The following is a 144,179-nucleotide window of genomic DNA, read 5'->3' on the forward strand; positions in this document are numbered from 1 at the left end:
TCTCTTATTCTTCCAAATGAATTTCATGATTCCTTTCTCTGTTTCTGTGAGGTATATTATTAGGATTTTAATTGGAATTGCACTGAATTTGCATAGTCCTTTTGGTAGTATGGCCATTTTGACAATATCAATTCTGCCTATCCAAGAGTATGGGCGATCTTTCCATCTTCTAAGTTTTTCTTCAATTTCTTTCTTTAGTGTTCTATAGTTTTCATTTTAGAGGTCTTTCACCACTTTTGTTAGGTTGATTCCCAAGTATTTTAATTTCTTTGAGGCTATTGAGAATGGGGTAGTTTTCCTAATTTCTCTTTCAGAAGATTTATCACTTATGAATAGAAATGTATTAGATTTATGAGTATTGATTTTATATTCTGCTACTTTGCTGAATTCATTTATGAGTTCTAGAAGTTTTCTGTTAGAATTTTTTGACTCCTCTAAATATAGAATCACGTCATTGGCAAATACTGAGAGTTTGATTTCTTCTTTTCCTATTAGTATCCCTTTAATTTATTTGGTATGTCTGATCGCTCTGGCTACAGTTTTAAGGACGATGTTGAATAGAAGTGGTGAAAGAGGGCATCCCTGCCTTGTTGCAGTTTTTAGAGGGAATGCTTTCAGTTTTTCTCCATTTAGAATAATATTGGCCATGGGCTTAGTGTAGATGACCTTTACAATGTTAAGGAATGTTCCCACTATCCCTTTTTTTTCTAGTGTTTTGAGCATGAAGGGATGCTGCATTTTATCAAATGCTTTTTGTGCATGTATTGAAATAATCATATCATTCTTAACTTTAAGTCTGTTGATGTGATGAATTACAATTATTGATTTCTAGATGTTGAACGAACCTTGCATCCCTGGGATGAAACCTACTTGATCTTGGTGCACTATCCTTTTAATATGTTTTCTATATGATTTGTTAAAATTTTGTTAAGAATTTTTGCATCTATATTCATTAGGGTTATTGGTCTGAAGATTTATTTCCCCAATATGTCTTTCTCTGGTACTGGTATCAGGGTGATACTAGCTTCATAGAATGAGTTTGGGTCTTCTTCGAAGGTCTTATAGAACTCGGCTGAGAATCCATCTGGTCCTAGACTTTTATTGGTTGGTTGGCTTTAATGGCTTCTTGTATTTCATTGTTTGAAATCAATATATTTAAATTGTGTGTGTCCTCCAGCTTCAGTTTGGGTGGATCATGTCTCTAGAAACCTGTCAATGTCTTCTAGATTTTCTATTTTATTGGAGTATGAATTTTCAATATAGCTTCTAATTATGTTTTACATTTCAGTAGTGTCTGTCATGATAACTCCTTTTTCATCAGAAATTTAGTAATTTGAGTTTTCTCTCTCCTTCTCTTCATTAGTGTGGGTAAGGATTTATCAATTTTTTTTTAATTGTAAACAAATGGGATACATGTTTCTCTGTTTGTACATGGCGTAAGGCATACCATTTGTGTAATCATAAATTTACATAGAGTAATGTTGTTTGATTCATTCTGTTATTTTTTCCCTTCCCCCCACCCCTCCCACCCCTCTTTACCCTCTATACAGTACTTCCTTCCTCCATACTTGCCCCCCTCCCTAACCCTAACTCTAACCCTAACACTAACCCTTACCTCCACCCCATTATGTGTCATCCTCCACTTATTAGCGATATCATTCGTCCTTTGGCTTTTTGAGATTGGCTTATCTCACTTAGCATGATATTCTCCAATTTCATCCATTTGCCTGCAATTTTGTTTATTTTTTAAAAGAACCAACTTTATGATTTGTCAATTTTCTGAATTGTTTCTTTTGTATCAATTTCATTGATTTCAGCTCTGATTTTTATTATTTCCTGTCATCTACTACTTTTGGTGTTGAACTTTTCTTTTTCTAGGACTTTGAGTTGTAATATTAGGTGGTTTATTCATTGACTTTTTATTCTTTTCTTGAATGCATGCCATGCAATGAATTTTCCTCTTACTACTGCTTTCATAGCATCTCAGAACTTTTGATATGTTGTATCATTGTTCTTGTTTATCTCTAAGTATTTTTTATCTCCTCCTTGATGTCTTCTGCTGTCCATTCATCATATAGTAGCATATTATTTAGTCTCTAGGTGCTGGAGTAATTCCTTTTGTTTATTTTATCATTGATTTCTAATTTCATTCTATTATGATCTGATAGAATACAAGGTAGTATGCCTATTTTTTTGTATTTGCTAAGAGTAGCTTTGTGGTAAAACATGTGGTCTATTTTAGAGAAGGATCCGTGTGCTGCTGAGAAGAAAGCGTATTCACTCATTCACGTATGGAATATTCTATATATGTCAAGTCTAAGTTATTGCTTGTGTTATTGAGTTCTGTGGTTTCCTTGTTCAATTTTTGTTTGTAAGATCTATCCAGTGGTGAGAGAGGTATGTTAAAGTCACCTAGTATTATTGTGGTATGGTCTATTTGGTTCCTGGAATTGAGAAGGATTTGTTTGACATATGTGGATGCACCATTGTTTGGGGCATAAATATTAACAATTGTTATATCTTGGTGATTTATGCAGAAGCTGGTCTGGAACTTGTCATCCTCCTGTCTCAGTCTCCAGAATTGCTGATTGTATTAATTCCGTAAATGTATTTGTCTTCCCCCTGCCATTTCATTTCTAAATTTTCCATTTTAATTTGCTTATAATTTCTATTTATGGCATTTCCCATTTTCATTCATTGTGAGCATTTTATTTTTTTTACTTCCTGGAGGATTGTTATAAAAGCCACTTTAAAATCCTTGTTAATTTGACTTTTCTTGATCCAGTTCCATAGTTTCCTTCGGTTTTAAAAAAATATTTTTAGTTGTAGATGGACATAATAACTTCATTAATTTATCTTTTCATGTGATGCTCAGAATCCAACTCAGTGCCTTACATGTGCTAGACAAGTACTGTATCACTGAGCCACAAACCTGGCCTGATTTTCTTCAAAATTTTGTACTATATCTTGGACATATAAATGTTACTTCTGGAATTTTGATTTTTTCCCCTCAATTGAGTATTTAGACTTTATTTTAAAAATTAATGAACTTATACACCCACCTTTTCTGGTGACACTAGTGGCCATTAGACTGCTTTATATTTTTTGTCATTTGGTGAGCTGCTTTGAATCTTGTCTTTGTTTGCTGGTGTCAAGTGTCAGGCACAGAGTTGGGCAGAAAATTTTAGGTGTTACATTCTGTTTAATTTTTTTTAGCTACACTATCCCAATTTCAGTTGTATGGCAGTTCAGATAAAAAACATTGCAGTTTTTTCCAACAGTACCCAGCTGCTTTGTAAACTGAATAACTGCAACTGATCCCAGGCTAAAATTTGGGAAAATGGGTTTGCATTTCATTATATCCTTCCTCCTTCATGCATGTACTCATTACACATTCATTCACTATTTCCTTCATTTATTTACTTAGGACAGAATATCTGGCTTTTAAAATCAGTTTTCTGCAGAGGAGCCATTTTGGTAAGGTCTTTTTTTGTCATTACTCAAACAGGATCCTCAGGTTTTAATAAATTTATTTTTGAAGTTATAGTTCATAGTTGTCTCAAGAGTAACTTTGTATGATGTTTGTGACAGTTTCTATTGTATTTATAATCTTAATCAGCTTCTTAGGGAGAAGTTGAAATCAGTTGAACACCAATCACTGATATCAGAATATGTTTTGCCTCTTTTATAAAACTTAATATTTCAAAGACTATAGATCATAGTGATTAGGTATGTGGGTATTAGTGATATTTACTAATTTAAAAGTACATGTAGACTTATTTAAGAGTTTGAATTAGAAAAATTTTTAAAATGGAATTTATTCATTTACCCTTGGGCTAGATTTGTCACATCTTTTCTGTATGGGATCAAGTTGAATTAGTGTTTGCATTTCTTGCTTTTAGATAAATATTTTAAATAAATATACTAGCATTATGAATTACCTATGACTTATGGACTCTGAGACATTAATGTTTTACTAAGTAGACAAGAAAAGATAAGTTCTGTCAATAGTAGATATTATGCTAAGTCAAAGAGGCCACATGGATTATCTGGGAATGTTTAGCATAGTTTAAACACAGATATTATTTTCCTTGAACTATATTAGTAACTGATAAATACTTTCCTGCACAACCATCTCTTTTACTTCTTTTCAGAAGTTATCAAAAGCTACTGAATCATTAGAGTAATCCCTTGAATGAATTTGAACAGTTATTTCAGAAACAGAAAAGAAACATCAGTACAGTCCAGATTTATTTTTAACACTTTGACTTCAAGGTCAGAAGCAATTTTTCTTCTGTACATAATGGCAATAAGAAAGGTGAAGGCCAGGAATCAAAATCCATAGGTTTCTTTATCTTATTACAGTTTATGAAATGTGAGTGTTTTAAAGATGAAAACAGTGCTACATTGGTAAATATTTTATTTCAATCTGGAGAAAATGTGAGTGGTATTTAGAGTATCATGTAGGTAGTATAATTAAATTATTATCTTTCAGTTTCCTCATTTGCACAGTTAATTAAATAATACCAACCTCATAAGATTTTTGCAAATCTTAAATTTTTTAGAAGTTTCAGTTGTTAGTTAACTTTCAAATATTTGAAACTGGGTTTTGATCATGAGACTCTCAGATGGTCAAATTTCAGACTAAAAATTATTGATTATTTTGATCAGTGCTAAAATGTTGAACTTGAAACCTAATACCATAATATTAGTGAGATGGTGAGATTTAAAATGGAAACTATTTGGGGTAATAAAAAGAGATATGTAAAGATTATCAGAAAGAGTTATTTTGCTGCCTATAGGTCATCTTTTTACCTTATTGTCACTTTTTCAATATTTTGAAACTTTGGGGAATTTTAGCAGGTAGAAAGGTTCTGACAGTTTCTAATATTTGAGCAGGTATTGACATGACTGAAACCTAGGACTCCATTAGAAATTTAATACACATACCTGTAATTCTAGCAACTCAGGAGGCTGAGGCAGAAGGGTTCTAAGTTCAAAGCCAGTCTCAGCAATGTAACAAGGCCCTAAGCAACTTTGTGAGACCCCATCTCAAATATTTTTAAAAAGTGAGGATGTTGCTTAGTGGTAAAGTACTTCTGGGCTCAACCCCAGTACAGAAAAAACAATAGTTCCTTGCCTAGATATAGAACTGAAGAATTAGGAAGAAGTTTAAGTTTCTTTGAGGAAAAGTTCAACGTTTTAAAATTGACTTGGAAGGATAGATAAACTTCCCAAAGTTACCTAGATATGTAATTAAGAGCAGTGACCACTGTTTTGGTGCTTTGAATTTTATGATAAATCTCATTAAGTTATGTCATACTGCCTAGGCATAGTAAAGAATATTTGTAATTTCAAAAGCAGTAATTTTCCCATTTCTTCCATAGCACAACATGAATCTCATCTTGTACCACTCCACTATATTTTGTGACATTTATAAATTAATCCATATAAATACCAAGTTGTATGATTTTTTTTTCCAAGTTCATTTATTTTTAAAAAATTTTGATTTGGTTTAATTAGTTATACATGGCAGTAGAATGGACTTTGACACGTCATATATTACTGGCTATAATTTCTCATTTTTCTGGAATTCTACATCTATACAATCATGTTGTTATTTATATACATAGGGTAATAATGTCTGATTCATTCTACTATCCTTTCCATTCTCATACTCACCTCCCCTCACTTCATTCACCTTTACCCAATCTAAAGTAACTCCATTTACAATAGCTTAAAAAAATACTTGGGAATCAATCTAACAAAGAAGTAGAATACATCTACAATGAAAATTGTAGAACACTAAAAAAGAAATTGAAGAAGACCTTAGAAGATGGAAAGACCTCTCATGCTTCTGGATAGGCAGAATTAATATTGTCACAATGGCCATAATACCAAAAGTGCTATACACATTCAATGCAATTCCAATTAAAATCCCAATTCTTCACATAACTAGAAAAAGCAATGATGAAATTCATTTTCAAAAATAAAAATCCCAGAATAGCCAAAGCAATCCTTGGCAAAAAGAGTGAAGCAGGAAACATCACAATACCAGACCTTAAACTACTAAAGAGACATAGTAACAAAAACGGAATGGTATTGACACCAAAATAGACAAGTAGACCAATGGTACAAAATAGAAGACACAGAGTCAAACCCACATAAATACAGTTATCTCTTACTAGACAAAGGTACCAAAAACATTCACTGGAGTAAAGATAGCCTATTCAATAAATTGTGCTGGGATAATTGGAAATCTACGTGTAACAAAATGAATTTAAACTGTCTCTCACCCTGCTCAAAACTCAACTCAAAATGAATCAACAACTTAGGCAATAGACCAGAGATACTGCACCTAATAGGAAAAAAAGTAGGCCCAAATCTTCACCATGTGGATTTAGGATCTGACTTCCTTAATAAGACTCCTAAAGCATAAGTAAAATGAAGAATCAGTAAGTGGGTTGGATTCAAACTAAAAAGCTTCTTCTCAGCAAAGGAAACAATCAATAATGTGAAGAGAGAGCCTACAGAGTGGGAGAAAATCTTTACCACATGCACCTCAGATAGAGAATTAATCTACAGGTAACATACATAATTCAGACTTAACACCAAAAAAATAAATAACCCAATCAATAAATGGGATAAGGAACCGAACAGGCATCTCACAGAAGAAAAAATACAATCAATAAACAAGTACATGAAAAAATGTTCAACATCTGTAGCAGTTAGAGAAATGCAAACCAAAACTACTCCAAGATTTAATCTCACTCCAATCAGAATGGCAATTACCAAGAATACAAGCTACAATAAATGTTGGCAAGGATGTGGGGAAAAGGATATACTCATACGTTGCTGGTGGGAATGCAAAATGGTGCAAACACTATGGAAAGCAATATGGAGATTCCTCAGAACACTTAGAATGGGACCACGATGTGACCCAACTATCCCACTTACTGTTTTATATCCAAGGGACTTAAAATCAACATATTACAGTGATGCAGCCACGTCAGTATTTATAGCAGCTCAGTTCACAATAGCTAAACTATAGAATCAGCCCAGATGCCCTTCAACAAATGAATGGATAAAAAAGATGTGAGATACACACACACACACACACACACACACACACACACACACACACACACAATGGAATATTACTCAGTCTTGAAGAAGAATGAAGTGATGGTGTTTGCCAGTAAATGGATGGAGCTGGAGAATATGCTATGTAAAATAAGCCAATCCCAACAAACCAAAAGCCTAATGTTTTCTTTGATATGCAGATACTAATTCACAATGTGGGGGTGGGGGCTAAGAAAGAATAGAGTTACTTAGATTAGGTTCTTTTAAAAACTTAAGCAGTTACCATTGTTATACAGTGATCTGTACATATTTAAAATATACAGTTTTGAAAGTTTGACTTCTGTGAAACCAAAATCACAATCACAATCAAAATAATTCCCCAAATTTTCTCCTATCATTTTTGTTTCCTTCCCTTCTATAACTACCTTTCACCCTCATCCCTAGGCAGCAACTTATCTTCTTTCTCTCATTACACATTTGTATTTTTTTAAGAATAGTCAGTGAATGGTATATAGTATGTACTCTTTAAATTGTCCAAATTGTTTCATGCATTGTAATTATTTGGAGATCCATCAATGCTGTTACCTAGGTAATAGTTCATTTCTTCTTTTATGCTGAGTAATGTTCCATTGTATGGATATATCAGCATTATCTATTTACCCATGAATGGATATTTGGTGTTTTTATGTGTGTGGTGTGTTTGTGTTATTTGATGCCCTTATAAATATAGGTGCTAGGAATATTTGTAAACATGTCTTCTTTGTATAGGCAAATAAAGTTTTACTACTGTTAAGTCAAAAACTAGGAGCAGAATGCCTGATCATATCACACATATGAGTTTTTTTAAAAAACTGCTTTGAACTTCTTTTGAAAGTGACTGTGCCATTTTGGATCTCCACTAGCAGTAGGTCAAAGTTCCACTTGTCCCCTCTATTTGCCAACATGTGACACAATCAGTTCATAAAACAAGTTGAGCCATTCTTAAAAGTATGCCAAGGTATCCCTTTGAGGTTTTAATTTGTACTGTACATCATCTTTTCATGTTTTTATTTATAATGAATATATATTTCAAAAGACAAAAAATTTATTACACTTAAATTTTTCTCTAATGCTCTTCTTCTGCATATTCCTTTGATTTCCACTCTGCTGTTGTTATCATTTTTTTTTCCTTTTCCATAGTTTAAATTTAGTTCTTCCTATGTTCCTTAGGAGGAAAATGGAAATTATTTTTGACACATTGCTTTATTGCTGATGCAGAAATTTTGTGCTAAAAAGCCCCCCTCTAATTATTTCCTTGACTGAATCCCACATATCATTTCATATTTTGTGTTGTCATATAGTTCAAAATAATTTATATTTTATCTTTATTTGTTGTATAGGTTACTTGAAATTATATTGTTTGAGGAGTATATAAGTTTTTTTTTTTCTATAATTCACTTCTAATTGAACTCCAGTGAGGTCCAGTGAGGTCCAGTGAAGTGGTATGATTTGAGACCTTTCAGATTTGATACTTGTTTTATAGCCCAGAATATATTCTATTTTGATGCATGTTCTATGAACACTTAAACAAAAATGATTTTCTCATGAGGTGGAATGTTCTAAAAATGTCAAGTTAATTTGGTTATTGTATCACACAAGAATTTTTTTATCACTTCTGATTTCCTATCTACTTGTAGAGACAGGAAATGTAGAGAGAAGAATATTGAAATCTCTGTCTACAGTTGAGGATTTTCTGTTTCTCCTTGCAATTCAAATACTTTTTGTATAACTTAATTTGAACATCTCTTTTAAGGTACGTAAAATTTTAGAATTATGATGCCTTCTTGCTGAATTGGCCCATATATCACTGGGAAATGGTCCTTTTCATTCCTGGTAACATTCTTTGCTATGAAATTGATTTTGTATGCCACTAGTTAGGTGCTCCAGCTGTCTTATGAACAGTATTACTATGTTATATATTTTTTCCCATTCTTTTAACCTAATCATGTTATAAGATAGGTTTTGTTTTGATAGAATATAGTAAGTTCTTTCTATTTTAGAAAATTTGATGGGCTCTTCCTTTTTATTGTCTCAATTAGACCATTTATATTTAATATGGTCATTGCTAGAATTGGGTTTACATATAACATCTTACCTTTTTATATACCTCTTTTGTTATTTTCTCTTTTCTAATCTTTCTTTATTATTCTTGATGTTAAGGTTTATTAAGATTTAATTTTATATCCTTTGTTTTTAATTATAATTATTTTGTGTTATTTGTGTTATTGTGTTCTGGTTATAATATACATATCTAAGTTACAGCAGTTATATTCCAGTGATACCATACCACTCCTTGTATAAGAAACTTAGAACAGTATCCTTCCATTTATCTCCTACCAGTTTTTGTGCAAGTATTGTCACACATATTTCACTTATATTATAAATCCTGTATCTCATTATTTTTGCTATGAAGAGTACGTTATTTTAAGATATTTAATATTTATTTTCTATGTTCCCACAGTGACCATTTCCAGTGTTCTTCATTCTTTTGTATACACCAAGATGTCTACCTGTTAACATTTTACTTTTTCCAGAAATACTTCCTTAAGTATTTCTTATTTATGAGGTTCTAATGCTTTCCAATTCTTAATGATTTTCCATATCTGAAATGTATTTATTTCACTTTTAGCTTTGAAAAAATATTCTCATTAGATGGAGTATTACAGAGTGACAGCTATTTTTATTTCAATGATGCTTCAAATAGATTACTCCATTGCCTTATTATTAGCATTGTTTCTCACAACAAAATCTGCACTTATTTTTATCTTAGTTTTTTATTACCTTAGTTCTTTTACTTATAATGTCTTTTATTTTCTGGCTGTTTTAATTTATTTGTATTTATCATTACTTTAAAGTAGTATGATTGAAATATTTTCACATTAGTTGTTTTCACTTTCTTAAACTAGCAGTTTTAAAATTTGGGAGTTTATATTCTTTACCAGTTTTTAAAAATTGTACAATTATTGTTTCAAATCTTTTGTCCTTTCCACTCATTCTGTCCAGTGGGAGTTCAACATCATGTATGTTATTTGAAGTTGTCCCAAATATTACTGTTGTACACTTTTTCTCAGTCATTTTTTAAATTTGTTCTTTCAAGATACACATGACAGTGGAGTGTTTTTTGACATATTATATATACGTAGAATAATTATAACTTGTTCCAATTAGCATCCCATTATTGTGGTTGTATAATGTGGAGTTTCACTGGACATGTATTCATATATAAGAAGAGGAAAGTTATGTCTGATTCATTATACTGTCTTTTCTATTCCCATTTCCCTGCTCTTCCCTTCATTCCCCTTTGTCTAATCCAATGAACTTCTATTCCTCCCTCCCTTCCCCTTATTCTGTATTAGCATTCACGTTTCAGAGAGAACTTTAAGCCTTTTAGGACTGGCTTATTTCACTTATCATAGTCTCCAGTTCCACCCATTTACCAGCAATGCCATAATTTTATTCTTCTTTATGACTAAGTTATATTCCATTGTGTATATATGCCACATTTTCTTTATCCATTCAACTCTTGAAGGGCACATAGGTTGGTTCCATAGCTTGACTGTTATGAATTGAGCTGCTGTAAACATTGATGTGGCTGTGTCACTGTAGTATGCTGATTTTAAGTTCTTTGGGTATGTTTTAGTCAGCTATATTACTGTAATGACTGAAGGACCTGACCAGAACAATTATAGAGGAGGAAAAGTTTATTTGAGGGCTCACAGTTTCAGGGGTCTTAGTCCATAGAACACCAGCTTCATTGCTCCATTGCTCCAGGCTTGTGGTGAGGCTAAACATCATGGTAGAATGTGGCAGAAGGAAGCAGCTCACATGATGATCAGGAAGTAGAGAGAGAGATTCCACTCACCAGATACAAATATATACCCCAAAGCCACATCCCAATTCATACCTCCTCCAGTCATACCCTAACACTTCAGTTACCACTCAGTTAATCCCTATCACGGGATTAATTTACTGATAATTCTCCTCTGAACCATCTTGCATTATCTCACACATGAGCATTTGGGGAACACCTCATATCCAAAACATATTAGCCAAGGAGTGGGATAAGTGGGTCAAATGGTGGTTCCATTCCAAGCTTTCTGAGGAATCTCCACACTGCTTTCCAGAGTGGTTGCACCAATTTGCAGTCCCACCAGCAATGTAAGAGTGAACCTTTCTCCCCACGTTCTCGCCAACACCTATTGTTGCTTGTATTCTTGATAATCGCCATTCTGACTGGAGTAAGATAGGATCTCAGTGTAATTTTGATGTGCATTTTCCAATTCCTAGAAATGTTGAACATTTTTTCATATATATGTTGACTATTTGTATTTTTTCTTCTGTGAAGTGCCTATTCATTTCCTTTGCCAATTTATTGATTGGATTATTGGGGAGTTTTTGTTTGTTTGTTGGATATTTTTTGGTTTGTTAAAATTTTCGAATTCTTTGAATATCCTGGAGATAATGTTTTATCTGAGGTGCTGGTGGTAAAGATTTTGTCCCCTTATGTGCCCTCTCTCTCCACATTCTTGTTTGTTTCTTTTGCTGTGAAGATGCTTTTTAGTTTGATGCCATCCTATTTATTGATTCTTGATTTTACTTCTTATTCTTGAGGAATCGAGGAATCTCAGTCTTTTTTCCCTGTTTCATGTTTTTTTTTTTTTTTTTCTGTTCATGGCCTGAATGCAGGTCCCTATGCACACAAAGCACACACTCTATTACTGAACCACACCCGCATCACCTCCTTCATTGTTTCATTTTGTTGGTATGTTTTCAAGTTTATTAGTTTTTCTTCTCACTGTCTTTAATTCCATTATATTTTCTACCACAGTCATTGCCATTTCATTAATAAAATCATCTTTCATCTTTAGAATATACTCTTGTATCTCTAATATTATCTTTGTTTAATGTAGCTTCTTGATCTTATTGGCTACTAATTTTATCTTCTTTGTCTTTTCTGGTTCACTTTTGGTTGATCAGTTTTTCTGATTGTGTTACATTTCCTGCTTTTAATATTTAATAATTGATTTGTTAACATTTTTTGTGCTAGATATTGTGTTCATATTTCTATAGATGATATACCCAAAAATTTATAGATTTGAGACTTATTCCCTAGTGTAAGAGTACATGAAAATGAGGGCATTTGGAAGATAATCAAGTAATTAGAATGGAAACCTCATGATGGGATTCTCATAAAAAGAGATACCAAAAAAACCCCACTTTTCTCCATCCTACTCTACCATGTGAAGAAACAAAAACTATTGCCCTAACCAGAAAGTATCCATGCTGGCACCCTGACCTCAGATCTTTCAAGCTCCAGAACTGTGAGAAATAGATGTTTGTTGTTTAAGTTATCCAGATCATGGCATTTTTGTTATAGTAGCCTGCCATGGTTTGGGGCAAAACTCAGATTGAAATTTAATTGCCATTGCAACAGTGCTGAGAGGCAGGACCTTTAAGACATTATTAGGTCATAAGAGCTGTGCCTGCATGAGTAGATTAATGTTCTTATCTCAGAAGTGAGATAGTAATCTAATACTCAGGGAATTGTATTGGTTATAAAAGTGAGTCTGTCCCCCCTTGACCTCTGTATCTTGCATGCTACTCACCATGCTATGCCTTCATCATTTAGATTACTCAGCAAAAATGCTCTCACTAGATGTACCTCTTCAAAATTGGACCTTTTAGCCTCCAGATATGAGAGAAATAAATCTCTTTTATTCTCATCCTGTGGTATCCTGTTTCAGCAACACAAAATGACATAAGACACAGAAGAAACTGACAGAGACATCAAAAAAGAGTCTTCAATGTGTTCCAAAATTCACTTAAATTATTTATGAAAGTTTTCTAATCCTTGTTTGTATTAATATCTGTCTTTGTTTTGTAGGACTAGAGCAGTATTTTTTCAATGGCTAATTTTGTCTCACAGGTGATACAAAATCCTACCAAGTTCTGTGCTTAATGCCCCCTGATATATGAGATTTTGTACTCTACCTGGCAGGAGTATAAACTATTTTTGGTTCTTTATGAGTTTTGGTCATTATTTTCTGTAGTTTTATTTATGGAATTTTTCTTTCCTATGCCTTCATTATTTTTCTTTTGATCATTATACAGATGATCATTCAAAGAAGACTTTTCTTATCTCTGGAGTTCTTTTCTCTGTGCAGACTCTATCCTTTCTAGTACTCTGCTCTGCCAATTTTAGCCATTGCAGCCTCTCCAAAATCACAATTCTGTTTTCTCAGGTTGCCGAGATTGCCAGATTCCTGTAGGAATTCCTAATTTTGTACCAAAGCCTGGAAATTCTTAAAGGGTAATCATAGAGCTTGTTTTGTTTTTCTGTTCTCAAAGATTACTCTCCTCTGTTGCCTGATGGCTAATACTCTTAAAACATTTTATTTTATGATTTTTTTTTAAATTTTCAATTGTTTTAGCTAGGAGGACCAATACAGTTTTTCTTATTCCATCTTGACAAAGAATATAAGCCTTTGATTTTTGAAAATTAATATTCTTTGTTCTGGAATGGAATCCACTCCCTAAGAGCACCTATCAAGTTGTATTATTGGACATGTGTTATAATTTCTCCCTTTTTGACAAGTGTGAGGTGGAATTAAGAGATAAGTTTTCACATATTGCCAACACATATCAAATTGAACCAAGAAGGGCAAGATAAATAAGTATATGTATGAATTGATCCAGATATTTACAATATAACAAGAACAAAGAAAAATAATGATGATAAGCTAATCTGCATGGCTTATGGTACAATAAATTTTACGAGTAATATTCTGTTGCTGCGGATGATAACTTGTTGAACTGTAATGGATTTTTTCCATTAAGACTAATTCCACAACTAATATGTTCAGGATGGAGATGAGAATTATAAAAGTGAAAGAGTTTTTGTGTAGCTAGAGTAAACCAGAAAAGAGCAAGATAAAAGAAAGTTGAAAATGATAAGATAGGGGTGAGAAGATTATCTCAAGAATATCACATTGTTTATAAACCTGCCTAGATAAATGAATGACATGTAATTAACTGGGTAGGAATGACAAATTTCTAGGGTCTAATTTTGATTCCTGTGAATATTATCTAACTTCCATTAAAATACCACTAAATTTTCCAATGTGCATAAGGCATTTGTTAGTATATGGAATGTAAAAAGAAGAGATGTATCCACCATGGAGTACACTGCACTGGCCAGAGAGGATGGACCCTGTAGCAGCTAGGGGTGATACTTAGAAACAGTAGAAAAATTACAGGTTCAGTTAAGGTGGCATGGGTGACATATAAACTTTCTCAAAAATCTCTACATGGCTAAGTCTACACATATGTACTGCCTAAATCAAAAATATTAATGGTGTATCGTCATCCACTTATCAGGGAAAACATTTGGCCTTTGGTTATTTGGGATTGGCTTATGTCACATAGCATGATATTCTTCGATTCCATTCATTTATTTGCAAATGCTATAGTATTATTATTCTTTATGGCTGAATAATATTCCACTGTGTATATATACCACAGTTCTTTATCCATTCATCTGTTGTACAATGAATCAAAATGCAGTCTGTAAAAAAATTAAAAAATAATAATAATAATGGTGATGATACTAATTTCATTGTAATTACCATAATACAAATGACATTAAAATAATAAAACCATGGTCATTTACTAAGCCAGTCTATCTTAAGTGTTTAAACCATGCACCTTCAAAATGTTTCTCTTAGAATATTGTACATTCTTTTCCAATCATGTGATAATTATTCATATTTCTAGAGTTTCTTTACTGAAATTATTTTTAAAATCATTTTTTTCTTTTTTTTTAATTGTAAACAAATGGGATACATGTTGTTAGTCTGTTTGTACATGGGTTAAAGGCATACCATTTGTATAATCATAAATTTACATATGGTAATGTTGTTTGATTCATTCTATTATTTTTTCCCTTTCCCCCCAACCCTCCCACCCTTCTTTTCCCTCTAAACAGTCCTTTCTTCCTCCATTCTTGTCCCCCTCCCTAACTCTAACCCTAACGGTAACCCTAACCCTAACACTAACTTCCCCCACCCTCTCCCTTATGTGTCATCATCCACTTATCAGCAAGATCATTCGTCCATTAGTTTTTTGAGATTGGCTTATCTCACTTAGCATGATGGTCTCCAATTTCACCCATTTGCCTGCAAATGCCATAATTTTATCATTCTTTATGGCAGAGTAATATTCCATTGTATATATATACCACAGTTTCTTTATCCACTCATCAATTGAAGGACATCTAGGTTGGTTCCACAATCTAGCTATTGTGAATGGAGCAGCTATGAACATTGATGTGGCTGTATCTCTGTAGTATGCTGATTTTAAGTCCTTTGGGTATAGGCCAAAGAGTGGGATAGCTGGGTCAAATGGTGGTTCCATTCCAAGTTTTCTAAGGAATCTCCACACTGCTTTCCAGAGTGGCTGCACTAATTTGCAGCCCCACCAGCAATGTATGAGTGTACCTTTCTCCCCATATCCTCGCCAACACCTGTTGCTTGTATTTTTGATAATCGCCATTCTAATTGGGGTGAGATGGAATCTTAGGGTGGTTTTGATTTGCATTTCTCTTATTACTAGAGATGTTGAACATTTTTTCATATGTTTTTTGATTGCTTGTACATCTTTTTCTGTGAAGTGTCTGTTCATTTCCTTAGCCCATTTGTCGATTGGATTATTTGTCTTCTTGGTGTAGAGTTTTTTGAGTTCTTTACAGATTCTGGAAATTAGTGCTCTATCTGAAGTATGATTGCCAAAGATATTCTCCCACTCTGTAGGCTCTTTCTTCACATTGCTGATAGTTTCCTTTGCTGAGAGAAAGCGATTTAGTTTGAATCTATCCCAGTTATTGATTCTTGCTTTTATTTCTTGTGCTATGGGAGTCCTGTTGAGGAAGTCTGGTCCTAGGCCGACATGTTGAAGATCGGGACCTACTTTTTGTTCTATAATCTGCAGAGTCTCTGGTCTGATTCCAAGGTCCTTAATCCATTTTGAGTTGAGTTTTGTGCAGGGTGAGAGATATGGGTTTAGTTTCATTCTGTTGCATATGGATTTCCAATTCTCCCAGCACCATTTGTTGAAGAGGCTATCTTTTCTCCACTGCATATTTTTGGCACCTTTGTCTAGTATTAGAAAGTTGTATTTATTTGGGTTTGTGTCCGTGTCCTCTATTCTGTACCATTGATCTACCTGTCTATTTTGGTACCAATACCATGCCATCTTTGTTACTATTGCTTTGTAATAAAGTTGAAGTTCAGGTATTGCGATACCCCCTGCTTCATTTTTCCTGTGAAGGATTGCTTTAGCTATTCTGGGTTTCTTATTCTTCCAGTTGAATTTCATGATTGCTTGCTCTATTTCTGTAAGGTACATCATTGGGATTTTAATTGGAATTGCATTGAATCTGTATAGCACTTTTGGTAAAACATAATTAGAAGCTATTTTGAAAATCTATATTCCAACAAAATAGAAAATTTTGAAGACATCAACAGGTTTCTAGAGACATATGAATTGCCTAAGTCGAACGAGGAGGACATACACAATTTAAATAGAACAATTTCAAGTAATGAAGTAGAAGAGGTCATCAAAAGCCTACCAACAAAGAAAAGTCAGGGACCAGATGGGTTCTCAGCCGAGTTCTACAAAACCTTTAAAGAAGAGCTCATTCCAATACTTCTCAAAATATTCCATGAAATAGAAGAGGAGGGAACCCTCTTCCAAACCAGACAGAGACAAATCGAGGAAAGAAAATTTCAGACCGATATCATTAATGAACATTGACGCAAAAATTCTCAATAAAATTTTAGCAAATCGCATCCAAAAATATATTAAAAAGATAGTGCACCACGATCAAGTGGGTTTTATCCCAGGGATACAAGGTTGGTTCAACATCTGGAAATCAATAAATGTAATTCACCATATCAATAGACTTAAAGTCAAGAATCACATGATTATTTCAATAGATGCAGAAAAAGCATTTGATAAAATACAGCACCCCTTCATGCTTAAAATCATTTTGATGCACATGAAAATTGAAGCACTTTACTATAAAGTATATGGACTATATATTACCTGATTAAATACATGTTCCATAATGTTTTGAGTTTTCTCTTTTCCAATTCAAATCTACCATCAAAGGGTAAGTATTTGGAGGCCTTAGTACTCAGAAAGCAAATATTATTTTTTAAAATGTTTTAAAGTAAAACTTGTGAGATCTTTAAGTGTTTACTTATGCCTCTCCCCACATCTCTCATAGAATTTAGAAGTGACCATATTGTCTTGAATACTTAAGGGCTGATCAAAAGGTGACACTAAACAATAATGAAACTCAAAATGAGTTTGTTGGGACTGGGGAGATAGTGCAGTTGGTAGAGTGCTTTCCTTACAAGCAAAAGGCCCTGGGTTCAATCCCTATCACCGCAAAAAAAAAAAAAAAAGAAAGAAAGAAAGAAAAATTAAGGAAGTTTTAAGTTTTGACCTTAAAAATTCACAGGGATATTTCAATCTATTCTTAAGCAATTTGGCATATATTGTGACATATAACAATGATTTAAATTGTCCATATTTTAAACTATAAGCTCCGTGTGTGTGTGTGCGCTTAACCTGGGGGACTTAACCACCAAGCCACATCCCACATCCCCAGCCCTTTTTAAAATATTTTATTTAGAGACAGTGTCTTGCTGAGTTGCTTAGGGCCATGCTAAGTTGCTGAGGCTGGCTTTGAACTTGTGTTCCTCCTGCTTCAATGTCCCAAGCCACTGGGATTACTGGCATGCATGACTTCTTCCTATATTTTTGAGTTCATGCAATCCACAGGCTAGCAGTAGGAACTGTTTCCTTTGCATACCATGTACGCATAAATATTTAATTAACCTTTTACATACCAAGTTTATAATTTCTCAAATATAAAATTATCAAATATTTTCTAAGCCTTTCCCCCCTTTGAGGATAATGACAAGGAAAGAAAAACCACATTTATCTTAATAATTCACATACTTAGTTGTAGTTTGGTATGTGTCTTAGTCCCATTTTTGCTGTTCTAACAGAGCATCTGAGACTGGATAACTATAAAGAACGTACTTATTTCTCACAGTTATGGAGACTGGAAAGTTCAAGTCTATGGCACTGGCATCTTGTAAGGGCCTTCTTGTTATGTCGTAACATGGTGGGGGAGACAGAAAATTAGGCTAAACTGGTCCTTGCATCAAGAGCTCAGTCCTGTCATAACCAACATACTCCCTTAAAAAGGTTTTAATACATTCATGTAAGAAAATTTCACATTACTTTTTAATCCACATTTTTTTCTGTAGAACATCACTTTTCCTTATATGTTTAACAATTTTAATGTATTCAACAATTGACATGATTATAAAAGTAAATATGAAATGCTACAAAATAGGAAAGTATAAGATATAGGTTAGTATAAAACAACCAGGGATGTAATCATTTTCATATTTTTTTCTCCTTGCTCAGTGTTTCTTATGTTGACAGCCACTGAATTATGTTTTCCTTTCTCAGTCTAATAAGTCCCTCAAAATTGTGTTCAAAGAGAATTTGGATAACTGTCATATTTTAGGTTATTCATAATTATTACAGTTTGACATCACTTGTATCACATAATTGGATTATATTTTATCCACCTTTTAAAGTAAATAATTTCTACTGTTTATCCACATACTGATGTAACTACCCTACTACAGATACCCAAGAGCACATTTTTTTTCTCATTAGGAAAGATATATAGTGAAAGAAGCAGAAGTGGCAATCTGGAAACTACTCAATTATAGGCTATGCTTTACTGAAAAAGAAACAAATCTTCCTCATTTGCTAGTGAACTTACCAGTAGCACAAATGCTAACTCTTCTTTTACTTTAATAAAGAATTCCAATGTTAGAAAAAAACAAAACAAAATCACATATCAGAAATTTTCCTGTAGGAAACATAGTTGTAGAATTTTAAATAATTTCAACAAATAGTATTAGTTTTAGAATTACCAAAAACTATTTTTATTTTTATACTGTCTGACTTAAACTGAGATTTTCAGGGATTTGAAAGTGTTATTCAAGTTAATACATTAGTAATTTTCTGCCACATATAGTTCACATTTGCAAGCCAGTTAAAATGTAGATGCATCTTTTTAAATTGGTGAGTGGTTTATATAAGAAATTCTGTAGGCTTTGAAAACTACAGCATATAGTTAGGGAGAAGAAATATATGAGACCCATATGTAGAAGAAATGCCAATAAGGAATTCCTTTTTGTCCTTCTTCCCCACTTTCTTCTTTGTGTGGGTGTGTAAGAGAGAGGACTGTCACTGTGGTCTTTGTTATAATGAAGGAGACAACATTGATAGTAAAGAATGATAGCTATTCTGAAGAATTCTGGCACTTCATATGATTGATCCAAAGACAAGCTAGAGTGTGTTGTTTAAAACAATATTATGAATATCTTTTTTCTTGGCATTCTTCATTCTAAAAAAGATATTCAGAGGAACCTAGTGATGATAGAATATTGTATGTCATTTTCAAACGTGAATGCAACTATATTTACTAATGTTTATATGTGCAAAATAACTATTATGTTGGCCTTTCCTGTCTTAGTGAAGACTTACAGACTTGACTCATATAATACCAAGAGACAAAAGAAAAATAGAAACAAATACAGTAATGTATTGTAGTTATCTATCACTGCATAATAGACCACCTGAAAAGTAGCTGCTTACAACAATGTATTATCTCTAATGTGTGTGAACTAGATAGAACTGGGTGGTTCTAACTAGGGTAATACATATTGTTTTACTCAATAGTGGTTAAATGGAATTTCTTGAATGATGATAGGAAGAGCTTAGGGAAAACTGTAGCCCTTCAGAAAGACATCTATTAATCTGGTAACAGTGGACAAAATCAATCATTGGAAGTTTCTAGAGATTCCTCAAATGACTCAAAACAAATTGAGAAGAATTTATTAGACAAAAATCCATATAAACTGTATAAAATCTGTGCCAGATCATAGAATTTGAACTGGTGACTACAATTATATTACTACAGCTCTACCTTGCAGAATTGTTCTTCCAGCAAACTTGATGGTACAGTGGCAGTTCCACTCACCCCCAGCACCCTTGGGTGGTGTCATTCAGAGTGGTTTCAGTAACTAGTGAAGCAGGAAGATAGATCTTCCATAGGCAGCCAGGATAAGGACCTTGGAGAAAGATAGGAGGGGAGGGGAACATCATGCCAAACTAAGAAGAGACAGCAGATCTCAAAGACATCCTGTTACTTGATACTCCCTGCCAGCATTAACCATAAGCATTTCTGTTCCTCTCAGCTTCAACTACAGCAGTCTTTCCTCAGTTACCCTTGTCCTTATCCCTAGCAATGATGGTCAATCACAACCCCCGTCCTAAATGCTTCCTCTTTCTAATAGATGTGTCAAAAACCACTGGGTGAGACTGTCCTCTTAATTATGTAAATAAGGGATTGAAATAATGCACTTCTAATTAGTTTATTAAATTTGGAGCTTGAAGAGCTTGACTGATCCATGCTAGCATCCCTTGCCCCACCAATCATCTATGTTGGGCCATCATATATGCCTTTAAAACTCCTAGACAACAGATACCTATTGGCATCCCTCTCTTGGGGCCCCTGCCTTTTGGGAGTTCTGCTTTCTATTATTCAAATAAATCCTGTTACTTTGTTCTCACCCTTGTGTTCATGAATTTCATTCCTCAAATTTACAAGACAAAGAACCTGACTGCCTAGATTTCTGTTACCCTAGGGTCTATTAGCAGATCTAGTTTTCACTTTTCTGGGTCATAACAACAGCCTGATTCTCCACTCCCTTCCCAGTCTGGCATCCACCCATTCCTGAGACCCACCAGATCTGGCATCAGTCTAGCACCCAACAGGGTCCTCCAGCTTCCCAGTCCCTTCCCTGGCCCCGACCTGGCCCATTGCTTGCAGCTTCGTAACTGCCCAGAAGATCCAAGCACTGGTCTTGATCTCCCCAGCTGCTTTGCTGCCAAACCTGCCTGGTCCAGCATGCAGATTTGTGACCTCCTGTAGGTCCCAGAGCCTGGCCTTGATCCACCTGGCCTTGATTCACCTGGACTTTGTTTTGTGTCATCTTTATCACTACTCTATCACCCTTTTCTCCTTTTCTGAATTCTCTATTTTTGACACCCAAATTCCGTTCTCTTTCTCTTCTCTTTTAGATTCTTCTTCATCCAATTTCAAACAGCATATCCTAAGTTACTAGTGCATCTGCCCTCTTCACCCTTTGAAATTGCAAAGACTTTTCTACCTTCCTATCTCTTATTCTTCATACATACTCAATTCTACCCTTAATACTTCTTCACACTTATTGAGGTATATAACTTCTATCCCTACCACCAATGTCACATCAATAGTTAATATAGCAGATGGCATAGACAACACCTATTGTTTGAATTGAAGCCAGATATAATACATGACTCTACTATTTTTTGCTTATCCCACTATCCCTACATACTATACCAATTGGCACTAGATAACAAATTAGGAACTAAGGACCTAGTCTACTGCTATTGTTTCCATACTTTGTTGCTATCATTGGGTTCCCCCTCCCAATATGTGAGGTTCAATCAACATAGAGAAACACAATAAACCCATAAGGTAGAAACTCTAACAGATCCATCCATGTAGATGGAAAGACACACAAACAATGTGAAAAAGCAATTGAACAAACCATCCAAAATAACCAGACCACCTTAACAGTAGACTCTATTGACACCATAGTGGAGGAAATGTCAGAGATAGAATTTAGAATGTTCATGGCTAAACTGATCTACAAGTTAAAAAAAATGACTTAAGAAATCAGAGAGAAAATACAAGAAGTGAAAGATCATTTCAACAAGGAAATACAGATCCTGAAGAAGAATCAGTCAGAAATCCTCAAAAAGAAGGAATCAATAAGCCAAATTAAAAAATTCAGTTGAAAGCATCACCAATAGACTGAATCACTTGGAAGACAGTGTCTGTCAATGAAGACAAAATATTATAATCTAGAAAATAAAATTGACTATGGGAAAAGATGTTAAAAGACCATGAACAGAACTAAGAATTATGGGATAACATGGAAAGACCAAATTAAGATTTATCAGGATCAATGAAGGTTCAGAGTAACAAACCAAAGGAGTGCAGTTTTTTTTAATGAAATAGTATCAGAAAATTTCCCAAACCTTAAGAATGAAATGGGAAACAAAATACAGGAAGCTGATAGGACTCCAAATATACAAAATTATGACAGACCCACACCAAGAAACATTATTATGAAAATACATAACATACAAAATGATAGAATTTTAAAGGCTGCCAAAGAAAAGCAACAGGTAACATTCATTTAGAGGGAGACCAATCTGGATCTCAAATGATTTTTAACCCATACCCTCAAAGCTAGGAGGTCTTGGAATAATATATACCAAGCTCTGAAAAAAATGGAATACTATAACTAGCAAAATGAAATTTCAGATTTGATGATAAAATAAAAACCTTCCATGATAAAAGTTAGAAGGATTCACAACTAGAAAGTCTGTACTATAAAACATATTTCAGGAAGGAATAAAAAGTTAAAAACCAGCAAAGGGAGGAACTACACTAAAAGAATAATCAAAGGCAAAACTAATTCAAATTTAAAACGAGAAATAAAGCAAAATGACAGGGAATAAAAATCATATCTCAATTATATCATTGAGTACAAATGACCTAAAATCATCAATCAAAAGATATAGACTAGTAGAGTAGATTAAAAAACAAGACCTAATAATATGCTGTCTCAGAGACAGCATAAGCAAAGACATCCACAGACTGAAGGTAAAAGGATGGGGAAAAAAATATCACTCACATGGATCTTGTGAACAAGCAGGGGTTTCTATCCTCATATCAGATAAAGGGGACTTCAAGGCATAGTTAATCAGAAGGGACAAAGAAGGTCATGTCATACTGCTTAAGGGAATTATATATAAACAAGATATAATAATCGTAAGTATTTACACCCCAAAGAGTGGAGCACCTACACCTACGTTCATCAGACAAACCCTTCTCAATTTCATGAATCAAATAGACCACACCATGATGATACTGGGTAACTTTAACATGGCACTACCATCGCTAGATAGATCCTCCAAACAAAAACTAAATAAATAAGCTATAGAACTAATAAATACAATGAATGATTTAGACTTAGAGACATATATAGAATATTCTAGCCATCAATGACTGAATACACTCTCAGCAGCATGTGGATCCTTCTCTAAAATAGACCATATCTTAGGCCACAAGGCAACTCTTTGCAAATACAAAAAAATAAATAAAATACCATGCATTCTCTTAGATCATAATGGAATATAACTAGAAATCAACAATAAAACAAAAAGTAGGAGCTACTCTAACACCTGAAGACTAAATAATACACTACTGAACGACCAATGAATAGTAGAGGAAATCAAGGATGAAATAAAAAAAATACTTTGAGGTAAATGAGAATCATGACAAAATTTATCAAAATCTCTGGAACACCATAAAGGCAATTCTAAGAGGAAAGTTCATTGCACTGAATGCATTCTATAGAAGAATAGAAAGTCACCAAATAACCTAACATCTCAATGCCCTAGAAAAAGAACACATCAACACTAAAAGCTAAAGACAAAAAATAATTAAAATGAGAACTGAAATCAATGAAATTGAAACAAAAAATTTCAAAAAATAGACAAAACAAAACATTGGTTCTTGCCTTTACACCATGTACAAACAGAGAAACAACATGTATCCCATTTGTTTATAATAAAAAAATACATTATAAAAAAATGGTTCTTTGAAGAAATAAAATTGATAAATCCTTAGCCAAGCTAACTTAGAAAAAGAGAAACCTGAAATCACTGAAGTTTGTGATGAGAAAGGAAATATCACAAAGGACACAACTGTGATGCTGACAATAATCAGAAACTATTTTGAAAATTTGTACTCCAATAAAATAAAGAATCATGATGACATAGACAAATTTGTAGAGACATATATCACTCAACCAAATTGAACCAGGAAGACGTAGACAATTTAAACAGGTCAATTTCATGCAATGAAATTGAAGATGCCAAAAAGCCTACCAACAAAGAAAAGTCCAGGACCAGATGGATTGTCAGCTCAGTTCTACCAGAACTTCAAAGAAAAATTATACCAATACTCCTTAAATTACCCCATGAAATAGAAAAGGAGTGTTCCCTTCCAAACTAATTATATGAAGTTAGTATCACCCTAATGACAACACCAAACAAAGACACATCAAAGAAAGAAAACTTCTAACCAATATTTCTATGAACATAGATGCAAAAATTCTTAATAAAATCTGGCAAATCACATACAAAAACATAAAAAGATAGTGCACCAGAATCAAGTCAGTTCATTCCAGGCATACAAGTTTGGCTCAATACAAATATCAATAAATGTAATTCATCGCATCAACAGATTTAAAGACAAGAACCACATGAGTATTTCAAGAGATGCAGAAAAAGCATTTGACAAAACTTAGCATCCATTCATGTTCAAACAGTAGAAAAACTAGGGATAGTAGGAACATATCTCAACATTATAAAAGCTATCTATGCTAAACACAAGGCCACCATCATTCTAAATGGAGAAAAATACTGGAAGCATTCCCTCTAAAAATTGGAAGGAGACAGGGATGACTTCTTTTACCACTTCTATTCAACACAATCCTTGAAATCTATCTAGAGAAATTAGACAAAATAAAGAGATTGAAGGGATATAAATGGGAAAAGAAGAGCTCAAACTATCTCTATTTGCTGATAACTACATTCCTCATCATGCCATATGCAAATATTAACTCTAAAAGGATCATAGATATTACTCACCCTTAAAGAAGTATGAAATTAAGTCATTTGCCAGTAAACATATGGTAATGAAGACTTTTGTGCTAAGTGAAATAAGCTAATCCCCAAAAGTCAAAGGCTAAGAGTTCTCTCTTATTATGCAGATGCTAACTCATAGTAAGTATGGGGGTGGGAGGAGTGGAGGTGAATCAAAATGGATGTGGGTAGTGGGGAGAAAGGGGAATTGCAATGGCAAAGACAGTGGAATGAATCAGATATAACATTTCTTTATGAAAACATGACCACTGTAACTCCACATCATTTACAACCCCAAAAATGGGAAGTTATACTCCATGTATGTGTGTCAAAATACATTCTACTGTCACATACAACATATAACAAGAACAAATAAAAAGTTAAAAGAAAAAATCATACATTGAAATGTAAGAGCTAGAACTCTTATGGGGAAATAGAAGAGAAAATCTTCATGACCTCAGGTTAGGGAATAGCACCTAAATCTAAATAAACAGAAGAGAAATTGGATAAATTGTTCCTCATCAATTGTTTAATGTGTTTCATAAATCAACCTCATGAAAGTTAAAGGACAACCCATGGAATGGGAAAAAATTACAAATTATATTTCTAATAGAGGACTTATATCAAGACTGTATAAATTATTTATAACTCTAAGAGGAAAAGTGTTAATTAATATGACAGATAAGATGAATAGATAATTTTTCCAAAGAAAGATATACAAATGACCAATAAGTACATTAAATGATATTGAACATTACTAAGTAGGGAAATCCACTGGAAACCATGAACCATCAGTGTGTACCCCCTTGGATAGTTATAATGAAAAATACAATGAATGATAATTGTTAATGAAGACAAGGATAAATCAGAACACTTATACATTGTGGGAAGGTAAAATAGTTTAGTTTCTCTTGAAGAGTTTCTCAAAAAATTGAACAATTTACACTGTACTCTAAGGGATATATTCAAAATAATTGAAAGACAAGTGTTCACAGAAAAAAAACTTAAGCATAAATGATCAATGCAACATATTCACAGTAGCCTGAAGGTGGAAACTACCCAAATGTTTCTCAGCTAATGAACAGATAAAATGTGGTATATCCCTACAAGTAAATATCATTCAGTCATTAAAAGAAATTAAGTACTGGTAAATAGTACAACACAGATGAACGTTGAAAATATTATGCTAAGTGAAAGGAGTCAATCACATAAGACCTCATACTGTGTGATACCTTGTATATGGTGTGTCTACAATAGATATGTCTGTAAAGACAGAAAAAAAGACTAGTAGTTTTCTACTAATTGAGAAGCGAGGAATGGAGATTAACTGCTAATGGGTATGAAGTTTCTGGTTATAAAGTCAGATTGTGGTGATTGTCATACAACTGTGTAAATATACTAAACTGTATGATTTAAATGGATGCTCTGTTTTATGAATTATATTTCATTTTTCAATGGAATAAAAGAAAAGGAAACACCATGTAAGATACTATGACTGGGTCTTCTGTTTCTGAAACAGGATTTTGAATGCCTCTTTTTGCCTGCATGGTTATTGCTTTTGGCCTAACTGTCTTTCTTTGCTGACTCAGTGTTTCTGAACACCTGGTTTAGCAGATCATTGGGCTGACCCCATAAGGTAATGAAATGCCTGTGCTGCTTCCAGGAAAGACCTGAAATTTTGAGTGCCAAAAGAAGATAGATGGGCATCAGATTATAAATGAATTTTAAAGCTGGATTAGGCTTTGAAATCCAACACGTCTTTTTTCATTAAGCTTCTCCTCTCCCTCCTGCTGCTGATCTATTTCCAAAATTGAAGGGCTCTGGAATGGTTTGATAATCCATTAAGCCATTTGAGACTAATAAAAGAAGAGAAAACAAAAGCAGTGGCTGGGACTGGAGACATAGGAAGGCTGGATATCCAAAATGTTTCTCTCATGGCTGATAGTTAGCTAATGCCATCTGTCAGCTGGAAACTCAACTATGGCTGTCTACTGGAGTATCTATACATAGCCTCTGTATTTAGTTTGGGCTTCTCACAACATGAATATATGTCTACCAATCTATCTGCATGCTTTTCTCCTCTAAGAGTTGGGTTTCATCTTCTGTATAGTATAATCATTTTCAGACTCAGTGCCTCCGATATCCTCTTGTTACCCTCCTGTACCAATTCTTTTCATCCACATAAAAACACATCCTAGGACAAAAGAGTCCAAACATTTTCTTATTTCCTTTTATAATTATTACCCCATCTGTCTCCTATCTTGGATTCTCTTAAAAATTTATCTCATAAATTAATTTTGTCTTTGCCTAAGCATAGCATAATTTTTAGTAGTCTTTGGTGTCTGACCACTCATGACTATATAACCTAATACCGACACCATCACAAATCAATGCTGTGGGATTTGAAAGCAAGTAACAACATCTATATATTTTAATTTTCTCATCTGCAAACGTAGATAAAAAATAGTGCCTCACTCACTGCTTTCTGTCAGTATTAAAGTAGTCAAATATGTAAAGTGCTTGGAATATTTCCTGAAAATTAGTAAAATACAATGAATTATACCTACTTGGTTATTTTTAGTTTGTAATATTACAAACATTTTACTCCCCAGAGACAATCACTTGTGTTTCCAGTCTTTCTTCAAGTAGTTATTTCCATAATATTTTTAATTCAAAACTTCTTCACATTTCTGATTGATGTCCTCTCATACATTAAGATTTCAATCCTTTAACCCATTTTCTTTCACTTCATTTCTCTATTACATAGCTTTTTTATTTATGTCCATATTCTGTAGTGGTATGAGTATTACTAAGCAACAGTTATTCTCTGTTGAGCCAAGTTGTTTAAAATGGTTTATTACTTAAGAGTAAAAAGTGATTTTCCACTTGAGTTAATAGTAGATTCATTTCAAAAATTTGTTTGATTTTCTTAAAATTTCTAGATAAATTTTATAACAGCAACTAGAATCTTAGAATACCATGAAGTACCTATGTAAAATGTTTCTTAGTAGGATTTTTCATTTCATTTAGCATGTCAAGTAATTTGTCAATTCCGTTCTTTCTGAAGTATCTATCTGGAAAGTTTATATTTTTAGTTTTGATTTTGTAGTATTATAGCACTGCCTTTTATTTATTTTCTCCTTATTCCATTTGGCATCTATAATTAGCTACAACTACTTTTTTTGCTTGGTGCTGGGAATTGAACCCAGGGCCTTGTGCATGAGAGACAAGCACTCTACCAAATGAGCTATATTTCCAGCCCCTTAGCTACGATTTTTAAATCAGAAAGTATTTTTATCTTTCGCCAATTAGGGATCAGTTTTCCCAACAATATCTACTAAGCAATCTGTTCTTTTGCCAATTGATTTGTGGTATCACTTAGTAGTAAATTAAACAACTTTCCGTGCATGGTTACTTCTTTAATTTTCTTTTTGAAGTTTATAATTAAAATACTTGTATAGTCACAATATATTGCAAAATAGTACAAAGTCCATTCTATGTTCTGCTTCCCCTTTGAGTTTTCTTATTTTCATTAGCATTTTATATGTTCCCGTACCTGTATCATACTGTACATTCTTTGTTAATTTAAATAATAGAAACTGTATAGCTCTGTTTTTTATCTAGGCATCCTGTTTGATGTTATATTTTGTATTTTGTTTTCAAGCATACGATAAAATGATTAATTTGTCTCAGTTGATTAATAGTCAATGATCTCATAACTTTTAATAACTTGTCTATGATTTATGTTGTTTTCCACATAAATTACTGTAATATAGCCCAAACACACAAATTCTTGCCTTTTTATTAATTTTCATATTTTTCTCTTATTCTTGTCTTATGCCAATGATCAGGAATAAAAATAATATATGAAAGAACAATAATGATAACAAAAACCTTGACTTTTTTCTAATTTTAAAAGAATTCTCTGTAAAGTGTATTGGTTAAGCATGATACTTGCTGTAGATAGACGTTGGGTACATAATTATTTGGGAAATTCAATAAATTCTCCTTGATTGAAATTAATTTTAGAATTTTGCTAAGATAATCTTGATATTTCTCCTTTAGCATAAGATATGGTAAATTATAATTATAGAATTTCTGATGTTAAAGCCATATAGATTTTCTGATGTAATCCTGACTTTACTGGGAAATATGTCTCCTAAATATTATAATTTTATTTAACTAAGATATTAGTTCTATACATGTGTGAAGTAAGCCTACAATTTTACTTAAAGTGCTTCAGAACCATTGTTGTATGATAGACATATAAAATGAATTGTCAGCTCCTCTTTTGTTAAATTACAACTTATTTCTTTCTCATATATTTTTTCACATGGTATATTTTTCTAATATTTTTTGCCTTACATCATACAGAGAAAATATGTTGGCAGGGATTATTTTTTTTATTGCAAACAAATGGCAGAGCTTATTAACCTACATTTATTTTTAAAATTCTTTACTGTAGAAAGATGATATCCATATATACATTTGTTTCTATGACAATTTCAATGTACAATTTTGTATTTTTCCCAAGAAAACAAATTATTTTATTACACTCACAGATATTTATGGTGTCTACTCTCACCCACCTCATATATGTTCCATTAACTAAGGCCCATGTAAGGGCAAGGACACGATAATTTTTATCATTCATTTTTCTTTATAAATTAGTAGGGAAAGATTGAATACTATTTAAAAGGGAGTAACAGAACACATTTTGTTTTAGAAAGTTCGAGCCTATGGGAATGTTACAGGTTGATTTAAGTGTTTAAAGAAAAACACAGCAGTGGTATTTGGTATTTAGTGAGGAAAATTAAAAAGTCAGAGACGAAAAAGTCTTAAAAGAAATTAATACCTAAATGAAGTAGAGGAAGAAAAGTCAGCAAAGGAAATCAAGGAGGAATGATCAGAAGGATAACTTACTAGGAAATAGGTGAATAGAAAATCAAAAGGGAAACATATTTCAATGAAGAGAATAACCAACTATCTTAGTTTGAGTTGCTAAAACAAATAACCACAGACATGATACTTTGAGCGATAAAGAATTCTCACTGTTCTGGAGGCTGGAAGCCCAACCTCATGGTGTCAGGGTGGTCGAGTTCTAGTGAGGTTAGGGTGCAGACTGTGAAGTCCTCTTCCATATTCAAATGGCAGAAAGAAGGAAGAGAATTCTACAAGATCATGTGGACTCTACCCTAGTTCCCTAATTACCTCCTGAAAGTCCTCATCTTAAATAAAATTGAGGGTTAGAATGTCAACATAAGTATTTTTGGGGAGACAGGAATATTCATTCAGTCCATACTACCAAATAAAGAGGAAATGCTAAAGAATTGACATGTAACACAAGCAGCAAAAGAACTTATTCATAGAGATTAATTCTTTTTTTATTTATTTTAATTAAAAATCATAAATTTACATAGGGCAATCTTGTTTGATTCATTCTATTATTTTCCCTTCCCCTCACCCCTCCCACCCCTCTTTTCCCTCTATACAGTCCTTCCTTCCTCCATTCTTATCACCCTCCTTATCCCTAACCCTAAACCTAACCCTAACCCTAATGTTAACCCCTCCAACCCCCCCTTACATGTCCTCATCCACTTATCAGTGAGATCATTCCTCCTTTAGTTTTTTGAGATTGGCTTATCTCACTTAGCATGATATCCTCCAATTTCATCCATTTGCCTGCAAATGCCATAATTTTATCATTCTTCATGGTGGAGTAATATTCCATTGTATATATATGCCACAGTTTCTTTATCCATTCATCAACTGAAGGGCATCTAGGTTGGTTCCACAATCTGGCTATGGTGAATTGAGCAGCTATGAACATTGATGTGGCTGTATCTCTGTACTATGCTGATTTTAAGTGCTTTGGGTATAGGCCAAGGAGTGGGATAGCTGGGTCAAATGGTGGTTCCATTCCAAGCTTTCTGAGGAATCTCCATACTGCTTTCCAGAGTGGCTGCACTAATTTGCAACCCCACCAGCAATGTATGAGTGTACCTTTTTCCCCACATCCTCGCCAATACCTATTGTTGCTTGTGTTCTTAATAATCGCCATTCTAATTGGGGTGAGATGAAATCTTAGGGTGGTTTTGATTTGCATTTCTCTTATTACTAGAGATGTTGAACATTTTCTCATATATCTGTTGATTGCTTGTACATCTTCTTCCGTGAAGTGTCTGTTCATTTCCTTAGCCCATTTGTTGATTGGCTCATTTGTATTCTTGGTGTAGAGTTTTTTGAGTTCTTTATAGATTCTGGAAATTAGCGCTGTATCTGAAGTATGAGTGGCAAAGATTTTCTCCCACTCTGTAGGCTCTCTCTTCACATTACTGATAGTTTCCTTTGCTGAGAGAAAGCTTTTTAGTTTGAATATATCCCAGTGGTTGATTCTAGCTTTTATTTCTTGTGCTATGGGAGTCCTGTTAAGGAAGTCTGATCCTAAGCCAACAAGTTGAAGGTTTGGACCTACTTTTTCTTCTATAATCTGCAGGGTCTCTGGTCTGATTCCGAGGTCCTTGATCCATTTTGAGTTGAGTTTTGTGCAGGGTGAGAGATAGGGATTTAGTTTCATTCTGTTGCATATGGATTTCCAGTTTTCCCAGCACCATTTGTTGAAGAGGCTATCTTTTCTCCATTGCATATTTTTGGCCCCTTTGTCTAGTATGAGAAAATTGTATTTATTTGGGTTTGTGTCCATGTCCTCTGTTCTGTACCATTGATCTACCTGTCTATTTTGGTGAGATTAATTCTTAATGATAAAAGCTCTATAGCTTTTACCATGAAAATAACTAATCAAATTGAAACATTAGAACTAGAGTAGGACCATAAAAATTTTCCTTGCTCAGAGTCTTTAAGATAAAGTGTACTACAATGTGAGAAATTATTAAGATAAATATATCTTTCCATTGTGAATCCTTCTACATACCTGCATACTTCTATTTATATCAAAGAACTACATACATGTTGTGGATAAGACTGAACAGCAGAGCTAGGTCTATGCCGTTTTATCTGCAATTTGAAAAAAAATTATCTTGCAAAGTCTCCAAAAAACAAGTACAAAATAACAGGTTCCTTATTTGGAATACATGAAGAATATCTCCTTTTTGTCATTTAATATTTTTAATTTAAAAAATGAGAAAAAATCAAGTAAATGTCAAATATGAGATGAAATATCAATGAAATCAATAGAAATAACTATCAAAAAGTATAAAAATAGTATAAAGTAAAGTGACAATTCAAATTAATTAAGTAATTAAAAAGAAGTAAATTTGTAGTTGAAATAATGAACAGACTTATATTTGATGATCCAAATAATGAGAAGTATTAAGTTATGTGAGGTATATTGAAATATAATTAAATTTCTTGCTGATTTGATTAAAAATACTGATATCAACAAAATCACTTAATACATATGCCACAACAGTGAGATATTGACAGCAAATTGGTTAATGATACCATTAAGTGAAAGACTAGGGTCACTTATGCAATAGGAAAATGTAAAATTCTCTGAAATTTCATGGTTCTCATAAAAGAGGATTCCCAAAATTGTTAAACACTCAACATTTAAATAGCATTTTCAGTATGATTCGTAAAGCTGAGAAAACATTTATACTGCCCATAAAAAATAATCTCACCATTTTAGAAGACTGAATCTTCATGTTAGTGAAGTGTAAAAATAGGGTCAGAGTATGAAGCCAGAATTTTAGGAAAAGTTCCTCAAATAATGAATTGGTAAAAGAATTTCTCTGGATGGATTTTTGGAGCTACATGTCAATTTTTTCACACTTATTGCAGTTTCCTTCATATTAATTTTATATTCAAAATTTTGAATTCCACTTTTAAAAAGCACAAAAATTATATAAATTTCAGGACCCACAAAACATTTACCTACCCCTGGGAGTCAATAAAGAAAGGTTGGAGAGTAAAAGAATTACTATATGTAGTATGTATGACTACAAATGAAAATTGAAAAGTGTTTTTTGTAGGTTTAGGGAACACTGTAGAAAGGGAAAACAGGAATGACTGTTAATGGGTAAAGATCTCTTCATACAAACAATACTTCATAATAATTTAAACATAATATCAGCTATTCCTGACTCAGTAATTATACACTTTAATTCTGTGTATGCCAGACAAATACAGATCACCAGGTTTCCAATACATTAATTAATCTATAATCCTCACAGCAAGCTGATGGTTTAACTGAAGGTTATTCTAAGATCTCATGGCTAGCAAATGCCAGTACATATTCATTTCTCTGTGTGACATTGTCTCCCCAAGTGAATTCCTACTACTATGTGATACTGTCTTTACTCTTTTCTCTCCCTTGTAATCTTTTATTTTATAAATACTTTTACCTCCTTCTTGTCAGTTATTATATAAAACATGCTTTTGTAAGATAAAATAAAATGGTTAAAATAAAAATTAATAATTTATGATCAACCTGTACTTATTTTGTACTAGGCTTACTAGCAGAATCATTCATGCCACATAGCATTCCTTGCAAGTGAATTGTAGTACTTTAGTTTGGGTTTTTATTTGAAAAAGAACACTATTCTAGAGTGAGCATCTGTTCCTTCCCAGTTACATAAACAGGGAGAAGAGAAAGTAGTCAATGACACAGTCATAACTTGAAGAGTCCCTGAAGATAAAGGAGAAGAGCGACACTTTTGTTAAATCTTCTTAGACATCTGCAGGAACACCCACTTGTTTTTAGGTGAAGTTATGGTCCTTAACATTGTTTATTATTGTAGTATGAGAGTACCATTTTAAACTGTATTTCTACACATCTGATTTTTCTAAGTGTTAAACTTAATCTATTTGCCATCTTCACTGAAGTGTCAGTGAACTAAAGAGAATACTTGTTTGGGATTTGTGAGGAAATGACTAAATCCCTTTCTCAGAGAAAGAGCTGTTACTGTGGAGGCAGAAATTTTTTGTACTAACCCAAGTCTTAGTGTAAAAGTCATGGCAGACACGTTAACTTTAATAGGAAGATTAGTTTTCCTATATTTTTTTCATTTTCACTATATTAAACATAGCATGGTATCTATTAAACTTTTAAATGTATAGTTTTGTTGACTACAGCCAGTATTGTACGCAGATATCTAGAACTTTCTCACTTTGTATGACTGAAACTTTATACCATTGAATAGCAACTTCCTGATTCCCCCTCCATCCAGTCCATGGCAGTACTGTTATACTTCTGCTTCAGTAAGTTTGACTATATTGGATACATCATGTAAGTGGAATCATAGAGTTTTTATTTTTCTGTGTCTGGTTTATTTCCCTTAGCTTCATGTCTTCAAGGTCCATCTATGTTGTAGCATATATCACAATTTCCTTCTTTAAAGAGCACAATAATAAGGTATGAGGGAATATTTCATTGTGTTCTCAATATCAATTCCCTGATATTGAGTTGCTTTCATATACATGTTGGTCATTTGTATGTCATTGAAGAACTCTGCTCAAGTCACTTGCCTATTTTTAAATATTTTGTTTTTTCTATTGAGTTATGAAAATTTCTTATACATTTTGCATATTAACCACTTATATGTATGGTTTATAAATATTTTCTCCCATCGTATAGGTTGCCTTTTCTTCCCTTGTTGACTGTTTCCTTTGCTGTGCAGGTTTGTACTTCTGGTAGTCCCACTTACCTATTTTATAAATTTGTTAATTGTGTTTTTAGTGTTACCCAAAATCATTGCTAATACCATTGTTATGAAAATCTTCTCCCATGTTTCTTCAAGTAGTTTTGAAATTAGAGGTCATATGTTTAATTATCTAACCCATTTTGATTTGGTTATTGTGTATGGAGCAAGATAAAGGTCCAAAACCACTCTTTTGCATGTGGATAACCAGTTTTCCATCACAATTTGATTAAGAATCTATCCTTTCTCCAATTTGTATTTGTGGAACCCTTGTCAAAGGTTAGCTGTCTACATATGCAAGGGTTTATTTCTGGATTCTCTATTCTGTTTCATTGGTCCATGTGTCTGTCATTTTGCCAGCACCATGCAGTTTTGATTTCTATAATTTTGTGATATGTATTAAAATGACAAAGAATGTGACTCCCCAGAATTTTTCTCCTTTTTCAAAATTGATTCAGCTATTCAGGTTTTTGTGTTTGTATGTGAATTTTGGAACATTTTTTCCTACTTTTGTAAAGAGTACCATTAAGATTTTGATAGGGATTTCATAGTGCCTGTAGATCACTTTGGGTAGTATGGGTTGGATTTTTCTCAATTTATTTGTATCATTCTCAATGGCTTAATCAAATTTTTTTTAGTTTTAGTATGCAAAATTTTGGAAACATCCTGGTTAAGTTTATTACTAAGTATTTTATCCTTTTCAGTACTATTGTAAATGAGATCATTTTCTTGATTTCCTTTTATTTATTTTTAGTGTGTAGAAACTGAACTGATTTTGTGTGTGTGCTGATTTTGTATACTGCAACTTTGCTGAATTAGTTTATTATTTCTACTTTGTTGTGTGTGGAATTTTTAGCCTTTTCCACATATGAGATGTAAGATCAGAGAAATTTTACTTGAACTTTTGATTTTGATGTCTTTTATATTTTCTTTATTTCTCTTAATGAATTGCCATGGCTAGGATTCCCAGTTCTATGTTGAAAAGTAGGGGGCGAAGTGACAGTTGGGGTTGTAAACCTGGGTTCAATCCCTAGCATACCCCTACCAATAAAGAGGGAGTGTGGCCATTCTTGCCCTATTTATGACCTTTTAGGTAAAGCTTTTGGTTTTTACCGTTGCATTTGATATTATCATTGGGGTTTTCACATGGGGCTTTGTCTGATATTTAGGTAATTTCCTTCTGTACTTAATTTGCTGAAAGTATTTCATCATGAAAGGGTGTTGCATATTGACAAATACAGGCTCCATATCTCTTGAGAAAATCTTGATTTTTATCTTTTACACTATTAATGTAGTATATCACCTTCATTGATTTTCTTTCATATTTGAAATTATCCTTATCCCATGTTAAATTATACATGGTCATGGTGCATTGTCATTTTAACGTGCTATTAAATTCATTTTGCAATGACTTTGTTGAAGACTTTTGCGTCTATAGTCATTAGGGATATAGGCCTATAGTTTTGTTTTGTTTTTCTGTGGTAGGGTCTCTATTAAGCTTTGGTACAAGGGTTATGCTGGAATCATAAAGATGTTTCATGTTCTAAGAAGGATGCATTTTGCAGCATAGAATTTTATCTATAAGTTAATTCCATTTATTCTGTAGTGTTGATCAAGTCCTTTGTTGTGTTATTCTGCATGATTGTTTCATCCATTTTTGAATAGGGGGTACTGAACTGTTCTCTTATTGTGTTGCTGTCTCTTTCTCTATTCAGTTCTGTGAATGTTTGCTTCATATAATTAGGTGTTTGTATGTATAATAGGGGGATACTGGGATTGATACCGGGAACACTGAGCTATATCCCCAGTCTTTTATTGTTTATTTCAATACAAGGTCTCACTAAATTGCGCAGGCTGTCCTATAACTTTTGATCCTCCTGCCTTCCTAGTAGCTGGGATTGCTGTCATGTACCACCATGCCAGGCCTATTTAGGTTCTTTGATATTGAATTTATATATATTTATAATTTTTATTTCTACCCAGAGAATTGATCATTTTATTATAACATAATGTCCTCCTTTGTCTCTTTGATCATTTTTTATCTTAGTCTCTCTTGTCTGAGTATGGCCACTCCTACTATTTTGGTTACATTTTTGCATGAAATATCTTTTTCCATCCCTTCAATTTAAGCCTATCCTTAATTCTAAAGTGAGTATTTCAAAGGCAGCATATAATTAATTGTATAATTTTATAAGTCCATTTACTACTACTCATTTTACATTCATGTATGTATGCATACATGCATTTTTGGTACCAGGGATTGAACCCAGGGATGCTGAACCACTGAGCCACATTCCCAGTCATTTTTATGTCTTATTTAGAGACAGTCTTGCTAAGTTGCTTAGGGCCTTGCTAAAGTGCTGAAGCTGGCTTTGAACTTGGAATCCTCCTGCCTCAGCCTTCTGAGCCACTGGGATTACAGGCATGGGTCACCATACCCAGCTATCCCTTTTACATTTAAAGTAATTATTATTAGGAAAAGACTTACTATTGCCTTTTAGTTTATTTTTTTCTGTCTTGTAACTATTTTATTCCTCTTTTCTTCTCTTGATATCTTCCTTTGTCACCACTATCTGCACTATAATAATAATGATAAAATATTATTAAAATAATAATTTTATTATTATTAAAATTATTCATGACAAGCCATAATTCCTTTATCATTTACTTTTGTGCATATCCCACTGATACTTTCTTCATGGTTACCATAAGGCTTATATAAACGCGCTTATACTTACGAGGATCTATTTTAATCTTAAAAGTTATTCTGAACATAAAACCATACTTTTTTTACATAACCCACCCACAAATTTAATCTTTTAATTGTTTATCTACTAACATATTTTGTAATTGTTGCTTTTGTGCTTTTGTCTTTTAATTTCTATATCTTAACACAAATTATTTATTCATAAATTCTATGTATTACTATATCACATATAGACAAATATAAATGTTTCTGTATTTACATTTAGTTGCAAGCTATATGCTATGCTTTTGTGTTGCTGTTTAAGTTTTTTCATTTCAACTTAAAGGACTCACACTAGCATTTATTTTCAGATTGGTCTAATGTGATGAATTCCCTTACTTCTGTTTACTGGTAAAGTCTTTATGCTTTTCTTTTCATTTTTGAGCCGTAGTTTTGCTGGCTATGGTATCATTAGTTGGCAGTTTTTATCTTTCACCCTGTTTTATGTAGAATCTCACTCCTGCCAGGTGCAGTCATGCATAACTGTAATCCCAGTGGCTCAGGAGGTTGAGGCAGGAGGATTGCAAATTCAAGGCCTGTCTCAGAAATTTAGTGAGACCATAAGCAACTAAGTGAGATGCTTTCTCAAATTAAAATATTAAAAATGACTGGGGATGTGGCTCATTGGTTAAGTGCCTCTGGATTCAATCCCTGATAACAAAACAAAGCAAAAACTCACTACTTTTTGACATGAAAGTCTTCCGCTGAGAAATCCACTAATTGTCTTATATAGTTCCATTGTATGTGGTGATTGCTTTTCTTGTTCTGTATTCAACAATTCCTCTGTATTTATCTTTAGACCATTTCATTGTAATTGTGGTCTTCTTTGAGTTGATCCTCTATGGATTCTTTAGACTCCTCTGATCCTTTGTCCATTTCTTCCCCATATTTGGGTATTTGGGGCTAATATTTTCTTTATATAAGCTTTCTGGCTCTCTCTGTATCTGTCTTATCTTCCTGAGGTTGCCATAATTCATGTATTGGTCTGTTTTATGGAATCATATCAGTCCCTTAGGCTTTCTTCACTCCTTTTATTTTCTTTTCAAACATCTTATTTTCAGATTTTGATTGGATCATTTCAAATGACCTGTCTAAAAGTTTATTGGCTTTTTTTCTTTGACATAATCATATATGCTATATAACCCTTGTAGTGAATTTTTCAGTTAATTTATTACATTCTACACCTCTTTCTTTTTCATATTTTCCATCTCTGTATTGAAATTCTTATTTTGTTCATGTATTATTAGAATGATTTTGTAGATCATCTTCCTGAAGGTTAAATTCAGTTATTTTTCATGTAATCTTACATTTTGTTGATTTAGTTTTAATAGGGATGGATATAGGTGGGTAAAATCGTGAATGATTGTATAAATGGAAGATATACTGAACGACAATAATCTGTCTCTTTAGGCTTGGTTTCTGGAGATTTGTTTCTTTATTGTGCTGATTTTCCCTGTTTCTTTACATTTCTAACTTTGTGTTGATATCCTCACATTTTTAAAAAACAGCCATCTTTAACTGTCTTTACATACTGACTTTTTATAGGGGAAACCCTCATTAATCAGCTCTCAAAACTCCTTCCTGGATGTGTCTTTTCAATACTTATGTAGCTATGTAATCTGAGAAATTTGCTGGTTTCATATTTTCAGGAGTTGGTAATCTTTTCCTCCCTCTGGTGTTGGTCTGCTGTACTGCAAGTCTGCCAGAGCACTGGCATACTACCCAGCTCTTAAGAATTATCAGAAGTTTCTAGAAATGTAGGGTGTACTTGGCAAGTAAGAGAGAAACCAGACCATCAGGCCATCTCCTATGAAGCTGGAATATTAGACACCTACTCCACTCTTCTCTTTCCCTTAGGGAAAGATGTCACTGAACTATACTGGCCTCTTTCTGTTGTGCTATTGTCTTTCTGGTGCAGAAACATGTCACTCAGCAATTTTTAGTTCTCGGCTTCCTTCAAGCATTTAGAATATTCTGGGTTCCATAGAGCTCCAAGAGATTTGAAAGTGGCATCAATACCTTGGATAGCCTTTCTGAAAAGTCAAAACATTTTGATGCAGGGCCCAGTTCTCTCTTTTCCCTAAGGGAAAACAGGAACTGGGCGTTTCCTTCCTATCATATGGTGATAGGAAGAGATGAGAAGGTTCCACAAATTTCTTACCAGTTTTGATATGCCTGGTATCATGCTCCTCTTATTTCTGAATTTCTCACAAAGGTAAATAGGTTTTGTTTTGCTGAATTATTGTCTCCATGGGAGGAATGAGAGACTGGACCTTCCAGATCTACATTTGGCTTATATCGTTCTATTTCCTGATGATTTTCAGCTGTATAATATGTACAATTCCTACTTTTTTGCATAATTTACTGGGGATGGAAATAGTTGGGTAATAACACTAAAGAGCATGTATATGTGAAACACAATAAGATAAATAAAAATGTTGTATACAAAGATACAGAGAATAATTTAAATGTATTACAATTATTAATACATATTAATGAACAAATTAATGGATTTCAATGTGACATTTCCATGCATTGATGTATCATGCTTTGATAACATCCATCCTGTCCTTCTCTCCTTCCTTACCCTCCTGTCTTTTCCTTCTTTTTCTGGTTGTCTGGTTGTTCCTAACAGTCCCTTAGAAAAGTACTCTTAAGGGCTGGGGATATAGCTCAGTTGGTAGAGTGCTTGCCTCACAAGCACAAGGCCCTGGGTTCTATCCTCAGCACTGCAAAAAGAAAAGAAAAGAAAAGTACTCTTAAGAAAGCCTGTCTTGATTCAGCTGTTGATCCTCTCAGGAGTTGGTGAGGAAAAAGCAGAACCTCTACAACATGATGGGAATATGAAGTTTATATGGGAGATAGAGCTTATATTAGATGGTAAAACATTGCCAACAATTCTTCCACTACTTCTATCTCTGTCCTGCTCCATTGAGTCTGGACTTGGCCATTTGAATTAATAACTCAGCCTATGTTTTGTTGAAATTTGTTCCTATAGTATTTTGTTCATTTTATTTATATTTGTGTAGACACTGGGAAATGAATGCTGAGTTACTGTACTACAAAAAACATGAATTCTTTAACAGATTTCACCATTAGAACAGAGTACAAGCTTTGCCAGCAACTCAGTACTTTGCAATGGTGGCAACCAGTCCTTCCTTCTTCATTTAAGAAAACAGTAAATTTAAAGATAAAGCAAGTAGTTCTGTATAGCCAGAGGTAAATATAGTCTAAAGTTAGGTAACTCTAAGCTTTGAAATTTCTTCAATAATGCTTTTTCATATTGTTCATTAAATATTGCTTCATAATATTTAAAACAAGGTCTTTCTTGATAGAATAGTATTTCAGAATTTCCATAATTTTTGAAGAATCATTATACCCGAAGGCTCTCCAGTTATCAACACAAATATATAAGGACTTCTCACTTTGGGACAATATATAGCAATATTATATGAATTATGTCTGTTAAAGCTGAAGAGGGTACATTGATTCATTAATTTAAATCCTCATTTAACAAATGATACTAAGCTAAGATATTCTGTTAGACACTGTGGAAGATACAAACACAAATGAGACAAAATTCAAGAATAGTCCAAAGAGAGGCATGCTGTGTGTGTGTGTCAAGTACTTTTATACAAAATAGGAAATATCATGGCATTTGCTTGAGAGTAATGAGAGTACTGATGAAGAGATCACTTACAATTTGGAATACATGATGTTTTAATGTTGAAGGTAACATGTGAGATAAGCCTTAAATATGGGAGAGATTTTTTTTTTAAGTGAGAAGAACAAAAAGGAATTTCTAAACAAATAAAAAGCATGAGCATAAAATAGGTAAGCCTTGGAGTATGTATAGGAAATAGTAAATTCATACATAAAACCAACAAAAGGACTGTGGAACCAACCTAGATGCCCTTCAATTGATGAATGGATAAAGAAACTGTGGTATATATATATATATATATATATATATATATATATATATATATATAATGGAATATTACTCAGCTATAAAGAATAATAATATTATGGCATTTGCAGGCAAATGGATGAAATTGGAGAATATCATGTTAAGTGAATAAGCCAATCTCAAAAATCCAAAAGATGAATCTCACTGATAAGCGGATGATGACACATAATAGGGGGTGGGAGGGGAGCAAGAATGGAGGAAGGAGGGACTGTATAGAGGGAAAAGAGAGGTGGGAGGGGTGGGGGGAAGGAAAAAAATAACGGAATGAATCAAACATCATTACTCTACGTAAATGTATGAATATGCAAATGGTATGCTGTTACTCCATGTACAAACTGAAACAACATGTATCCCATTTGTTTACAATAAAAATAAATTTTAAAAAAAGTGGAAAAAAACCCCAAAACCAACAAAAGGAAATACGGGAGGAAGGAGTTCAGGATTCAGTCTGAAACTTAAAGATGTTAAACTCAACTTAAGATATTATTTTAGTGTAAAAGCAGGGAACTAAGTACCTTAGTACAGTTCTAAACACTAATTGTTAAATTTCCTCAGGAGTTTTGTAACCTTGCTGGTCTGTTTTCTATAAAATAAGGAAGATTAACTAAAAATTTTTATATAGTCTCCTCCAGATCTATAAGTATTATTGTTGCCTTTGTTCAATAAATATCTGGAAGCTAATTAAGAATCTAAGAATAAGGTGACCAGATATGTGAATAAAGAGGTCATTTAAAATGATTTAGAAGAATTTAGGAGTGGAGTGACACACAGGATCCAGGGACTTAAAATAATAAGAGAGCAACTTTCTTTGTATACTGCAAGAATATCAAAGAAGAATAAAGGAGATAATAAAAAAATTTAATAAATAGTTATTATAGGGTAACTATAATAAAAATGTTATTACAGGCATAGAAATGAGAGAATACCCAATAGTTTAGTATCAGAAAGGAGACTCTGATAAATATATATTTCATTCATGTCAATTTAAAATACTATACTATACTGTTCTGATGTTTATTATTTGTGATTTATACTCTTAAGAACCATGCTTTGTGTGGGCACATGTGTGTAGAACATGTTGAAAATTATTTCTTTCAAATGGAAGTGAGATGATACTTCAGAAATGTTATTAATATTGATTAGACAAGTGTTAGACTTAACTGTGTGGAACTGAAGCACTCAGGAACCTTGTTTAAGTCTCAGTTTTCTGTAATGCATAATTACTACTCCCGCAGCGATTAATCTCCACAGCAGTTGGAGTAAATATGGAGAATATGGCAACTTTAAATTCCTAAAATAATGTACATAGGATTGCAGAGATACATAATTATATGAAAATGCTCTAGACCACAGAGTCGAGGAATACTGCTTCCGAAATAGTCTATCTAATGTATACATGTGTTTATGTATTAATCATCTATATGATAATGTAATACATAAAGATATATATCAATTCAACTCCTATATCAAGTGTGATATATTTTTAATTTTAACTTTTTGGTACCAGTGAGTTGAACCCAGGGGTGCTTAACATTTGACCACTGAGACAAATCCCCAGCATCCCCAGCCTTTGTTTTTTTTTTTTTTATTCTGAGGATCTCACTAAGTTTCTTAGGGCCTTACGAAATTGCTGAGGCTGGCATTAAACTAGTGGTCCTCCTGCCTTAGCCTCCAGAGATGCTGGGATTGCAGGCGTGTGCCACCATGCCCAGGAAGCAATAATGTTTTGAGTAGATATTAATTTTTAATTCTTCTCTGAAGCCAAAAATTACCCAGTAATACTTAACATTTGTTCTTTTATTAAGTGAAAACAGTACTTCTCAAACTATAATCATCTGGTGGACTTCTTAAAGCACAGATTTCTGGATAGGACCTGAGCACCTGTTTTACTTTCAAGAGATTTTTCTTTAGTGATCTGTGCAATTGAACACAGTTAAATGTAGAAGGAAGATAAAGTGTGATAATTTTACCTTGCTGTATTGTAGGATACCCCTAGTAAGGTATCAAATAGGTTTATTGTATTCTCCAAGAAATAGATATTTTAAAACACATTTATCATTTGTCACTTCTTATATGGATATTTAACATTTCAGAGATTCTTCTTGGTTCTTTGCTGATTCTTTATAAAATTAAGAGTGAAAACTTTATCTTCTACTACATTGAAGATCAGTATAACTAGACAGTTTTAATGCCAAATCCCCAGAATAAAATCCCACGGCAATATTGTACCATGAGGGTTAAAATGTTTTCACTCTCATTTCCTCTCACTTGGAAAAATCATTTGTCTCTAGAAACTTATAAAGGGTGTCTTTTTCATGTAGATGTGTTTTAACAGTGTTTTAGAAATATCCATTCTTACTCCATTACTTTTTCTTGCACATTGAACTAGTAATTAGTTTATTTTATCAATGAAATCAACACTCTAATTCACGTATTTGATGCATTTTATCTTTTGGAAATCAAGTATTTATTCCATCACATAAAGTTTTGATTTACTTAAATATAGAAAAATCATTTAAATGACACTGTACAACTTCTTTTCATTTTTTTAAATAAGAGGGCCACATAATTTATTTGAGTCAAAAATTGGTGATATGGTCTTTTCTATAACTATCAAACAATAATCTACTTTCATTTCCTAGAGATAAGCAAGGCTATCAGTTTCAATCCTATCCTTTCAGATATATAGAAACATGCTATGATAATCAAATCTAAATTAGCTTTATTCCTAAATTTACATAATGCTAGACTACATTTTGTACACTCTTCTGTGCTTTTTTTCATTGAAAATACCAAATTATTTGTTTTTGTGGTACTAGAATTATTGAGAAGAAGAGAAGACAGGAGGAAAGGGGAGGTACTAGGTAATGAAAAATACCAAATTATGCTGTTCTTGGATGAATATACCACAATAAATCCTGCTTATGTACATAATTATTATGTACCAATTGAAATAGTAATAATAACAATAGAAGGGAGATCAGTAGAGTGCAACAAGTAGACTGGTAAAGGGAGGAGGGAAGGGAAGAGGAACATATTGAGACATGAGATTTATTAAATCATGTGCACGTGCAGAGAGGACATAATGATTCCCACTATGATGTATAATTACATTGTACCAATACAAAAATTAAAAAAAACAAATTATGTGCATCTAAGTATATGTCACAATAAATCCCATTATTGTATATAGTTACATTGTATCAATATAAAGTTTGAAATATATATCTTGGTGATCATTTCATATTAATACATAAGGAATTCTCAGTCTTTCACACTACTAAATAGCATTTCATTGCTTGCACATGCCATAAATAAAGCAGTCTCTCAACACTTAATATTCTGCTGATTTCTGACTTTTTATTAATATTAAAAAATTGCTAGCCAGGTGTGTTGATACATACCTTAATCCCAGTGACTCAGGAGGCTGAGGCAGAGGTTTGCTAGTTCAAAGATAGCCTCAGCAAAAGTGAGGAGTTAAGCAACTCAATGAGACACTGTCTGTAAATAAAATACAAAATAGGGCTGTGGATGTGGTTCAGTGGTCCAGTCCCTCCAAGTTCAATCCCCAGTACCCTCCCCCAGAAAAAAAAGACTAAATAAATTACCTTCTTCATATGCCACTTCATCATTTGTACATGAACTCCTGCAAGTAGAATTGAGTCATTCAGTTTGTGTGTATTTGCATTTTATGCTTTTCTATTTCAGTCAACAGTTCATGAGACTTCACCCTTCATGCTCATGAATATAGCCTTCTGATCTTTGGTAAACTGAAAATTCAAAATGCCCTATAGATACATTGCTAATTTTCATTGTTTACTTTTGTTTTTTTTTTTTTATTGTAAACAAATGGGATACATGTTGTTTCTCTGTTTGTACATGGCGTAAAGGCATACCATTTGTGTAATCATAAATTTACATAGAGCAATGTTGTTTGATTCATTCTGTTATTTTTTCCCTTCCCCCCACCCCTCCCACCCCTCTTTACCCTCTATACAGTAGTTCCTTCCTCCATACTTGCCCCCCTCCCTAACCCTAACTCTAACCCTTCCCTCCCCCCCATTATGTGTCATCCTCCACTTATCAGCGATATCATTCGTCCTTTGGCTTTTTGAGATCGGCCTATCTCACTTAGCATGATATTCTCCAATTTCATCCATTTGCCTGCAAATGTCATAATTTTATCATTCTTTATGGCTGAGTAATATTCCATTGTATATATATACCACAGTTTCTTTATCCACTCATCAATTGAAGGGCATCTAGGTTGGTTCCACAGTCTGGCTATTGTGAATTGAGCAGCTATGAACATTGATGTGGCTGTATTTCTGTAGTATGCAGATTTTAAGTCCTTTGGGTATAGGCCAAGGAGTGGGATAGCTGGTCAAATGGTGGTTCCATTCCAAGTTTTATAAGGAAACTCCACACTGCTTTCCAGAGTGGCTGCACTAATTTGCAGCCCCACCAGCAGTGTATGAGTGTACCTTTCTCCCCACATCCTCGCCAACACCTGTTGTTGCTCGTATTCTTGATAATCGCCATTCTAATTGGGGTGAGATGGAATCTTAGGGTGGTTTTGATTTGCATTTCTCTTATTACTAGAGATGTTGAACATTTTTCCATATGTTTGTTGATTGCTTGTAGATCTTCTTCTGTGAAGTGTCTATTCATTTCCTTAGCCCATTTGTTGACTGGACTATTTGAATTCTTGGAGTAGAGTTTTTTGAGTTCTTTATAGATTCTGGAGATTAGTGCTCTATCTGAAGTATGATTGGCAAAGATATTCTCCCACTCTGTAGGCTCTTTCTTCGCATTACTGATAGTTTCCTTTGCTGAGAGAAAGCTTTTTAGTTTGAATCTATCCCAGTGGTTGATTCTAGCTTTTATTTCTTGTGCTATGGGAGTCCTGTTAAGGAAGTCTGGTCCTAGACCAACAAGGTGAAGATTTGGACCTACTTTTTCTTCTATAATCTGCAGGGTCTCTGGTCTGATTCCGAGGTCCTTAATCCATTTTGAGTTTAGTTTCGTGCATGGTGAGAGATATGGGTTTAGTTTCATTCTGTTGCATATGGATTTCCAATTCTCCCAGCACCATTTGTTGAAGAGGCTATCTTTTCTCCATTGCATATTTTTGGCCCCTTTGTCTAGTATGAGAAAATTGTATTTATTTGGGTTTGTGTCCGTGTCCTCTATTCTGTACCATTGATCTACCTTTCTATTTTGGTACCAATACCATGCCGTTTTTGTTACTATTGCTTTGTAGTAGAGTTGAAGATCTGGTATTGCAATACCCCCTGTTTCACTCTTCCTGCTAAGGATTGCTTTAGCTATTCTGGGTTTCTTATTCTTCCAGATGAATTTCATAATTGCTTGCTCTATTTCTGTAAGGTACACAATTGGGATTCTAATTGGAATTGCGTTGAATTTGTATAGCACTTTAGGTAGTATGGCCATTTTGACAATATTAATTCTTCCTATCCAAGAACATGGAAGATCTTTCCATCTTCTAAGGTGTTCTTTAATTTCTTTCTTTAGTGTTGTATAGTTCTCATTGTAGAGGTCTTTCACCTCTTTTGTGAGATTGATTCCCAAGTATTTTATTTTTTTCGAGGCTATTGTAAATGGGGTAGTTTTCCTAATTTCTCTTTCTGAAGATTCATCACTTATGTATAAAAATGCGTTGTATTTATGGGCATTGATCTTGTAACCTGCTACTTTACTGAAATCACTTATGAGTTCTAAGAGTTTTCTGGTGGAATTTCCAGGTTCCTCTAAATATATAATCATGTCATCAGCGAACAGGGATAGTTTGAGTTCTTCTTTTCCAATTCGTATCCCTTTAATTTCTTTGGTTTGTCTAATTGCTCTCGCCAGAGTCTCAAGAACGATGTTGAATAGAAGTGGTGAAAGAGGGCATCCGTGCCTTGTTCCAGTTTTTAGGGGGAATGCTTTCAGTTTTTCACCATTTAGAATGATATTAGCCGTGGGCTTAGCATAAATGGCCTTTACAATGTTAAGGAAGGTTCCCACTATCCCTATTTTTTCTAGTGTTTTGAGCATGAAGGGGTGCTGTATTTTATCAAATGCTTTTTCTGCATCTATTGAAATAATCATGTGATTCTTGACTTTAAGTCTATTAATATGGTGAATTACGTTTATTGATTTCCTGATGTTGAACCAACCTTGCATCCCTGGGATGAAACCCACTTGATCATGGTGCACTATCTTTTTAATATGTTTTTGTATGCGATTTGCTAAAATTTTTTTGAGAATTTTTGCGTCGATGTTCATTAAGGATATTGGTCTGAAATTTTCTTTCCTTGATGAGTCTCTGTCTGGTTTAGGTATCAGTGTGATATTGGCTTCATAGAATGAGTTTGGGAGGGTTCCCTCCTCTTCTATTTTATGGAATACTTTGAGAAGTATTGGAATGAGCTCTTCCTTAAAGGTTTTGTAGAACTCGGCTGAGAACCCATCTGGTCCCGGACTTTTCTTTGTTGGTAGGCTTTTGATGACTTCTTCTATTTCAGTACTTGAAATTGGTCTATTTAAATTGTTTATGTCCTCCTCGTTCAATTTAGGCAATTCATATGTCTCTAGAAACCTGTTGATGTCTTCGAAATTTTCTATTTTGTTGGAGTATAGATTTTCAAAATAGCTTCTAATTATGTTTTGTATTTCCATCCTGTCTGTTGTGATATTTCCTTGTTCATTCTGAATTTTAGTGATTTGGGTTTTCTCTCGTTTTCTCTTTGTTAGTGTGGCTAAAGGTTTATCAATTTTGTTTATTTTTTTGAAGAACCAACTATTTATTTTGTCAATTTTTTGTATTGTTTCTTTTGTTTCAATTTCATTGATTTCAGCTCCGAGTTTAACTATTTCCTGTCTTCTACTACTTTTGGTGCTGGTCTGTTCTTCTTTTTCTACGGCTTTGAGCTGTAGTGTTAGGTCGTTTATTTGTTGAGTTTTACTTCTTTTATTAAATGCGCTCCATGAAATAAATTTCCCTCTAAGTACTGCTTTCATAGTGTCCCAGAGATTTTGATATGATGTTTCTTTGTTCTCATTTACCTCTAAGAATTTTTTAATTTCCTTCCTAATATCTTCTGTTATCCATTCATCATGTAATAGCATATTGTTTAATCTCTAGATGTTGGAATAGTTTCTGTGTTTTACTCTTTCATTTATTTCTAACTTCAATCCATTATGATCTGATAGAATACATGCTAGTGTCTCTATCTTCTTGTATTTGCTAACATTAGCTTTGTGGCATAATATATGGTCTATTTTAGAGAAGGATCCATGTGCTGCTGAGAAGAAAGTGTATTCGCTCTTGGTTGGATGGTATATTCTATAAATGTCCGTTAAGTCTAAATTATTGATTGTGTTATTGAGATCTATGGTTTCTTTGTTCAATTTTTGTCTGGAAGATCTGTCCAGTGGTGAGAGCGGCGTGTTAAAATCACCTAGTATTATTGTGTTGTGGTCTATTTGGTTTCTGAAATTGAGAAGGATTTGTTTGACATACATAGATGAGCCACTGTTTGGGGCATAGATGTTTATGATTGTTATATCTTGTTGATTTATGCATCCCTTAAGCAGTATGAAATGACCTTCTTTATCCCTTCTGACTAACTTTGGCTTGAAGTCCACATTATCGGAAATGAGGATGGATACTCCAGCTTTTTTGCTGAGTCCATGTGCATGGTATGTTTTTCCCCATCCTTTCACCTTTAATCTATGGGTATCTTTTTCTATGAGGTGAGTCTCTTGCAGGCAACATATTGTTGGATCTTTCTTTTTAATCCAGTCTGCCAGTCTATGTCTTTTGATTGATGAATTCAGGCCATTAACATTCAGGGTTATTATAGAGAAATGATTTGGTTTCCTGGTCATTTGGTTCATTTTTAAAAATTTGTTTACTTATTTGTTTGACACAACTTGTGTCCTCCTTTATTTGACAATTCCTTTAGGATAATTCCTCCCTTTGCTGATTTGCTTCTTTGTTTTTCATCTCTTCCTCATGGAATATTTTGTTGAGAATATTCTGTAATGCTGGCTTTCTTTTTGTAAATTCTTTTAGCTTTTGTTTATCATGGAAGGATTTTATTTCATCGTCAAATTTGAAGGTAAGTTTTGCTGGGTATAAGATTCTTGGTTGGCATCCATTTTCTTTCAGGGCTTGAAAAATGTTGTTCCAGGCCCTTCTAGCTTTTATGGTCTGGATTGAAAAATCTGCTGATATGCGTATTGGTTTCCCCCTGAATGTAATTTGGTTCTTTTCTCTCACAGCCTTTAAAATTCTGTCTTTATTTTGTATGTGAGGTATTTTCATTATAATGTGCCTTGGTGTGGGTCTGTTGTAATTTTGTGTATTTGGAGTCCTATAAGCCTCTTGAACTTGATTTTCCATTTCATTCTTCAGATTTGGGAAATTTTCTGATATTATTTCATTGAATAGGTTGTTCATTCCTTTGGCTTGTTTCTCTAGACCTTCCTCAATCCCAATAATTCTTAAATTTGGCCTTTTCATGATATCCCATAGTTCTTGTAGATTCTGTTCATGATTTCTTACCATCTTCTCTGTTTGTTCAACTTTGTTTTCAAGGTTAAATATTTTGTCTTCAATGTCTGAGGTTCTGTCTTCCAGGTGTTCTATCCTATTGGATATGCTTTCTATGGAGTTCTTAATTTGGTTTATTGTTTCCTTCATGTCAAGGATTTCTGTTTGGTTTTTTTTTCAATATCTCTAACTCTTTATTGAAGTGATCTTTTGCTTCCTGTATTTGCTCTTTTAACTGTCGATTGGTGCGATCATTCAATGCTTGCATTTGCTCTTTCATCTCATCGTTTGCTTCTCTGATCATTTTCATTATGTACATTCTGAACTCCTTTTCTGTCATTTCTTCTGCCATGCTGTCATTGGGTTTTATTGATGTAACATCTAGATTTGTTTGCATCATTTTCTTTCCTTGTTTTCTCATATTGTTCAGGTATCAGTGGACCGCTGAGATATTGCAGATTTCCTCTGTTGATTTACATTGTCCCTGAAGATTTCTATATATATCCCCTCTTAACCTTCAGTAGGCTGAAGTCTTGGAGGAAGTTGATAATCGGTGCTCCACAAGGAAGCTGCCTCTCTAGGAGTGGTGGCCTTCAGGTGGGGTATATTCCCTGCTAGTGGTCAGAGGTGCCTCCACTTGTTGACCAATGGTCATCCAAAGGGGACCTAGGCTGTGGGCTGAGGCAAGGCCTGTTTGGGCCTGTGTCTCTGGTTTTACCGTCCTTGTGGGGAAACCTCACCAGGCAGGGAAGACTCACCCAGTGGGGAGGTCTCGCTGGTCAGTTTCCTCCTAGAGGTTCCCCTCAATTTACAGCTACTGCCTGGGCTGGGCTGCCTTCCTCTGCAAAGTTTCCAGGGGCCCGGCCCTACCTCCTGGGCCTGGGAGCCTCACCCTTCGTAGATGAATCTCCTTAGGCTGCCCCTCCTCAGAGAATTTGCCCACAGGCCTGGAACCTTCGCTCCGCCCTAAGCCTGTCTCTGTGCGGCTCTTCCACCCAGAAGCCTCCTAGTTCCTGGGACCCTGCTCTGCACCTAATTGCCTGGCTGCATGGCCCCTCATCTGAGCAGCCACCTGTGGCCCCGAACAATTGCTCTGAGTCCCAGAGACCCGCCACAGGCCTCTTCCTCCAGACAGCCGCCCAGTATGCCGGTGCGGTCACTAGGAGTCCAAGAAACTCACTTCGTGCCTCCTCCTCCCACCAACCACCCGTAGCCCGGGGCAATCAATCACTCCGAGTCGAAGTGACCCTCCCCGTTCCTCCTCCTTCTCCAGATAACCCCCCGGGTGTTCAGGAGCAGTCCCTCTGAGTGGCTCTGAATCCACGTGACCCGCTGCACGGGTCCTCTGGGCACCGCCCGGAGCTCAGGTGTGGCCACTCAAGACCAAGCGTCCCACCACGCTTCTCCTCCAGGCAGCCCCCCTGTGTTCAGGAGCTGTCACTTTAAGACCAAACAACTCACCACTCGCCTTCTCCTCTGAGCAGCCGCCTGGAGCGCTAATGCAGTCACTGCGAGTCCAAAGGACCCGCCGCGCTCCTCCTCCTCCGGGCAGGCCCCGGGGTTCAGAAATGGTCAGAGTCCAAACAGCTCGCCACGCAGCCCCTTCTCTGGCAACCGCCTGTAGCTCTGGTGTAGTCACCCGAATCCAAGCGGCCGCGCTCCTGTTCCTCCTCCTCGTCCTCAGGGCAGGCCCCGGGGTTCAGAAGTGTCGTTCTGATTCCAAACAGCTCGCCGCGCAGCTTCTCCTCTGGCAACCGCCTGTAGCTCTGGTGCAGTCTCTCCGAATCCAAGTGGCCACGCTCCTCTCCTCCTCCTCAGGGCAGGCCCCGGTGTCCTGAGTCCACACAGTTCTCCTCGCCACTCTTCCCCTGGGCAGCCGCCGGAGCCCCAGTGGCTGCTCCGAGTCCCAGCGCTGTGCCGAGCGGCCTCCTTTACGGCGCTCCCAGCTGTCCGAGTTCACTGCTCCAGCGGGGGGAGGGGCGTCTCGCCGGCAGTTCTACTTCACAAAGTTTCCTGCGTTCCGGGACCCCCGTCCCATCCGGGATGCCCCCCCAGGGGGTGAGAGTCACCCGGCTGCTTTGAGTTGGTCCCAAGCGTCTCAATATCTCCTCTTTTGAATCCTGAGTCCTGGAGCAACATGAAATGCAGCCACCCTCTAGGCCGCCATCTTGAAAACCCCCCATTGTTTACTTTTGTGACAAATTTAGGAACTCTTTTATGTCTAATATCCAGTAGTCTTTGAACCATTTCCTTTTCTAATGATGTTCTTGCATTGGCAATCTTATTTTTTATAGTAAAAGAGATAACAGAGAAATTTTCATTTTGTTTAATAATATGTCATTTAGGAGACAAAAAACTACAATGGATGTCTTAAATTAGCTAGAACGGCATTTTTTTCTTCATTTTATGCCGTATAATAGTTCGACAGAGGCATGGAGAACAGGGACCAATATATGGCTTCCATTTATGGGCCCATGGAAATGATTCTAGTTCCTACTGTCCCAGAGATTAAGAAGAAAGGAGAGATCCAGAGGAGCCTAAACACAGTTGTTTTAAGGAAAAGACTAAAAAGTAATACTCCTCAATCTCAATGAAACACTGTTGGCCAGAACTTTAATTAAAATCTATCTAGATGCTAGGGAGTCTGAGAAATACAGTCTTTAGGTTGGCAGTCTTGTACATAATGAAACTTAGAGTATAAAAAATAACTTGGCTATGTAGACAAAGTATAAATGTGCTACAAGAGAGGTAAAATATGATTTTTCTAGTTCATCCCTTTGCCTTTTGTTGTAATTTTTTTTTTCCTGGAAAATGGTAGCTTATTTATATATATGAATATATAATCTTTAATGGCTTCTAGATTTGGTGTCACCCTTAAAAGCACCTTTTTTTTCATGTTGTCCTTTTCCTCTTTTGACATGTGAGGTTTGCATTTTTAAATTATTAGTGTCATGACATCACAGTTAATATTTTTATATTTTTGTTTTTGACATTATATATCCACACACATTCTAGTATTAAATATTTTCTAAGATATGTTCCATTGATATGATTGTTCTTCATGGACAGATTTCAAGATATGTTGAACATACTTGTTTACTACATTTATATTCTGAATCAATTACTCTTTGGAAATTACCAAAGAGTAAGGTGTAGAATGCACATATGATAGCTTAGAGAAATATTATAGGAAAGAAAGCTTGAAATGCCCATTAAATTGAATGAGGTGGAAATAAAAGTATTATACTTTGTAAAAGGTGATTTAATTACTTCAAAAATTTAATTATGGTGATCTGATAGAATGAAAGTGTCACCAAACATTGGTATCATCAGAATTGATTTGTGAGCACCATTGCGATTTTGGATTACTGAAGCTACAAGAGAAGATAAGATAATTTTGCCCTCCACTTAAGGTTCAGAGAACTGAAGTTGCAATGCAAAACTGTGTGTGTGTGTGTGTGTGTGTGTGTGTGTGTGTATGTGAATGTGATATCCATAACTTGACATTATGCCTTCCTATTTTTCTCTTTCTCTCTTTCCCCTCCCTCTCTTCCTCTTCTCTCTCTTGCTTTACCCTACTTGTTTCAATTTTCTCCCCTTTCTTCTCATCTATTCTATGTTCTGTTCCTAGTTTTGTTATATTTCATTTTTCTGATTCTGGAAATGAAAGTCTTTAATTTTCATGTGTATATCTGAGCAGGAAAATGATAGTACCCTCCATCACATATCTCATTACCACTCAAAAGAACACTTCTGCTTCATTCCTGAAAGGTTGTTTCTGTTAACTTATTTGTTGAGACATGCTTTTATATATTGTGCTTTGTATAGGATATGGTGAAATGAAACCTAATTAAAAAAATGGTAAGTACAATTTAAATAAAGAACATGTTGAGACAGAGAAGTTAACTTTATAAAATTGTTTTAAATAAAAACAACTGTTATATAAGAATTACTATGATGTTACCAAGTCATTAATTTAGATTTTATGACATGTAAGTGATTCATAGGAGAAACTTTTTTTTCACCTGGACAGAGGATTTATTTACCAATATTTTGAATACAAACCAAGGCTCTAGTGGTCAAACTCCTTCACAGAGTTATAGGAAATGAAGCAGGAATATGACTTTGGGTTCCTTGAGGAATAATAAAGATTATTATTGTGAGATTTTACCCAGCATACCATATGGAGGTCTTCCCAATGATTTGCTCTGAATATTCTTTCCATTCATCCAATCCTTGAAATATCTCTTCTGCTCTGTTTCTTGTGTGTTTCTCTTGCCATCTTGTTCTCCAAATTTTTCTGCTTCTTTCTTCACCCTCTCTTTGACCCAGTTTTCAGTAGTGATTATAAGCTCGGGGGCACAGCTAGTGGCCAAATAAAATCGGACAGAAAGTGGCCGAAGCAAACTTTATTGGAATTTGGCTCTCAGGTGAAATTCCCAGCCCCCCTGGGTACAGGTCAGGGTAGGGAGCTGGAGAAAATCACACCTGGCTCCGGCTGCCCAGGGTCTTTATAGGCCGGAGTGGGCAAGGGTCCTGCTGAGTGGCAGGTGTAGGTAAGGGTCAGTGGAATTTTCCTGCCCATTTGATTGGTCGCCGTGTGGCACACTGCCCTTTGCCTCAGTTGCTCCACTCTCTATCATATATTTGCCCAAATTCCTGCCTAAGATCCTGACCTTTTTGGTGATATAGGGCACTGGAGTCCATATGGCTACTTCCTGCATATTAGGGGGCATTGTGGGGGAAAAAAAGGTTCAGGTTGTAGGTTGGTAGGGAAGTGGCTACAATAGTGTAGGAACATCTGGTTGTATGTCACCCTGGCAACCTCACTCATGCGGTTCTGGGCAAACCTTAGAAGACAGGGAGCGATCATTATCAGAAATCCTATCACAAATAGGGGAGTAAGGGTAGGGGTCAGTCAGGTGACAAGAGTGGAGTTTAGCCATCCTGGCCAGGAGTCATTTGATTCTTCTTGCTTCAGACTTTCATTTAGACATCTGAGAGTTTTGATGTTTTTTTTCCATTAGACTGGTTTCATTGATGCAGCAACAACATTCTTCTCTTAGGAAGAGGCATGTTCCCCTTTTTTCTGCTGTCAGATCCAGTGCCCGATGGTTCTGCAAGGAAACTTGAGCAATAAATGTTATTCATCTTTGCAGGGATGTCAGGGGGGCAGCAGATGCCTCTACTGCCTTCTGGAGTTGCTGTTCTAGCTTTTGGGTGGAAATGACTGTATAACCAAGTCCTCTTGTTGGTATAACCTGTGTTTAGTAGAGATCTCTATATTTCTGTGACTTAGGGCTAGATAATCATACTAGCAAGCATAGATTAAGCCTACCTATATAGCTTAGGAGGATCTGTAGGCCTTACACTGGCGAAAAATGCCTGACCTTTGGCAGTTTCTCTTGATAGTTATCAGTCTGTATTTATTCTAGGGGGTTAACACAATTGTACATCTTAGGTTGCATTTAACTATTGTTTCTTTTAAATGCCCAAGAATTGCTATATTTCAGTTTTAACTGTTTTGCTAGGTGTTTAAGACCAAGCAGGTCAAATTGACCTGTTCCTGTCTGTTAAGAGTCAGCTGAGTTCCCACAGAGGTCACTGATTGTCTCATGTACATAAAACCAACTTAATTACATGCAAACTTGTTGAAATTTGCCCTTTACTTACACACAAACTTTCTTAGTGCTTACTTAAACCCTCATGTATTTTATCACACAAAGACTTTCTTACCCAGAAACATTTTCTTTTCCCTTCTACTGAATACATTTCTATACTTAGAACCTTCTGGTTTTTTTGTTTTGTTTTGTTTTGTTTTTGTTTTTGTTTTTTGGGTTTTTTTTCCTATCTGGTGACCCCTTTGTGGTGAAAAATCCATGCTCCTTCCAAATAGCCAAATGTGAGTGAGCAATCAAGAAAGCATATTTGGAATCTGTGTAGACATTAACCTGTTTACCTTTGGATATAATTAGAGCCCTAATCAGAGCAAAGAGTTTGACCTTTTGGGAAGTGGTCCCTTCTGGAAGGCAATTGGCTTCCAGAACTGAGGAGGTGGTGAACACTGCGTAAGTGACTCTAGGGTGTCCATCTGTACCCAGCACAGAACTGCTATCTATAAAAATAGGTCAGGTGAGGGGAGTGGGTAATTGAAGAGGTCTTCACGAGGTGAATGTAGGGCCTCTAGCATCTGTGGGAGCGAAAGGGATTTATGGCTTAAGAGGTCCTGTAGTTGTTGTGTGGAAAACACAGTTATTGGTTGGAGTAGGGTGAGTTTTAGAGCTTCCTTAGTTAATTCAGCTGCTGTAGTCAGTGCTCAGAGACATGGTAGCCACCCATGAATGGCAGAATCAAGCTGCCTGGAGAGATAAGCCACCAGTCTGTAGGAAGGTCCAGTTGATTGTGCAAGGAGGCCAATGGCAAAACCCTGTAAATTAATTAGATGTTTCCAAGAAACACATTTGAGTAATCCCACACATGTCAAATCCTTATTTTACTGTAAAAAACCAAGATATCCAGATAGTTTTATTGAACAGTATTCTTGTGGTGCCTGTTGGATGCAGGGTGGTTAGTCTGGGATGAGAGCAGAGGAAAGACATGCTCAGTGAGATCCTAAGTCTGGGAAAGGTATCTAAATTCCTTAATATAAGTATAGGAGTCAGCAGAGAAAGACCCTAAATGTTTCTCAATCTGGAAAGATCCTGGAGTGAGAATGGAACTTGGATTTGCACAATGCTCTCTGCACCAGCCACCTCCAGAGGAGAAAGAAGCTCTGGGATAGGCCGTTGGAGGATCTGATGAGATCCTGTGCGAGTGCTAACAGGGAAGGAGGGAACAGAGTGGGTGGAGGGACATTCTGGAGGGGAGGTGGGAGGGCTCTTAGGAGGAAGGGGAGGAGGAACTGCATCCACAGGAGGAGGGGGCAGGTTTGCAGGAGGAGGACAGGAAGAGGAGGGGGAGTTCTGGCCAGAGCATGGAGGGGGTGGGGTTTGGGACCAGCCCAGTGAGGAGAACTTGGGTGGTGGGACAGATAGAAGAAAGGACAGGGCAAGCACCAAATTCCAAAAAGAAAAGCTTGCAAATGGTCGTGAGTGCTCTTTAGTGGCCATCTTGAGCCATTATCTAAAACATACTGAGGCCAGACCATGGTCAAATAAAAAAACTAGCCGTTTACAGATTAAGTCTTGGGGGAGTCCCAGTTTAGTAAAACTATGGTAGAGACAGCCCAAAGGAATTTTGGGGTCCATTGAGCTACCTGTATTTCCCATTAGCCATCCAACTTTACTCAGATAGATATACAGAAGCAAAAAGGCATCCCAATTGTAGCTTGTGTAAACTGGAAAAACCACGGACAGGCCAAAAGCCAAAATGTCTTTCAACTTTCAGGGGTCCAGAAGGGAATAAATGGGGGGCTAACTGGAGGCCAGGACATCTCCATGGTGAGCAGAGCCCAAACGGAATGGGGGGGGGGGGCATGTGCAATGGACAGACCCCATATCGGATGGTAAAGATTGGAAAGGCAAATGGGAAAACCCCAGGGAACTTACCTCTTCTGATGCCAGGTAAAGGGAAATGGGATGGAGTGGAATGGAAACTCCTGGTACTTCTGAGGGAGGGTGTGGACCTCAACCACAATGGAGGGAAGCCCGAAAACCCTCCTGGGTTTTGACAACAAATGTAAGCTCCGGGGCATGGCTAGTGGCCGAATAAAATCGGACAGAAAGTGGCTGAAGCAAGCTTTACTGGAATTTGGCTCTCAGGCAAAATTCCCAGCCCCCCAGGGTACAGGTCAGGGTAGGGAGCTGGAGAAAATCTCACATAGCTCCAGCTGCCCAGGTTCTTTATAAGGCTGGAATGGGCGGGGTCCTGCTGAGTGACAGGTAGAGGTAAGGGGTTAGTGGAGTTTTCCTGCCCGTTTGATTGGTTGCTGTGTGGCACACTACCCTTTGCCTCAGTTGCTCCCCTCTCCCTCCTATAGTTGCCCAAATTCCCAGGAGAAATTTTGATTACAATTTCCTTGCTACTTTATGGATATCAGGACTCTTCCAGAAGTAGTATGGTATGCTACTATTAGTATAGCCAAATACGCAAATTTCCTTGGAGATAGAATCTCTCTCTTGCATCAGAGTCTCAATGATTTTGTAAATGAAAGTTTAAGGAAGTATAAACTTTGCTGGAATATATGTGTATGTAGGTACGTTTGTGTGTGTATGTGTGTGTATATGTGTGTATGTATGTGTGTATACACACACATGCACACATACCAAATTTTATATTGAAATAAGTCTGGATACAGTTTAAACAGTTTATTTATATAGCAGGTAGATAACTGATTATTAATCATATCATTGAAGTCAAGTAAAGCATTATATAGTCCAATATTTCACTTCTGTATCAATAGTCACATTGTTTAAAGTTTTATATTTAAATACCAATCTTATGCTTATATTTTAATTGTGATAATGTACACATGATACAGAGTTTACCATTTTAACCATGCTGTTAAGTTACATTCACATTGTTGTGAAGCCATTACCAATTTTCTCCAGAATTTTTTCACCTACTGTAGCTGCCAATTTTCCCTTACTCCAGCCCATGGCAACACCATTCTACTTTGTGTCAGTGAATTTGACTATTCTAGGTATCTTAGAAATGGAATCATACAGTATTTGTCCTTTTGTTATTGGTTCATTTCACTTAGTATAGTGTCTTCAAGGTGTCATATTTTTCTTTTAAGGTACAATATTATTCCATTGGTTGTGTTTTGTGTGTATGTATGTGTCACACACATTTTGTTTATCCGGCTATACATTTGTTAACATCAGTTATTGATGCTGTGAACATAGATGTAAAATATCTCTTCTAGTCTCAATTTTCAATTCCATTGCATATATATCAGAAGTAAACTTGGTGAATCATATCAATGTGGTTTTGAATTGTATTTCCCTAATGATTATTGATATTGAGAACATTTTATTCTCCGTTCAAAACCTTTTCATGTTTTTGAATTGGGATATTGAATTGTTGAATTGTTTGTTGTTTTTTTTTGAGCTGGAGTTCTTTATATCTTTTGGATACTAAGCATTTATATGATTTGCAAATATTTCTCCCATTGCATGGGTTCTCTTCTCATTCTGGTGATAGTATCATTTGGTACAGAACAGTCTTAATTTTCATGTGATCCAGATTATCAATTTTTTATTTTGTTCTGTGTGTTTTGGGTATCATACCTAAGAAATTATTACCAAATCTAATACCACAAATATTTTCTCCTATGTTTTCTTCTAAATTTTGGGGTTTGAACTTTCATGTTTAGGAAATTGATCCATTTGAGCTATTTTTTCTATATAGAATGTAGTAGGTATCTGACTTCACTATTTTACATATTAATATCCAGTTTTCCCATTAAAATTTGTTGCAAAGAGATGACTGTCTTCATGTATGTTTCCAAGTTCTATTTTTAAAGAATTTAAAGGTGAAAAAAAGTTCATCCCCTCATGTAAGTGAATATTTTAATTGATTTTTCAGAAATTTTAACCAATATTAGATGTAGAGAATTCAATTGGGAAGTAATAAACTTTAGAGTTCCTGTCCTTCAATGGCATAATCCATTATTTCTGTAAAAGCTTACTCTGATTACCTCTCTCTGTTACCACTATATCCCAACACTGAACTATTAACAGAAGATATTAGGGAGATAGATTGCTAGGTACACGCAGACAAGATTATAATAATAACCTGTATTATTAATTAGCATTTTCTTTACCATATATTCTTGTGGAATCTAAAACATCAGTTTTTCAGCCAGCACTGTCTGAAGAATGGAACTGGATAAAAGAAAAGATAAAATAAAATTGTCATTTTTTAAATCCCTGAACAAGAAAGAGGTGTTTATTTGAATTTCTTGCAGATTGTCACACTGTAACCCTTTGGGAATTACATTTCATAGGAGTCTCTTTTTGTTTTTGTACCACTTCAGCTTCTACAAGAAAGAAAATATGTTGGCAAGCACAGAGAGTTAAAGTAGGTATTCAGCAAAGACAGTAAGACTTAAAATTTGTTAAAAAATCTGGAATGCCTAGAAAAATGTTACTGAAGTAGGGTACAGACAATATTGGGACAGAGCATATAACAGAAAGGAAAGATTGTATGAGTCGAAAGAGTCCACATGAATAAGGAAAGGGTAGTAAGAGGTATGTGTCATGGACTTTGGTTTAAGCAGGTTAGTATCTCTAAGAATAAAATACTCCAGCAGGCCAAGAGAATAACGACTTTATTATCCTAGAAACTTTATTATCCTAGATGTATAATAATGTGAATATATATGTTTAATTTTTTTTCTGACACTGTAAGAGTAATTATGTAAAGTTCCAAAATCATAGATCTTGAACATTAAAGTCAATAGAATGGTGATTCAACTCTGGTCATCCTACTCCCTGGTGGTATAACCACCTGTAAATTATTTTCCTTATATGTAAAATGACAAGTAGCATATGTAGTTTACAAGAAAACACAAGTTAATAATTTTCAATCATATTGCACAGTTCCTGGACTATCAGTAACTTATATTTGCCATGTGATAGTATTATTTTCAGACAAAGAGGAAAATGTCATAGCATTGTTATAGTCATTATGTTACATATGAAGCCCATAACCAAACTAAAGTAGATAAATCAGTACAGTGAAATCTATATTGTACACGAAGACCTAGGAAGATGCTGAACTTCAGAGCACTGAAAATCACTTTACAAAATAGGAAGTAAAAATAGTACCCATTTTAATATTTTAAAGATATGTCAGCTGTTAAGTGCAGAATATAAAAATGTGAAAGAATAATTCTAATCAATTATGTCATGTTGAAATGTTGCACTGTTCATCCCCTGTGTGGACAATGCCTGTCCTGATTTTTGAAGCTTAATTTAAACATTGCAACATTTTATCTTTGGAATGCTTTTCTTTAGGGTTTTTCTTTACTCTTATTATTTTGGACCTCTTAAACATGGCAGTACAACAATCAGCAAACCCTCCTCAGTTCTAAGTGTTACAACCCTAAACTTTTCCTTTACAAGGTTTAAAGCTGAATAAAGAATGAAGAAACCAAGTGCCAGAACCTCAGAAAGTTAAATGCTATACAAGTCAGTGCAAATTTAGTAAAGTATTCTTATTCTTACCTTAGAGTTCTACTTTGGCAAATACTAATATGTTATCAGGAAAAAAATTAATACTACTATTTCAGTAGTTGCTCTTTTGTGCATAGTAATCATTGCAAGATATTCATCATATTTGATAAAGCAGATTTTTGGAAAAATGTTTACAAGAAAGTATGTCTCTATTTTACTATTAATTTAAGCTCAGGGAAAATGAATATCCAACTCTTAAAACTGCCATTGTTCTATAGTAGTGAAAAGTAATTGAGTAATTTTGAATGCTAAATTGTCTGATGCCAGGCATGACTTCTTTTCCTACTGAGATAAACAGTTAAGACAATGTGGATAATTTCTGGGAGAAAGCCACATACAGCTATAGAACTCAGCATATTTTCATCCTGATGACATGTTGCCACAGATCCAAACTTCTTGTCACTTTCAGACTTGAAAACCTAGACCCATCTAAACTTCAAATATGTTGACTGAAAAGACATATAACTTGAACTTATTCCTCACCACAACTTATAAGAATTTTCAATGGTGGCTTGAAAGTCTCTCAGTGAATCATTGGAAGCTTTGAAAGTGGTATTTCTGGTTTCACACATATTCATCTAGATTCCTTGAAGGATAAACAGAGTAGGATACACATCCATCCCAAAATGAAGGACAAGAATGATATTTTCACTGCAGTTTCATTGTCCCTAAATTAGACCTGTTGCTCAGTAGTTGTATTTGAGTTGATACTTAATACTCTTATAACCCTCATCCTACACCTTTTCTCATAGATGATGACCAGTTGTCACCCTATTTTGCAAGCATACTGATTTCATTTGTGCCATACATAATATATGTATAGGAAGATGGACTTTGTGCCCTTGATGAAAATGGGAAACTGGTAGGCTTTGGCCTTGGAGGTATTGTTGGAAAGTATCCACTTGCTTTCAGATTGTTTCTTCCTTGCTGAAGTTATTTGAAAGGTATTCCTGGATAAAAAGTTCATAGTGTTTAATAGTTGCATTATTCATGTACATCTGCTTTCCTCTGATACATCTGTATCACCTGTGCCTGTCTTCATCTCTGGTATGAATTTCACAGTCTTGAGTTCTGTTGAGCTTGTTTTGGGTAAAATAGTTGCATGTAACAAGTTATAAAAAATACTTCACATTTGGAAACCATTAGGTGTTGCATTCCTTATTAAACTTAGGGTCAGTGGAAGCAGTCATTAACTGGCATCAGGAGCATTCTTACCACAGTGACTGCTATTCAATAGTCAATATTAGATGATAGGAAGAAGGTCACATTTTACCACCACTCTTGGTGGTTTATTAATAAAGGGGCTTGAGAACTTGTCTGTTAGGCAAATTGTTCAGCATTAAGTTTTCACTACACACACTGTAATGCATGAGTCCTGTGAACAGCACCAGAGCATCTGCAATTTAAACACAACCAAGGCTGTCAGAGATTAAAGAAAAAGAGCAGGTGGCCCTGGAAATTCTCATGTGGTTGTGATTTCCACCTCAACCATCTGCTGACATCTTCAGTATATCTGCCTACATTTGGAAGGCAGAGAACAGACAAGAAAGTTAACTAGTCTGAAGATTAAGACTTGGCAGAGAAAGAAGCATCCCACAACTTTGACTAATGTAGCTTCTATCCTCTTAGACTAAGATGGAGACCCCAATGGCATAAAGAGCTTTGTCTGTCTTCAAGTGAGCCTTGTGTTGTGGTTTAGCTATCACTTTAAAAGAAAAAAACGTTCAAACTCATATAAACCTTCTACTGAAGTGTGAATTAATGAGATTTTCCTTTATGATCATAACTTAATATTTGACAATGCTGGGTACTAAGGAACTCAAATACTCTATTTTGCCTTTTTAAATAATCATAGATTATGGTGGAGTTATTTCTGAAACTGCTTTGTTACACTACTCCAAATTCATTTAGTTCTTCCAGAAGCTAACTCTAAGGCAGATTTTAGTTTGCAGTATAGTTACTAAGGGATCATGTACTTATCTACCCTATGTTAAGAAAAGACCAGGGGAAATTCAGTTTTTTGGTTATAGTGGGCTCCAGCTATAACCCCACGGGGATCTGGAAAGCGAGAGTCAGCCTACATTGGGCCTAACAGACCAGAACTTTACACTTCTACCTCCACCTGTCATTGGAAACTGGCTGACCTGAGAAGGATGTAGCCTTGAACAATTTGTCTCTTCACAGAAAGGAATTCCCTCAAGTCAATGACAGGTGAAAACTGGAACCAAATGTCCTTCATTGAATAGGGATCATGGTGGTACATTACATTCATTATTTAAGTAATATCAGAAATTTTTGGATACCAAAATATAGGCTAATGACTTCAAATTATTGCCTTTTGGTTTTTTGCAATTAAAATTCCATTTAGGTTAGAAGTATTACTGGTTTGTTATTAACTACTATTTATTTTCTTGTATTATTTTATTGATTTACTGATAGAAACAAATATTGACACTCAGGATTTAAAATCTATTCCTGTGTTGCCTTCAAGGATATATAATCTCATTATTTTTATGTAGGGAGATCTAATGATAATAACAGACAAAAATAAAAAGGTTACAATTAATTAGATTTAATGTTTAATGGAACACTTGATGTAGATTTAATCTTGAATTATATCCTGCATTTGTGTGTGGCTTTTTATAATGTTTTTGAAAATATATTCTTTTTTAAAGTATGATTGCCTGAATGTTGCTTTTGTTATTCATTCAATGCTTATTAGCAAATGCTAGCCTAAACTAGGTGCTCTATAGACCTATTTATATAAATCTTGTTGCCATGGTAACTAAGTGCTTCTCATTTAGAAAATAGACCAAATTTGGGGGGAAGGAAGGATAACAGCCCAAGGAATCCTTAGCCACATTAAGAGCCTGTTTTATATGAGAGAAAGGGGAAAATAAGGAAATAATTCTCCAATCCTACATTAAATTCTAGTAAATTTTCTTGGGTCAAGTTTGACCCAAGAATCAGCCATGTATCACAAAAGAACTAGTTTCAGGGATTCATAACATTTTATGATATACGTACTCTCATCTTTTCAACAAATAAACTGCACAAAAAATGAATGAGCACAAGAATCGAACAAAAATTATTCTTTGCCATCAAGTAACAAATTCCCTAACTACTAGGACATATGGTAAAATCTTCTGGCTTTGTTCAATATATTTGCAGTGAAGAGTTTTAATTCACTCTTAATTAACTTAAACTTCTAAACCAATGGCAAGTCATTAATGTAGAAAAAGAAATCTTACTATCCAAAAGTTGCATTTTAAAAGGTATTGTGACATTTAAGGTGGAATACTTTAATTTGTAATAGCAATATGAAGGATTTTTGAAGACTGTGATAATAATTAAAGTTTTCTCAAGCAGTGAAATCTAACGTGTGGCAAGAAATGGGTTGTTTCCTTCAGTGTACATGATAGGACCATCATAATGTACTTAATTCTTATGAAATAACAGTTGAAGCAAGTCAATGATTCCTTTCTATAGCAAGTGATTTCCTGTAGAATGTATTAGGAGAGGTCATAACATCTTTAGCATAGGGAAAATAATCATAGGAACCCACTAGAGTGTTACCTAGCAAGTACTGGTTTATTTCATCATGAATAATTTTTATTCCTTCTCCATATGTGATGAGTTAGGATTTGAAACTACTTGTAATTTGTGTTCAGGTTCAAAAGCAGTATTAAAAGAATTCAGTATATTGACGAGTGATGTTTGCAAATGAAAGGGTCAGTAAGTCTTTTGCTACCATACAGTGCCTTTGAAATATATCAAATCATGTTTACTCAGAATCAGAAACTTCTGTGGTATGTTTTGTTTTACTGTAGTCTGTGTTGATTTTCTTTTTTTCAGTTAAGTTTGTAGACCTTATTGTAAACACAGCTAATTGTTAGCAGTTTATCTTATCCAATTATTTGTTTTCAATTAATATTATTTTTTACTATAATATAATTATAAACAAGAATCTCTACAAGAGTATTTTTCTTGAGTTAAAATACATATAGATATGCACATTTATGTGTATTTATATGTACATATTATATATGCAATATTCATATAAATTTGTAAAGTATAACATATGCCTGAAAATATTGCCTCCATTGATTTCAAATCTTTATACTATACCTGAGAGAATTTGAGACAGGAAATTTGCAAAAAAAATCATTAAATTCTTTAAGAACTTGAGAAGAAATACAAAAACCCATGATTCACATGGAATATCACTAAATGTGATATTTAATATAGTCCCAATATATTAATATTGGGATATTAATTCTTAATATTGAAATATTAATATTTCATCTTAATTTATAGTGTGATTTATGAAACAAGGGTAATTAGTGAGTATTTGTATGGAAGAATGACTTTACACACTGATTTTTGTTATTGATAAATGTGTTGAAAATATTCACTTCCCATATTACAGTAAAATGTATTTGTCAGTACTGATGTAGTTTCTTGTTATGTCATGTGTATAAGTTATGTAAAAGTTACAAATAAGTTAAGTTTTAGTGCCTTAAAATGTATTGTTCTCTCCCTTATGTGAAATCTGTGACTCCTGCTAATAGTCCAGGGAAACTACCTGCTACATGAAGGCTCAGGGATACTTCCCAGAATCAATGCAGAGGAAAGGCAAAATGGAAAATGACATGCATAAATTTCACTTGCATTTTATTGGTCAAGGTAAATAAAGCAATATCAACTAATTGAATTGAGTGGGAAGTTATATCTACTGTGGTCCTGGAAAGAGGGAAACTCAGTAGTGCTTATAACATCAGACACCTTTGGTTTCAGTGGAACACACAGTTTAAACTACCTTACAGGAAAAGGATAATTAACCTTCTGGTTATTTTAATACACATAATATTTAATGACAGTACAACATTCATAGTCATTTCTTTGATTCTATGTTTTATTTGTTTTTGCTGAGATGCAAAAAACCCAAATGAATATAGGTTCCTTGAAGTGGATATTGGAATTATTATCAGAAATTTGTAATACATGGCCAGGCTTATGTTGTTCTTTATGGGAAAATGTCTATTTAATTACAATTGGATCAATCTTGGAATTTCAAGAATGGGACCATATTTATTCCATTTTTAACATAATAAATAGAAATTTCATATTACAAATAATAATATGGAGAGAGGATACCAGGCAGTACTGACACTAACCAAACATGGTACATAATCATTATATGCTCTATTATGTATTGAATAAATTATTGTTGGCTTACTCTGAACAGAGAAAGCACTAGTTTTTAAATTGGACATACCTCAGTTGCAACTTAACAATTTTGACTTTAGACCTGTTACTAATGCTCTCTGCAGAGCAGATGCTTCATCTGTAATATAGCAATAATGATTTAGTTGCAGTTACTGTTCATATTAAACAAAGTAGAATATAAAGCTCTTAAACAGGGGCTAAAACATAGTAAACCTTCCATAAATGTGAGTCATGACCACTGTTAATAGTTTATGGGAAATAATATTCTGACGTCTATAAAAGATTTTGGCAAATGAACTTGAAAGATAACAACCTGCTTAGGTAGTGCCTTTTAATTAGGTCAGCTTCCCACAAATAATGTAAAGATTCAATGTTGTCCTAGAAAAGAATAAAAGGAACATAGGGCTTAGAGATATTAGTATTACCTTTAAATTTTTATTTTCCTATTGAGTCAAGTTCTGCACCAAGGCTTTGACATATATTATCTCATTCCATTTCAAGAAAAATAATTTGAGACTGGTTTCATTAGTCTGATTTACACATTAGGAACTGGCAGTACTACACTATAGTACCAATACACAATGAAATCATACCCACCTATTTTATCTCTAAAATTATTAGTTTTATTCTTTGGGATTAGAAAGTACACTGGAGTCAGATCTTTATTAGAAATTAGATTCTCGAGTATAGAGTGACATGGAAAACTAGTGAAATCTAAAAGGACTGTTGAAAATCCCTAAACTACCTTAAATTATATTTTGACAAGAGGTTCCCAGTCATAGGTGCATAGTAGGAAAAAGAAGGCCCATGGGCCAAAATGCCAAAAGAATCCACAAATGTTTTTATGATTCCTTTTGGGGAAAAGAATATAGAGGAGAGGTGAATCTGCTTAGCATCATTATGCAGGTTGTTCTCTGTTTCCCTCTTTGGTCTCTCTTTCTTCATCCCTCATTTTCTCTGTGTGGGCTACATAAAATTTTAGGAACAGATAATATATCAAGGAAACATCATAATTGATTACCATTATGCTAAACATAGAATACGTAAAATCTACCTCTGTATACTATTTTCAACTGTGTAAATTTGAAACTGAGTCTGACTAAAGAGCATGTTATTCGGAATCATAATGTAAAACAATTCTTATGTTATTTTGTACATGAGAAAAAGCAGTGCTGTCTTTTCTCACTCCCTGTTTCCCCAGCACTAATATTTATATATTATGTAATTATTTATTTTATTTTTTAAATTTGTTCTTTTAGGAATACATGACACCAGTGTATTTTGACACATACATACATGGAGTATAACTTATTCTAATTATTTTTATGAATATAAACCTATGAGAAGTGCTGTAACTGAATATGGTCCACCAAATGTGTGAGAACTGGTGGGAGATGAAATTGGGGTGAAAACTGTCACGTTGGAAAGAAGAAAAATGTGTTTAGAAGAAATATGTTTAAATTATTATAATTAAGCTCAAAAATGGAAGTAGGAAAGTTTTTGAGCATTCTCAGTGCACATGATAAATAAAAACAAAATTATCATTGAAGTAGATATGAAAAGGGGCATAACAAGATGCCATTTGCCATTATTTATTCTGCAGACTGATATTATATGCTTTATTTTTGAAAGTACACAAAAAGTGACAAGTATCTGCATAAGTGTACTTTCACCATTTTCTCCAATTCTGTTTTTCCTGAGGACTAAAGTTTACATGTGAACTTTGGAATTTTGTGTTTTGAGTTGTAGCATTTGTGACAAAGGAGGCAATAATATCTAAACCAGGATTTGGGCACAACATACAATACCTTCACACACACATACAAATCTAAGGAAGGTGCATACTTTTGGCTGGTTTTAGTCTCAGTTTCTGATCTTACAATGCCTTTTAACATATTTGTCAGGCTAAACAAAATATACCAATGGGCCTCGTAAACATCAGTTTTATGCTTCTCAATTTTCTACCTCTTTATAGTAAAGGAATTGTTTAGGAAAAGTTATTACTTGAAATTCCATAATTAAAGCAGAGTAAATCTTTTCTTTATGACCTTTATCAGGATAACACCAAAATCTTTAAAGAATTACTGGAAGATGTTATTAACTATGTAGATCCATGGTTAATCCATTCTCAACTACTTTTATCTGTGATCATCTTCTAGGCAAGCGAATGCTTACTGGTTTAAAATATCTTACTATATACCATTACTGAAAGTAAACAGTTTCTCTTTTACTTCTACATCTTTGTTTGCTCTTATTGTTGTGTGTTTCCATCATCTTCCTGTATGTTCATGTGAAAGTAAAGATGCATTATCTTATCTCCTGAAATAAACTGTAAATAATGATACAAAAATCAAGGTATTACACACAATATGATGTATGACTCATAAATATTTGGATTATTTTTATTCTCTGTAAACTTTTATCTCTTCAAATATGTAGACCATGTTAAAAGTAATAAAATATATTTTATAGTTGTTTTCTCTTTGAGTAAACTTAAAAGTTTATTTTATCCTGGTCTGTTCAGAATCTCTTAAAGCATCATGCTAATTAATAGTTTTATTTTCTTTGTATTTTCCCTTATTGTGAATTAAACTTTTGGTAAAATGTGTTATTAAAGTTTAGTCTGGGTGTAACTTTCTGAGGTAGAAAAATATTCTCAGTGAGTACTTTAGCAGAAATGAATGGGTTTTAAGTGTAACTGCAGATAATGTTGAATTACTTTGATTTTTATTCTAGGTGGAGTTACTCTGGAAGAAAAATCTTTTGATAGGCAGTGACATCTGCTATAAGATGGCAAAATGCTGCTTGTATTGGATACACCAAATGAATGGAGATAACTGGAGAGTATATAAGTTGTACTCAGAACATAACTGCCACAGTATCTGTTTTTTTCTATGCTTCTTGCCCCTACACTCTATCCCACTCTGAGAAAAGAAAATGCTTATGCATATTATATTTATTTGTCTTTTGATAACATTAGGAATAGAAACAGCAGATTCATTAGATGATACATTGAAAGATGCCATTTGCCATTATTTATTCTGCATATATATATATATGTATATGCACACATGTATATTATATACACATGCATACACACAGGTGTGTATGTATATTTGTGGGTACAATCATATACATGTGTTTATGCATGTGTGTATCTTGATAAGTTGCAAAAGACAGTGCTATAAATACCAAGTGGTGAATGTTCTTTATTAGACTAACTTACGGTGTATAGCTCAAAATTTATTTTCAGATACTCTTGAGAAAATTCGTGATTGAATTTAATTTATAGCTAGGTGATGAGGTTTCCTTAAAGGAGAATTCATGAAATGTGTTGAATGTATAGTAATTGTGAAACTAGAATATTTATACATGTTCTCTTTTATTTTTTACAAGTACAGAGCAGAAAGTATCACTGAAGGTTAAGTAAGAAATCATGTAAGTTCCTCAAGTAGCAAAACTATAGAGTGTCTACCATGTTCCAGGTACAGCCCTAGTAACTATGGATGCAACAGAAAACTAATGATACATTCGTGCCTTAATAAACTTTGTTCTAATTGAAGTTTATAGAAGGGCAAATGAATAAACAGTATGTATGATATATTAGATAGTGATATATTCTATGGGAAAAACTGAAACAGAAAACAGGGATAGAATGACCTGGAAAGTAGGGAGGTCCGCTGAAAAATGGATATGAATATTAAATAAAAATAAGGCTAATTGTCAAAACAAAGCCTTGAAACTTAGTGAGTTACTATAATCAAGTGTTATTTTTATGATTGTAGATCAGAGACCCTTCCTTCCCCTTCTAGTTATACCACCTATTACACTTAGTTCCAAAATTGTCACAGGAAAACAAAAGAGGCCCACCATCTCTGAATAGTATAAATCTATAAATGATGAGTATCACAACTCTGTAGTCCCTCAGATAGAACCAGTGACATGATCCCAACATAACTGCAAGGAAGGCTGAGAAATTTAAGGATGAACAGTGGAATAACTGATCACATCAATTGTCTTTTCCAGAGAAGTCTTCCTAAAGGATACATTTGTGCCAAGATTAAAATAATTCTAGCTCTATTTTAACATGTAAGCAAGTAAAAAGAAAATATTGGAGGTCTCCAGTGTCAGTCATCAACTTGATATATTTCATTGAAACTTTCAACATGAGCAGAATGCCAAATGGTTTCATATTCATGTATTTTATGCCTTGTTACAGAGATATACTTGGTACCAAAATGTGTCCTCTTTAAATTGTATAGATGTTATTTACACTTTGTAGCATAGAAATAGTGTAGCAGAATAAATAATAGAAAATGGAGAAAATTATTAAAGTTAATATATTGAAAGCATCATTTTAAACTGCCACATTTCTTGTAGTAGTTACTACCAAAGTAACTATGAAGAACTATTTTCTATGCAAAAAAGAATTAGAAGATAGTCTTTGAGTAACATCTAGTCATTTCAATATTGGACCAAATTTCCATTGAGATGCAATTAGATGAATTTTTCCTCAAAGTTTATCATTTAATTTGCTGTCCAATTTTTATAGAATTGTAACATAACAAGACCACTGCTATTATAAATTAATTAAAAATTAATAATATTTGATTTAGAGTTACTTTTAATAAGTGCTTTAACTGAAGAAGAAACTAAATTATAATAGTAGAAAAAAGAGTGAAATATTCTCTACCTCCTATTTCTTCCCTCTCCCATACCCAATGGAATGTAGATGTTAGAAGATAATCAGATAACCTTTGATTCAATAACCTTTGATTCAATGACATTCTGTAGAATGTCAAAATAGATGCATGCATGATACTGAGAATGAAAAGGGGCTGAATGATTTCTGAGAACCTGCTCTCCTATTCCTATCAAACAAAGTGCTGAGGCGGAAGAAAAAGCTGATGTGATAAAACCTAGGCTTTAATATTAACTTTTACATTTAATTCAACAAATACTGAATACCTACTCAGTGGAAAAGACAGTTGTTGGAAAGGTTTCATATACAGGTATTGAGGAAAACTTAGCTTTACTAGGAGAAAGAACAGAAATAAGTAATTCTGAGAGAAGTTAAAGTTTTTTATATTAAAAGGGTGCACACAAATGCCTGAGAAAAGAGAATGCCTTTAGGTTTATGGAATAAAGAGAAATATCAAGAATCTTGGAGTAACATGGGAAATATCATTAAGAACAATTATGTATATATTTATTACCTAGAGTATATCTAGAAAGTATCATCTACTCTTTAGCTAGCCTGATATTCAGTTCTCTTAGGAAATTCAGTATAAAGTTAACTTCTTTTATTTACCAGTTTTCAAAATAAAGAGTTGGTTGACTACAATATAAACAATTGGAATGTAGCTGAAAAATAATATTGAGGCAGAAATATAGAGAGCTGTTCCCTTGATTCAATACCAGGAGAAACACTTTTGATGTCTTCCCTTTGTCCTCTGAATGAAGATTTCATTGCCTAATTCAAAATTTCTCATGTTCCAACTACCATTTCTTTAACCTTCCCCCTGAACTTATTTATCGTTAATAACAAGGCAGCTTACACATTAGACTTCTACTTTATTACCAAAACCAGTTTTTTTTCTGTACTTACTGTTTACCTTCAGTAATGAATACTTAACAAGTACCATTATATACTATCATTATTCATGTACTAGATGTAAGATACTAGATTCCTTGAGCATTTTTTATGTACAGTAACATGGTAAATACTTAAGTTTATTTTATGTGCAAGGTGGGCAGATAAACCAAAAAAAGGATAGGGATCATCACTGCTCTTGAGTCTTCATGGTATTTAATGTACTTTGTTTGAAATGAGTAGTATAAGCAGAGAAGAGGAAGAATCCAAGGGTTTCAGTCTCAGACCTAAAATCAAATTTTAGTTCTACTAATTTTTAGTGGGATGATCATAGACAGGTGACCTAATGAAATATTGGCAAGTACCTTGTTTGAATCTAAATTTCTTCATCTCTAAAAATGAGCATTTTAATATTTTAGCAGTATTTTTATGTCATCCCTATGTGACTTACAGATTTTCAGTTAATGTACTTTGCTGAAAGTATATAGCAAAGTATATTCATAATGTCAGTTATTGATTGCAAAGAAGCAAGAGTTGAAAACCAGAGAAAGGACAGAGCTCTAAGCACATTCAGTAGATGGAAATTATTAGAGAATAAGAGATAAATATCAATATTAATATATTTCAACATACAGTATTTTGAGATAAAATATATGTAACATGTCCAAGTCCAAAGCAGACTGTTTAAGATGATACCTTATGGGGAAGGTCTTGGAGAATTCCATCTAAAAATCATTGTAATGTCTGATAATATCTGTGACATGCTGAAATGGGTGATTATAGAGATTCTGTAGTATTTTTTATTCTACACTATAGTATTAGAAGTGAACATGCTATGGGGAAGTCCACATTTTGAAAGTAACTTACTATCAGCCACAGGTGAGTTAAGCATGACTTCTAATTTCAGTTCTTTCCTTTCTTTGGACACATCACTGTGTTTTGGAATGTCTCTAGAACCCATTTTTGAAAACTGATAATATAGAAGAATCTTGTAAAGTATAGGTGAGAAATAGGTTGACAATAACACTTAAAGGAAGTAAGTGACAATAACAGAAAGGGAAAACAATTTACAGAATCAATACATCAGTTGTGCTTTGTTGACCATTTAGTTCTTTCTTGGGAAAATTATATCTGTAAAGATAAACATATCTATTAATAAGTCTGTTTCCTTGGTTTTTTTTTTTTTTGGATGAACTGTGAATATACATTATCACAGTAATCAAGAGAGTCCATCCTACCTTATGAACACCATTCATTATTTGGTGAATAATTCTAAGGCAAAACTACCTTTCCTGTTCTCATGAAATTCGTGTCCTATAAGGTCAACAATATCCCTAGCATGAAAATGAGGAGTAAGATAGCAATGATTTTTTAAATTTATTTTTATTGTAAACAAATGGGATACATGTTGTTTCTCTTGTACATGAAGTAAAGGCATACTATTTGTGTAATCATATATGTAGATAGCAATGTTAAGTCAGTCTCTTAACCATTGAGGTTGTAGCTGAATCCCAACCTATTCAAATGCAATGAACAGTATATATTTAGTCATATTCAATATATATAGATGTATATGCATAAAATGCATGTGTGTGTTTTTTTGTTTTGATTTGCTTTGTTTTTATTTATTTTAATTAAAAATCATAAATTTACATAGGGCAATGTTTGATTCATTCTGTTATTTTTTCCCTTCCCCCCCACCCCTCCCAACCCTCTTCTCCCTCTATACAGTCCTTTCTTCCTCCATTCTTACCACCCTCCTTAACCCTAACCCTAAACCTAACCCTAACCCTAACCCTAACGCTAAACCACCTACGCCCCCTTATATGTCCTCATCCGCTTATCAGTGAGATCATTCGTCCTTTAGTTTTTTGAGATTGGCTTATCTCACTTAGCATGATATCCTCTAATCTCATCCATTTGCCTGCAAATGCCATAATTTTATCATTCTTCATGGCAGAGTAATATTGCATTGTATATATATGCCACAGTTTCTTTATCCATTCATCAATTGAAGGACATCTAGGTTGGTTCCACAAACTGGCTGTAGTGAATTGAGCAGCTATGAACATTGATATGGCTATATCTCTGTACTATGCTGATTTTAAGTCCTTTGGGTATAGGCCAAGGAGTGGGATAGCTGGGTCAAATGGTGGTTCCATTCCAAGCTTTCTGAGGAATATCCATACTGCTTTCCAGAGTGGCTGCACTAATTTGCAACCCCACCAGCAATGTATGAGTGTACTTTTTCCCCACATCCTCGCCAACACTTATTGTTGCTTGTGTTCTTGATAATCGCCATTCTAATTGGGGTGAGATGGAATATTAGGGTAGTTTTGATTTGCATTTCTCTTATTACTAGAAATGTTGAACATTTTTTCATATATCTGTTGATGGCTTGTACAACTTCTTCTGTGAAGTGTCTGTTCATTTCCTTAGCCCATTTATTGATTGGACTATTTGTATTCTTGGTGCAGAATTTTTTGAGTTCTTTATAGATTCTGGAAATGAGCGCTCTATCTGAAGTATGATTGGCAAAGATTTTCTCCCACTCTGTAGGCTCTCTCTTCACATTACTGATAGTTTCCTTTGCTGAGAGAAAGCTTTTTAGTTTGAATCTATCCCAGTGGTTGATTCTAGCTTTTATTTCTTGGGCTATGGGAGTCCTGTTAAGGAAGCCTGATCCTAAGCCAACAAGTTGAAGGTTTGGACCTACTTTTTCTTCTATAAGATGCACGGTCTCTGGTCTGATTCAGAGGTCCTTGATCCATTTTGAGTTGAGTTTTGTGCAGGGTGAGAGATAGGGATTTAGTTTCATTCTGTTGCATATGAATTTCCAGTTTTCCCAGCACCATTTGTTGAAGAGGCTATCTTTTCTCCATTGCATATTTTTGGCCCCTTTGTCTAGTATGAGAAAATTGTATCTCTTTGGGTTTGGGTCCATGTCCTCTATTCTGTACCATTGATCTACCTGTCTATTTTGGTACCAATACCATGCCATTTTTGTTACTATTGCTTTGTAATAGAGTTGAAGATTTGGTATCGAGATACACCCTGCTTCGCTCTTTCTACTGAGGATTGCTTTAGCTATTCTGGGTTTCTTATTCTTCCAGATGAATTTCATAATTGCTTGCTCTATTTCTGTAAGGTACATCATTGGGATTTTAATTGGAATTGCATTAAATCTGTATAGCACTTTGGGTAGTATGGCCATTTTGACAAAATTAATTCTGCCTATCCAAAACATGGGAGATCTTTCCATCTTCTAAGGTTTTCCTTAATTTCCTTTTAGTGTTCTGTAGTTCTCATTGTAGAGGTCTTTCACCTCTTTTGTGAGATTGATTCCCAAGTATTTTACTTTTTACGATGCTATTGTGAATGGGGTAGTTTTCCTAATTTCTCTTTCTGAAGATTCATCACTTATGTATAAAAATGCATTGGATTTATGAACATTGATCTTGTAACCTGCTACTTTGCTGAATTCACTTATGGGTTCTAAGAGTTTTCTGGTGGAATTTCCAGGTTCCTCTAAATATATAATCATGTCATCAGCAAACAGGAATAGTTTGAGTTCCTCTTTTCCAATTCGTATCCCTTTAATTTCTTTGGTTTGTCTAATTGCTCTGCCTAGAGTCTCAAGAATGATGTTGAATAGAAGTGGTGAAAGAGGGCATCCCTATGTTCTTCCAGTTTTTAGGGGGAATGCTTTCAGTTTTTCACCATTTAGAATGATATTGGCCATGGGCTTAGCGTACATGGTCTTTACAATGTTAAGGAATGTTCCCACTACCCCAAATTTCTCTAGTGTTTTGAGCATGAAGGGATGCTGTATTTTATCAAATGCTTTTTCTGCATCTATTGAAATAATCACGTGATTCTTATCTTTTAGTCTGTTGATATGGTGAATGACATTTATTAATTTCTGGATATTGAACCAACCTTGCATCCCTGGGATAAAACCCACTTGATCGTGGTGCACTATCTTTTTAATATATTTTTTATGCGATTTGCTAAAATTTTGTTGAGAATTTTTGCATCGATGTTCATTAAGGATATTGGTCTGAAATTTTCTTTCCTTGATGTGTCTCTGTCTAGTTTAGGTATCAGGGTGATATTGGCTTCATAGAATGAGTTTGGGAGGCTTCCCTCCTCTTCTATTTTACGGAATACTTTGAGAAGTATTGGAATGAGCTCTTCTTTAACGGTTTTGTAGAACTCAGCTGAGAACCCATCTGATCCCGGACTTTTCTTTGTTGGTAGGCTTTTGATGACCTCTTCTATTTCATTCCTTGAAATTGATTTATTTAAGTTGTGTATGTCCTCCTCGTTCAGTTTAGGTAATTCATATGTCTCTAGAAACTTGTTGATGTCTTCAAGGTTTTCTGTTTTGTTGGAGTATAGATTTTCAAAATAGCTTCTATTTATGTTCTGTATTTCACTCGTGTCTGTTGTGATATTTCCTTGTTCATTCCAAATTTTAGTAATTTGAGTTTTCTCCCTCTTTCTCTTTGTTAGTGTGGCTAAGGGTCTATCAGTTTTGTTTATTTTTTTCAAAGAACCAACTATTGATTTTGTTAGTTTTTCCGATTGTTTCTTTTGTTTCAATTTCGTTGATTTCGGCTCTGATTTTAACTGTTTCCTCTCTTCTACTACTTTTGGTGTTGGTCTGCTCTTTTTCTAGGGCTTTGAGCTGTAGTGTTAAGTCATTTATTTGTTGATTTCTACTTCTTTTGTTGAATGCGCCCCATGAAATAAATCTTCCTTTAAGTACTGCTTTCATAGTGTCCCAGCGATTTTGATATGATGTGTTTTGTTCTCATTTACTTCTAAAAATTTTTTTATTTCCCTCTTGATGTCTTCTGTTATCCATTCATCATATAATAGCGTATTATTTAATCTCCAGGTATTGGAGAAGTTTCTGTTTTTTATTCTGTCATTTATTTCTAATTTCAATCCATTATGATCTGATAGATACAAGGTAGTATCTCTGTCTTCTTGTATTTGCTAACAGTAGTTTTGTGGCATAAGACATGGTCTATTTTGGAGAAGGATCCACGTGCTGCTGAGAAGAAAGTGTATTCGTTCCTTGTTGGATGGTATATTCTATATAAGTCGGTTAAGTCTAAATTGTTGATTGTGTTATTGAGATCTGTGGTTTCTTTATTCCATTTTTGTTTGGACAATCTATCTAGCAGTGAGAGAGATGTGTTAAAATCACCTAGTATTATTGTGTTGTGGTCTATTTGATTTCTGGAATTGACAAGGATTTGTTTGACGTACATGGATGAGCCAATGTTCGGGACATAGATGTTTATGATTGTTATGTCTTGCTGATTTATGCTTCCCTTAAGCAGTATGTAATGACCTTCTTTATCCCTTCTGACTAGTTTTGGCTTGAAGTCCACATTATCTGAAATGAGAATGGATACTCCAGCTTTTTTGCTGTGTCCCTGTGCATGGTATGATTTTTCCCATCCTTTCACCTTTAGTCTATGGGTATCTCTTTCTATGAGGTGAGTCTCTTGCAGGCAGCATATTGTTGGATTTTTCTTTTTAATCCATTCTGCCAGTCCATGTCTTTTGATTGGTGAGTTCAGGCCATTAACATTCAGGGTTATTATTGTGATATGATTTGTATTCCCGGTCATTTGACTCATTTTTGTTTTTTGACATGATTTGGTTTCCCCTTTATTTGGCTATTTATTTTAGGCTAGTTCCTCCTGTTGCTGATTTGCATTGTTGTTTTTCATCTCTTCCTCATGGAATATTTTGCTGAGAATGTTCTGCAATGCTGGCTTTCTTTTTGTAAATTCCTTTAGCTTTTGTTTATCATGGAAGGATCTTATTTCATCATCAAATCTGAAAGTAAGTTTTTCTGGGTATAAGATTCTTGGTTTGCATCCATTTTCTTTCAGGGCTTGGTAAATGTTGTTTCAGACCCTTCTAGCTTTTAGTGTCTGGATTGAAAAATCTGCTGGTATTCTTATTGGTGTCCCCCTGAATGTAATTTGATTCTTTTCTCTCGCGGCCTTTAAAATTCTGTCTTTATTTTGTATGTTATGTATTTTCATAATAATGTGCTTTGGTGTGGGTCTGTTGTAATTTTGTATATTTGGAGTCCTATAAGCCTCTTGTACTTGGTTTTCCATTTCATTCTTCAGATTTGGGAAATTTTCTGATATTATTTCATTGAATAGATTGTTCATTCCTTTGGTTTGTTTCTCTAAGCCTTCCTCAATCCCAATAACTCTTAAATTTGGCCTTTTCATGATATCCCATAATTCTTGTAGATTCTGTTCATGATTTCTTACCATCTTTTCTGTTTGGTCAAGTTTGTTTTCAAGATTAAATATTTTGTCTTCAATATCTGAGGTTCTGTCTTCCAGGTGTTCTATCCTATTGGCTATGATTTCTATGGAGTTTTTAACTTGGTTTATTGTTTCCTTCATTTCAAGGATTTCTGTTTGGTTTTTTTTTCAATATCTCTAACTCTTTATTGAAATGATCTCTTGCTTCTCGTATTTCTCCTTTAATTGTCGATTGGTGCGATCATTTATTGCCTTCATTTGCTCTTTCATCTCCTCGTTTGCTTCCCTGATTGTTTTAATTATGTACATTCTGAACTCCTGACATTTCTTCTGCTGTGCTGTCATTGGGTTTTATTGATATAGTATCTAGGTTTGTTTGGGACCTTTTCTTCCCTTGTTTTCTCATATTGTTCAGATGTCAGTGGGACTTTGTGATATTGCAGAATTCTTCTATTGGCTTATAGTGTCCCTGTAGATTTCCAGTGTATCACCTCTCAGCTTTCAGTAGCCTGAAGTCTTGGAATAACTTGATAATGCAGTGCTTCCAAGGAAAGCTGCCCCTAGTCCTCTACTGGTTCCAGGACTTGGAGCTGGCTCTGTGTGGAAAGGCCCTCACTGGGTGGTCTTCTCCAAGAAGCTAGCCTGGAAAGGCGCTTCCCGCCGGAGGGGGCCGGGCTGCAGGCTGCTTGTGGAAGTCCCTGGCTGCCCTGTCCTGGTCCCTGAAGCATCCTGTGGCAGGAACTCACCACCCTGCTTCAGGGAATTGAAGCTTGGTTCTGTGCAGAAAGGCTCTCACTGGGGGGCCTGCTCCGAGATGCTGGAGAATCTGGCCCTGTGGGAGGAGCCCACTGCCAGAGTGTGCAGGGCCGCCTGGGGAGGACTCTAGCTGCTCTGCCTTACTCTAATAAGCCACCCGAATCTGGGCCTGCCGCCCGGGCAGTGCTTCATCAAGTGGGGGAGACTCACCCCAAGACTCTATTTTAGTCCGAGTCTCTCAATGCCTCCCCTTCTTGAATCCTGGGTTCTGGAGTGACTGGAGATGCAGTCACCCTGTAGTCCGCCATCTTGGATCGCCCATGTGTGCATTTTTTAAAGAAGTTGTGTGTCAAAATACCAAAGCATGAATGATCTCACTGATAAACAGATGATGATACCTAATGGGGAGTGGGAAGGAGGCAAGAATGGAGGAAGGACAGACTATATAGAGGAAGAAGAAGGGTGGGAGGGTTGGGGGGAAGGGAAAAATAACAGCATGAATGAAACACCATTACCCTATGTATGATTACACAAATGGTCTGCCTCTACTTCATGTACAAACAGAGAAACAAGTTGTACCCCATTTGTTGACAATAAATAAAAAAAAGAAGTTGTGTGTTAAGATTAATCATTTTAATTTTTTCTTCAAATTTATGCCTCCAGCAAAGGGATTCTCTGAAGTATGTTTTAAATGTAATCCTAAGTGGAAATATAGACCACCAAATTGAGGAGGCTTTCCCCAGTGAATTTATTTTTGGTAGTTAGCTTCCTAGTATCTTTCTGCTTTTCAAGTCTCTGTTGTGACTGATTATGCTTTCAGTTCAAAATAGCTACTCAAAATATTCAGGACTTTTGTTTCTTCTCAGTTTTACATTATACACTGTGGCACCTATTCATTATATACAACTCATGTTGATTTGGGGTTTTCAGTTTTTGTTAATGTAGATGTCTATCATTGGTTAAAAATATATTTAAAATTTGGAGACATGGCTTATTTAAAATCTGCAAAGTAATTGTTTATCACTGATAATGAGATCATTAAATTCAACTATATTTTTGCATGAAAGTGTTGGAAATTTAAATTAAAGCTTGTACTGAGTAGCAAGATATGATATAAAGGAACCAGAATGTGGTTTGAATTTAGAACAAGGAATTCAGTCTTTATGCACTAATGTGTAATTGGGTTACTCATTCCAGATTTGAATTCTTTTTCTTATTCACATTGTTCCCAGTGTTCTCATTGAATAAGTAGTTCCCAATTAGTTTTTAATGTTTTTATTAGTGTGTTATAGTAATAAATAATATTGGGGGTCATTTTGACATATTCATAAATGCACATAACAATTTGCTCCTTTTCAATTCTGAATACTTCCTCTTTCTTTTTCCTCCCTGATAATCTTCCTCTATTACTCTTCCTTCTATTTGTTAGTTGTTTTTAATTGACACATTATAATTATACATAAAAGTCAAATTAATTGTGATATATTCAGACATGCATATGGCATAATTTGGTTCATTTTATTATATGGTTCCTTACCTTTCCCACACCTCTTCCCTCCCCTTTGATTCTCTTCCTCTCCTCTTCATATGCAAAGTATCATGGCAGATCAGAGCAGAGGAATGCTTCTATTTATATACGATGGTCTCCCCCCCCTTTTGTCCTTATTTTGCTCTAGTTTCTACACATGAAAGAAAACATTCAAACCTTGACTTTGAGTCTTGCTTTTTTCACTTAGCATGATGTTCTTCAGTTCCATCCGTTTACCAGTAAATGCCTTTGCTCCATTGTTTTAGTCAGTTTTTCAACTGCTGTGACTTAAGGACTCAACCACAATAACTGTACAGGATGAAAGCTTTATTTAGGGGCTCATCATTTTAGAGGTTTCAATCTGTAGACGTCAGGATCCAGTCCTCAGGGCATGAGGTGAGGTAGAACATCATGGCAGGAGAATGTGGTGGAGGGAAGTGGCGCACATGATGATCAGGATGAAGGGAGAGACTTTCCTTTCCAGATAGAAAATATATACCCCAAAGTCAGGCCCCCAGTGAACCACTTCCTCCAGTCACACCCTACCAGCCCTTATCAGGGAATTAATTCACTGATTGGGTTAAGACTCTCACAACCCAACCTCTGACATTCTTGCATTGTCTCACACATGAGTTTTTGGGGGGCACCTCACATGCAAACCATAACATCCGTTCTTTTTTCTGTCTGAGTCAAAGCCCATTGTGCATATATACCTCAGTATCCATTCATTTGTTGATAGGCACCTAGACTAGTTTTATAACTTAGCTGTAATGAATTGTGATACTATAAGCATTAAAATTCAGGTATCAGTATGCTGATTTCAGCTCTTTGGAGAAGTCTAAGAACAGTCAGAGCAATTCTGACCACTATAAACAAGGCTAGCAGCATCACATGTGCACAGTGTCATATTACCAGGAACATAAATGATTTAAGCTCTTTTAACCATATGTTCAAACATTTTTGGTTAGGACATTTTTGTGGATATTATAACTACTTGAAACTCATATCATATCAGTATGTCTTTCATTTTTTATTCCATAATTTTTCAATATTCATATCTCTTCAGCAGCCTGGAAACCTATGTGTTTGTGCCCATGACTGTGTTTCTGCATACGTTTGTGTGAGGAGTATGCCTCTTTCCTCTCTGTTTTCTTTCTCAAAAGGACTTCATCTAGTTCAGAATTCTGGGATATATATGGCAAAATTATCCATTGTCGTTAAAAGTAACTCAGTATGAAATGATACATCATGACCAGCAATACTGGTCTATGGCCTCTTAATATCTTAATCCCTTTGCATCTTGACTTTCAACCTTTAAGTCAATAGTCATAATTCCTAAAGTTTTACTTAATATTGCTCCGTCTTCTTTCTTTCTCATAATTCCAGTGCTGTCAGCTCATATATTGCATACTAAGAATTGTTTAAAGTCTCTTACTAGTTATATAATTTTCTATATATTCTATTCCTGATAATTATATTCCCAAGAATTAAACTTATCTTTTCAAAGAGCAGATCTGATAGTGCCAAACTACTGCTTTACAGCCTTCAGTGATTTCCAATTGCCTATAGTTTTAAATAAAATTTTTTTGCTTTGCTTAGTGACTTAATATTAAACTAAGCTGCTATTGTGCCTCTGGAATTTCCCTGATAATTCTCTGTTCTATTTTAGATGAATTATACCCACACTGCTCCAGTGGCCTATAATTTTATATGTCTGTGTTTGTGTATTTGTAGCCATTCCTCATTCAAAACTGTGTTTAATGTAATCTCTAACATGAACTTTTCTCTTTATCTTGCCTTAACTAGTCTGATGTGATGTCCTTTTTCTTCCTTTTAATTGCCCTGACTCTTTGACAATCTACCTTAGCAATTGCCTTTTATTTTGTATATATTTTGCAGGTATGAATGCATGTGTTTTGTTTTCTCAAATTTTTATCTCATATTAAAAAAAAAAATTCAGTCCCCTAAAGGATAGTGATGATACATTACTTACTTTTGTGTCCTAAAATATGATATTTAAGCTTTGGAATGATGTCTGTGGACAGAAACAATGTAAGTTACCAGTTAGCGGGCATAGACTAGATTTTTCTATAAACTATATCCTAATTCAAGGTTCTATGATAGCATGGTTGAAAATCATTGTCGCTTATATAATGTTCTGAATTTTTAAATTCTAAAAAATATAAAAAAATTCAAAACAGCTTCTGTCCCAGTGATTTGTGTGTATATTCACAGTCATGTATTCCCAGGATGTATTGGTCTTGTTCATTTAAGCCAGATAATTTGGTCCTATGATCCCAGTGTCCAATTTAGAATATTGGATTAGCATGAAGTGACTGAAGTGCTAACTATTCAAATCAGAATGATGTAGAACAGATGGAAGGGCCAAAAAGCATGAAGCATGTAACACCTGTGAATTATATCCAGATCAGTTACCAATCGGATTCTGGGCTCTATTCAAGGTGTTGACTTTGATCTTTTTCCAATTGTAAATATTGCATCCAAAACAACTGCGATTTTGGCACTTTTCTCAGGAGTTTCCCAGGACAAAAATAACAGGACTCCCTGAACAAGAACTAAGGCTCATTACAGTTCTGCAACTCTGTAGATGGTGAGATAAATTTCCAAATTAAGAATCCTTACATAGCATTCTAAACATGTAAAAAAATCCCTTCATATATACTTGAAAATATGGAGATTAAAATAAAAGTTTGTGTGTTATTTTTCTGGATAGCTTAACAGTTATCATTGGCTCAAAATGCATGCTGCCTTGGATAGGAGCCATCTTAAGATCTGTCATGAATGATCCAAATAAAGAAGCTAAAATGTGAGCTTACCTCTGTGAAGGATCCTTATTTTAGGGTATGTTTAGTTTTGATAGCTCTCATTGTCTTGGCAAGACACCTCTGTTACACAAGTGTAGGACAATATTATACATGGTATTCATACTGGAGTACTTGCCAAAGATTTAGGTTAAATTATTTCTGTGCCATTTAGCTAAGTTGTGACATGACTTTTTGATAGTGCCTCATGTATTTGTGACATCATCTCTATGCCTGTAACTCCAAAACATGACAGATATTGCTTTTAATCCTAGTGCCTGGATTTTGTCTGCTCGTAATTAAAGGAAAACAATACAGTTGTGAAGATATTCTGGATGCAACATGTGCCACCCCAGTGATTGTTAAGGCCAATTTGGCAGATAGAACATGCCTGGCAGTCATGTTTACCTCCCTCCCTCATTTCTCCATGAGGAATTCCTTCTTGAGCCAGAATGCATGCTGCTTCCAACTGTGAATCAGTTGTTTGGAACTTGTGACAGTTAAATTACTGGGTCATCTCACAAAAGGCTATGTAGCCAAAATATGGTTGATCTCTAAACACATGATACTAATTTGATGCCTGCTTTCCAAATGTATATGGGTGGTAGGAGGACTAGAGACAGAGGTGAAAATGGGGTAATATTTTGGGAACAAGAAAATTAATATCTTGCAAATATACAGTTAAAGTCATCAATTTGGATTTCCTTTGTTTTTTTTCATAACTTGTTCTTGGTATAAGTACAAAGATCTCTCATATGGTTTAGAGGATTTATATTTAATGGTGTCAGATATAGCAGAATGCTTTATGGTAGAGAGAATGAGAAGTAAGCATCTTTATCATATTTGCTGGGATAAATTTTCAAAAGATTAATTGGCAATAGTAATTGTGTATATTTAAGAGGTGCAATGTGATGCTTTCATCTACTTAACATTATAGAAAGTTTCAATATACTTAGAATATCTACCTTCTCAACATATCATGTTTTTTATGGTAAGAAACTTAAAAATTAGCAATTTTTAAATACGTGTTATCATTAACTGTGGTCACCAAGAAGTGCAATTGATCCCTGAAACTTAATCCTCCACTCTAACTGAAACTCTGGGTCTTTCAACATCTTTTCCTTCCCCCCTCTAACTTTTGAAAACTTCCTTTCTACTTTCCACTTTTATGTGTTTGACATTTATATATTATAGATATAAGTGAGATAATATAATATAATTAATAATATAATATAATATATAATTTATATTATATTATATTATTATATAATTATATATTATATTATATAATTTATATAATATATTATATTAATATAATATAATTTATATAATTATATTATATTAATTATATTATATAATTTATATTATATTATATTATTATATAATTATATATTATATTATATAATTTATAATATATAATAGATAATATAATATAATATATAATTTGTTTTTCTGTGTCTAGCTTATTTTACTTAACATAACGTCCTCCACTTTCATCCATGCTGTTGAAAATAATGAAATTTTTTTAAATGTAAACAAATTTTAATAAGGAGAATATTAAAGTATATATGTCAAACTCACAGCAACACACATAAGAGCAAGACTGTTGTACTGCCCAAGGCACCGATAGCACAATGTCATAGCATTAAAAATAGAAAATGTATACTTAAAATTCTGCAATTAGATATTTTAAGCATTGGATACCTCAGTATACAAACAACAAGTAGAAATTATATAAGGAACATTGGATCAAAGAGAATATGCTGTATTTTAGAGAGAGAGAGTGCTAAACCTTAAAATTCTTTCTCTTAAGATCCTGTATATAATAGGTCCTTAAGGAATATATGGTACACACACACACACACACACACACACACACACACATACATAGAAAGAGAGAGCTATTTTGTGCTGCTTTTACATTTAGAAATTTAATTCTTATTTAGAACTGATTAAAACTATTTTTATATAAAATATTGCATTTAGTTGTCACAGGACTGAAGATCATATCAATTTCTGGTTCATGTTTTCTTGTTTATATTATCTACACGTGAACTAACATCTTTTCCTTGTTCTTTTTAGATAGACATGACAGTAGAGTTTATCTTGACATATTATACATACATGGAGTTAGAATTTATTCTAATTAGGATCCCATTCTTGTGGTTGTACATGATGTGGAGTTTCCCTGATTGTGTATTCACATATGAACATAGGAGAGTTATGTGTGATTCATTCTTTCCTATTCCCATCCACACTCCCTATCCATCATTCCCCTTTGTCTAATCCAATGAACTTCTGTTCTTTCTCCCACCCCCTTATTGCATGTTAACATTCACATATCAGAGACAACATTCAACCTTTGGCATTTAAGGACTGACTGATTTCACATAGCGTGATGCTCTCCAGTTCCATCCATTTAGCAGAAAATGCCTAATTTTATTCTACTTTATGGCTGAGTAATATTCCACTGTGTCTACCTACCACATTTTCTTTATCCATTCATCTGTTGAAGGACACCTAAGTTGGTTCCATAGCTTAGCTATTGTGAATTGTACTGCTATAAACATTGATGTGACTGTGTCACTATAATATGCTGATTTTAAGACCTTTGGGTGTATACCAAGGCATGATAACTGGATAAAATGGTGGTTCCATTCCAGATTTTCTGAGGAATGTCCACACTGCTTTCCAGAGTGGTTGCACCAATTTGCAGTCCCACCAGTGATGTCTGAGTGAACCTTTCCCCGACATCCTTGCTAACATTTATTATTACTTGTATTCTTGAAAATTGCCATTCTAAATAGAGTTTGATGAAATCTCAGTGTAGTTTTAATTTGCATTTCTCTAATTGCTACAGATGTTGAATATTTTTTAATTTATTTGTTGACCATTCATATTCTTCTTCTGTGAGGTTCCTATTCAGTTCCTTTGCCTACTTTTTGATTGGGTTATTTGGGGATTTTTTGGTGTTAAGTTTTTTGAGTTCTTTGTATATCCTGGAGATTAATACTCTATCTGAGGTACAGGTGGTAAAGATTTTTTTTCCCATTCTGTAGGGTCTCTGTTCTTGTTCTTGATTGTTTCCTTTACTGAGAAGAAGATTTTTAGTTTATGTCATCCCACTTATTGATTCTTGATTTTACTTCTTGTGCTTTAGGAGGCTTGTTAAGGAATTCAGTTCCTAAGCTGACATGATGTAGATTAGGACCTACTTTTTATTCTACTAGGCACAGAGTCTCTGTTCTAGTGCCTAAGTCCTTGATCTACTTTGAGTTGAGTTTTGTGGAGGGTGAGAGATAGGGGTTTAATTTCATTCTGCTACATATGGATTTCCAGTTTTCCCAGCACCATTTGTTGAAGAGGCTATTTTTTCTCCAATCTATGTTTATGGCACTTTTGTTTAGTTTTTTTCTTTGTGGTCAACTTTATTTTCAAGATTATATATTTTGTGTTGATTGTCTGAAACTGTCTTCCAAGTGGTCTAGTCTGCTGATGATCCAAAGAGTTTTTAATTTGGTTTATTGTTTCCTTCATTCAAGAATTTCCAACTGACTCTTCTTCAGGAAAGATATTTATTTCCTTACTGAAATGATCTTCCACTTGTATTTTCTCTCCAATTTCATTTCTTATGTCATGTTTTACCTCATAGATCAGTTTAACCATGAACTCTCTGAATTTTATCTCTGACATTTCTTCCATTATGGTATCAGTGGAGTGTTGAGATATTCTGTCTTGTTTGGCATTTTTTTTTCCCTTGCTTTTTCCTACTCTTTGTTTGCCTATCTGTATGGATCTGGAGCTGAAGAGTTTCTACTTTCTGAGTTTATGGTGTCCCTCTTTACTACTGGTACCTCATAAATAGGGGTTGGAAGCCTAGTGATACTAACACTCTATGGAAATAGTGTAAAGCAGTAGACTAGGTATGTAATTACTATTTTGATACCTACATTGTTAATTGGTACAATATACAGAAATAGTAGGTTCAGCAATAACCATTAGTAAAAACAGCAATTAATCTTGAATTATGTCTGGCTTAAAAATCAAACAATAGGTGCTGTATATGACTTCCACCATATTAATTATTGCTGTGACTTTGGTGGTAGGGGCTAGGCATTATATACATTAATTAGTATTAAGAGGTTAAGGGTAGGGTTGAGTATGTTGAAAAAAGAAGAGATAGGAGAGCAGAAAAGTACCTGTAATTTCAAAGAGTAAATAGGGCAGATAAAGTGGTAACTTAGGATATTTTATTAATGAGAAAGGGGAAGAAAAAATAGAAGAATGTAAAGGAGGAGAGAGAGCGTGGAATTTTGCTCTCAGCAATAGAAAAAGAGAGGGAGACAAGAGTAGTGGCAAAGACTGTAGAAACAAAATCAAAATACGCTAATCAAAAACCCTAACTCTCAAAATACAGAGCATGGGAAAATAACACTTTGAAAAAAAAACCCAGAAATGAGAGAGAAACAAATATGTACATGTTACAGAGTCCTTGAATCAATCAGAACACAATCTAATAAAACAGAAACCAAACAGAGAAAACCAAAAACAAAGTCAAAACAACAGCAGCAAAAAAGAAAAAGAAAAGATTTTGGTTGAAAGTTAAGAAATTACGGAGTTGTTTCAATTATGGTCAACAAAATAGTCATTGAGCATGTATGTTCACTCTCTGTGCCAAACTGATTTTGTTTTTTCTTGAGGTATGAACTAAGTGTGGGAGTATGGATCATGGTTTGTCCAGTCCTTCTTTTTGTTGTGTTGGTCTATGAGATGAAGGTTGGGATTTACAACTTCCAAACTTAACTTCTTGGGAGATTGATATGGGCAGTCTGAGCTGTGAGTTGGCTAGTTGGGTCAGACAGTATAGCAGCTTGTCATGTGGGTCCACCAGCTTAGGCATGTCAGGTCAGGTGGTAAAGTATCTGGCTGAGTCAGGTGGGTCCAGCCAGCAAAGTGGTAGACCAGGCAGGCTGAGCTGTACCTGGTGGTGAAGCTTCTTACCATGTCCCGCACACATAGCTGATCTGGGTCAAGCAGATCACGGCTGGGTGGTGGGCCCTGTAGGCTGGTGGTGAAGCTATATGCTGGGCCAGACAGCCCTGGCAGTAAAGTGGTGGCCAGGTAGGCTGGGTTATGGGCTGATGTCAATGCTACAGAGTGGTGGGCTGTGTCAGGAGCTGGGGCTCAAGGGACTGGGGAGTGGGGGATCTGTGCAGGTGCCAAACTGGTGATGTTGCTGGGGACCATGCTGATGCTTGGGACTGTGCTGGTGCCTGGACCCAGGAGATGCCTCCCCAAGTGAGCCCCAGAAACCTAGTGGGTGCTGAACCAGGCAGTTTCCAGGACTGCTGGCTGGGCATACCAAGAGCCAAGGGCCCTCAACCCACCCTTCCAACCTCCTGACCTGATATACCTAGCCACAGGATTCAAAGTACTGGGGAGAAAGGGCTCTCTGCAGCCTCTCCAACCTGTTTTTCCCTGAATGAAATGCTCCTAGTTTCTGACTTTGCACGGGTTTGCTAGACCAAGCCAAGTCCTTGCTATTCTTAGGCTACAGGTCCAAGATGGTGCCTGGATTGGCTTTATATAGTATATAGATATATCTGTAACTATACCTACATTTATAGATCTTTATCCATTCCTTCATTGATTTATACTATGTTGATTCTATATTTTAGCTACTGTGAATCATGCTGAAATGAACACAAGAATGCAGATAAATCTTCAACATACTAATTTCAATTCCTTTGGATATATACCCAGTAGTGGCATTGGTAATTCTGGGTTTTTGAGAAACTTCCACACTACTTTTCAAAATGGTCATACAAATTTATATTCCCATAGCAATATACAAGAATTTTCTTTTCTCTACGTTCTTGCCAACATCATTTCCCAGACCAGTATCATGGATCTTTTTTCCCTGTGTTTTCTTCTAGTCATTTTACAGTTTTATGTCTTAGGTTTAAGTGTTCTATCAATTTGGAATGATCTGGTTATAACATCTGTAGGATCAATAAATATGATAGTTAGCTAGTATGACTTGGATAGTTCTCTTTCATGTTTTTCCAAAATCATTCTCCCTTCAGTCAGCTAGTTATTAGACAGTGAGTAAATTGAATGTTGAGATGGGGAGATATCTGACTGAAATGAATTTGGGGAGAATACCATTTCTTTTGGAAAAAAATAAAGATCAACTAATAGGTATGCTTCCCTACTTGAACTGCCAAATTTCCACTTTCTCGATGTTCTTCAGTGAAGTCACCATAAAATTGTGTTGTTTGTTAAGGACAAATAATATGTTTTGTTACTTGTAGGGATTACTGTCTAACATATGGTGTGTTATGATTTTATAGACCTTCAATTTAATGACTTCAGATTTTATTAAACATATCATATCTATAATATGCCTTAAATAAATAGATTTTTATTTATTTAAAGTTAGATAAGGATCTTTGTGAATGTGTCTTAGAGAAAAGACACTGTGCTGGAAGGAACACTTGACTGAAAGCTAGGATATTTTGCTTCTGATTCTGACTTTCCTTGTTAAATATCATGAGTATGTCATTGTATTTCTCTATTTTCTCCTCATTGTATGTGTACAATAAGAATGTTAAAGTAATATCAACATTGAGAAACAATAGTAAATACCAAATATTTACTATCTATTGCATGCCAAGTACTATATCAGCTTTATAAATTATTACCATATAAAGAGTGATCTTTGAAGAAGTGAGATTTTTAATAAGAACTTGAGAAAAATGTTCTTATTTTGATAATCTTCAGGGACAAAGAAAAATGTAACAAGAAACTTTACTGAGTTGGTAAGTGTTCATTTGGAATAGGACTTATTCCCGTGAATTTCAGATGATGAAAGAGCACAGTTGAATTTCTCCTATGAAAATTAAGTAAATGTGCACAGGAAAAGCAGATGTATCAGTTATTGTGGGTAACCACCAGAGTAACTCACAGATCTAAATTCTAGGAATGTTTAGGAGTTAACATAATGAAACAACTTGGATCAGGCTGTTCTTTAAAATAAAGGAAAACTTAATTTTGGAATAGTTCATCATGTCATCTGTCAAGTTTCTGAATAGATTCTTGACATCTGTGTCTGTAATTTGCTGACCATGCCTTTTTAGTTGGTCATCATATAAGATGAATTTTCCAAATTGGAAAACTAAGTCATTTTGTGAACAAGAGATAAGTCTTGTAATAGCCTTCTTTCATAGCACCAACTCTAGCTGTAAGTAAGTCTAGTACTCCATGGCTTTATACATTTTTTTAAGATACTGGTGAAGTATTGGATTTATGTATATACCCAACAATATATAGCAAAGTTAAGTGTGACAATAATTGTCAGTAGAATATTGTCTGAATAGCACACAAAGAAACATTCCTCTCTCACTCACAAATGTTTTAAGCCTTGTGCTGGAATCTAACTTGGCAATCCATCTAAAAGGTATAATCTCTGGTACTTTGGGCTCCCAAAGTCCTCAGTTTTCTGTGACAGCTGTTACCTTTGTTTGACTTTTGGCAGCTGCCTCAGGTACACAGAGAACAGGTTCAGTGTGGAAGTGTTTGCTGATTTAATATTGGAGCTTCTTTTTAAAACAACATGTACACTTTAGTAAGTTTTAAATTAAGAATCCAATGCATGTTGTTATTAATATATTCTATTTACCTTCTTATGTGTCATAGAATTACTATGATAGAAGGTCTTCAGTTCTTTAATCTTCCCACAACCATATTTATCTCATGATAATTATGAAAAAGTATTTTCCAAAAGTACAATATTCCTATATAATGATTCATATGTTTCACAAATGACAAATTTTATGTACATTGTGAAGCATTAATTCTTGCCTTAAAATTAATATTAGGACATGAATATTTCTTGTATGCATATATCTTACATTTCTAATAAATGTCTTCTAATTATGAAAGAAGACTTAATTATATAAACTTATAAGCATATTAAAACTTGTAAACCTTAAAGTAATTAATTTAATTATAGTAGTCAGTCTCATGTGTAAGAGTTACATAGAAAGTACTAAATCACATTTCCTGAAACGTTTTAGAGTATCATTTGGAAGTGATTATAAAACAATGGTGATGTAATCAAAGAGTGTAAGATGTACTTGGGAAATGAACAGGTTAAAGCCACAGATAAGGTAACAAAAAATACATGAAATCACCTGATCTGGGCATGGCTTCTCTTGTAGATAAGCAATGAAGGCAAGAATAAGAAATGGCTGGGAGTAGTGGTATATGCCTATAATCCCAGCAGCTAGAGAGATTGAGGCAGGAGAGGATCATGAGTTCAAAGCCAGCCTCAGCAACTTAGCAAGACCCTGCCTCTAAATAAAACTATGAAAAGGGCTGGTAATGTGGCTCAGTGGTAAGCGCCCAGAGTTCAATCCCTGCTACCAAAAAAAAAAAAAAAAAAAAGTGGACCAAATTTAGAACTCCATGACAAATCATTAGAATCTTTTCTCCAGTTTGTTTATTTTATTCATTCATCAATTTGTCGATTATTTTATTAAAACTCATTGAATCCTATTATACCATGTCCCAAGCAAACTTTAGTATAATTTATTCTTTCAGTGCATTCATTTAAAAAAATGATAATTTATTCTATGCCTGATAGAAAGTTGAAGGCTACATTCATTTTCAAAAAAAAAAAAAAACATATGAAGTATTATATTTCCCACTTTATTCTTTAGGAAATTAACAAAAGAATGGAAAAATAAATTATCAAAATCATGCAGCTACAAAATATAAGAGCCAGAAAGTTTATTTGCACAATCTCGATATTTTTTCCTACTGCTCAGTATTTGTGAACTCTGAAATTTCTTCAGTGTCTGATATTGTGAGAGAATATGAGGGAGATCACTTAATGAAGCAGAGTTGTTTCTTCTTGAAATACGTGCACCTTTATAGTTTTTACTAATAATTACTTTATCTAGCCATTGCCCAGCTGAGGTCTATAGAAATTTTGAAATAAGGTTCCAAAAAGACAGTCAACCACTCTCAGGAATTTGGACCTGAGATACATTGAAAGGAGTTGGGTTAATTCAGTGATGCTTCAGAGAATCAAAACAAGGACTGGTCTCTAATCTATACTAACTGCAATAATATGGATAGTATGTTTTCTGTGAGAGAAAATGCAATACAAGTGCACATGTTGAAATCCAGTGATTTCTTTAGATGTACCTTTCTATTCTTCAGATTTCCTAGATACACTTGAATGTTTCTTATTTTCTCTTCAGATACATTATAACAATATGCCTCTTCTCTCATAGAAGTTTGCTTCATTAGAATCACATATGCCATGACTCACAAGACACATACATCACAATGTATAGAGACTATACAACCTCTAATTCTTATAGCTAATCCTATTTATGTATATATTTCTGTTAAAATGTAAATATATTTGACATCTCTGGGCATGGAAGGAGATCTTTCAATAACGAGAGAACTAAGAGGTGTAAGTGAATTTTTCTAAACATATCTCATTTAATCCTCGGAAACTATGTACTTCAGGCAGGTGTTAGTACTAACTATTCTTCCTTTACAGATAAGAACACATCTCACATACTCACATATTCACATCCCCATGTGATTCGCAGTAAATGCTCTGAACAGAGGTGAATGGAAGTTTTGATAGAGTCAAGTAAGAGGTGAGATTTTTATAAAGAGGAGTAGCAATTTTGGAAACATGGGAAACACTGGAACAACCATTGGGTATCTTCAAGTCTCTATATAACAAATTGGCTAAAGCAACAAACTCAGTTATTCTAAAATGTAAGTCTCTATACTTTAACTATCTCTTGTTCAGGCTCCCTTTGTTAACACAGCAGAAAATTTAATCTAGATACTTCCCAGTGAATTACTAAAATGCGTTTTTTGGATAGTTGTTTTTCTTCCCACAGGCATTTCAGGTTTTGACTCAGTCATTTGGGAGATTGCTTTTTCCTCTTTTCTTATCCCCAGGATTATCCATAGATAATGGGGGTTATTAGTCATTACACAACAGGAACGGTGGGAACCTTACTTTGTTCATGGGTAAAATATATCTGCCCCTTTTTTAGATATTTCTGCACCTCTCTTTAGATGACTCAGGAATTTCAGCTTTTTGTGGTCATAGATGCTCTTTATTCTCAAGCATTCTTTATATTTGGCCTACCAATATTTCCTTTACACAAATATCATGCCATATACTAATGAAGAAGTTCACTTTGAAACCTACTAATTATGTGGACTTTACCCAGAGAATGAATTACAGTTCCCTTCTGCTTTTGGATCACTGTAAACTTATCTGGGATTTTCATCATTCTGGGATGGAGTGACACCAATCCCCACCTCAGGAGCTCTCTCTCTCAGATTTCAGAAAATTTATCTAGTCTGTAAAGATAGGGCTTAGATTTTTCTGTGTTGCAAATAACTAATTCTCCAAAAATAACAAATGATAATAATTGATGTAAAATTATAGATGTTATTAAAGTATAGTCCAATGACAATCTATTTCAAATCATCTGGGTTGCTTATTAAAATTACAGCTTCCTATGTATACCATAAATCTCCTAAATCTATTCCATCAGCCTCTGAAAGTGTGCCCTTAAAGAGCTGCATATTTTACAAGTTCCCCCAGATGATTTTGAGTAATATTGACTTGCCAGGGATAATAGTAATATAAATCATCACTTTCATGTATGTTATGTTTTATAATTAAGGGTTTGAAGGAAGAACCTATAGAAAACAGAGAACCTATAAAAAAAACAGGTCCTAATATGGAAATATAGAGAAAATATCATCTTTCCTGTGAACTAGCCTCTCCTCTTGACTTCCTTAAAGAAGTTAAAGGGCTGATTGTTCAAGAACATGACTAAGTCACTGTTTGTCTAATCTCTCTTTTTTTGCCTCTCAACATCTACTAATAATAACCAACTTTGCCCTTATGATCAAAAAATTTAGTTGGAAAAATGTTTCAATGAGTTATAATAAGCTTAATATTTTAATTGTATAAATATGTATCTCTTAGAAGATAAAAATCATTAAATTATTAAAGCACCAGACATTCATTTAAACTTTCATCAGAGAAAACAGTTTACAGAATGTTTATGTCTTGTGAACCTTATGATCTGCTTAGATTTCTGCACCAACTTGCATAAATATGAAAGTGTCCTAGATGGTAACTTCATGTACAACTCTGTTTGGGAAACCATCAATATCTTATTACTTTTAGATAGAATCTAAAGTGCATTTTCATAAAAATGCTTCATTTCAGCACAACTGATAATGTGTACATCATTTTAAAAAATTAAACGTAGGCATGAATGGTTGTCATCCTCATATTTATAATTACCTAGGTATGTGACCAGGTGATGAAAGGAATCATATAAGATGAAAATTCATGAAAATATAAAATTTCTAAAAATTTGAGGAAAACAGTGTCCCTTGGTAATATGAAAAAAAAATCTTAGTAAAAGTGGTAGAAGAGTAGTATCAATTAAAAAAAATAAACTGATGCGATAGTTATGATGCCTTTTTATATGAAGATATAACATGAATCAGTAATTGTTATGTGATTTTAAGGTGTAATTTGTTTGTATATATGAGCCAAGTGTTATTCATAAAATCCCAAAAAAGCAAGGGTTGATAATAACAGCGAGATACTAGAGTTTATTTGGGGAGTTTTTTCTCTTCTAGAGTATATGTTTAAGTAAATAGGTATTATTAAAGATAATGAAACAAAGATAGCAAAATTTGCTTCATTATATAGTCCATATTAGGGTTTTCCAGAGAGAGAGAGAGTGGGGGTGGATACAGTAGGAAGGAAACATGGAGGGAGGGGAATAAGGGAGGGAGGAAAGAGGGGACAGTATGGGAGAAAAAGAATGATATAGGGATACATGAGAGGCAGTTTATTAGAGGAATGGGATCAAATAATTATGGAGGTTGAAAATTTTCCTGATAGCTTTTCTGAAACCTGGAGACCCAGGGAAACAGGTAAGCTGTTCAAGTTTAAAGCCCTAAAAAGCAGGAAAATTAATGGTATAACTCTCAGTCAGAGGCCACAGTGCTAAGAATCAGGGTGTGTGGAGGGGGTGCAGTGCCAGTGTAAATTCTGGAGTTTAAAGGCCAGAGCAAAGTCGATATTCTTTAGATTTAGTACCTATTTAATTTTGTAACAAAATAGTATCATGGTGATTAAAACAAATTTGTATTTGAATAAACAAGAAGACCCTTTAAATGGTTCAGACCAAGTTGTTTCCAGTTCAGTGCCCTCTGCAGGCAAGCTGTACCCAGCCATTGGGTGCTTATTTGGCATTCTGAATTCTTTTATTTATTTATTTGTTTATTTATTTATTCATTTATTTATTAATTTTGGTACTAGGGATTGAACCCAGGGGTGCTTAACCACGGAGCCACATCTCCAGCTGTATTTTGTATTTTTTTTTTTTGGGGGGGGGGACAGAGTCTCACTGAGTTGCTTAGTGCTTTGCTTTTGCTGAGGCTGGCTTTGAACTCAAGATCCTCCCGTCTCAGGCTCCCAAGCTGCTGGGATTATGGCCATGTGTCAATGCCTGGCTGGCATTCTGAATTCTTGAATAGCAGGCTGGAAAACATATCTTGGATTCTTTGATAATACCTAGGTATCAGGAAATGTTGACCATCATGGATTGATTTCATTCCTTCTGCTTGTCATCCCCTAGATGCTTAGGAAGGCAGATAAGTCACATACCTGCAAGTATCAGATTAAAAGCAAAAAATCACTTGTTATTTTTAGTCATGTGATGCTTCAGGTTAAGGCAGATTTAAGGAATAATAACCAAATATCTCTGAAAACATTTTATTTTAAAATTTATTTATGGACCTCTTTATCATCTTTGTTTGCCCAAAGTTACTATAAACATTCCTTACTAGGTAGTGAAATATTTTCTAACTTTCAGCCAGGAATAGACTTCATCCTAAGTAATGTAACCATGAATTGTTGACCTGGCCTATTATTCCCAGGCAGATACGTGAATGCAACAACTTCTGCCAGTCCCCGCCACTAAAACATAGATTTATTTCTTTGAAATGTCATTTTCCTGAGATAATCTTATATATAATTAAAAGCAAGTAATTTCTTAGTTAGAAAGTGATCATTTAACTTTTTCCCCAAGAAAATTTGCTAGGAAAATCAAGCTGTTGGTGTTCAACTGAAGTCTTGATGGGTACCATAAGCATGATATTGCTAAGCTAAAATAATCAATAAAACTCATTGCTAGTATATGAATAAATATTTATCCTTTCAGCCCCCTAATTACACTGGTGAATGCATTTGGATATTCATGTTGCTACTAGAGTTGAAAATTGTTCAGTTACCAGATTTTTTTCCTTTAAAAGTCACGTTGAAATGGAAAAGAACCAAAGTAACGCCATTTTGTTCTGACCTAAGTCCATTGTATGCTTGCTTATAATGTTTTCCTTTCAGCCTCCTGAAGCTGTATAACAAAATGACTCTGAAATGTGTAATCAAAACAATTCTCACATAATCAAAATATCTGTCACAGCAGTGTCTTTCTGTCCTATATGTGCCTCAATTGTTCTTCTGGTTTTTCTGGGTTTTGCCTTTATAAACTCTGTACTTCCAAAATTCAGGTGCTGGGAGTTCTTTGAGGTGTTATCCTGCTCCCAGTCACTTGCCTGGCATGCTTATTAAAGGACCTTTTTATTCCCTTTCAATTTGGCTCAGTACGTACGGTGGTTTGTAATTCTCGTGCACTCCATAACAATGTGAATATCATGTTCATTCCACAATGTGTCCATTGATGATTTTTATATTTCTTCTAGTAAAATTGAAGCTATAGGAAGACTTGCCATATGTTCTGTCCTATGATTTTAAGTTCTCCCTGCCATGCCATAAATACAGCTTATATGTTAATGTCCATGGCCATTAGCCTGACATTTATGCCATTAAAGAAACTTCCTCAATTTATTTTTCAATCTTGTTTTACCCCAAGACCTGCTTAACTTAATGTAATTCCACAAACATACATTTCTTTTCTATTTTGCTGATTCTGTCTTAAATATTTTGATATATTTACCAGATAACCTATCAACTTTTCTACATAACAGAATTGTACCTTGCAAATTCTTTTTACATTTATCACCTATTCGCCTTTATTTCTCCAGTGAAGCTTCCATCTACTGTGTTGTCATGGATTTTTTTAAATACTGCCTTGTCACAGTCACCACACATTAATTTCATGAGCTGGTATGTCTATCTCCCGTAGACTGTAAGCTCTAAAGATTTGAGACCAAATTTAATACTATAACATCTCTAGTACCTAGAGTAGGGCTGACCATATAAGAAATTCAAAATATTTTTAAATGGATTCATAGAAGATAAAGAAATCTATACTTCCAACAACCTTTCGCATGAGTTTGCATTATATGACATAAATTAGGAAACTGGTCTCAAAGGTTGTAAATACTTAGTCAATAATAATATGCTTGTAAAAGCCTGGCTGAGCTCATATTTGTCTGACGTTTACCAAAATATCTTGCTACCCAGAACCATATGGTAAATGCTGTATCTGTCTCATTTTTCTTACCCAACATTTCCACAAAAAACATTTAAGCCTTTGGATGATAAAATCAAGTTCAGGAAGAATAAAAGACATTTTCTTCAACTTGAGGTTAACAATATTGTCATGGAAACTCTGAGCATTACCTTTCACTCTTCAACTATGTATGTCTTATTTAGCCCTGAACTTGTCTAGCTTTGTCCAGACAATTCCTTAAAATATTCAAGATATTGTTTCTTTAAAGTTAAGTTATCCTCTGGAATCAGTTCTAGTATTGATACCTTTGGCTTTCATTTGAATTTTCAGAGTAAATTTTCCTTTGAATTTTAGTGAGTGATACTTGCCCAAAAATTTGTTCTTGATTTTTCTTAAAACCAAGGAATTAAAATGATAAATTTATACAACTGCTTTATGAAGTCTTTGGAAGGACCAAAATACATTAAAAATAAAATAAAAACATGATTTTTTTCTGGATCTGTCAATTATCTCTGTTAGGAATGAAGAAGGAAAACCGAGAAAGGGAGTTAAGAAAATGTTCTCTTTAAGGTCCCTGTGAGCATTGCTATGATTGTTTGCAGAAACCCAGCATAAAAATGGTACTCAGTGTTATTTCAGCCCTGGGCATCCTGTAAGCAGGGTCAGCCAGAGATCCTGATGTAAGCTGAATTAATTCATTCATGTGATTTTCATGAAATTCTCCCCTAACTACAAGTTATTTCTAGCTCATATTCTGTCTCTGGTTCACCCTAAGGGAACCTCTGTGTCTTTGGACCTAGTTTTGATGACTCACTTAAAAATAGAGGACAGATTTACACATTCAAAATCATCATTAAAGTTTCAGGTGGAACAAAATGTAAACCAGGTCTGCTAAATTCATATCAACCTTTGATTGAAAAAAAAAAAAAGAGCTCCCTTAAATGGGTTATCTGATTCTTTTGAAAAAGCTGCATTTAGTAGATATATATAGTCCATATTAAACCTTGAAAGAAGGTGAAAGCAAGTTTATTTGACATTCTAATTAACATTTCAATCCCTCATCTAGATATCTATAATATGATGATCAGTGGTCATGTTGACAATATTATCATCAGAATCTTAAGATTCCTATTTTATTACCTATGAAAATTTACTCTTTCCAATGATACTGATCTAATATGATTAACAGAACTTTATCTTAAGTCATTACCTCAGATTTGATAAACTAATAAAATTATGAGGATTTTGCATTAGCAAATAGTTTCCTTTGGGGGACGATTTTAATGTGGGTTATTACCTTATATATTGTTTACTATTTAAAGTTGATTAATACATAAGAGAATACTTTTCTCTAGTAGCCACTTGGAGTCCCACATTATGTTTCCAAAATACTCAGATATCAAAATTCCTTATACATATCTACTTACACAGAAGAATAAGTCATGTACACACACTAGTGATATTTAACATGAATTGAAAGCTTATGTGTCAGACACTTTATTAAGTGATTTGCACACATTATCTTATATGATTTTCATTTCAACTCTGTGAGATTTGCATTATTGACACCTTTTATAGATGAAAATCTGAACTCAGAACTTTTGTACTACGACCACAAGCTTGTGTAGCCATAGTGTCATAACAGAAAACAGCACACTCAATAGGGCAACTTAGGGTAAGTTTATTTATACATGGACTGTTTTAAAAGGTATACCATAAGAGATTGCCGAAACATGAAACCAATACTCCATAAGCCATCATATCCTTTAGAAGCTCCCAAAGGCTAAAATACACTGGACTGAATTTTGAGTTTTTGTCTCAGCACTATGCCTAAATTGTTTTCTCTTATGAGCTATCCTTTGTCCATTGATGTTAATTTTCTGTCCATAAATGAAGGGAGTTGAAGGACATGGTCTGAAATGTCAGTCCTTTCTTTTTCTAATCTTTTCTGATTCTCTTTTTAATAATAAAATTACGTAGAATGGTGATCCCTTATTTTTTTGTAACATTCTAAAAATATTACGTTTAAAGAGAGGATTTTTGGCACGGACAAAGGGATGTGTTGTTCAATGACCAGATGGATTCATCTACTCTTGTGGGCAACTGAACTTTGCAGGAGTTATTGGGCTATCCCTGTTCATGTGTACTTGCAAAGCTACAATAAGAAGTACATTATTTTGTGGGTCATACAACAAAAACCACTGAAGCTGACAATCCAGACTCTGACTTTTAAGTGAAAAACAAATCTTTGGTATGTCACATATATCACAGTTATGAAAAACAAATTGGCTGTTTTATAGATGCAACACTTTCACTTTTGATAAAGAATCATCTCCACAATATCACATTGGTGAGAAATTTTATGATTTCAAATGTTCAGCATATTTAGAAGGCAAAATGAAAGGTGATACTCTGAATTAGATTTGAGTTTAACTTGGGAGAAGTCATGCATTTTTTTCATTTTTTGCTTTAGGTCTGGCTATTCTGTCTTACCTTGTTCTCTAAAATATATTATCTTTGAGAATATTTAAAAACAAAAATGGGAGCAAAATTAATTGTGAGGCGATTTAGCAATGTCTTTCATTTGTAAGATGCCATTTTATGTTTCAGAAACCATATACAGGTTCCCACATTGGACATTTGGAACAAAATGCATAATATTATTGTATTTATTTTTCTATTGTCTTTTTTTTACTCTTCTTCCTTTCATGAATAATTAGCACTTTGTCACAAAGCAAACAGGGAAGGGACAAAGAAAAGCAACAGTGAACCCCAAGAGTAAATTGTTTGTAGATAAATGACACAGTACACAATTGTAATTCCCTGCTACAATAAATAAATGAGGGTTGCAAAAAATATTTCAGCTATCTGCTGATTACATTTAGCATCAAAAATAGAAATGATTGAATTTAGATTTGGTACACACTGCCGAAAATATACAGAAGAAGGAATTCCCTCTCAGTCAAAATTATATGCTATGTTTATAAAGACTATAATTTTTATCAGTGATCTGAAGACAAGGGTAATTTTTGTCATTTATAAATTATATTTATTAACTGGAAGGTAAGGTAACTGTTAAGTGCACACATCTTGGAGAGCAAGCTAAGTGGTAAATTTGCTCCTTTCTTTGAGGTTATTATTTCTTTGAGCTAACTTACCATTATAAAAGGGCTCTTTACGATTTCAGAAGTCTGAAAGAAAGAACTGAAAGTTCTCTTCTATAAAAATGAATTACATGTCTTTTCAGGAAGGTATTTTGAATTTCTTTGAAATATTGGCAGAGTAGGAAGAAGCCAATTGTTTTCATCTAAGTGACATATATGATTATGATTCCCAGTTGCTGTTTGCTCATAGGTGACATTTGAATGTACATGTTCAACTCAACAAATATAAAAGAGCTTACTGTGAACCCAAGATACATTGATGTGTTATTGTTGTTTTTATATTAGGGGAGGTGTGGTTTTTAGTAAAGTTTTAGATAAGTATCTGCAAAGAATAAATACCTTTAATTTGACATTTTATTTCAGATTTAGTGAATAAGGCAATGCTTGAGACATAAACCAATTGAATATTTGCCAGGGAATTTTGGATGATTTCTTAAGAGATTTCAAGTTTAAAAAGGATTGTTAGTCAAAATGAGTTGCTCTTTTAGTCAGGGAAGCCAAAAATGTTGGCAGAAATTTTGTTGCATTCTTTGTGTGGTTTGTGAGGTACTTAAAAGAACTCTCTGTAATAAATACCTAGTCTACAATGACTTCTTTCTTCCTTCCTTCCCTCCTGTCTCCTCCCTTCCCCTCCCCCTCCACCCCCCTTCCTTTCCTCCTTCCTTCCAGATTTTAATTTCCCATGCTGGAATAACTGTTTTAAATTTGAGAAAATGAATTGTTGTTATTATATCTCCAGATAAATGCTTATAAAAACAAAGTCTGATGTTATGTGGTAGTGATATTATTGTGGCTCAGGAATCTCCCCTTATTAGTGAATATAATTGGCTAAATTAGTCTTTATATTGGAAGGCACAGAAATCAGAGGTAATTAGAATAATGATGTCAGCTAAATTTGGAGTTAAAGAATGTTAAGAGTTCTCCGTCTGGAATAGCTAGAGAAGATCAGTCAACAATGGATCATTTTTAAGGCCTAGAAAGATTGATGGTAGCCTGAAGATGCTTAGTGTTAGAGCCAGGAAGAGAAACTCTATATGACGGCTGCTAAAGAAGAAATAAGCAGAAGACAGAGTGAATACATAGGAAGCAGAAGTCTTGCCTGTGGCACCTTGGCATATCATCCTATGCAGGACAGCATTTGAAAACAAACTGATCACATAAAATAAAGAGCATGTTACTGTTTGTGTTGCAATCAGTTAGTGTAAAACATGATAAAGCAAATGGAAAAGTCTCATATTTAAGGAATTGAGAGCCACTAGTGGGGCATAATATTAGAACTCCCAATGTAAGGGTATGTCACCTTTTCTTTCAATTAGAAAGTAATAAATAAAAGGACAATGATAAAACAAATAGATTAGTTCTGGACACAACTTGGTTTTGGAAGAATTTCACAAAGTATGGTAAGAAACTTTGAGCTGCATCAAGTAGCTCTCTAATATAATATGTTCATAGTAACATTGAAAACAGGGTATACAGGTGAAAACTTAAGATGGATAACTCATGTAGGATTGTCTTTAACCTGAGGAAGGAGTCCTTAAGATTTCAGAACTTATGTACATGTTACCCATTATTAATCAGCTATTTCATATGCTTCTTTATTTTCTTATTGGCTAAACTGTATGTGTGCAGGTATGTGTATTTTATCTTTTTAGTAGAAAACTAATCCTATAAATGCCAAATTATATCATGAGTGCTTACAAATATCTATTTGATTAGTGCATAATTACCAATTTTTTTGGTACTGCAGATTGAACCCAGTGACACTTTCCTTCTGAGCTACATCCATAGACTATTTTATTTTATTTTTTTATTTTGAGACAGGGTCTCACTATGGGGCTTAGGGCCTCACTAAATTGCTGAGGCTGGCCTTGAACTTGTGATTCTCCTGCCTTAGCCTCCTGAGCTGCTGAGATTACAGGTGTGTACCACTGCACCCAACTCCTTATATACCAGTTTTTACAGAATTGAGGAATCGGTATTCTGGTACTTAATTTGAACAAAGAAGAACAAATATGTTCAAAAGAAAGATAATCAGAACCTTGGCTAAAACAGTGATCATTTCAGTAAATTCGGAAAACTAGCACTGATTTAGCTCTAAACATATTGCAGGGACAAATGAATCATGAACACAACATATTCAAGTTAAAGAGATTGTAGACTGTATTCCTGTAATGGGGAAGAAATTTCTTAAGGAATTAAGCATCATAAAAATATTCATAGCTGGATACAGTGGCACACTCCTATCATCCCAGTGGCTTGGGAAGCTGAGTCAGGAGGATTGAGAGTTCAAAACCAGTCTCCATAACAGCAAGGCACTGAGCATCTCAGTGAGACCCTATCTTTAAATAAAATAGTGAAAAGGGCTGGGGATCTGGTTAGTGGTCGATATCCCCTGGATTCAATCCCTGGTACCAAAAAAAATTATACACACACACACATATTCATAGATGAATAAAAATTAGAAGAATTTGTTGTAAGAGATCATAAACAAAGCAAACAACTTAAGGAATTTCTAAACAGAAAGGAAATAAGAGAAAAATGCTCTGAACTTTATAATTCAGAAAGAACACTGGAATGGGTAACAATAAGGTTTGGTATAATAGACTAGCATTCTCATTCATTTAAAAAAATTATATCTGATAGTCAAAAGTTATGACATAACTTGATATATATATGTACAAGGAATAATTAGCACAATTATATTTTCAAAATGTAGGGGTAAAGAGACATCAACAGCATAAGGTATCTATATGTTGCTTGAATTGGTACCAGAGTTATACCAGTAAAATGTGACAAGTTATGTACGTGTGTTACATAGAGAACCACTAAGCAAACTATGCAGAGCAGTGCACTCAGAAACACTAGACTAAACACAGAATGGTCCCTCACATTTCAAGTAAGAAAGGCAAGAAGGTAGAAACAGCTGAAATGAACCAGAGAAATCAAACAAAAAAATCGCAGACTGTTTTAGTCAGCTTTTTTGCTGCTGTGACCAAAAGACCCAACCAGAACAACTGTAGAAGAGGAAAAGTTTATTTAGGGGCTCACAGTTTCAAAGGTTTCAGTCCATATACAGCCTGTTCCATCATGGCAGAAGAGTATGGCAGAGGGAAGCAGATCGCATGATAATCAGAAAGCATAGAAAGGGAGACTCCATTCTCCAAATACAAAATATGTACCCCATAGCCAAGCCCCCAATGAACTACTTCCTCCAGTCACACCCCACCTGCTTCCAGTTACCACTCAGTTAATCCCATTAGGGATTAATTTTCTGATTAGGTTAAGGCTATGACCCAATCATTTCTCCTCCAAACCTTGTATTGTCTCACAGGTGATCTTTTGGGGAACACCTCACATCCAAACTATAACACAAACTTAAGCTATAACACAAGAATACTTATTTTAAATGTAAATGGACTATGAAAATAATTACTTTATAGATATCAGTACAGTAGATAATTAAACATAATATTTAGATGACATCATCTAAATATTACAGGCATGCACCATATTTAGATGGCTTCATCTATTCTCTTGGGTTAGTTGAAGTAAAATAATAGAATAATATATGCTTGCAAATATACATTAACAGAAAACTGGAGTGACTAAATTAATATCAGACAAAATGGACTTTCAAGCAAAAGAATTACCAGAGACAGATGATAATATATTCATACTCCAAGAAGAAACACCAACCTTATATAGTATGTAACAAACAAAACAGATGCAAATGTGTGAAGCAAAAGCTGACAGATTTAGAAGGAGTAATATCCACAATTATAGTTGGAGATATCAACAACCTCTTTCTATAACTGATACAACAACTAGACCAAAAATCATCATGGACACAGAAGAACTTAACATCATAAGACAACAGGATCTATTTGATATTTACCAAATACTAAACAGCTACAGATTACATAATACTTTTAAGTGCCCATGGAATATATACATCAAGATAAACTCTCCTGAGCCATAAAGAAAACATTCAACAAATTTTAAAAAGTTGAAATCATACATGATGTATTTTTTTGATAAAAGTAGTCAAGCAAAGTATCAATAAGAAACACAACAAGAAAATCCCCAAACATTTTGAAACTAGCAAGGGACTTTTAAATAATCCATGAGTTGAATATGAAGTCTCTAGATAAAATTTAAAGATACATCAAACTGAATGAAAAATCAAAAATTACAAATTTTTGCTAAAATTTTAGCTAAAGCTGTGCTGAAGGGAAACTTAGGATACCAAACATATATATTAGAAAAGAGAAAAAGTCTCAAATCAAAATCTAAACTCCTACATCAAGAAATTAGCAACCATACACTCAAAGCAAGCAAAAGGAAATATGAAAATAAGAGCAGAAAACAATACAGATTAAAATTTAAAAACTGATGAAACAAAAATTTCAAAAATGAATAATCAGTATTGCTGACATATCTCTTACAAAGCTAAGAAAGAATAAAAAACCACAAATTTACCAATATCAGGTGTTAAAGTCTAGATCCTGAAAACAATATGATGATAAGGGAATGCTATGAAAATTCTCCACATATTGACAATTTAGATGAATTCCAAACACAATGTTGACAAGAATAAAGTGTGATGAATCACTGTGCGTGATTTGAAGACTTAAGATATAGTGACATTAAGCAAGACTGTGCTATAGACTGGGTATATAACTCAGTGGTAGACTGCTTATCTAGCATGCTTCAGGCCCTGAGTTTGAACCCCCAAACTGAAAAAAACCTGTGTGATACTTGTCTATAGATAGAATGAATAAATTTTTAAAATACAGAAGACCAGTAGAGTAGAGGAAGGAGACTGGGGAGGGTGAAGGGGGGGAGGGGAAGTACTGAGGACTGAAGTGGAGTGAATTATATTGCATGTTTGTATGAATATGTCAGAATGAACCCCAATAGTATGTAAAACTAAAATGCACTAAGAAAAAAATGCACACAAGTACAGACAACTGGTTTTGGGGAAATATGTGGAAGAATTTTAATGGGATAAGGATATTTTCTTCAATGGTGCTATCCATATGGCGGTTGTAGGGAGCACCTTGCTCTGTATTAAACAAGTACTTCAAAATAAATCACATATTTAAATGTAAAATATAAAACACTCAATAAAATATAGGAGAAAAGCTTTGTGTTCTAGAACTTACTGAAGAATTCTTAATTATATCAATGAAAGCATGATTAATAGAGATTTTAATGATAAATTGGACTTTATCAAAATAAAACTAGTACCCATGAGGATACTATTATGCAGAAGAAATTATTATGGACATGGAGAAAATAGGTGTAGAGTTGCAGATGTAGTTCATGTTAGAGTACTTGCCTTGTACATGTGAGTCCCTGGGTTTAGTCTCCAGCACCACAAAAAATAAATGAGCAAATCACACATAAAAGACTCATAATAGAATATATGAGAAACTCAAAAAGAAAAACAATCCAATTAAAATGTGTAAAATATGTGCAGAAATGTTTCACTAAAATGGATATAAACATGGTAAATAAACATATGAAAAGATGTTCAGCATCACTATGAGGGAAATGCATATTAAGACCTCAAGAAAATATCACTACACACATATCTGAAGAGCTAAATATATTTAAGGGGAAAATAATAGTGACAGTGCCAAATGCTGGCAGGGAATTCAGAGAAATTAGGTCTCTCAAAGATTTCTAGAGGGCATGTAAAATGGTTCAGCCTCTTTGGAAAACATTTGGCAGTTTTTCAAAAAAATTAAATATGCAAATGTCATATGACCTAGCAGTTGCACTCTTGAGAGTTTATCCCAGAGAAACAAAAACATGTGCCCATACAAAGGAAAGTACATGTTTTTTCTATATCAGCTTTAGTTGTAATAGCCAAAAACTAAAATCAACCAAAATGTGCTATAGCATTTAAATGATTTAGTAAAAGGTATACTATATTTTGCAATACTACTCATCAACAAAAAGAAGCAAAGTGTTAATAAATACAACTTGAATAGTTCTAGGGCATTATACTTAAATAAAAAAAAGTCAATCCTGTCACATACTCCCTTATTTCATGTATATAACATCTTGGGAATATCAAAATTATGAACACTTTAATGGTTGCCAGGGATGTAGAGAAAGTGGGGAGAGTGGAGTATGTGTGGCTACTCTCTTTCTAAAGAGATAGTATCTAGGTGATTTTTGTAATAATGGAAAAGTTTTACATTTTGATTTTAGTGGTAGTTCACAAATCTGATCATACACAAACCTGGGAGAAAATCTTTACCACACGCACATCAGATAGAGCACTAATCTCCAGGATATATAAAGAACTCAAAAACTTAACACAAATAAACCAATCAGTAAATGGACTAAGGAATTGGATAGGCACTTCAGAGAAGAAGATATACAGTTGATCAATAAATATAAGGAAAAAATGTTCAATATCTCTATTAAATAGAGAAATGCAAATCAAAACTAAGATTTCATCTCTCTCCAGTCAGAATGGCAATGATCAAGAATACAAGCAACAATAAATGTTTTGGCAAAGATGTGGGGGAAAAGTTACACTCACACATTGCTGGTAGGAATGCAAAATGGTGTAAACACTATAGAAAGCAGTATGGATATTCCTTAGATAAGTTGGAATGGACCTCCATTTGATCCAGCAATCCCACTCCTAGGTTTACACCTAAAGGACTTAAAATCAGCATCCTACAGTGACACAGCTACATAAATGTTTATAGTAGCTCAATTCACATTAGCTAAACTATGGAACCACCCTAGATGCCCTTCAACAGATGAATGGATAAAGAAAATGTGGTACATATACACAATGGAATATTACTCAGCCTTCAGAATGAAATTAGGGCATTTTCAGATCAATGGATAGAGCTGGAAAATATCATTCTAAGCGAAATAAGCCAATTCCAGAAAACCAAAGGCCAAATGTTTTCTCTAATATGCGGATTCTGATTCTTAATGGGTAGGGGGAGAATGGAGGAACTTTGGATTGGGCAGAGGGGAATGAGGGGAGGAGACTGGGTGTCAGGGGTGGGAAGGATGATGGAATGAGACAGACATTATTACCCTATGTACATGTATGATTTCACAAATGGTGTGACTACATTATGTACAGTCAGAGAAAAGAGAAGTTGTGCTCCTTGTGTACAATGTGTCAAAATGCATTCTATTGTCATGTATAACTAATTAGAACAAATAAAAAAACAAAGGGAAGGGCTGGGGATATAGCTCAGTGGTAGAATGCCTCTGGATTCACTTCCTAGTACCAAGAAATAAAATAAGTTCTAGTGATTCCAGTGACTTGGGAGGCTGAGTGACAAAGATCACAGGATCAAGGCCAGCCTCAGAAACTTAGTGAAGCCTTAAGCAACTTAATGAGATCCTGTCTCAAAAAATAAGAGCTGGAAATATAACTCTATGGTAAAGCCCTCCTGTGTTCAATTACCAGTACCAAAAAAAAAAAATAGGTCTAGTGAATATTTAATTATTTCAATGATAATGGTTTACAATTATTTTTCAAATATTGCAGAATTATATTTGCTAACATTTTTTAAAAGAATATTTTCATCTATAATCTTGAAGAATATTGGCCTGTAGATTTGTTTTCTTTCTTTTTCTTTTTCTAGTTTGAGATATTAAGTTAATGTTGACCTGATAAAACAAATGAGGAAATGCTCCTTCCTCTTCAATTTTCTTGAAGATAGAGCATTAAATTTGGGTACATACTTTATATTTTCTAGAATTAACCAGTAAAATCATCTGAGTTGGAGATTCGTTTTTCTGTAGTTTTATTTAGCCTTAGACTTCTTTAATGTCCACAAAATTCCTCATTGTTGCCTTGTTCTTTGTGGTTGAATTTTGGTTCTCAAGGAATCATTCTATTTCTTTTAAGTGGTGGAATGTATAAGTGTAATATTGTTCATAATATTTAGTTATTATTCTTTTAAAGGCTTTAGAAACCATTGTGAGCACTCTTATTTCATTCCTATTGCTGATGATTTGTCTCTACTTTTTAAATCTTTGTCTCTACCATGAAAGATTTATCAATTTCATTGATTGTTTTGAAGACCCATTTGGTGCAGGGGTACCAGGGATTGAACTCAGGGAAACTCAACCACTGAGACACATCCCCAACCCTATTTTGTATTTTATTTACACACAGGACCTCACTGAGTTGCTTAGAGCCTCACTTTTCCTGAGGCTGGCTTTGAACTCTTGATCCTCCTGCCTCAGCCTCCCAAGCCACTGGGATTATAGTCATGTGCCACCACACCCAGGTGAAGACCCATTTTTTGTTATATCAATTTTCTTTGGCTTTGGGAATTTTAGTGTCATTCATTTCTCCCTTTCTCTGTTTTTTTTTTTTTCCTTTCTCTTGCTTTGTGTTTATATTGCTTTCCTTTTTCTAGCTTCTTTTAGAAAACAGTAGGAAAGAAGTAGAAAGTGGAGGGACAGCTGTGACAGTGAAAGCCTAGCACAAGAGATTCTTGTGGTGGAACTCTTTTGTATCATGACTCTTGATGTTAGTCATATGGAATGCATATGTCATAAAATTTCTTTGACGAATACACACACACAGAAGTGACTAAAATGCATATAAAATGAAAATCTGAATAAAGTTGTTTCACTGTCATTTTCCCCTATGATATTGTTTTATAAATTATATAACATGTTACCATTGGCATAAACGGAATGAAACTATAAAAATGTTTTGTTATTTCTTACAACTGCATGTGAACCTGTAATCATTCAAAATAGAGAGTTTTCAAGAAATGAAGTTGAAATAAAGATGGTTTTAATCAGCCAAAAAGCTTAGATAATTTATCTCCAGTATTTCTATGGGAATGTGAACTCTAAATAACATTCTGCAGGCTGAAACAAGTGATTCTGTGTAGAAAACAAAACATGAAAGAATAAATGCACTCTAAAAATGGCAAAAATAAAATTAAATATGGAAAGTGAATGTGTAAAGCAATAGTAGCCATGATTTGTGGATATCTACCATGTGAGGAAGTGAAATAATTAACAATAGTGAAAAGATAGAGAAATAATGGAAAATAGGAGGAGAAAATAACAGGTTTGTAGATGATATATTAAACATTTTGGCTAAAAGGCAAAATGTGTCATATTGGGGGAAAACTGTCCAAAGTTGGTTAGAATAAATTCATTTTAATTAAAAGGAGAAAGATAGGTTGCAAGACGCATTCAAACTAATCAAAAGATTATGTGACTATATTAATATTAGCAAAGGGAGATTTTCAACCATAAATATTATGAGACAAAGGCATTTTAATGATGAAATGGACTTATTAACATGAATATATAGAAATATAAATTTTGGATATACCTAATAATGTACTTTCAAAATGAGTAAAACAAAATTAACAACTAAATGGGGACCTGGGCAAACAAGGTTCATACTGGACAATTTAATAAATCTCAGTAATAGGCACAACATGCAAATAAATAGGACAGGATACTTCTAATGAGGGTGAAAGAAAAGGTGTATAGGGAAATGTTTGTATAAAAACTGGGTGAAAAATAATTACATATGATCTTCCCTTCCAATCAGTGTACTTAGACATTGGGCTACCTAAAGTGTGGAAAACCATCTAAAATGCCAGATGCACTTAATATGATGAATTTTATATGTTTTCAGGAAAACTATATCCTAAAATTTAAAAAGTCTTGTCTGCAAAGCTTCCTTTAGCTACATACCCACAATATTTTATTCTTTAACCTACTCTAATTTGTGTCCTATATTTACCATGCACTTGAAATTGTTCACATTCAGCTCACTGTGTCCTCATGTTATTAAAACTGTACTTAGTTATCTTCTCACCACATCTCCCAAGCACATTGACACAGTTGAAAATTTCCTCTTTTGTTAAACTCCATCAACTTCCATAATGCCATATTCTACTTACTCTCTTTCTTGCTCTCTGGACATCAGTTCCCAATATCCTGATAGCTTCTTTCTTTTCCATCCAACCATTAATTGTTACAGTTCCTCAGGATGACTTCCAAGGCTCTTGTCTTATCTCATGGCTTACTCTATTTCTAGGAGATTTTCCTCAAATGTATGACTTCATTTCCTGTCACATTCTGTCAAATTTGAGATGTTTATATCTTCGGAAATCTATACTCTAATATCTGACTGTTGTATTCTGTAAGTCTTTGCTTGAATAGCTCCCAAGAATTTCACACTCGACAGAAACAAAACTCAAGTTGTCATCCTCTTTCCAACCTGAATTTTCCAGAAAATCTGCCACCATTACTCACTAGTTCAAGTTGAAAATGTGGGAGTAAATATTTCTCGTTCATATCCCTGAACCTTATTCACCTTCTAATTAGTATTAGTTCTCCATATTAAATATCTCAGTAATTGTACAACTGCTTTCTATCATTTCTTCTAATAATCTAGTCCAATTATAGTTCCTGATATGCTGAAATTGGTCTTAACGAATCTTTATGTGTGGAGAAATTTCCTCTACCCTGTTTCAATCCATTGCCGTTTCATTCAGGTTTATATATTTGTAAAAATATCTGATCATGTAACTAATACTAAATATCATTCAATGTCTTTCCAATGTATTTGCAATAAAATCCACAATCTTTATCATGGCTGACAGCTAAACCTCACGTAATCTACACCCTAGAGAACTCCCTTCTTGCTCATCATGTTTCCTTCCATATCATCCACAATTCCTCAGTCATGGACTATTTTTCTCAATTTTTTAATGATTTCCTGGTTTATTATCTTAGCCTGTGTTCCTTGACCCATGTATTTAATGCAGTTGTCACTTGTGATTCAGATTTACCTTTCAGAATGCTTATGATAAGTTTCATCACATATCCATGTGCTTTTAAAAATACTATCTTAAAAAAAAAATATTATCTTGATGCCTTTAGTTTCCATCACACTTTTATTTATCCAGTTATCTGTCTTTTCCTAAAATACTTAATACATATTTGAATGAATGAATAGACAATTCATAATGTCATATATTAATTGTTATCCCATTTTAATAGCCAGGGTGATGAAAAATTATTGTGACCATAGACCTAATAAACTTAGCATATTAAGTTCTGTTTGTAGTGTTTTCTTTAAAAAATGAAGCTTAAAAATTATTTTATAATAACTTTTCTTATTTCCAAAATGTGTATTCCCATATATTAAGAGAAAAACCTATATGAGAATGTAGACAAATTTCTAAAGGCAACTATTGGCAATCAAATAATAGCACTAATACTAGACCTTAATTACTTTGTCCACGAAATCATTTAACATAACTACATGTATATATACACATATGCAAACACACATATATGTGTATATATAACAACTCTATGCCAGTTTTTTTTCTTTTAATGTATCACAGATAGGGTGGTAAGCAAGGCATACAAAGGAACTCCTATTGTGGAGATTGTAGCCTATTGAAAGGAGAAATCATTTGGTCAACCAATCAATAATTTGCTACTGGGTGATGACAAGTTCTATAAAGAAAAGTGAACCAGGACAAAGACACAGAAAATGATCAAGGTCAAGGAAGTGTTAGTTTAAAAAGAGAAGTACACAAAGGCCTTTCTGAAGTAGTGACATTTGCACAGAGACCAGGATGAGAGGAGTGAGCCTTGCAATATCTGTGGAAGGATGTTCTTGGTAAGAAGGAGCAACCAATGAAAATGTCCCAGTGGGAATAAAGTTGTCATGATTCAAGAGAAATAAAGTCTGTCATTGTGATTGGAGCCAAGTAAGGAAAGGACCTCTAGTATGGGGGACCAGGGGAAAAGAATTATGAAGAGACATAAAACATGGGGTATTACATGGTATAGAAAGGACTTTAAGGGTGATGAGAAGCCTTTGAAGAGCTTTGAGACAGTCACATCATCAGATTTGTGTGTGTTATAAATATCCTTTGGCTGATTTAGACTGGGGAGTGGGGTACAGTATTAGAAGCATATGACAAAACAAAGATTTTCTATTTTCTTTGATTTAACTGCAATTTTATATTGGTACTGATTTTTAAGTTTAGTGATTTAGCTTCTTTATCTCATAGGCATATTTTACGTGACGTGAAAAAAATTTTGCTTGGAAATACATTTTACTGTTTTCAGTCTTGCTGTCACATGGACTCAATTGGATTTTCTGCAGTCATCTTCTTCCTCTCCAAATACTCATTGAGTTTGATATTGCATTTTTTGCTGTGAAATGAAAATAATTTATAAAATCAGTTCCTTGAATATTTAATCATTCCTTAACACAGGAAGCTTATTCCAAGGTTTTCTGTAGCATAGAATTATATAGCAGTAAACTAGTATTGATTAGTGCCTTATATTTTATGCCAGTGCTCATTCTATAACCAGCCTAATAGTTTGTTTATTTTACTAGCTTAGATATTCACAATACAGAAAATTATGTATGTTGAATAGGATCAAATTTTACTCCGTTATGGACAATGATTGCTTGCCACATTGTTCAATGATGGAATGAAGAGCTATAAGTAGCAAATAGTAGGGAAGTTATTTTCTTGCTATGTTCAGAGTTATTATATGCAAATTAGAAAATTATTTGGAGTATATATTCTTTATATATGAAGTTCAGTAGTCTAACTTTTAAAGAAGTGATAGAATGTTATATTTTAACCCAATATGAATGTATTAAAATACAGTAAAAAGAAGTTTCAGTGTTATTGAGGCATAACTGATATACAATAAACTGTATACATTAAAAATATACAACTTGATTCATCTCGATATGTGAGTGTGTTTCCATGAAACCATCAAAACCAAGGTAGTGAATATACTCTTCATCCAGGAAGTTTTCTTGTGTCTTTATTGTAACCACTTATCCCTGAACTTCACCCCACTTTTCCTAGCCAATCATTAATCTGCTTATTTCCACTACAGATTCATTTGCTTACTAGAGTTTTGTATCAGTAAAATCATACATTATATACTCTTCTAGTTGGGCTTCTTACTATTAGCATAATTCCTCTGTGGTTTCTCCATGTGGTTTCTCTGTGGTTTCTCCATATATACATATGTATATATACATATATAATTCAGTTCTTTTCATGCAAAGTATTATTTTATTATGTAAATATGCCATGATTATTCATTCAGATAATGGTAAATATGAATTGTTTCCAGTTTGGAGCTACTGCAAATATAGGCACTATGAATATTCAAGTACAAGCTTTGCTGGTTGTCATATACTTTTCTTTGTATAAATAGGGACATAAGCTTCAATTTCTTTCCGAGTTGAAAGCATTGCTGGTAGAGTATGTATATGTGTAACTTTTTAAGACACTGCTGAACTGCTTGTCAGAGTGGTTTTACCGTTTTATTTTTCCATCAGTGGTATATGAGTGTTTCAGTTCTAGTTAATCTTTTTCTCTTTTCACAATTTTATTTGCCGTAATTATTTAGTAATTCACTCTGTTTTAAAGCTAATAGTAAAAGTTTAATAGATGTCAGTTATTGGAATAAATATTTTATAATATTTATTTCTCTTATTGTATTCTAACAGGAAGAATGCAGAAGAGTAAAAGAGTAAACCAATGTTAAGTAACTTGTCTCAGAGCAGATCAATTATAAACTATATATTTGAAATTTGAACCCAGATTGTGTAACTATGGACACAGTGCTATTAAGAAATATGTTCTTCCATTCTCTAAGATATGGATTGTAACATGGACCTCTTTGACACCTGGTAAAACTTAAGTCCCTAACAGTATAGAGACTTTCACATTTGGTGAAGATTATCTGTAATTACTTAAGTATGCAAATTAAAACATTTAGGATTACAACAGAAGCCAATTATATTGAAAAGCAATTTTCTGAATATTTAAAGGTTATGGTATAATAATGATATATTTCTTATCAACACACTAAATAGCAAGCTAAAGTGGTGAGCTTAGTCACAACCATAATGTCAAAGTAGAAATGAAGATAGTTATTTTAGATAAAAAAGATCTATAAAATGACATGAAATTTTTTTTGTTATCAATAAATTTACATGTATTTCTAATACTACTATGGTTTATACCTACAAATGTAAGTGAAAATAACATTACATATTAGTTAGACATTAATTAAAATAAAATTTCTCTTATCCCTGTTAACAGACATTTGAATTCTATCCATAGATACTTCGACCTGAATTTAGAACTTTTGCTCTTACCCATAAGCTCCATGAAAATAGGATTTGTCTGTTTTAATCACAAGTGCTCAGTATAGTACATGGCATAAAACAAGTTCTACAGGATGAGTGAATTAATACGATAACAGATTTTCAAGTACTATACAGGGCATTAGTATATTTTAATGGACAAGAGAAAGAATAACTCCAGTCTCAAGAACTAAAAGTGTACAGAAATACAAATAGTTAAAGTCATATAGTTGTGTAACCCTTGCTAGTTTTCACATTTGCAAAAGAAATATAATAATAGATCCTCCTTATAGATTTAGTCTGAGCTTAGAATGAGATCTACATAATATTTATTGGTACGTGGGTAGAAGGATAGACACAAACACAAACACATATATGCATACATGTAAATATATGTATGCATGTGCATTTCTGTGTGTCGTATATGTGTGTACAATCTTAAAACAGTATCTTTCACCTTGTGATGTGTAAGTAGTTGTCATTTTTACAAAGATAAGTACAACATACTATGAAATTGCGTAGCAGGAGAATATTATTTCATCCAAGGGGAAAAAATGACTCACCAGGCAAATTGTGTTCCTCAAGATTTGATGGAAAGTTGGCAAAGTGAGGGAAAACTACAGGGCAGAAGGTAGTTGAATGATATGCTCAAAGTGCTGAAGGAAAAATAAAGAACCTGCCAACTTAGAATGCTCTAACAATCATGTCCATTAAAAATGAAGGAAGATAAAGAATTTCTTAGACAAAATTTAAGGGAGTTTCTCACCAGTATACCTGTATTACAAGAAATATTAAAAGGAGTTCTTCATATGAAAATGAAAGACCACAAAACAGTAAGACTAGGATATAAGAAAGTGTGAAAGTTATTGGTAAAGGCACATGTATTATTGCAACAGTGATATGCAAATTATTTTCAATTATAGTATAAAATTAAAAGACAAAATATTAAAATTGCTAAATTACATTAACAGATAAACAGACTTAAATTGTGATATGAGTAATATTAGTGGCCTTTATAAGGGGTGAAAGAAAGGTAAAAGTTCATAGTTCACATATGATAATAAAGTTTTCAACTTAGAAAAGGTGATTGTAACTATGTGATATGTAAACCTTATAGAAACCACAATGAAAATACCTATATAAGTTTCACAAAAGATAAAAAGAATCAAAGCCTATCAATACGAAATAACAACAAAAACAACATAATGTGGAGTAAGAACAATATACGAAGTGAGGGACCAAAGAAATGCAAGACAAACGAAAAAACAATTAACAAATTGGAAAATATAAAGCCTTCCCAATCAACAAATATTTTAAATGTATTAAGCTTCCAATCCAAAAATATAGCGTGACTGAATCAATTTTAAAACAGAATCCAAGTGTATGATGTCTACAAGAATCTTGCTTTAGATTCAATGACACACATTGTAAGTGAAGGAAAAGAGATCCCATGCAAAATATTAACAAAAAAGAGTGGTCTTACTATGAATAGACATTAAATCAACTATAGAGAAAGTATTATTGTGATCAAAGACTCAATTAATGAGGGATATATAGTAATTTTATATATGCACATATATATGCACCTAACATAAGAGCATCTAACCATATAAAGTAAATATTCATAGAAGTGAAAGGAAATTAGACAGCAGTATGATAATAGCAGGTGACTTTACTGTCCCCTTTCCCACTTTGAATAGTGGAAAGAGTATCCAGATGGAAAATTAATAAAGAAACAGTATATTTGAACAACACTACAGAGCAAATGGAACTACAGACCTCCAGACCTTTATTCCAATAGGATACTACACATTCTTCTAAACCACATACAGAACATTTTGCAGAATAGATCACAAGATAGGCAACAAATCAAATCTTAAAACATTTAAGAATGTAAATATCATACCACATATCTTTTCTGACCACAATATAATGAAACTAGCAATTAATAAAAAGAGAATAAAAATTGAATAGTACATGCAAATTAGCAAAAAAAGTCTTGAATCATTGAATCAAAGAGGAATTTAAAAGAGAATTTTAAAATATTTGGGACTAACAAATGAAAATACAACATACCAAAACTTATGAGATTCAAAAAGCAGTCCCGAGAAGAGAGTTTACAATCATAAACACCTACAATAAAAAGAAAAAACATCTCAAACAACTTAAATTTATACCTCAAACTCTGGAAGAGGAAAAAATAACTTTTAAAATTAGTAAAAGTATGAAAATAATAAGGATTAGAGCAGAAGTAAACAGAATAGAAAATAGAAATATCAACCAAGACTTGGTTTTCTGAAAAGGTAAACATCAACAAACCCTTAGCTGTACAGATAAAAAAAAAAAAAAAAGACTGAAATAAATAGAACAAGAAATGAAAGAGGAGATGTTACAACAGATGCCTCAGAAATAAAAGGATCATAAGGGACTGTTGTGGACAACTACATAATATGCCAAATAATTGAATAAGCTAGATATTAGTAAATTACTGGATATGTACAACTTACCAAGACAGAATAAAAAAGAAATAGAAAACCTGAACAGACCTATGAGAAAGAACTTGAAGCAGTAATCAAAAATCTCTAGACAAAGAAAAACCCAGGAGCAGATTGCTTCACAAGTGAATTTTACCAAATATTCAAAGAATTAATGCCAATCCTTTCTACATTTTTCCAAGAAGTAGACAAGGGAACACTTCCAAACTCATTTTTTGAGACAAAATCACCTTGATACCAAAATCAAAGAACCACAAGTAAAGAAAGCTACAAGTGAATATCTCTGATGAGTATAGATGCAAAAGTCCTAAATAAAATACTAGTTCAACAAAATACCAAATCCAGTAGCTCATCAAAAAGATTATACATTGTAACCAAGTAGGATTTATCCCTGGAATGCAAGATTTGTCCAGTATATGCAAAGCAATAATGCGATATGCAACATTAGCAGAATGAAAGATAAACACATGACAAATCATAAATATGCCAAAATAGCATTTGACAAGCTTCAACATCCATTCATGATAAAAAAACAAAACAACTCTCAATAAAACACAAGTTTACCCACAGTACAGACTATTTATGAAAGGCCCATAGCTAAGATCATAATCACTGGTGAATAACTGAAAGCTTTTCTTGTAAAGTCTGGCCCAAACTAAAGATTCTCATTGTTACACTTTGCTGTTTGACTGCATATCCTAGTCAGAGAAGTTAGGCAAAAGAACTAAATAAAAGGTATAAAAACTGGAAAGGAATAAGTAGAATGGTCTCCAATTGCAGACAACATGATCCTATATGTAAAAGTTCATGAAAATTACATAAAATCATTGTTCAAACTTTTGAACAAATTTAGTAAAGTTGCAAGAAATAAAATCCACACAAAACCAGCAACTTTTCTTTTACAACTTTTCTTTACACTTAAAATGATCAGAAAAGAACATTTTAAAAATACTATTTAAAACAGCATCAAAGGTATAAAATACCTAGAAATAAATTTAATCCAGAAGGTCAAATATCTATACAGTGAAAACTACAGAACACTAATGAAAGAAATTGAAAAAGTTTCAAATGAAAAGATATTCCATGTTCATGGATTGATTCAATATTGCTAAAATGTCCGTATTAGTTAAGAACTCTACATATTTAACCCAATCCCTATCAACATATCAATGGTATTTTTTTCACTGAAAAGGAAAAGCAATTCTAAAACACATGTGGAACCTCAAAAGACCCAAATCAACTAAATAATCTTGAATAAGTTGGAGACACCACACATCGTGATTTTAAATTATATGGCAAATTTTAAGTAATCCAAAGAGTATGATACTAGAATGAAAACAAACCCATAGGCCAATGCAACAGAACTGAGATCTCATTAATAAACTTATGCTTATATGGTCAAATGATTTTCAATAAGAGCACCAAGAATACACAATGAATAAAGAAACTGTACTTATCTTTATTTGCAATTAGTGGTATTTGGAAATAGGCATAGCCACATGAAGAAGAATGAAATTGAAACCTTATTTAATACCATACACAAAAATCAACTAACATAGATTAAAGGCTTGAATATAATATCTGAAACTATAAGGCTCTATAAGAAAACATAGAGGAAAACTTCTTGATTTTGATCTTGGCAATGACTTTTTTTGACATGACACCAAAAGGACAGGCCACAAAACCAAAAATAAATAAGTGGTACTACATCAACCTAAATTGTTTCTGCATAGCAAATGAAACAATCAAATGAAAAGGCAGCTACAAATAGATAAAAATATTTGTAAACCATATCTGATATAATATCGATATCCAAAATATGTAAGGACCTCAAAGAACTCAACAAATGAACAAAAAACACTCAAAGCAAAAGCGAATAATACAAAGGAGATGAGAAATGGGGATTAAAATCAAATTCCTGAAAAGGCAGCTACAAATAGATAAAAATATTTGTAAACCATATCTGATATAATATCGATATCCAAAATATGTAAGGACCTCAAAGAACTCAACAAATGAACAAAAAACACTCAAAGCAAAAGTGAATAATACAAAGGAGATGAGAAATGGGGATTAAAATCAAATTCCTTGCATGTATGATTTTGTCAAAATGAGCCCCAATGATATTTATAATGCTAATGATAAGAAATAATCAGACTCTAAAAATGGGCAAAGCTCTTGAATAGACATCTTTCCTAAGAAGGCATACAAATGACTAATAAGTACATACAAGTGAAAACCACAGTGAGGTCTCACCTTCTACCTATTAGCATGGCTAATATCAAATGACAAAGACCGGGGATGCAGGTCAATCATAGAGCCTGTGTGATACCTTGAGTTCAATCTTCAGCACAGAAAAAAAAAGAGTCAAAATACAAAAGATAAGTGTTGATGAGTATGAGGAGAAAACAGAAACTTTGTTTACCATTGGTATGAATGTATAGGCACTATAGCCAGTATGGAAAACATTATGAAGATTTCTTAAATAATTCTAAATACAACAATCACAGGATCCAGCAAGTCCTCTTCTAGGTATATATCCAAAGGAAATGAAAACAGATCTCAATGAGATTGATTTTCTCATGCTCATTTTAGCATTATTTACAGTAGCCAAGATAAAAATCTAAGTGGATGTTGATGGATGAATCAATGAAACTCACAATTTCTTTGTGCATATGTGTGTATAATGAAGTAATTCAGACACTGGAAAAAAATACTTCTTGATATCTCACATGTAAAGTAAAACTGTCACATATAGTCACATTAATAGAAACAGGGAGTAAAATGGTGCTAACTGGTACAGGGGTAGAATGGGGACGAAGTGAACACAGTTGTAGTCATGTGGATGGATAAGTTCTAGAGATCTAAAGTGCAGGATAAGAACTAAATTTAATACTGTATTTTGTGTTTGAAATTTGCTGATGGAGTAGATCTTAAACATTCTAAGCAAATACAAATATAGGGTAACTATGAGGGGTTAAATATATTAATCAGCATGCATATTGAAATCTTTGAACTGTGTGTATCAAATGTCACGTTGTACATCTTAAATATATACAATTTATGAAAATCAAAAGGTGGTGGCAAGCTAGGAGTCAGTGAAACAGAGTAAGATTTCTGAGACAGGAAAGTACACAGTATTTTTTAAGAAAATATTTTTTGGTACTAAAATTTGTGATGAGAAAGGAAATATCACAACAGACACTATTGAAGTAAAAATCATAATTAGAAACTATTTTGAAAATCTATACTCCAATAAAACAGAAAATATTGAGAAATAGGTTTCTAGAGACATATGATCTACCCAAACTGAATCAGGAGGACATATACAATTTAAACAGATCAATTTCAAACGATGAAATGGAAGAAGTCATCAAAAGCCTACCAACCAAGAGAAGCCTGGGACCAAATGGATTCTCAGCGGAGTTCTGTAAGACCTTCAAAGAAGAACTCATTCCAATACTCCTCAAAGTATTCCAGGAAATAGAAAAGGAGGGAACCCTTCCAAAGTCATTCTATGAAGCTAGTATCACCCTGATACCAAAACCAGACAGAGACACACCAAGGAAAGAAAACTACAAACAAATATCCCTGATGAAATGGATGCAAATATTCTTAACAAAATTTGAGCAAATCACATAAAAAACATATTAAAAAGATAGTGCACCGTGATCAAGTGGGTTTCATCCCAGGGATGCAAGGTTGGTTCAACATCCAGCAATCAATAAATGTAATTCACCACATCAATAGACTTAAAGTTAAGAATCATATGATTATTTGAATATATGCAGGAAAAGTATTTGATAAAATACAGCACCCCTTCATGCTCAAAACACTAGAAAAAATAGGGATAGTAGGAATACACCTGTTAAACCCACAGCCAACATCATTCTAAATGGAGAAAAACTAAAAGCATTCCCTCTAAAAACTGGAACAAGGCAGGGATGCCGTCTTTCACCACTTCTATTCAAAAGCATCCTTGAAACTCCAGCCAGAGCAATTAGACAGACCAAAGAAATTAAAGGGATATGAATAAATAAAGAAGAACTCAAACTATCTCTATTTGTCAATGACATGATTCTATATTTGAAGGAGCCAAAAAATACCACCAGAAAATCTCTACAACTCATAAATGAATTCAGCAAAGTAGCAGGATATAAAATGAACATGCATAAATCTAATGCATTTCTATTCATAAGTGATAAACCCTCTTAAATAGAAATTAGGAAAACTACCCCATTCACAATAGGCTCAAAGAAATTAAAATACATGGTAATCAACATAACAAAAGAGGTGAAAGACCTCTACAATGAAAACTACAGAACACTAAAGAAAGAAATTAAAGAAAATCTTAGAAAATGGAAAGATCTCCCATGTTCTTGTATAGACAGAATTAATATTGTCAAAATGGCCATAATACCAAAAGCACTATGCAAATTCAATGCAATTCCAATTAAAATTCCAATCACATACCTCATATAAATTGAGAAAACAATCATGAAATTCATTTGGAAGATTAAGAGACCCAGAAGAGCCAAAGCAATCCTTAGCAGGAAGAGCGAAACAGGAGGTATCACGATACCAGACCTTCAAATATATTACAGAGCAATAGAAACAAAAATCGCATGGTACTGGCACCAAAATAGACAGATAGACCAATGGTACAGAATAGAGGACACAGAGAGAAACCCACATAGATACAGTTATCATGTAGTTGACAAAGGTGCCAAAAACATACAATTGAGAAAAGATAGCCTCTTCAACAAATGGTGCTGGGAAAACTGGAAATCCATATGTAGCAAAATGAAATTAAACCCCTACCTCTCACCCTGCACAAAACTCAACTCAGAATGAATGAAGGACCTAGCAATTAGACAAGAGACCTTGTACCAGATAGAATAAAAAGTAGACCCAAATCTTCAACTTGTTGGCTTAGGATCAGACTTCCTTAACATGACTCCCAAAGCACAAGAAATAAAAGCAAGAATCAATAACTGGGATAGATTCAAAATAAAAAACTTTTCTCAGCAATGTAAATAATCAACATTGTGAAGAGAGAGCCTATGGAGTGGGAGAAAAACTTTGCCACACACACTTTAGATAGAGGACTAATCTCCAGAATTTATAAATAACTCAGAAAACTTTACACCAAGAATACAAGTAATCAAATCAATAAATGGGCCAAGGAAATGAGTAGACACTTCACAGAAGAAGATCTATAAGCAATCAACAGATATGAGAAAATGTTCAACATCTCTATTAATAAGAGAAATACAAATCAAAACTACCCTAAGATTTCATCTCACCCTAAGTAGAATGGCTATTATCAAGAATATAAGCACCAATGAGTGTTGGTGAGAATGTGGGGAAAAAGGTACACTCATACATTGCTGGTGGGGTTGCAAATTGGTGCTGCCACTCTCAGTTTGGAGATTCCTTAGAAAACTTGGAATGGAACCACCATTTGATCCAGCTATCCCATTCCTTGGCCTATACCCAAAGGACTTAAAATCAGCATACTACAGAGATACAGCCACATCAATGTTCATTGCTGCTCAATTCACCATAGCCAGATTGTGGAACCAACCCAGATGCCCTTCAGTAGATGAATGAATAAAGAAACTGTGGTGTATATATATATATATATATATATATATATATATATATATATATATATATATATAAATACATACATACATACACACACACACACATACATATATATACACTGGAATATTACTCAGCCATAAAGAAGAATAATATTATGGCATTTGCAGGTAAATGGATGGAGTTGGAGAATGTCATGCTAACTGCAATAAGCCAATCCCAAAAAGCCAAAGGCCAAATGATTTCTCCAATAAGTGTATAACAGATGGGATGAGGGGAAGGGAAGAATGGAGGAAGGATGGATTGTGTAGAAGGAAATGAAGGTTGGGGATGTGGTAGGGGGAAGGAAAGATAATAGAATGAGACAAACATCATTATCCTGTGTACATGTATGATTACACAAATTGTGTGACTCTACCTTGTGTACAGCCAGAGAAATGATAGTTGTACCCCATTTTGTGTACAAAGAATCAAAAAAAAAAATAAATAAAATTAAAAAATTACTGGGGCTGAAGCAAAGTGTAAAGGGAAGGAGAAGCCAAATTAAAGTTGGACAGGTAAGCAGAGACCAAGGGTAGAAAACCTCATATAGTGTTTCTTTATGCCATTTGCAATCTCTAGGAAAGATATGCTAACCACAAAAGTGATTTTTATTGGTAAAATAATAGCAATTGACAAACCAGTATTTTCAAAATTATTTTTTGAAATGATGTATATATTATTTTAAAGTAACTTTGGTAGGTTCAAAGGGATTCCAATTGTATTTCCTGCTTGTTAAATCACTTTTAATTGAAACATAATAAACTGATACTAATTATTGTTTAGGTTCAGATACATAAGAGATATTTGTATGTAACTTAAAAGTTAAAATAGTGTTAGAATGGCTAAAATGTATGTGTGCACACAGACATATACAGTCCTTAGAGAAAATATTCTGTTTCAGAATAGTTATTGCCGTATCTCACATATGCTAAATGAAATATTCTTTATAGTTTCATAATGTAGCTACTTAACAAGCTGTTTGCTTTTTTGTGATGATGGAGGATAGATCCCCTGCCAAATTGAACATCTGATAGATGGTTGAGATTTTGATCAATTCTCCCTGCAAAGTATTTTCCCATAAAACATTTAAACTTTCCTGTGTTACACCATAAATATTAGTCCTCCAAGGGAGAGCCATGCTTAGAAGTTTTAGATAAAATTAATACTGAGGGCAATTATAATTTATTTTTACTTATACTGATTCATTAACAGTATTTTATAAATAGAGTGTTCATTTTCCTGAAACAACACTTATTTATCTGGTAGACAAGTTGTGTAAGAGATTCAGCTCATCCAATTTCTTACTTTGTGAAGAGAACACTACTCAAGTCAAAATAGCAAGTAAAAAGTCCACCCTTGAGAAAAACACATGAAGTACCAGAATTTAAATGTCTCCAATGGACAAAATAGATAATATGTTCTTGAAAAGTCCTCTTATTTGAAAAATTCCCATAGAATCACAAGAGACAAATTCCATTTGAGAAAATGCGTGCCGTATTTTATAATAAAACAGAGACGTGAAGCTGAGCACTCAGCGTCCTGATTTCAAAAGTGTAATCAGAAGAGAGAGTTTTGCCCTTAAAGAACTGGAAAAAATAAGTTAAATATCAGCCACAGTTTTAGTGTGAATAATATGACGTGTGGCAAAGAACTCTACCCTTAGAATAGTCAGGAAAAGAATCTAATCCAAAGGCTTTTTACAGAGAAGCGAGTAGATACTGAAAGAGATTTGCAGATCCACTGTTTTTTAGGCAGGAAGAATGCTCGTTAAATGCAGAACGCTGCTCTGGCTCATGTGTTTGCTCCGAGGTGTAGGTTTTGTTCGACTGACGTATCAGATAGTCAGAGTGGTTACCACACCGACGTTGTAGCAGCTGCATAATAAATGACTGAGAGAATCATGTTAGGCATGCCCACCTAACCTAACTTGAATCATGCGAAAGGGGAGCTGTTGGAATTCAAATAGACTTTCTGGTTCCCAGCAGTCGGCAGTAATAGAATGCTTTCAGGAAGATGACAGAATCAGGAGAAAGATGCTGTTTTGCACTATCTTGATTTGTTACAGCAGCCAACTTATTGGCATGATGGAGTGACAGGAAAAACAGCTGGCATGGAAGGTAGGATTATTAAAGCTATTACATCATTATGAATACAATTAGAAGCTGACCATGACAAAGCATATGTTTGAACAAGCAGCTGTTGGTAGCTGGGGTTTGTTGCCGAGCTCTTCAAACTCTGCAAACAGTGTTGCTTTTACAGAATGGATTTTAAAATTACCTTGTGCTGCGTTAGATTTTTTTTGGGGGGTGTGCTTGCCTCCAACCTCAGGGAAACACTTCTGGGATAGAAATCAGTGTTAGAAAATTTTAAAATAAAGTATTTCTCAAGAGTCTAGGTTTCTCCAGGTAGATGATGACGGGGATGGGGGGGAAATCTATGGGGAAATCTACCCCAGCTCAGTTATATACAATTTACTTATAAGAACTGATTGATATATTGGCATATTCAGACATTGAGAGAAATGAGAATGTATACAATGTTTGGATAGGTTGAAAATTGTTGTACTTGGTTTCTATTTTATAAGGAGTTTGGCTGTCAGTCATTTCTCCTCATCAAGTTCCAGCTTTTGACATTTATTCAGTCATTCTGCATTATATGAAGAAAATATATCAATATCTCCTGCAGGGTTTTTCAACAACTCTAGCATCTGTTTCAGCTATTGAACTGTATTCACGTTTTGCCAAGTTGATGTCGACCCAGCTGGTCTATCATTTCTCGCTTGATTACTGCTCTTAATTTCTCTGTATCAGCTAGTTTCAGATAGGGCTTTGAAAGCTGTTAATGGAAAATGATAGAAAATGATAAATTATTGAAAATTGGAGCACTTTATTTATTTATTTGAAACCTTAATGAGTTTTGCTTTAATTCTTTCTTGCCTGCGTACAATTTTTAGAACCCTTATTCTGTATTGCAATATTTCTTTCAATCATTTCAATCAGGAGATTATACATATAAGTACTATGAAACAAATGGGGCATGAGCATGGATTGAATTTGGCTCCAAAAATAAAGTTTTGGTGATAAGGAGAACAATTTAAGCAATTTGTGCAAACTATGAATTGTTTCTATATACTGTCTTCATACACTGTCATGGGGATCTGTCAGTGAGTGTATATTGGACCGAGCACACTGAAATAATTTTTATCACCACTAGGGTAACAAGAAAATAAAACATTCAAAGCTGTTTTTAACAAGTGACTGCTTAAAACAGATGTCAAATAATATAGAAATAGATTTTCCTAAGTATGAGGAGCATAATTATTAACCATATAATACAGAAGCTTTCAACTCTCTACCTCATCTCCCCAGTAGCTCCAGTAGCTAAATTATACAAGTTAATAGACTATTATATATGAACATCTAATGTGACCTTTCAGTATACACAGTGATGCTTATATATGCTATGCCTTTTCTGTAGCAATTGTAATATCCCAGTAAGTCTGGTAAAGGAACACTTTGGCTGTTATGTAACTTTTTTCCCTGTTAGTCCATGTTTTTCAATTACGTATTCCTCTTAGAAAGAGTGAGTTAAAACTACATGTATTTAAATATCAGTGAACCAGTTAAAAATTGGTGGATGATTCATGATGCTTATATTCATCCTAATTACTTACAAACATATGTTTTACAAAATAGTCAAGGATTTGGATGAGTACTTTTTAACCTTGAAGCATACATGACTATGGTTGAATATATCATTCATAATTCATCTGTATAGCAAGAAAGAAAATAGTTTTCTAGATGTGTAATTTTAGCAGCACAAACAATTTTAATAATTGGTTGAGGGAATCTGATTATTTCCTTTTAATACTTTTGAGTTCTGTACATGCTTTTATACAGTGTGTTGCAGTACTTGGTTAATCTTTGTGAAGCTTACAAACTGAAAGAATTTTGCATCCAAATATTACAGGGTTAAATTTGGTTGGTTGACAAAAATCAGCCGTATATAAACTATTGTTTTAAAAACAGTCTTCTGTCAGTTTCATTTCTCAACTTTTTATAAACATTTTAAGTGACGATTCACGTCTGGGGAAAAAAAAAAAAAAAACTCTTTTACATTGCTTCTTTAGTAGGACTCTTTTGTGAATTGTCTCCTGTAAGAAAAATGTGAGCTTCCTGCTAGCCCCACACTCCTGTTACCATAGTTACTTGCAAAAAAGGTTTTTCTTTCAATGAAGATAGTGTAATTTAAATCAGCCACTGGACTTCCCAAACCATGTTTTTTTTGTTTGTTTGTTTGTTTGTTAAGTTTGTAGTTTTGGCTTGCTTCGTTTGTGACTAGGAAGTGCTCTGTTTGATTTCACTGATGAATGGAGAGGACAGACACTAGGTGGCACCAGCTGTTGATTATTAATGAAATTTTAAAGGTTTGGGGCCACTCACCTGAAAAGCGGATGTACCTTTTCTGATAAATACATTATAAGAGTTGGAAACGTTTGACGACATTTCTAGCTCTGGAATATGATCATCATGCAAAATAATGAGATCGTGTGAAGTCTCCAAATCCCAATTACTTAACTCTGTGTTTTCTAAAGTGAGGAAAAAAAGGATGATGAAGAAAAATGCATAAAAAATAGAGTGTATGAAAAAGAGGTGGTAAAAAATGAAATGAGCTATCAACATTCAAATATACTTTTAAAACCTAGAATTGATAGCTTTTATAAATTTCTCTGGGTTTTCTCCAATTCTTTACAAACCCACATTGTTATTTTCTAAGGTATTTATACTATAAAAACTATTCTTTCTTTTAGGTAAAAATCTTATTTGTTATAATTATATTTAAAATGTCCTTTAGTTCCCTTTTGGTGGTAACCTTTGAGAATTATATTCCCCACATGTGATGTAGTCACTGCCTTTCAGGTGTGTTGCTCCTCACACACAATGATGAGCAGAGGAAGACACTATCAGTTAAGCATGCTTTGAAATATTTTCTTCTGAAAAGCTTGCTTCATCCTGTTATTCTACCATTCTCATGTCATCCATCTTCTAAGAATGAAAAGTCAAATAAAAGCAGACCAGTTAAACATACCTGTGTGTGCACACGTGCATGCAACACACACTCTCTGATCATTTTTTTTTTCCAAAACTGTTTATAAAGAGAACCATAACAATATTTTTAATTCGTCCTGGGATTAATTTTTAAAAGGCAAAAAAGATGGGGAAAAGTTTATAATTAGAATTGGGTGAGTAAATAACTGCTTGTGACTGGAAATACATTTTCCAGAATAATAAGTCGTAGTTTTCCTTCACTGGGAGTAACTGTGGATTCCCGAGGAAGGTGGAATGATGTAGAAGGTAGTAGAGGACATGAGCTTCCAATGTTCTCTTATCTTGGTTATGGTATGGACATTGTGAAGATATTTATATTGCACATATGGTCAAGATGGAAAAATACTTGCTTTTTGATATAATAATCTGATAAATAAATTAGCTTTCTATATTGCCCTGTTTTGGGTGTCAATTAATGAATCATCGCAAGCCAGGAAGAAGACCTCTCATGGGATATGGTGCAGTTCTATAAAACTGGCTCCATCTGACTTGAACCTAATCTCTCACAATGTGCCTGGTAATTCTGTCCTTGACCTTGCTTGACCTATGAAATATTAATTTGCAAAACTTGGGGGAAGGTCTGAATAGCTGTCTACCTAGGAAGGAAAACAAATATATCAAATTATAAGAGTATCAAGGAATTATGACTACCTGAAAACTGTGGTAAAGACAAAATAATGAATTTCAATTGAAATAATTATAACATCTTGTGCTAAGATTAAGAAAAAAATCTGACAGATACTAAATGTGAGAGTTAAAGATTAACAATAGTCCTTTGTATAAGACTAAATGATTGTGATGGCCAGATTGTCAGTATCAGTCATAGTCTCACAGGGCATCAACAAAATAAAGAAAAATGTAAGATTGTTGGACAAACGAAGAGAACTGATTTTAAAAAAATTAGGAGGACTATGTGGTCTAAGAGGAACTTTTAAAGCTTTTCAAGTAAATTCAGTGAAAGATGCATGGTTGGTTAAACATCCTAGGAACTATAATATTTGAGGGGCATTGAAGGACCTAGAAAAGTGAAAAGCTAAAGGATGCTTGAAAAAATAGGAAAAAGAAATAAAAGGAAAGCTGAATTAATAGTGTAAGAATGGATTTGACTACTTTGTGAGATATTATATTCCCTATTCTTACCATACTCAGTACTAAGAATAAAATTCTTATAATAAAGAGAAATTGAAGAAGGAGATGTCTGAGATAATTTCTAAATCTAAGTATCTGTAAGTCTAATCATTTCATGAAAATATGTTCCCCTTTTTCAAATATGACTGTGAGTGTCTCTTCTATTCCACTTGAGCTATCCATGCCAGGGGTCAGTTAGATGTGGTTCATGTGTCATACCTTTCTGTTTGATCAGTCAAGTAAGAATTTTTTTCTCATACCTAAGTTGTTTCTGAAAGAAAAATATTTTGTGACACATACAAAAAATATAAAATTCCAATTTATGTGTCTATAAAGTTTTATTGGAAGACAACCATACACATTTGTTTTCTTACTATCTATGGTTGCTTTCATGTTAAAACAGCAGTTAAGCAGTGGTGACAGAGACCATATGGGCCACAAAGCTGAAAAATTTACTTACTTTCTGGCCCTTGATAATAAAAATTCGCTGACCTCATCTCTAGTCTATTAGAAAATTGTATTTTTTGCTCATTGACTCAAGTTTCTAGAAAAGGAAAATCACAAATAAATATTCCACAAACAGAAATTGAGATCATGCATAATATTTAAGTCCTAGATAATTTGGAATGTGGTTCAAATATATATCCTAAGAGTTAAAAATGGGTTCATTTTGTCTGGTAACCTACTAAAAAATTTTACTTGCTGAGGAATGTTTATTTAATGTTTCTATAAGGAAATTTGAGCTCTCTGCACTCACTGACTATATATAGTATCTGCTTTTTCTGACCGTCCTGAACTTATCTATTTGCTAAGATTCAGTTATTTTTTATTGCTGCTCTTCAGCTAGTGTGTGATTTCAGTAGACTTAACGAAAGTGCAGAAGTCAATGGAAAAGGTAAAGTGAATGAAATTCATTTCATGCAGCTACCCTTTTCTCTTTTTATAGGTTTGTAGACACTCTAAGCAGATTTTACATTGCAGAGTTCTAGAGAGGTACTCAACTTTAAGAAAAGATGAGGACATTCTTGATCAAATATGTTCTAGAAGGGATCAAAGAATAGCAAGATAAAAATAAATGTACTGCACTACAACAGAACAGTTGACACTATTAGTAATTGATTGATAAGACATGCTAGAATTAAATGTTAAGCGATATTTATGAGGTATTCCCATGAAAATAGGGGTAACTTTTTCCAAATCGTAGGAGAAACCATAATCAGATTCTGAGTTTAAAATTAAGGGATTTTGGATTTACCATTGCATATTGTAATCTCTAGAGTTCTCTAATGCAGAACTAAAAATTCCTGCATTTTCTAGGGAAAGATATCTTTCTGTTCACTGGTAGTACTGGAAATTCCTGTAAAGCCCATAGGATTTTTTTTATTTCCATGAGGATGTTACTGAACAGCTATCTTGTGATGCTTGTCTCTATGGTAACAGATACAAGGCTTAAGGGTCTGAGGGAAATTCTTCCTATTGGCTTAGGAATATGGAGAGATGAGGGAGAGTCACGGAGGAAGAGGATAAAACTGAGGGAAGGCAAAAGAGGCAATCAAGAAAAAGTTGTTAGGAGATAGCTTCTTTATGTTTGAAAACAATTTCATATCCTCTTAGTCTGTCTCAAAATGAAATAAAAATAAACATACAAGTATGCTGATTTAAATTGAAAAAAAATCTTTAAAAGTATTATTTTTCAACCATCCAATCAATTTTATGTAATTGAAGTCACACATTTTTCCATGAGTTGGCTTGCTTTTTTGCTATGCAGAAAAAAAGATTGCTTCTTGCTTGAAATTGATAAAAGGAGGGCTCTAACTCTGGCAAATTTAGCTCTTGTTATTGCTATCAACGATCTTGATCTTTTAAAGGACTTTCTTTTTCCTGATTCCAAGGGTAAGAATATTGAACTCTGATTGGCATGCTTTATAATCACTGAGCTTCTAAAGGAATTATGAAAGTGCACGATCCTTCCAAGATATTCTTTTTAGGTCTCTTTCTCCTTAAGACAGAAGAAAAATATGACAAGCAGTACTATTTCTTTGAAAATTGAGTGTTTTAAAGAGGAGCTGAGTAAGTTTTACTTTGTTTCTCTTATTAAAATAATTCAAACCAAAAATTCCTCGAAGTTTAAAAAGACTTAGGTTTCCATTTTTCATTTTAAATTACTTTTAGCTTACAAAATAAGAGTTTACCATGTATGAATTATTTTAGAAAAACAATAAACATGACTCTCCTTTCCCTTAGATTCAAAGTATTTGTTCAAGTTGTTGTCCTACATAACTAGACTTTAGAAAACTGCTCTTTTTGAGGGGGGCTTTGTGGTTATAGCTGAAAGTGTACTGCAAGGAATAAGCATGTTTTCAATGTTAACATGGGTATTGATATTTCCTTTGTTCTGATAGCTCCATATGTTATATATTATGGTCAATGAAATTAAAAATTTAAATTATTGCAAATAAGCAAAAGCTCATAATTTAGGAAAATTATTATTTTAGAGATTAAATATAAATTTATTTCAAATACTATGAGATCAAATTAAAAACTATTTACTTGGTATTATTACTTACAGGTCATACCTCTTGATGCTTTAAAGATCTAAGTCTTTTCATGTTTTATGATCTGACCTCAAGAGATTTATAGATTTTCTCTACAGATATAACTTTTCACAAATTTAATCCAGTCTGTGTAGATATTAATAAAAGATAAGACTAAGTCTCCAGGACCTGTTTACACTGTCTTTAAATTAAATTTAAAAAACAGAGTTAGCTATAATGTTTCAGTGTCACCTTTGATAATTTTAGAGAGTAAACATTTTAAAGAAAAGCTTTTTTACAACTCCATATATTTTAAACATTAGTCTAATGAATTGCAGTATGAACTATAATTTTCAAATAAAGCAAGGGTACTTTAAATATCAAACACATATTCTACTTTTGGAAACCTGAATTCAACTTAAATTACAAACATGAAATATAAGTCTCATATAATTAGACTTTAGAAAACTGCTCTTTTTGAGGGGGACTTTGTGGTTATAGCTGAAAGTGTACTGTGAGGAATAAGCAAATGGTTAAAAAGATCATCAAGACAAAAATACTGTGTAAAGAATAAATGAGTTTTTTTTGAACAAACATTTATAAAGGATATGAAGAATGACTGAATCAGAAGTTTGGGCAGTACACAGAAATCCATTGCTATCCATATACACTTGAAGGTAAATGGTACTTATCAGCTTTCCAAAAGAAATATTGACATTACTTGGTAATCTTAAGACAGAATTATAAAGACAAACCACTAAGATGAGCATAGGAGAAACTAAACTTATCAGGATCATTCTGTTCTAGTAATGGCATTGTTACCATTGATTATAATACTTACAGAATAAAACATGATAGGAAACGTCATTATTCTAATTTTACTAGTACATATTTCTTTTTTAATATTATGAGTAGAATTATCCAGTATAGCAACAATAAATTGGATTATGGAAAATGACACTGAGGCTAACCTAATATTGTGTATGTTTTATGGGGAGCTGTGGGATTCATTTATCTTCAGTGACAAATGTGAAAAGGAGGAGATTGAGTAAAAGCCTTCCTGTGATGAAAACATTCATTTTGTAAGTAGGAATTGCAGGTTCTTCTCCATTTGGCTGCTGAGCCATTCACAGAATGGCTGTAGTGGCCACAATGGCAGGAGGCAGAGCCTATTTCTCCATTAGGTCATCCAGAACAGGATTAGAGCCCACCAACTGAAGTGACAGGTTGTTTCTGCTGCTTTCCATTCATCCAACAAATATTTATTGATAAATTTTAACTGCCAGGCACTGTGCTAGAGCAAGATGACTAAGATATGGTCCCTGAGGAATTTAGAGATGAATGTGCTTTACGTGGATGAGAAGAGGAAAATATCTACAGTGACAGCTTACCAGAGAATAGCAGCAGCTGTGAATTCAGACAGAAAAGCTGGTTTAGGAATGAGCCAGAGGCTTCCAGGGTTCCTAGTTGAAGTGATACGGAAAAACTAGCAAGTTTATCAAAGACCAAAATGATAGGTGAAAGGAAAAAAGCAAATTCAGTGAAAAATAGTAATTCAAAGCAAAGGGTAAAGTGACATATTTGAAGGGTCACTTGAAATAAGGAAGAGCCTGCCTAACAGCTGCTACTCAGATTCTCTGGAATCAAACCTAGAAGGAAGAGTTTAGACTGTTGCAAGTCAGTCACAGACAATGAGATTAAACATCTTTTAATCTGTAGTGGGTATGGCCACCCAGTCTCTTTCTGAGGAAAAATTTCAAAACCTGTGATTGGTTATTTATCTATAGTCATCCCTGGAAATTGTTTCCTATGTTTTCCTTAAAGAATTTTTATATTATTTTATGTCAGCGTATACCTATCTTTAATTATAACTGAAAATATTTCAGCAATGTTTAAATTTAATCACAGATTCAGACCTGAAAGATTATACAGAAAGACTATAAGAATGACATTATTTATAGGATAGGCCTGTTGCTAAATAGACCTGTAACATGAAGAGTTTGTGTTAAACATTAAGGTTTCATACAATTTCAACACCATTCAATTAAATTGGACTTCAAATTCACTCCCAACTCCTCCTAATAAATTGAAAAGACATTAAGTTTCACATTTTCATTTGGAATAAAAGATAATCAGGACATTTTTTGAATAATTGAGTTGTCCAGAAAGTTGGTTTCTCTCTCTTCCTCCACTCCCTCTCCTCTCTCTTTCAAACAATGCATATTTGAACAAATTGTCTGGAGTGTCTCTACCTCTCTTTCTTGCCTAGGTCCTCTTCTCTCATGCTTCTCACATCTTCCAACATATGTAAATGTGTATGTGTGTATATATGAGTGACTTTGTTGTTGTCAAATCTCTGATTCTCTGAAGTAATTTAGGCATGTTCTAAAAGCAGTGAAAGTTTTCTCCCAACACTCATTAGTAGAATAACTTTCCTTGATAGAAGAAAGTAAACATTTCTGTACAATTTAATTTTTAGAACTATTTCTGAACTTTAACACACTCACCAACACATACATATGTACAAATCAGTGAGTGTACATACAAATTAATAAATTTTCAAATAGTGAGAACACCTCATTAAATACCAAAGTCAAGAAAAGAATATCACCAGCAACTGGAATCCCTAATCTTACTCCTTAGTCACTGCACTCCCGTAGATAGGCATCATATAGATTTCTAACATACCATAAATTAATACAGTTTCTTGAATTTATGTAATTGAATCCATACAGTATTTATTCCTTTGTTGCTGGCTTTTTTCCCTCAACATTTTCAACTATTTTCTTGTTTTTAGTTGTGGCTCAACCACTTTCCATGCATGATAATATGCCATTGTATGAATATAACAAAAATTACTTATCTAAGCTGAATGAACATTTTGATTGATTCCATTTGCAAACTCTTAAAAATAATACTACTCTGAACATTTTATAGAGTTTTTGCACATATGTCTCCACTTTCGTTGCACAAAACCAAAAGTAGAATTGTTGGATCATTGAATAGCCAACTACATTTAATTTTTAATGCCAGCTAATTTTTCAAACTAGATTGACAAACTTAACCATAATCATTTTATGAAGTCTTAGGATATTGTTGCAAGTGCTTAGCATTATCAGTGTTTGAGCCATTTTTGCTGTTGTGTGTAGTATTTCATTGTTTTAATTTCCATATTATCTAATGACTAATGAACTTGAGAACATTTTCATGTTTATTTTTAATGTGGATGGTATATTTGGTATGGATCTTGTTCTAGTCACATGTTTAGTTTTTAAAATTGAGATGTCATCTTATTTTGTACATGTAGGAGTTCTTTGCTTTTTCTAGATTTTTTTCCCCTTTGTGTTTATTACAGTTGTTGCAAACATCTAGACTGAATGTCTTTTGTAAGGGCCTATGATCACAGCCCAAAATCCTAAAGAATGTTTAGTTCTAATTCTTAGTTTGAAAGATGAGAAAATTGAGACCTATAGAAAAGACATCACTTCCCTAGTCTCTCTTCTAGTTAATAGTGAGACTAGAAATATAGCATAAATCTCCTTACATAGAAGTAAGAACATTTTTTCATGTTGCATCATGTAGAATCTTTAGTCCATTCTAATATGATAACTCAAACTCCTTGCCTCTCTGAGAAGGCCAAGAAATACATGATATGATAATTATAATAGTAATACACAGTGATGCATGATTTATCTCATTGATTCTGTGAACAAAAGTACCCTCAGCTAACCAAATGTTTCATAACATGGTCATGCAATATTTAAACTTATATTTTCCTTTTGTCCTCAAATTTTTTCTTCCTCCATAGCTTTATTATTATATTCAGTGTTTTTTCATATGTATTACTTACACATTCCAAATTTGACTCTAATTCAAGAAATTCCAGTTCTTCTTTAGTAAATTAATAAGAACATCAGTATTATAAAACTTCTTTTTTAATAGACATTTAATAATAAAACTTAATTACTAATATAATAATACTTTTTACTGAATGCTTTTGTATGCTAGGTACAGTAGTATACTTTCCATGAATTATTCTATTACATAGGACAACTCAAAATATGATAAGCCCTATTTTCTAGATATAGAAACTGAGCCTCCATGAGTTTAAGCTACTGATGGATGACTGGAATATGAACTAGATTTATTAGATTCTAAACATCTCACCCTTTCCATGATTTCACTTTATCTGCTTAGAATGAAACAAATTTACGGGCACTGCCTGCCTTTAGTGCTTATGCCATAGGTCTTAGGGATGTTCCCTTTCTGTAATCACATTAATTTCTGTGTCCTTTTTCAAGGTAGTAATCAACAAAGCACATTTGGGTGCTTAATATTTTCTATTGTATTGAAAAAACTAAACTCTTGATAGCAAATTCTGATTGGCATGCAACCTAAATAGTGATAGGCAACTTCATATCCAAAGAGCAGATTGTTGATGATTGTTTTTTTACATTCAGAGGTCAAATCTATTATGAGACTTTGAATTTAATTCTGTCCAGAAACCTATTCCAGGATTTATTGTTTATCACCTATATTTTATTTCCAAGTATTTGTCTTCCTGTTTAAGGAAGAATCTTGCCTTAGATGCCTGAGAACCAGTGTGCTCCCTGTCTCTTACTTCTAGCTCTTAGAATGAACCCCCTTGTTACACTTCCTTAGCTTCATGCGAAGCAGATACCCACTTCCATCTGGTAATATGAATCCACATGAGTTATCTGCTATGTTATTTTTCTCTTGAGGAATAAGAGAAGCACATTTTAAATATAATTTTATATTTATAGTTGCTTCACTATGTTTGAATAAATAGGAATGATATTAAATTAAGAAACTATTCATAGGCATTTGATAATATTAATTCCTTAAGTTTACAGAGCTTTACAATTAACATAATACTTTTATGTTTATTTTATTTGTATAAAAACTACATGAGAAAATTAAATATTTCCTCTTTACATATATCTGTGTATCTAATTCCTATCTAGTGGAATCATAACTTTCTTTTAGTTCACAGTGATAGTTTTCCTAATTATCTGCCATCTAGCTTCTTTCCAGTTTATTCTTCACAAAGCTGCTAGGCTCAGCTCTCTCAAAGTCAAAATTTAATGTGTTACCCCATTACTTGGAATCTACAAATTGTTCCTCATTCTTTTAGGTTATAATTCGAATAAATTATATGGCAGAAAAGGCACTTGACAGTATTTTCCCTGTCTTGTTCTCAGGTCAAAATTTTTACCCACCATATTAATGCCTTACCCTAGCCAAACAAAAAGTTCTCTGAATATAATAATACTTCTCTGTCTTGTGACTTTGGAAATGTTTACCCAACCCCACACTCTGAAGCACTTTTTAAAAATTTTTCACTGGTATTTTGAATCATACATATTTATGGGGTATTGTGATGTTTTGATACTTGTATCCATTGACTAATAATCAAATCAGAGTAAATATATCTACTTGCTTAATCAGTTACCACTTTTTATGTTAAACAGATTCAAATTCCTTTCTTATAATTTACTTCTTTTTATGTATAGTGCATTGTTATAATCTATAATCTACAGTTATTCTACTGTGCAAGAGAATATCATAGCTTCTTACTCCATCTAACTATATCTTAGTAGTTATTGATCAATCCGTCCCCATCCTTCCCAACTCCTTATAATCTTGTCAGGTTCTGGTAAGTTTTACTCTCAACTTCTATATAGTCAACTTTTTGAAATGTCACATGAGTGACACCATTCTGTAATTGTCTTTCTTTGCCTGGATTATTTCATTAAACCTAATGACTCCCAGCTCCATTCATGCTGCAAATGACATGATTCCATCATTTTTATGATTGAATATTGTTCTATTATTTGTTCCACTTTTTATTTTTAATTGGTGCATCTTAATGACACAGAATTGAGTTTCCTTGTGGCATATGTGCACAAACATAAAAACACAATTTGATAAATTTCACTCCCCTGTACCCCTCCTCTCTTTACTCTTTCCTCCCTTTATCCACGGATCCCTTTTTTTCACCTGTTTTTCTTTTCCCTGCTAGCATCCACATATGAGGGAATATATATGATACTTTTACTCAGCCATAAAAAGAATGAAATTATGTCATTTTCAGGAAAATGGATGAAACTGGAGATTGTAATTTTGAGTGAAATAAGTCAGACTCAGAAAACTCCATTGTGTAAATACATCATGTTTTCCTTATCCGTTCATCTGTTGATGGGCACTTAGACTGATTTTATAACTTGACTATTGTGAATTGTGCTGTAGTAAACACAGGTATGCATGTATCTCTGAAGTATGCTGACTTCTTTTGAAAAAATACTAAGGAGTGGTCTAGGTAGATCCTATGGGAGTTATATTTTTAGCTTTTTGAGGAACCTCCACACTAATTTCTATAATAGTTATATTAATTTACATTCCTAAAACAGTATACAAGTTCCTTTTCCCTGCCTTCTCACCAGCCTTTATTATTATACTTGTATTCTTGATGACTGCCATTCTAACAGGAATGAAATAGAATGTCATTCTAGTTTGATTTGCATTTCCATGGTAGCTTAAGATGTTGAACATTTTTTCATATACTTGTCAGCTAATTGCATTTCTTCATTTGACAAGTGTCTGTTCAGTGTTCAGTTTGTTTTCCCATTTATTGATCGTGTTATTGGCTTTTTGTTTTCAAAAGGGATATTTATTTATTTATTTTTAGTTTACTTGTTTTTAATGTTGATTTTTTTTTTACATATTCGGTATGTTAGTCCTCTGTCAGAATAGTAGCTGGCAAACATTTTTTTCCATTCTGTTAGCTGTTGCTTCACTCTGATAATTATTTCCTTTGCTGTGCAGAAGCTTTTTAATTTGATGCCATTCCATTTCTTATTTTTTTTCTTTTTTCTTGAGCTATAGGGATACTGTTCAGGAAAGCTTTGCCTGCACCTATATGATATATGATGTTGTTTTTATAGTTGTCAAATATAGCCTTTATTATGTTGAAGTAAGTTGCTTCTATCCATAGTTTAATCAAGGTTTTACTATGAAATATTATTGAATTTTATGAAGGTCTTTTTTCTGCATCAATTAAAATGAACATTGGGTTTTTGTCCATAGGGACATTGTAACAGATACAGCTGAAATCCAGTAGATTACTGGGGACTATAAATTGAAAAGTTTAGAATACATGGATAAATTTCTAGACATATACAACCTACCAAAACTGATCCAAGAGAATAAAGGAAACCTAAATTGACCAATAATATGCAATGAGATTGAAGCAGTAATAAAAAGCCTTCCAACTAGGAAAAACCCAGGACCAGATGGATTCACAGCTGCATTTTTACAGATCTTTAAAGAAGTACTTATACTGATACTCAAATTATTCCATGGAATTGAAAGGGAAGGGACTCTTCACATTCATTCTATAAATCTTATATGACCCTCATACCAAAACTGGATAAGTACACTTCAAGAAAACAGAATTACAGACCAAGGTTATTTAAGAACTAGAAGAAAAAGTCCATAATAAACATTAGAAAATTGAATTCAAGAGCACATTGAAAAGGCCATACACCATGATGAAGTTGATTTCATCCCAGAGATACAAGGCCAGTTTAACATTTGCAAATTTAAAAATGTAATAAGCCACATATCTCCCATACTCACTTGTAGCATAACTTATAATCCTCTGAGATAGTATAGATAGTGCCTCTTCTTCCATTTTGGCTGAATCCTGTACCACTATGTATACTCCCATAGCACCTTCCCTATCTTGTGTCAAAACTTACCTTGCTATGCTGTATTTTTTAGGTTATTAAGACCTGAGGACTGTGATTTCTCCATTTGTTCTTTACCCTTTGTCCAGCACCTCTGAAAAGAGTCACTCAAATGCTACTTAAAGTTGTAGTGCATTACACAGTCAGAGGTAGTAAGACTTTGTGTCCTGTGATAGCAACATTTCTACTTCATCCTTCTTCCCTACAATATAACTAACTATAGTACATGAATAGTACTATTTTCAAGATTTGTACTTACTCAGTTTAAGGAAACAAGTTGAGCCAAGTTACCATTTTGGAGTATTTCATAGTGTTAGAAGTTGGAATATTTTCTTCTGTGAAGTGTCTATTCAGTTCCTTAGCTCATTTATTGATTTGGTTATTTGTGGGGGTTTTTGGTATAAGTTTTTTGAGCTCGTTATATATCATAGAGATGAGTGCTTTATCTGAATTGCATGTGGTAAAGATTTTCTCCCAATCTGTAGATTCTCTCTTCAGATTATTGATTGTTTCTTTTGAATATCATGCTAAGCAAAATAAGCCAAACCCTCAAAACCAAAGACCAAATGTTTTCTCTGATATGCAGATGCTAATTCACAATAACAGGGCAGGGGGAGGCACTAGAAAAGAATAAGTTACTTTATATTAAGTAGAGAGGAGTGAAGGGAGGGGAAGGGGTATGGGGGTAGGAAGGATAGTAGAGTGAAACAGACATTATTACCTCATGTACATGTATCACTGCATGACTGATGTGATCCTACAATATGTACAGTCAGAAAATGAGAAATTACACTTCATTTATGTATGATTTACCAAAATATATAAATGCATTCTACTGTCATGTACAACTAATTAGAACAAATAAAAATTAATTTAAAAAATTGGAATATTTACTTAAGATAGTATGTTACCCTATATTGTGCTTTATTTTCTTTGTAATTTAAACAAAGAAATTTAGACCTCCCCCTGGTCTAAATGCATTCAAATTATTCACTGATAAAAATGAATAATTTAACAGAATGATCAAGTAAAGGCATAGGAGAGTAAATTGACCATTAAAAGGGACAGCAATTCAGGCATGTTGGTAAAATAATGCAGACAAAAGTGGTTCTCTCTTTTTTTCCCCTTCATCACTAGTAGAAAATTATGGATGTCACCCATGTCCCAACTGTTCCTTGCAGCATGGTTACGATGAAGTATATCTGAAGTTAAAAGTGCCTACCCACTTCCATTTCACAACTGAGTTTTCATTAGAAAGTAAGTACTATATTCTGAAGTGTTTGGTCAGGAGAATATGTACAACTCCAGCATTGGGAAAATAGAGTAAATATGTGATTGTGTTATAGCCTAAATTTCAAGTCTACTCTGGAAAGTCTGCCAGCTCACAGATCCCTGAAGCTGCAAAGAGAGTAACAATTCAATGGATGTGTAAAAAGACATGGCATCTTAACACCCACTTTCTTAAGTGCACAGCTTTGTGATAGGAAGTTAATAAAGAAGTGAACACATTCATTATTTTATAATCTCCCAAATCTTTTCTGTGGAGAGAAAATATTTAAGATGCCCAAGTATATAACACATTGGTTCTGAAATGTATCCACTCTTTAAAATCACAAATCTCTGTGACAGGAATCCACATGCCAGGAGCTATGCATATTTATTTATTTATTCTGATGCTTTTCATCGGAATTCTATTCATACTTTATTGACATTATATACAGTCCTTTTCATATATACTGGAATTGAATATATTGTATGTAATAAATACATTGAGACAGACCAAATTCAATTGTTCACATTATAATATTAATTTATTAAGGAATTAAAGGATCATTTGTGAAGTTTCATTAGGCAGAGCAGAGGATACATTTTATCAGAAAATCAAATATTGTGACTACCTTTCTACAAACATAATAAACATGGCGATGCTTGTTACATAGTTTATAAATAAGCATATTGACCTTGAATGTAACAAGGTACTGGGTAGGAGGGGAGGAAAGGTGGAAGATAAATCCATAATCAGTGGTTGGGATGAACTCAGCACCTGTAATTGTGTATGTAAAGAACATTTGATTTGTGATTGCCTGCTTTCATTTTTCCTATTTGAAAAAATATTGCCATGTTTATATTCATTTGTACTATCAGAAATATAAAAGGAAAATCTTCATATGTTTCAATGTAGCAAATATGGAGAATAAATACTGTTCTGAATTATGGGGGAGAAATGAGAGAATTAATTACATTATAAAAATAATTATCTCTATTACTGCTTCAGCCATTATGATAGTGTCAGTCAGTTTGGGACACATCAGTAGTGAATCCAGGTAGAAATATCTTCAAAGGAGGTAAATCTGCTGATATTTTTGGTTGATCGAAGGAGGCTTCCATATTTTTAATCAGAAGAATAGAGGAAAAGAACCAAAAGTAGGGAGGAGTGGAGAGAAAGGGGAAATACTGGGGGATAATATAGGATAAATTATATTGTTATATTGTGTTCATGTACAAATACATAACAATGAATCCCACCCTTATGTTCAAATATAATACACCAATAAAAATATAGGAAAAAATAACAGGAAACCTCAAAAGATAAATCTATCTTTAATATAAAATGAAGCCTATCCTGAAGTTTGCAATATTTATACGTGTTAATGTCTTTCTAATAAAATTGCAAAGTTGAAATAAGGAATAATTAATTATGAGAATTATTCTTAACCTATTACAGATGGGAGGTGATAAAATGCACCCCATCTTTCTTGCCTGTCAGGTGAGGCAATTCAATGTCCTAGCAGTCTCAAGTGTTATTGAGCCTCAGTTGATCACAATGACAACATTCTAATCAACTCACCCTTTACTGGTTTCATTCTCTAAGTTTCACTTACTTCGTTACTAGGATTCTTAGGATCACCAAGAAATAAGTTACTTTAATGAAATACTTTTCTCATGGTCTGCTTCTGGGGAAACCTAATCTAAAATAACTTGATATTTTATTATGAATAGCTTTTTCTGATTTATTTTTGTAATCATTAGTTTTCTAACAACAGAATATATTTGAGAAAATAATGAGGCTAATTATCAAAAGGCACATTAGTTTGGAGATTAGGGAAACTGTCATACTGACACACCAATTTTGTCACTTTGTGATCTGGTAGCAGCAATTATCATTCTGTGCCTTGTCTTCTTTTCGAAAAAGTGGAAACATTAGATCACAAATAATTAAAGAAAAGTGATAGAATGAACAAAAAATGAGCCCATTTTGTGCATTTGCTTGGTGGTTATTGCCAGTAGTATTATGACAGACTTTGAAACTGTGTTGGTCCAGAACTAGTGGGAAAGGGGCTATTATTTAATGCCACATATGCTCAGGGTATGTGCAATTCAAATAACAGGAGGAAATGATAGCAAAGATCCTGCGCATTTGCAATAGTGCAATATACTTATTTTATGAATCTATTGTGAGTGAATTTAAGTTCTTAAAAAACACACACATTCTTTAAAAGAAATTTTACATGAAAGCTCAACAGGGGGATAAAGCCATAATTAAGTCTAGGCATTCTGGCTAAAAAATGAGCAGAGGACTTGACTTAATTCTCATCTGTTCCCAGTTCTACCATATAACCCTCCAGGCATATAGCTATAGTGCACTCAGAACTTGAGAAAATCCACTGTATTAGATAATACCTATGACCGCTTTCAACATTTTCAATGTAGAAATGAGTTTTATTACCTACTTTACCACAACCAGAAAATAGCTAATGGGTAATTTTAAATTTATAACTTTTATATATCAGGCAAGACTGAGCACATCAAGCAGTGTCCAACAGCACACATTTTCATAACCAATACTGAATATAACAGAATCATTAAAGTAGGATACTTTATTTGCTAACCCATTGGCTGTCAGTTAATGTGGGCTTATGGTGGAATCCAGTATCAATATACAAATAGCTCCTTCCTTTTAGGAAGAAGTAGCCTCATTTACAGTCAGACACTTACTTTGGCTAAGTAACTTTTTGCTGGGTTTAGCATAACAGTGATAAATTGGGAAAATATATAAGTGGCACTGTGTCAAGGATAATTATGATGCAGATAGGATATCTAAGACCAATATTGTGAATAAAAAATGTACATGGGTAATACTAAAGGCTGACATTGTATAAATATGATAGTCTTTCCAGGAAGCCTCATTGTACTACT

Source organism: Sciurus vulgaris (genome assembly GCF_902686455.1).
Source record: "Sciurus vulgaris genome assembly, chromosome: X".
NCBI classification, from domain to species: domain Eukaryota; kingdom Metazoa; phylum Chordata; class Mammalia; order Rodentia; family Sciuridae; genus Sciurus; species Sciurus vulgaris.